The following is a 115,150-nucleotide window of genomic DNA, read 5'->3' on the forward strand; positions in this document are numbered from 1 at the left end:
TATTGGCCGTTATTGATATTCAGTTCTTTTTTGTATAAGAAAAATGTTCATGTTTGTCCAGTTCATAATTAAAAGGAAAATAAAAAAAAATCCCTGACACAAAAGCCTATCTCTTGTAAAAGAAATAAATAAAAAGATAAATTAACACCGGTATTCTCTAGTATTTAGGGTAGCAACGGGAGTTAGGTTCTAATCCTGCTTTAGACACTAGCTAGCTGTGTGACACCGGGCAAGTCACACAATCTTTTCCGGACCTCGGTTTCTTCCTCTATAAAATGGGGATGATATTAACAGGAACACTCAGGGAAGATCTCTCAATCTTCTGCGCCTTGGGGCCTTTATATGTAAAATGGGATCATAACTGCAGGGCCCTCACAGGGCTGGTCCCGCAGACCCGGAGGGGGTGTAACGGGCGCTGGTACCCCTGCGGCCGTGGATCGTGGACCGCCTCCACCTCCAAGTTAATTCTTTTTAAAGAATTAAAAACCCAAGTTCAGTCGCTCACCCGGCGTCTGGTGGAAAGAAAAACCTTTCCCCCGACTTTCCCTTCATCTCATCTGTCAGAGAGAACGCTGAGCGCCCTTGTGGCTCTAAGCCTCGGCTCATGCGTCCCCGCGGAGCTCACGCGACCCCACGCCCTGCTCGGAAGGAGGTGACCGCGGTCCCAGCTCCTGCACTTGACCTCCACCAGATCCAATCTCTCCGCCTATCCTTTGCTTATCACCGCTACAGCTTCACGGCGGCTCTTCCGGTGGGGGCGGGGCGACGTCGCGGTGTTCGCGCGCTGGGCTCGCGCTGCTCAGCGATTGGCGAGTGCGGGATGGGCGGAGTGAGCGCATGCGCCGCCTTTTTAATCCGGCTTGCTCCGTACCGGTGTCTGCTCGGAGTGTTTTGCGGGCGCGTGAGTGTCTCTGCCCATGCTTCGGGTCGTGCTTCGGGGGCTTGGGCACTCAGTCCTGCGGGGGCCCCATCTTCGGGCCTCTGCCTTGGGGAGCCGCGGCTGCTGTAATGGCGGCAGCGATGGCGAAGGGCGCCTCGGGCCCCCGCGTGCCCAAGACGGCCGTGCCTGCTTCACGACTCCTATCTTTTACGTGAACGCGGCGCCGCACATCGGACACCTGTACTCGGCGCTGTTGGCCGATGCGCTGGCCCGCTACCACCGCCTCCGGGCCGCGCCGTCCACGGGCCCGGGCTCTGCCGCCCCGCTCGTCCGTTTCTCCACGGGCACCGACGAGCACGGGCTGAAGATCCAGCAGGCGGCCGCAGCAGCGGGCTTGACCCCGTTGGAGCTCTGCGACCGGGTGTCCGCCCAGTTCCGGGAGCTCTTCCAGGAGGCCGGCGTCTCCGTTAACGACTTCCTCCGCACCACGGAGGCCCGGCATCGGCGGGCGGTGCACCACTTCTGGGGGGTCCTGCGCGCCCGGGGGCTGCTCTACAAGGGGCTCTACGAGGGCTGGTATTGCGCGTCCGATGAGTGCTTCCTGCCGGAGGCCAAAGTCACCTGGCGCCTGGGCCCCGACGGGGAAAGCCGCCCCGTAGCGCTGGAGAGCGGGCATCCAGTCTGTTGGATGAAAGAGGAAAACTACATCTTCAGACTCTCCCAGTTTAGGGAGCCTCTTCGGCAGTGGCTCCGGGACGACCCTCAGGCCATCACTCCTGAACCTTTCCGCCACATTGTCCTCCAGTGGCTAGAGGAGGACCTGCCGGATCTCTCCGTTTCTCGGGGCACTAGCCATTTGCACTGGGGCCTCCCCGTACCTGGTGACCCAATGCAGACCATCTACGTGTGGGTCGATGCCCTGGTCAGCTACCTCACTGTCATAGGTTACCCTGACTCGGAACAGCAGATCTGGTGGCCCACCACCCACCACATCATAGGCAAAGACATCCTTAAGTTTCATGCTATCTATTGGCCTGCTTTGCTCCTGGGAGCAGGGATGACACCCCCTCATCGTATATATGTACACTCCCACTGGACAGTACAGGGCCAGAAGATGTCCAAGAGCCTGGGCAATGTGGTTGATCCCTGGACTTGTCTGGATAGGTTTACTGTAGATGGCTTTCGTTACTTCCTCCTAAGGCAAGGTGTCCCTAACTGGGATTGTGACTACTATGAAAAGAAAGTAGTCAAGTTACTTGATGCTGAGCTGGCAGATGCACTGGGGGGGCTCCTGAATCGATGCACCGCCACTAGCCTGAATCCTACTGGGATCTTCCCAGAATTCTGCACCTCCTGTTTCCCTTCTGTGGAGGGTGTAATGGTAGCTCCAACAAAGGCCCAATCTGAGGACTATGCTTTGGTGAGGTCAGTGTCAGCTTTGCCCTTACAGGTGGAGAACTACTACGAGAATTTTCAAATCTACAAGGCCTTGGAAGCAGTGTCCGCTTGTGTCCGTCAGACTAATAACTTTGTCCAGCGGAACGCACCTTGGAAGCTTAACAGGGAGAACTTGGCTGATGCTCGATGGCTAGACACAGTAATACATGTAACACTAGAGTGCCTTCGAGTCTTTGGGACATTGCTTCAGCCAGTTACCCCAGCACTAGCTGACAAGCTTCTTTCTAGGCTAGGTATCTCTGAAACTGAGAGGGGCCTTCGGGGTATCTGCTTTCTTCCTCGATACTATGGGCAACCTTGTCCATTTGAGGGGAGAAAACTGGGACCTGACACTGGACTCTTGTTTCCAAGACTGGACAAATCTAGGTCACGGTTGGCAAAAGTTCATAGCACCTAGATGCCAGTTTTTAAGAGTTGTGTTTTAAAAGGCAGGCAGACGTCTTTGATTTGTTCCAGAAAGCTGGGTGGATAGTTTCTCAAATGACTCCTCCTGGAAGGTGGGGGATGGGGGGGCATGATGTGACTCTAGTACTTGGGAGAAAGGGTTTATATAGTTCAGGTGCCTAGTTCCTATATTCTTTAATCCCTTGAACCCATTAACCACTTAGTACTGGCAACTTGAGTATAGGGTGGGGAGGAAGGGGAATATAAGACAGCTGCTGGTACTTTTTCCCCCTAATTGTGCTACCTGAGCCACCACCAACTTTTCTGGCTAAATAAATTGAAGTAATCAGGTTTTTATTTGCTCAGGCTACCTCACTTATTTTCCATTCCCTAGTACTTCTGTCCCTGTCAGACAAAATAGCTGAATGGCTTCTAAGCCAGAAATTCAGGATTCAAACAAGCTTAGTTGCTCTTCCAAACATAAGTGAGTTATTATGATCATTTTGACTTTTTGTTTCACTCTACTTTTCCATCCTTTGGCTCCTCTAGTAGTCTCAAAATGACTTAACCTTTCTTCTCAGATTCCTTACTCTGATCTTTTCTCATTCCCTAATATTCCCAGCATCTTTTCTTCCCCAGTTCATTTTCTGAGCAACTTATAAGATATGGTTTACATTCTAAACTGTGGTAACTATTTTTTGGTGATCAGATCCAAAATAAAGGTCTCTTGTTTATATTCGTGTAATATAGTCCCTTGAATAAATTTACTTTCAAATGGTTGGTTTATGTATTTGTCTTGCCCACAAAGTGCATAGATACCTGGGCCCATTGGAGAGGATAGTGAAGGGATGGTTGAATATCTGAATTATGTTGGACTCCCATCCTCACTGAAATATCAGTGGTACTACCCATCTACCCATTTCTGTAGAGCCTTCCCTGATATGACCCTCCTCTGATTAGTGCACCTGAGGTACAGATTAGGTGGTACGGTGAGTAATGTTGAACTTGGAGTCAGGAAGACCTAATTGCAAATTTTCCATATCCTTGGTGCCCAAATATTTTTTTTTCTCACTGAGCTATAGGAAGGGCTTCCACCAGTTTAAAGATTGTTTCTCAATAGGATGTATAAAACTGGTGTCTGGACATCTCTTTGAATGGCACTAATTGATATGAGCAAGTGCAATTGTGTGACCTTGGGCAAGTCACTCCTCTCCCAGTCTCAACTCGATGACCGACCTCCAAGGTCATTTTCAGCTCTAAAGCTATCAGTCCTATAATCCTATGAGTCCTGTGGTAGATAGATGGTTTGCTTGACCTGTCTGGGACCTTGACAGTGAGCACTAGATGTTTCATTTTAGGCAATGGGTATCTAATTAACTTTGTGGACGTAATTGCTTAAATATACTGATATAACACTGTGCAAATATGAGCTGTCATTATCTTTGCAGTCAACTAGTATTATAATCCATCTTGCAAATGAAACAGGCCTGCCCTAGAGAATAGCTGGCATGGGGGAATCCTTTGGCAGAGGGTCCTGAGGTAGTTGATGAAAGATGTTGAGATACTGCTTAAGAAATTTGAGGAGCACTTTGAGTTATCAGGACCCTTGAGGCATGTTATTGGATTAATAGGATTGAACTTGAAATCTGCTGAGTTTGAATCCTTGCTCTGTCAATACATTTGTGACTTTTGGCAGTCTCTCTGAGTGTCAGTTCCTTCATGTAAAATGGGAGGGCTGGTGGTGTGGTTATGTTAGAAGGGGCTTGGATGGGTCAGAGAATGTTGTATTGGTGCTCACTGGATGCAGTTGTGAATTTCAGGACATGTAAACCTATCAGTGATAGGTAGCTACTGTAGTTCCAGTTCAATCTAACAAGCATTTACTAAGTGACTACTATGCGCAAGGCACTGGAGCTACAAAGAGATTGGGGCTGGTCCTGTGATTTTATTGATATTGGGAACTTACAGATGGGGAAACTCCCTGTGCCAATCACTTTTGTGATACCTTGTAGGCTTAGAAAGATGCCTAGGGCACAGAGAGTAAATCAGTTGTCTAGGGTGATATAGACAGTATGGGTCAGGTGCAGGACTTGAACTCAGGTCCTTCTAGCCTTGAGGCCAGTTCTCTGGGTACCACCATCCTGCTTCAGGAGGCTACGAGGAGAAAAACAAAATGGTCACTGCACTGAAGGAGTCTGGCAGCCTAACATTCTGTAGAACAGTGATGTCAAATAGAAACAGATCCCTGCAGGGTTCGTGTTGAGTTAGAAAATCACAAATTAGCGTTATCTATGTTGTACTTTATTTTGTTAAACATTTCCCAATTACATTTTAATCTGGTTCCTGCTGTGGCACTTGGAAATTTTGCTGGCTAGAATCTGACACCTCTGCTGTACAAATCACTTAGTACGGTGGAACAGGACACTGGATGGACCCAGGAGGCCTGGGTGTCAGTGCCAGTGCTGCTTAAAAAAAACCCATCCGACAACCCCAAACCCAAACCATGCCCTCTCCCTCCCTACTCCCCCACAAGATACTGAATAACTCATTTGATCTTGCTGGACCTCAGTTTTCTTATCTATCAAATGAGGGGGCTGGAATAGAAGATCTCTTGTGTCCCTTCACGCTTTAATTTCCTGTCAATTAGATTTTACTTCTACCATTTAACAGAAGAGGATGTTATAAAGAAAAAAAACTCCAACAAATAGTACATCTGAATATTTTTAGACCCATTCAGGCCCTCATAATTCATTCTGAAGCCTTGGTCAGATACCTGGCAGAGCTGAGTATACCTCCATGTGACTGCCTTATGATCATGAAAAACCACTTATAGACTGACTTAAGAAACTATAGCTGCATGCAGTTACTGGAACTCAGAAGGGACAATACGCTGATGGAAATTTAAAGGAATAAAGACAGTTTGTTGGAGTCCTGGCATGGATAAATCACACAAGAGAGAGTTTACATAAATTAGACTAAGCAAACTGATCCCAAATGCCTTCATCACTCCTTTGTGCATTTCCTTGTGGAAAGGTATTTTCTAATCATGATCTTCCTGCCCATTCCCCCACTCCCCACCCCCCCCACACCAGCCAATCACAGGAAGAGCTTCCCAGTGTGAAGATGGTGTGCCATTAGGATGTACAGAATTGTGTCTGGGGAATTGAGAGGTACCAACAAGTTAGTAACTAACTCATATGAGCAAGTGCAGTGAGTGGTTGTTTCCACTCGGAATGTTCCATGAACACTATTGTTTCAATTTACCTCTCTGGGCCTTAGTTTACTCATTTATAAAATGAGAGAGGGTTGGACTAGATGACCTTTCTGGTCCTTCAAGCACTGAAACTACAAAATACAAAGAAGATAAGCCAAACGTTCCTGACCTTGCCTGGTGCTTACTATCTCCTGCTGGGTGTGTAGCTTGTCCTGAGAGATGGTAATGGGTCAGGCTGGTTGTCTTGCATTTTCCCCAAAGCAACAATTTCCATCCATGCCAGCACAAAACAATTCCCACCTTGTGCTACCATCCTAATCTCCCAACTGGGATGTGAAGAACCACCAGTGCAATGAGGAACAAGCATCCTTTGACCTTCAGCCTTCCTTCTGCTGTGCCTGTACCTTGAGGGGAGAGGAAGAGGAAAGTTGGTAGGGAATGGGATTTCTTTCTCCTGAGAACTTTTCCTCCCTAATCTCCACCCTTCAGAGGGATGAGGAGTAGTGAAGCAGGGCTTCCCATCTCATACTCTATTTGCTTCTAGCCAGATATCCAAGCTCTGCTGGGTAGAGGAGCAACATCCTCCACTCAATGATGAATATTCTTGTAACTCTTGTTATACCTTAAACATCTCAGTGATTCTGAACCCCTGTAGATCAGCTTCCAAATCCCACCCCTCCCACCCCTTACCACCTTATTTCTTATTTCCATCCCCTTCGACCCTCCCACCCCAAAGTTTCAACCAAACATCACCCATCACTGTGCCCTCTAGAATGCCATAGGCAACAAACTTCCCTTCATCCCAAATCTTTTCCTCTCACTCCTTACTGTTTACTAGCTATTACTGAAACCTGGCTCCACTCAGATGACACAGACTTCCTGGCCACTTGTTCCAGTCCTGCATTCACCTTTAGTCATTCTTCTCGGCTCGCTGGCTGAAGTGAGACAGTTGTTTCTCGTTGCCCATTCCAAATTTTCCCGCTACCTCCATTACTCAGTAACCTTTCTTCTTTTGAGATTCATGCTATTCATATCTAGTACCCAGTCATGGTAGCTGTTGTCTATAGGCCCCGAGGTCACTCCTCTTCTTTCCTCAACGAGTTTGATGTATGACTCACAATTTTCTCTCCTCTCCAACTCCTGCCCCCATACTAGGAGACTTCACCATTCATAATACTCCTTCAAATACTCTAATGATTCAGTTCCTCTACCTGCTTACTTCCCATGAGCTACTCCTCTACCTCATGCCAGCCACACATAAAGATGGTCATGCCTTGCCATCACCTGCAAATGTAACGGCTACAAGTTCAACAGTTTTGAAATCACCTTATCAGACTATAACCTATTGTCTTTTCTCTCTCTGACTTCCTTACAAAACCCTATTCTTTATCCACACCATGAATTCTAATTTCTTGATATCTTGATTCTCTCCCAGGCCCTCTCCCCTATGCTAGCCACTCACTCTTTTTCTCATCTTGACTCCTTGGTGAACCAAATCAACTTTACATTATCCTCCTCTTTTGAATCTCTAGTTCCCTCAAACCTGTTGGTGAGTTGGGGGAATGTTTACCCCCAGCATATGGACTTCCCTTGACAGAAGCAATTTGTTCTGATGTCCGTGAAGGCTGCTGAAGCAGGTGCTACAGAGTGCTTAAAGCTTGGTTAGACATGGAAGATGCCAGGATCATCTATCACCAGTTGTTTGGACTTTTGTCTTGCTACTGGACTTCAATGACTCAGGAAGAGAGAGGATGATGACTTTGTGCAACTCTGTATCACTTTAAGTTCAATTCATGTGTGATGTCATTGTTCCTCTTGGTAAGGAAGGACAAACAACAAAACCCAACAAGTTCCTCTCTATCACCAAGTATGCCCTGCCAAGCTTCAGCCTTGGATCATTCCTACCATTTTCCAACTTTGCTGCTAAACACCTGCTGCTGAACAAAGGTGGAGAAAATCACACAACTGTTCAATCTGGGCCCACTATAGATTTATGTTACACAACCTCAACTGGGCTCACATTGCTGCTAGGCAGTCCTTCCTTATCAACCACTATCACACTGTCCATAGCATCTCTTCCAAACCTTTTCATTCTTCCCCTGACCTCCCATACCTCCCCCTCCCCACAATCCTCAGCTGAAAACCTTCATATTTTACAGAAAAAAATTGAAGCCATTCACCATGAGCTCCCTCTTCTCCCTTCTTCCTCATCTACCACTCAAATGCCTTCTGCCCCTATCTCCTTCACTTCTGTCTCACCTGACGAAATGGCCTTACTCCTTAACAAGGTAAGCCCCTCTGTTTTTCAAGTGATTCCATTCTATGTTGTCTCTTCCAACAGATTGCCCTCTTTTATCACTGCTCTATTTTCTATCTTGCCCTGTTTGCTGGCTCATTTCTTACTGCCTACATACAAACATGTCCATGTTCCCCCATCTTGAAAAATACTTCACTTGATTTTTCCATCCCTGATATCATCTTTTGTCTTTACTACCCTTTGTAGCTACACTTCTCAAAAAGGTCATCTACAATAGGTGCCTCCACTTTCTCTCCTCTCACTCTCTTTTTAACTGCTTACAATCCAGTTTCCAACCTTATAATCCCACTGAAAATGCCTTCTCAAAAGTTACCAGTGGTCTCTTGGTTGCCAAATTTAATGGCCTTTTCTCAATCATTATTCTCCTTGACCTCTCTGCAGCTTTTGACACTTTGACTACTCTCTCCTTGTTACTCTCTTCTAGGTTTTTGGGACCCCCCCACCTGTCTGACTTGGCAGCTAAGGTGGCACAGTGGATAGAGTGCTAAGTCTGGAGTCTTGAGTTCAAATGTGGCCTCAGATACTTACTAGCTGTATGATCCTGGCAATTCACTTCACCCTGTTTGCCTTAGTTTCCTCATCTATAAAATGATCTGGAGAAAGAATAGCAGACCACTACAGTATCTCTGCCAAGAAAACCCCAAATGGACTGGTCACAAGGACTTGGATGTGACTGAAAAATGACCGAACAACAAGAGCCAATCTGGATTATACCCTCTAATCATGTGTCCCTCAGGGCTCTGTCCTGGGTCCTCTTCTCTTTTCCGTTTAGGTTACTTTACTGGGTGATTTCAGCAGCTCCCACGGATTCAATGACCGCCTCTATGCTGACAGGTAGACTCCCAAATCCACCTGTCCTGCCTCTAGCCTCTTCTGATCCCCAATCTTCTATTGCCTTTTGATATCTAAAACTTGATACCCAGTAGACATCTTAAACTAACCATGTCCAAAGCAGAATTCATTGTCTTTTCCCTTGCCTCCCACTCCCCCCCACCGCATCTCCCCTACCTCCAATCTTCCCTATTACTGTGGAGGGTAATGCCTTCCTCTTACTTCCTCAGGCTTAAAATCTAGGAATCATCCTCAAATCCTCACTCTCCCCCCCCCATCGAATCTGTTGCTAAAGCCTGTAGGTTTCACCTTTCCAAAATCTTTCAAATATACACCTCTTTGTCTTTTCTGACCCTGCCAGCACTCTAATGTAGGCCTGTATCACCTTGTATTTGGACTATTGCAATAGTCTGATAATGGGTAGGCCTGCCTCAAATGTCTTTCCACTCCAATCCATCCTCCATTCAGCCACTAAAATGATTTCCCTAAAACACAGGTCCAACCCTGTCACACCCCACCTCCCTCCTCACTCAATAAACTCCAGTGGCTCCCTATCACCTCCAAGATCAAATACAAAACCCTGTTTGGTATTTAAACCCCTTCATAAACTAGCCTCTCCTACCCTTCCAATCTTCTTACACTTTGCTCCTTGCCTCTTTCATCCAGTCCTGGCTCTTCCATGAATAAGATACTCCATCTTTTGGCTCTGGGCAGCCAGAAAGAGAAAACTCTGGTTGTTTTCCAGGCCTGGAATGTGGTCCCTCCTTAACCCTACTGGCTTTAAGTCCCAAATAAAATCCCATCTTTTACAGTAAGCCTTTCACTTAATTTCTCAAATATATTGGGAACTGAAGCAAATTTATAAAAATAAGAGCCATTCCCCAATTGATAAATGATAAAGGATATGAACAGGAAGTTTTCAGAAGAAATTAAAGCTATCAATAGTCACATAAAATGCTTTAAATCACTATTAATTAGAGAAATGCAAATTAAAACAACCCTGAGGTACTACCTCACAACTCTCAGATTGGTTAACAAGACAGAAAAGGAAAAGGACGAATGCTGGAGAGGATGTGGGAAGATAAGGACACTGATGCACTATTGCTGGGGATATCAACTGGGCCAACCATCTGGAGAACAATTTGGAACTATGTCCGGAGAGCTATACAACTATGTAAACTCTGACTCAGCCATACCACTAGTAAGGCTGTATCCCAAAAAGATAAAAGAAAAAGGAAAAGGACTTATATGTAAAAAAATATTTATAGAAGCTTTTTTTTCAGATGGCAAAGAATTGGAAAGTAAGGGGATACCCGTCAACTGAAAAATGGCTGAAGTGGTGTATGATTGTGATGGAATACTAATGATGAGCATGATGGTTTTTTAAATAATTTATTTATTTTCAATTTTCAACATTCAATTCCGTAAGTTTTAAATTTACCCCCTCCCTCTCCTTTCCCAAGATGGCATGCAGTCTGATATAGGTTCTACATATACAGTCCTAATAAATATATTTTCACATTAGTCATGTTGTATAGAAGAACTAGAATGAATGAGAGGAACCATGAGAAAGAAAAAAACATAAAACACTCTGCTTCAATCTGCATTCAGACTCCATAGTTCTTTCTCTGGATGTGGATAGCCTTTTCCTTCATAAGTCTTTTGGCGCTGTCTTAGAACCTTGCATTGTTGAGAAGAGTCAAGTCTATCAAAGTCATCACAGAAGCAATGTATCTGTGGTTGTGTACAATGTTCTGGTTCTTCTCACTTCACTCAGCATCAGTTCATATAAGTTTTTACAGGTTTTTCTGAAGTTGGCCTGTTCATCATTTCTTATAGCACAATAGTATTCCATTACATTCATGTACCACAATCTGTCCAGCCATTCCCCAATTGATGGGCATCCCCTCAATTTCCAGTTCTTTGCCCCTTTAAACAGAGCTGCTATAAATGTTTTTGTACATGTGAGTCCTTTTCCCATTCTTATGATCTCTTTGGGATACAGCCCTAGAAGTGGTATTGCTGGGTCAAAGGGTATGCACATTTTTATAGTTTAGGCATAGTTCCAAATTGCTCTCTAGAATGGTTGCATCAGTTCACAACTCCACCAAAATGAATTTGTGTTCCAATTTTCCCACATCCTCTCTAACATTTATGATTTTCCTTTTTGTCATGTTAGCCAATCTGATAGGTGTGATGTGGTACCTCAGAGTTGTTTTGATTTGCATTTCTCTAATCAGTAGTGATCCAGAGCATTTTTTCATATGACTATTGATAGCTTTAATTTCTTCCTCTGAAAACTGCCTGTTCATATTGTTTGACCATTTATCAATTGGAGAATGACTTATATTCTTGTAAATTTGACTCAGTTATCTTTATATTTTAGAAATGAGGCCTTTATCAGAGACACTAGTTGTAAAAATTCCCGGTTTTCTGCTTCCCTCCTAATCTTGGTTGCATTGCCTTTGTGCAAAAACTTTTCAATTTGATGTAATCAAAATTATCCATTTTGCATTTCATAATGTTCTCTATCTTGTTTGGTCATAAACTCCTCCATTTTCCATAAATCTGAAAAACAAACTATTCCTTGCTCCCCTAATTTGTTTATAGCAGCAGCCTTTATATCTAAATCGTGTACTCATTTGGACTTTGTTATATGGTGTCAGATGTTGGACTATGCCCAGTTTCTGTCACACTATTTTCCAGTTTTCCCAGCAGTTTTTGTCAAATAGTGAGTTCTTGTCCCAGAAGCTGGGGTCTTTGGGTTTGCCAAACAGTAGATTACTAAAATTATTGACTACTGTGTCTTGTGTACTTAACCTATTCCACTGATCCACCACTCTATTTGTTAGCCTACCAAGTAGTTTTGATGATTGCTGCTTTATAATACAATTTAAGATCTGGTATGACTAGGCCACCTTCTCTAACATTTCTTTTCATTAATTCCCTTGATACTCTGGACCTTTTTTGTTCTTCCAGATGAATTTTGTTATTATTTTTTCTAGCTCTATAAAATAATGTTTTGGCAGTTTGATTGGTATGGCATTGAATAAGTAAATTAATTTAGGTAGAATTGTCATTTTTATTATATTAGCTCAGCTTACCCATGAGCAACTGATGTTTTTCCAGTTATTTAGATCTGACTTTGTGTGAAAAGTGTTTTGTAATTGTGTTCATATAGTTCCTGGGTTTGTTTTTCGCAGGGAGCATGATGGTTTCAGAAAAACCTGGAGGGACTTACATGAACTGATGCAAAGTGAAGTTAGCAGAACCAGGAGAACACTGTACACAGCAACAGCAATATTGTAAAGACAGTTGATTGTAAAACACTTAGCTACTCAATCAATCTAATCAATATGATGAGCCAAGGCAATTCCAAAAGACCCATGGTGAAAAATGCTAAGCACCTCCAGAGAGAGAACTGATGAAATCTGAGTGCAGATTTAAGCATACTTTTTCATTTTATTTTTTCTTTTTTTGTAAAATGGCTAATTTGGAAACATTTTGCATGATTTTACATATAAAAAAATAAGCATTTCCCAACCCCTTTTAATTTTAGTGCTTTCTGTATCCTGTATATATTTGTTTGCATGGTGTCTTCTCTGTTAGATTGAGGTCCTTAAGAGCAAGAACTGGCTTTTTGCCTTAAATTTTTTTTCTAATTTTGAACTGAAATACAAAAAGACAAAGAACTAAACATTTCCATGTACACAGCACAACATAAAAAGAGGACTCAATTATAAAACCATGAATTTCCATTTCACACTGTTTACCTTTTTGAAAAAAACTGTAATAAATACCACATATCATTTTCGAAGCTACTCTGCTTTTCTGTGCTTCCAAGTTTTCTTTTGTTCTCTGCTGTGCATTTTTAAATTTTTTTCCTACCTCTCTCCTTACTCCACCCTAGAGGCTATCATTAGACACAAATATGTAAATATGTATGATCTATCTACCTATCTATCTGTCTATCTATCTATCTGCCTACCTATCTGTATCTATATGTAAAACCATACTGTACATACTTCTATTTATCAGTTCTTTCTCTGGATACAGATAGTATCTTCCTTCATAGGTCCTTTGTAGTTAGTTTGACTATTTATAATACTCATAGTGACTTTGTCATTCAAAGATGTTCTTAGAACAATGCTGCTATTACTGTGTAAAATGTTCTCTTGGCTCTGCTCATTTCACTCTTTGATATTTCATACAAATCTTTCCATGTTTTTTTCTAAAATCAACCAGCTCATCATTTGTTATAGCACATTAGTATTCCATCACAGTCATATACCACAACTTGTTTAACTATTCCCCAGTTGATGGGCATCCCCTCAATTTCCAGTTCTTTGTCACCACAAAGAGAGTTGCTATAAATATTTGAGAACATAAAAGTTCTTTTCCTTTTTACCTAATCACCTTGGGAAACAGACCTAACAGTGGTATTGCTGGGTCAAATATGCAGTTTAATAACTCTTGGGGCATAATTCCAAATTGCTCTCCAAAATACTTGGATCAGTTCACAGTTCCACCAACAGTGACTTAATATCCCAATTTTTCCACATTCCCTTGAACATTTGTTGCTTATCCCTTCTATCACTTTAGCCAATCTGATAGGTGTAAGATTATATCTCAAAGTTGTTTTAATTTGCATTTTCCTAATCAATAGTGATTTAGAGCATTTTTTCATATGACTATATAGTTTTGATTTCTTCATTGAAAAGCTACCTGTTCATATCCTTTGACCACTTATCAACTGGGAAACAACTTGTATTCTTATAAATGTGACAAAATTTTCTATATGTACTTGAGATATGAGATCTTTATCTGAAAAACTGTGTATAAAAATTTTCTAATTTTGTTTTCCTTCTAATCTTGGCTATGATTTTTTTGTAATAAACCTTTTTAATTTAATCAAAATTATCCATTTAACAACTCACAATGTTGTCCATCTCTTGCTTTATTCACAAATTGTTTTCCTGTCCATAAGTCTGATGGGTAATATGTTTTATGTTCTTCTAAATTTTTTATGTTTTCTTCCTTTACATGTAGGTCATGTATCCATTTTGACCTTATATTGGTAAATGGTGTAAGATATTGGTCTATGCTCAATTTCTGCCAGACTGCTTTTCAGCTTTCTCGGAAATTTTTTACCAATGAATTTTTATCCCCAAAGCTTAGATCTTTACATTTGTCAAACACAAGTTTACTTTACTCATTTCCTGTGGTAAATTGTATGTCTCCTCTGTTCCACTGATCTACTTTTCTATTTCTTAGCCAGTACAAGATAGTTTTTATAATTATAGTTTAAGATCTGGTATCTCCTTCCTTTACATTTTTTCCCATTAATTCCTTTGATATTCTAGACCTTTTGTTTTTCCAAATGAATTTTATGATTTTTCCTAGCTCAGCAAAATAACTTTTTTGGTATGACATTAAATAAATTAGTTAGGTAAAATTGTAATTTTTATTATATTGGTTCTGCCTGTGCAGGAACAATGAATATTTCTCCAATTATTTAAATCTGACTTTATTTGTATAAAAATGTTTTATAATTATGTTCATGTGGTTCCTGGGTTTGTTTTGGTAGGTGTCTTCCCAGGTATTTTATACTGTCTACAGTTATTTTAAATGGGGTATCTCTTACCATTTCTTCTTGCAAGGTTTTGTTGGTGATATATAGTAATGCTGATGATTTATATGGGTTTATCTTATTTCCTGCTACTTTGCTAAAATTATTGTTTCAACTAACTTTTTAGTTAACTTTTTAGGATTTTCTAAGTATTTCATCATATTGTCTGCAAAAAGAGATTGTTTTATTACCTCATTGCCCATTCTGATTCCTTCAATTTCTTTTATTGCTATTGCTAGAATTTCTAATACAATACTGAATAAAATTTTTAACAATGGGAATCCTTGTTTCACTCCTGTTCTTACTGGGAAGACTTCTACCTTATCCCCATTACAAATAATGCTTGCCAGTGGTTTTAAGTAGATGCTTCTTATCATTTAAAGAAAAATTCATTTATACCTATGCTTTCAAGTGTTTTAAATAAGAATATGTTGTGTTTTATCAGAAGCTTTTTCTGCATCTATTGATAAGATCATGATTTTTGTTACTTTTATTAGGATAACAATTATGTTAATAGTCTTCCTTATGTTAAACCATCTCTGCATTTATTGATAGAAGCATTTATTGATAGAAGCATACAATTTCCTCTGATTACTGCTTTTGCTGCATCACATAGCTTTGGATATGTTGTTTCATTATTGTAATTCTCATTAATGAAATTGTTTCTATGATTTGTTCTTTAGCTCATTCATTCTTTAAGGTTAGGTTGTTTAGTTTCCAATTTTTAATGTGTGCTTCCATGGTCCCTTATTGAATATAATTTTTATTGCCTTATGATCTGAAAAGGATGCATTTAATACTTCTGCTTTTCTGCATTTAACTATAAAGTTTTAATGCGAATATAAAGTCAATTTTTGTAACAGTACCATGACACTGAGAAAAAAGTTGCATTTTTTTCTATTCCCATTTAATTCTCTCCATATAGCTACAATATCTAGCTTATCTAAGATTCTATTCACTTCTTTAACTTCTTTATTATTTATTTAATTAGATGTATCTAATTCTGATACAGTCCCCCACTATTATAGTATTACTGTGTCCACCTGTAATTCATTTAACTTTTCCTTTATAATTTTGGATGCTATAGCATTTGGTACATTGAGGTTTAGTACTGATACAGCTTCATTGTCTACAGTATCTTTGATTTTAATTTCCCTGTTGATCTTTTTAAATTAAATCTATTTCAGCTTTAACTTTGAGATCATGATTGCTACCCCCACTTTTTTACCTTAGCTGAAGCATAATCAGTTTTACTCCAGCCCTTTAACTGTGTGCATCTCTCATTTTTAAATGTTTCTTGTAAAAAAACATACTGTCGCATTCTGATTTTTAATCCATTCTGATATCTGTTTCTGTTTTATGGGTGAGTTCATCCCATTCAAATTCACAATTATACAGTGCCCCTGCAATCTGGAAATCCACATAAAATTTTTTGGTCCTCTCTTTGTACCAGAGAAGAAGTCTGAATTTTTTTGTTTTTCTTTTATGGGGTGTTTACAGTACCTTATTGTAAAATCTGGGTATGTTTATGGTATTAAAAGATAAAATGTGTTGAAATACGATACTATACATATATTTTATGCATTTCTGAATTTCTAGACTTTTTTCTGTATTGTCTGCAGGTCTTCACATGTTGTCTCTGGTTTCTGCAAAATTCCCATTTAATTTCTTATGCTGATCCATGATATATTGAAAGCACAATGGGGAAAGTTGCATTGTGGAAGTGATAACTGTAATTACTAGTTGTGTATTAACTTTCATCCTAATTTTCCTCATTATCCTTCTCACAAATCTGATTTACTTCTCACCACTACCTCCTTAATCCACACCCTTAAGAGTCCCTCCCTTATCTTCTTTCCGAACCCTCCTACTTCTTGTTCTACACACCCTTCTAAAAGTTCCTCCTTTATCCTGTCCCCTTGCCCTCCTATTTCTTTATAAATTTAGAAAGCTGTTATACCCTTCTGGATGTATGTTATTTCCCCCTTGTACCCAATTCTTATGAGAATAAGGTTCCAGCACTACCAGCCTTCCACCCTCACCTATTTCAACTGTACAGTTCTTCCATTCATGCCTTGTTGGATGAAATGATGGCTCCATTTTACCTCTCCTTACCCAATTTTTTTTTTTTAGAATTATCCCATCATATTCAACTCAACCCCAATGTACATTCTTTCAAATTACTCACATAATGATAACATTCTTATAAGAAGTAAACAGTTTGATTTTATTGAGTCCCTCAAGTCCCTTATATTTAATATCTTTTATGTTTACCTTCATTGAGTTCTGGTCTTTTTGTCACAAATACTTTCAGTTTATTAAATGTCAATTTTTTTTCCATTCAGGATTACACTCTGTTTAGTTGGGTAAGTTATTCTTGGTTGCAAAACCAGCTCCTTTGCTCTTCAAAATATAATGTTCCAAGCCCTTCAGTCTTTTAATGTAGAAGCTGCTAGATCTTGTGTTATCCTTGTGTACCTCCAAAGTATTAACATTTTTTTTTCTAGTTGCTTGTGGTACTTTCTTGTTAACCTGGGAACTTTGAAACTTTGTTATAATGTTCCTGTGCATTTTCATCTTGGGATCTCTTTCAGGCGGTGATCAATGGATTTTAAAAATTTCTATTTTACCCTCTTGTTGTAGAACTTCAGGGCATTTTTCCTTAATAATTTCTTGTAATATAATATATAGAATTTTTTAAAAATCATAACCTTCTGGTAGTCCAACAATTCTTATATTAGTTTTCCTAGATCTGTTCACCAGATCAGTTGTTTTTCTAATCAGATGTTACATATTCTCTTCTACTTTTTCATTCTATTGATTTTATTATTTCTTGGCATCTTATGAAGTTATTAGCTTCCTCTTGCCCAATTCTAGTTTTTAAGGAGTTATTTTCTTCCTTAAGTCTTTGGATCTTTTTCTGACTTTCTTTCATAATTTTCTTGGATTGCTTATTTTTTTCCCCTAATTTTTTCTCAACCTGTCTGATTTTTAAATTTCTTTTTAAGTTCTTCCAGGAAGTCTTTTGGGCTTGTGCCCACTTGACATTTTTCTTTGAAGTAGGAGTGGCTTTTAAAATGTCATTATCTTCTGAGTATGAACCCACATCTTCTATATCCCCATAGTAGTTATCTGTGCTTGTTGTCTTCTTCTTCTCCTTATAATTGTAGTTGGGTTCTAGTTCTAAGGTGAAGGATGATGCCTTGGGATTCAGGTTTTTTTGTAGTGTTTTCTGAGCTGTGTCTGGGGGCCCAAACTTGGGCAATCCTCTCCACTCCTAAGCCATGGAAACCACTACTCTGTCCCACAGTTACTAAAGAGGCAACTTGATGTAGTGGAAAGCCAAATACCTATGTCTGATTCTTGGCTGTATCACTTTTCTTCTCTGAACCTCTGTTTCATCATCTTTAAGATGAGGGCATTGAACTATATGATTTCTGAGGTTCTTTCCACCCCTAATGATATAAGTCAAAGGTCTTACCCTGGAATCCAGACTTCTTAGAGAATTCAAGTTTGTGAACTTGGATGAAAAAAAAATAACATCTTTATTTTTGCTAACCTATAACGAAAATTTAGCATTTCCTTCAGTTATTTAAAAACATTATTCTGAAGAGTCTACAGGTTTTGGCGGGGTTCACTACACAAAAAAGGTTAAAAACCTCTGGCTGACTATGCCTAGCTTCTATATATCTTTATGAAGTTTGGACATGGACATTACTCTGGGAGCTATAAACTTTGGGTTTGGAGATCTCCCAAAAATTTGATAAGAACAAAATGAAACAATCATGTTCCACTTTATTCAACACAATACACTAAAAATCCAGAATTGCATCTCACAGGTCTAAACAAATTTGGTTTTAAGTAACTTAATTTAGGTGATGGCAATTCAATCTAGATTCTAGTTCTGGATCCATCACTGACTTGCTAATGTAAGCTTAGTTAAGTAGCTTGACCTTGTAAAAGGGTCATGCTACCATGCTGTCAGGACTATTGTAAAAACATAAGGAGAAAGTAGATGTGAAAGCCCTTTTAAAGTTAAAATTGCTATACAAACCTATGGGGCTAACCCAGGCAATCTCTGCTCTGAGTTTTTATGACCCTAGTCTCTCCTGCTTGGAATTCCTTATCTGCCTCCATGGTTATCTTGCTGACTTATCATGCATTATCGTGGTGTGAAAGTATTACAGACTCTATTATATGTCTTATGTTCTCTCTCTACACTTTCTCTTGGTGATCTTATCATTGCCACAGGTTTAATTATTATCCTTATGCAAATAACTGGGTTCTATATAGCTCCTTACCTTTACCCCTTTACCTTACCTCTACCCCAATCCTGCATCACTAGCTGCTTAGTGGACATTTCAAACTGGATGTTCAGAGACATATCAAACTCATTGTCTTTCCTCCCAAACCCATGCCACATCCACACTTCCCTTTAACAGTTAAAGGCACTACCAGTGTTCTAGTCATTCAGGTTTGCAGCCTCAGCACTGTCCTTAACTCCTTACTCTCTCATACCTCAGATATCTAAACAGTCACCAAATCTTGCTTTATCTTAATCGACATTCATTTAAGCAACCCACTATGTACTAAGCACTGAGGAAACAAATACAAAGAATAAAACAATTCCTACTCAAGCTTATGTTCTATCTCCATAATATCCCTTTTATTTACATGAGCCACCACCTCTTGCCTCCTGTTTGGTTTCCTTGCCTCAAATTTCTCCCTATACTACTTCATCTTCCACAGAGGTGCCAAAGTGATTTTCTTTAAGTGCAGTTCTGGCCAGGTCACTTCTCTACTCAGAAAAAGAGGCTCCCTATTGCCTCTAAAATAAAATATAAACTTCTCTCTAAAGCCTATTACAACCTGGCCCTAACTTCTTTTCCAGCTTTACTGTACATTAATCCAGTTCCGATACTTTGTGACATAAACTGGCATTCTGTTCCTGAGACAGGATATGTCATCTTCTGTCTAGGTGCCTTTACACCCATTTCTCCCATGCCTAAAATGTACTTCCTTTTCACTTTTACCTCTTAGAATCCTTCTCTTTCTTCAAGGTATAGCTCAAGCACTACTTTCCACATGAAGCCTTTCTTGATCGTAATCACCTCCTTAAATACTGTATTTATTCTCTTCATATGTATCCTTTCTACTTAGAGAGGCAACATTGTATAGTGGACCTAGGTTCAAGTCTCACCTCTGACATTTACTGCCTGTGTGACCCCTGGGGCACACCACTTAACTCTCAGTGATTTTTAGACAACTAAGACTATAAGCTGCAGAGAAGGTGCCAACTTGCATAGGTAGAGGGAGTTTTTGCTCATCCAGTAGTTCCCAATACCAATGAAACCAGAGGTCTAGTCCATATCACTATCCTTTTACTTACATGTGTTCTTGTCCCATCTTTTAGAAGATAAATTCCTTTAAAAGGAGGGATTATTTCAATTTATTTGTCTCCAGGCATTATGTTTGCTGACTGATTGAAGAGGTAGTAGGCCCAACAAGGTTAGGTGATGTGTCCAGTCATACAGCAAGCAACAGAAAAAGATCTTTTTGACTCCAAGCCTTCTGATGAAAACAAAGCAAAAACGAAGAAGCCCAAGTCATTGATGAAAGATCAAGGGACGCCTTTCCAAAACTCACAGTTGAAGTACTTGAGTGATTCCTTTCCTCATTCTCTCATCCCTCATATTTAATCTGTATCAGTTATTGTATATTTTCTTTTGTGACAAAAACAAATGTTGGTTATATTTATTATTTGATCGAAGGATTTTGTTAGGAAACAACCTAATTATAATATAATTCTTATATAAAAAGATATACCTGGTTTTCAAGAATGTATTGTAGAAAAGATGGGCTGTTTATATATGATAGTACTGCCAAGGTGTCTTGATAAAAGCACCAAGGAAATTGCTGAAATCCTATAATATTGAACATGTACAAAACTAGCATGACCTTCAACATCAGTGACTGTTTTCTGTCCAAATATACTAATAGTTGACATTTGTATGGCCCTTTAAGGTTCACAAGGAACTTTATATAAACTATTTCATCTGAACCTTACCTTTTGAGGTGAGTAGATGTTATTATCCAAACTTTACAGATGGCCTTCAAAAGCTAGCTTGTGGAAGATATTGCCACACACTGACTCTTCATTCCACTATTTTCTTTAAGGCTACTGGACTCTAGAAAACTATGATAATCATTAGCACATCAGGAAAGACCTGGGTTCTGATATCACCTGTGATATTCACTAATTGTGTGGCAATGGACAAATTATTATCTTTCTAAGCTTCAGTTTCCTTATCTGCAAAACTGAGATGATGCCTGTAGAACTGAGATGACGTATGTAAAGTTCTTTGCAAACCTTAAAGTACTACATAAATGATGGCTGTTTTATCTGGATAGATGAGGCTTTTTTGTTGTTGTTGTGACTATGTTGAACACTGTACCAGTTTGGTATACATTACATTTAATAAATTTAATATCTCAGCAATATTTCTCTTTCTTTGCATAGTGATTCTCAGCTAGGTTTTTGATGAATAAAAAAACTATGAAAGTTAGTCAAAGGCTGGCCTTGGGCTCGTTGCCTGGGTGTTTGCACCGAGGAAATACAGGTACAATCCAAAAAGATCAGCCAGTTCTAGAGCTTGAAAGAAACTACACTCTAATTTCAATAAGTAAAATTATACTGTGGCAGCTAGGTGGCACAGTGAGTAAAGCACTGGCCCTGGAGTCAGGAGGACCTGAGTTCAAATCTGTCCTCAGACACTTGACACATGTACTAGCTGTGTGACCTTGGGCAAGTCACTTAACCCCAATTGCCCAGCCTTACCCCCTGCAAAAAAAAATAAAATTATACTTACATTCAGGTTATTGCTAACAGCACCTCAAATTTATATACCACTTTAAAGATTATAAAGCATTTTCAAAATAATGCTGTCATGGTGCATAATGTAATATTATTTCTATTATTACAGAGGAAGAACTGGGTAAAGAGTTATATGACTTATCTAGGTTCACACAGCTAGAGTCAGAGGTAAGACTTGTATTTTCTAATTTTAAAATCAGTGTTCTTACTGCTTTGTGATGATGCTTAGTGACAAATGTATTTTTAACTGGCAAATGTACTGAAACCTAGTGAAAACTTTTTAGGCAGGTAAAAATGGTTAGATTCGGATTTGAAGCTGAAAGGGGCTTTAGAGAACTCTCCTCAATTTATAGATGAGAAAGCAGGGGTCTAGAGAAGTATAGTTGTCTGTCCAAGATTACATAGCTAGTAAGTGGTGAACCAAGATATGAGGCCAATTTCTGACTCAGTATATAATCATTGGCTAAGTAGCTATGTGCCAAGCTGAATCATTGCTAGGCAGTCGAATCACAAAGAATGAAACAATCCCTACTGTAATGAATGTTAAAATGGAATTACATTCTATAAAACTAATAACATTCCAACTAATCTAGTGCTCTTTTCATTATGCCATGCTGTATTTCTATTATTCTCTTTCAGACTGTCCCTTGATCGTAAGAGTCCCTGGCTCCCTGAATCTATCTATGTCCAATGGATCCAGCTTCTCTGTAAATTCCTAATTCTGGTGCCAGGTTTGGTCACTGTTTGAACTTCTCTCTTACTACATGATGATAGCTTTGCCCAAATGAGCCTATTAAGAACTCAACTGGAATATACAGACTGGTAACCCAAAGTTTTGTTTCCGCAATCAAGATAATGTGAACACAACAGAAGAAAGCGAACTCTGTTGATGGCTGTAGAATGTGACGCCTGCCCTCTCAAAATCTGGAGAGCTTACTGAGTACAAAAAGGGGAAAACTTTCAGAAAAATGTTGAATATTTGTCTTTTGGCTCAAACTTTTTCTACAGTCAAGCTGCTAGGTACTTTAGATGTTCAATAATATTGTTTAATTTTTGCAGGGCTAAGGGAAACAGGTGGGAAAAGTTGTTTGGGCATTGTTTTTGGATTATTACCATCTGTGAAGCTGTTTCAAACTCTAGAATTTACCATTTCTCTTTTATGTTAAATTTACATTAAATTTTTATGTTAAGTTTCTTTTTTTGTTAAATTTGGGTACCTTGGTATGTTTTTAGTTATCTCAAATATAAATGATAATGAAAGGAAAAGCTTAACTACTAAAATAATGAAAACTTATTAATATTTAAAATTCACATTTATCCCATAAGAACTCACAATCAATATTAAAATTTTTTTATTGGAATTAACTTTTTAGTTACAAAAACAGAATTTTACTAAAAGTTACAAACTACAGAAACTTGGTTTTTCCAGTTTTAATACAAATGAGCTATATAGTCAATTATGTATTTACTAACAACTTAAATTCTATGAATTTATTAAACATTTATTGCTATACACTTACGATATTTTTCCTAACAAGCCTGCAGTAACCACATTAAATGCCCCTGGACTCCATTTATTAACAAAGCGAAACATCCACCCCATTAGCTAAAATGTTGCATACTGGACAATACTTGATAAATTGTATGTCACACGATAGTTTAGTCATGTTTTACCTTCACAAAATTAAATATTTAGAAACTTTATTATGAATCACATGAAGAGCACTCATTGTTATATTTAATTGATCTATTTATTATGAAATGTAGCCATTTTGATGGACATAGGCTACATTATAAAGAAGTATGATGAAAACCTAAATCTATGGCATTCTTTTAAGCTATTATTTTAAATATATTTTAAAAAATGCATTATAATATCAAAAGGTTCGTTAAGTCCATGCTAACTTGGGAGGCCAAAAAGACCTGTACCTTTATATTGTGTCTTAAATAAATTATTTAGACCTCTGTTTAAAATGTGAGCAACACATTCTTACAGCTAGCTAGGCATGATGGGTGCTTATCACATTTCGACATTTTTTTGCAGGTAGATTATAGCTTGCTGATAGGATCATTAGACTAATGCATCATAAAAATGATCTATATATCATACTTTGAATTTATGTTAAAAATGTCTTGTTAAATGTTTTTTCCTTCACTTAAATAGAAACTGTCATAAAGTGAAGAAAGCTTCAATCCAGGTGAGTTGATATTACTGCACTAACTTTAATACTTATATGTCTATAAACTATTTTTTAGAGAAGGTGCATCCTTAAAACTCTCTAAAACTTTTCATCTAAAATACAGAAAATTTTTAAGTTATGTGTTCTGGTTGATTTTCATTAAATTACTGAAATGTGATTAATTAAATCAAATTATTTTAGCAAAAGTTACCACATTTAGTAAGCCTATTTTGGTATTCAGAGTCAATTAAGTACAGAGAAAAATAAAAGATATACCAAATTATAGAAAACGCATGAATATTGTTTAATTGCATGGTGTTTAATGGTTGGGTTTTCATGACACTTTCTAAACATCTGAAAAAAGAAATTCCTGTTCAAATGTAAAAAAATATTATTGTAGTGATCATTATGACATTGCTTGACCTAGTACATAAAACAGTTGGTAATTAATCAAAATTCAAAGTAGTATTTTTTTCTCCCATAAGTATCTGGTTTTATTGTTCACTGTCTTTAAAATCAATTGTCTTATTTTTCAGATGTAAATGATGCCCTTAAAATTAAGTCTGTTAGCTCAAAAGGGTGCATAATATTTTTATCTTTTTCTATGGCTCACAGAGACTATCTTATGGAGCCAACATTGATTTTACTTGAATCAGCTCTGGGGCAAAACAATCTCTGTATAGCTAAATGGATAAATTAGGAAATAAAATTTTTCCTCTAGATCTTAGGCAAAAGTGGAACATAAATATAGAAAACATTGCTTTATGCTAAGGGTAGCAATAATTCCAATCCAGCAGAAGTTTACCGAGGTAGATATAAAGTTCAAGTATTAATAACCAAGACTTTTAATAGTCATTTTCCAAAGACAGGGACACATTAGGTTGAAAGGCAGAAAAATGCATATATTTAAGGAATGATATAGCTATACACATTAGAAAGTTTAAGGGTAGCTTTTAGGTGCAAAGACAGTCTTAGGATTTTAAGTATTAGGATGAATACTTAGTTCTAAGAAAATAAAACCTTATCTTCTAAACTGAAATGAAGTGACCAAGTTTACTTTGTGGTATTAATGTAATTTTACAAAGCAGAAAAGGTTATTGAATTGTAGAGCTCTTAGTAAGCAAATCTAACTACTTTTAAAAATTCTGAATCCTTTAATGTTCAATTCAATACTTCCTATTCACAAGGATTTTATCCAGCCCTCTTTACCTATGATTAATTTCTTTGATTTGTTACAAATGTTGAAATATTTTCCAAATACCTTGAAAGGTTCCTTAAAAGTTCTAATGAATGTATTTTAAATTATTTTTTGTCCTTTAAACTGAGATGGTTTCTCTGAAGCACAAAAAAAAATTTCTAGCAATGCTTTATAATATTAATTCAACCTTCCCTTCATATACAATTCATAGTTTCTCAATCATATGAGGACCAAGAATAAGGAATAGTAGTTAGTCTCTTTAATGTAAGATTCTACATATATGGCCATTTTTATCATGACTTGTAATGAAAAAGGCACTGCCATTTAAAAATAAAGCTAACACATTGATCTGTAAAATAGTTAAAGTTGCTTTCTGATACAATGAGTACATCATTTGTTAAAATGCAAAATTACAGAAATTAAGCATGACAATTTTTCTAACAGATACTCTACTGCCTTCTTTTAAAATTGGTTTTGTTACCTTTTTTCGTGTGCATTAATGAATTTTCAAAGTTTCTCAGTCCTTTTTTTACTTATACAGCTGGAGGAAAAAAGTATATTACCCTCATAAAACTGAATGAAAATAATAATGAATCCATGGAAATATTTGGGTTTTCCCAGATAATACTTTCCCTGATACAAGTTTTAAATAACAGCACAATTGTTCAAGAAATTAGAAAATACTTCAAATGTAAATTGTTTTTGGAATACAATTACTCTCAGACAGACCTCTATAATTTACAACATTTTAAGAACATACATGCCTTGGTATATACTGAATAAGCTTGAATTGTGAAAAAGAACTAAAACTTATCCTGCAAATACCAGACAAATGGAATAAATATACTGTTTCATGATATTTTGAATAAGGCTCTAATATCAGAACGCTAGACTTTCTACACAGGATATTGTTCTCACAAATAATTACAGTAAAGGAAAACATGTACACATAGATGGAGTGGCTTTAGGATGTGCCAAAATATGCTCTAACATTCCTACATTGCAAAATTTTTAGTGTTCAACTGAAGTATACTAATCCCAAACATTAAGTTGACATCCCCAACAAATTATATACATCAATGGACAGTTTATAGTCCTACATGACAAATGGGGTAATAAAAGAAGGAGGATTAAAAAAACTGTCCTAAGTTACAACAATTGGGCAATTACCTTTTGGAATTTTTTTTTTTTACAAAAATTTAACAAATAATTTTTGTAGGGAATCTTTATTCCTGTTCAACAAGAGTACAAAAAAGCTTTAGGTATCAGAGTGGACAAAAAACTCCTAACACAGTGTAATATAATTCCATTAGGTGCCTGAATAGATTTTAAATACAGCAATGTCAATATTAATGATTTGTGTAACCACTTTTGCTATAATGCCCACTCTATAGGGACCCAATTTTGTTTTAAGAGGAAGATAATATTTTCTCAAAGAACAGCTGAGTTGTACCTATAAACTGCTGTAAATTTTTTTAAAAGTTCGACATTAAAAAAATATTAAGTCTTCCATTACTATATTAACAGATGATCCTAACTTCTATTTTAAAAGTTTAAATAGAGAATTCAGTGTTTTTTTTAAATTCAAGGCTAATTTATTTTTTAAACTAAGAAGTCTTATAAACTTATAAGACATGAAAGCAGACAGGTGGCTGATTTACTTTCAATAAAGAAATTTATACACATGTTCTCTCAAGATATGATATATATGCATATATATTATATATATTGAATGTTTAAAGCTGCAGAGATGCCAAAAACACTTACACTTCATATATCAGTGACAAAAGAGTATCAGAAATAAATATATATGTATTATTAATTGTATTTTAAGAATGTCAGCTTTGGCAATGGAATATAGTATGAAACAAATTATCCTTATCTGATAGACTTCTAAAATTCTTAATATAAATTATTTAAAAGATATATTTGATAAGAATTCAAATTATAAATGAATAGTATTAGATATTTTAGCAAAAGTATTTAAAATGCATGACAAAACATACATAAAAACTAAAGACAATGAAACTAAAATAATATGAGAATGAGTTTATAGCTAAATATATTCTATATCAAGATATGGCCTTTTTGAGCCCAGTCTATCTTACAGTTTGTCTTAACTGCTTTAGTACACTGTGGTTGTATGTAAAACATCTGGATGAAAACCGAGAAATTTAATCACTTAGAGGTTTCTAAAGTATCCAGATGTCAGGAATCATGTACACAAAATATCCAGATGACTGAATTTTCAGTTTTTAATCTAGACATGTACTGTCTTATGGTTGTAGCTTCTCTCCTACTTATCAGAGATAAGTCTGTTACCATAAATGTGTATGAATTAATAAAGGAAACCATGATTTTATCCTGCACCTCTCATGTTCTGAGCAATGAACTGCAAGATTCCTTTTATTCCCTTTACAAAAAGCAAAGACACTTTTAACTTAAGCATATTCATTAAACTCAGTACCAAATCGCATATGGAGCTAGTAGCTATTTAGTGTTTGGTATAATAGTTAGCTAAGATTTTACTTAACAGAGTCAGTAGAAGAAGGTGGAGTAAGAATTGAATCTTCTGCTCTGAATTCTTTCCTAGGATGAAAGTGAGGGCTTCGGGTATATCGAGGTTTCAGTCCCACAGATGAAGGCTGAGAAAAGCTTCTTCTCACAGAATGTAACCTTGGTTCCTATCATAATATTAAAAAAAATAAGGATTTTTCTAGTCTGTGCATGTTAGAACAATATAATTTGCATTTAGTGAACTCAAAAATAAAAAAAAAACTAAACATTTTATTTTATATACTGTTTTGGGGAAGGGAGGGAAGAGAGCAGATGGTCCTGGGACTTTATTGGTGTGGTCTGAACTTTCTTGTTGTGGAAAACTACCTTCATCAATACAGATCAACAACTCATTCCCCAATTATAGTCTTAGAATGTTGCTCAGGGCATTAAGAGGTTAAGTGATTTGTCCATGATCATACAGCTAATATGTATCAAGAGTCAGTACTTGAACCCAAGGTTTCCTTCTTCCAGGACCCTTCATCCACTATAACATCTTGCCTATCATTTTATGTCATATATATGGATAGAGCCACATTACATAGAGGAAAAAAAAAACTACTAGCTATTTTTGGCCATCTGAGTAATAACTTATCACAGTGATATGTAACATGTAATCTAAATGAGAGATGCTTAATTTGACCCTACTGAAGGTTGGCATAGATAATTCTTTGCTTAGGAACCCAGAAGAAAGGCATGCTTTGGATAGTGACTCACTATGTACTAAATAGATGATAAACAGGAGAGAAAGGAACCTATATGTTTAGAAATAAAAAAGACACTCTAAAATCCAATAATTTGTTCAAGCTATTACTGCTTTCCTGAGATCAGGTATTTATGGGCTCCAAAAGGTATATTGGTAGCAGTGGGATCCAATATATTCTATATTTAGAGGTCGGGAAAACTATTTAAGTGGTGCTCCAGTAAAAACAACTTCCTAACCATGAATGAATATACAACGGTAATTTATCAAATGATATTTCTAAAGTCTTTTAAAAGTTGAAATAATTCTAAAAGTGCTCTGTCTATGTTTAGGGAACAACTGATATAATGGAAGGCATAGACTATTTTTTAAATCTGTAAAGCAAAGTGATTTATATTTTTCAAAAAAGACACTGGTTGACTGCAAAACTTCATATCATTTTTAGCATTTTTGTGAGCAAACCATTGTACAGATAGTGCTAAAATTATGAGGTGTTAACCATTTTCAATAATTTTTAAAAAGTTTCAGGAAAAGGCCACAAAGGCAACTAATTACTTTATTCTGGAGTGCCTATTATACATTGATAACTTTCTGCCTAAAAAGGTTTGCAATTTGTGTAATTTTCTGGAAAATTTATTCATATAATTTCAGGACCACAAAACAGTTTTTAACCAGAAAATAAACACATTTAAAGATATATTTTACATTAGATTTATATTATCTAATCAACATAAGTTTTGTATATTAAATGAAGTACTTTGTCTCATAAAATTTAAAAAATTTCCACCCAAAATTGCCAAAGTTCCAAAAATAATGAACACTACATAGTAACTTCACATGTACTTCACAGAGTTGTGAGGAATGTATTGATCTGTTTATAATAAAAACTATTTTAGCTATCCATTTATTCTCAATGCTATGACAAAGTCTTCTAAAACAAAAATTTCAAGGTATTAGATTATTGTACACTAGGAATACCAAAAATACCTATCAGTGTAGTGTTGAGGAACTATAATTATAATTATTATTAGTATCATGTTATAAAGCAGCAATTATTACAACTTAAGAGGTGGTGCAGTGGATAGAGCGCAGGGCCTGGAGTCAAGAAGACCTGATTTCAAATCCAGCCTCAGATGCTTACTAGTCATGTAACCCTGGGCAAGTCACTGAACCCCATTTGCCTTAGTTTGCTCAGCTGTAAAATAAGCTGGAGAAGGAAATGGCAAACCACTCCAGCATCTCTACCAAGAAGACCTCAAATGGGGTCTTGAAGAGTTGGATATGACTGAAAACCGAACAAAAGGAAAATGAGGAACTAATAATCCTCTTTTACAATTTCAAATGCTATGGACCTTAAAAGTCTTATAAATAATGCTATCAGTGTCTCACTAGACAAGAAAAGCAGGAAATGAAAAAAAATCGCTTAAGGGGTGGGGTGTGTGTGTGTGTGTGTGTGTGTGTGTGTGTGTGTGTACACCCAGTTCCTTTAGAAACATAAGGGATATGTAACTGTGGCACATCTCCAAAACACGAAAAGAATTAAAAAGTAGATACAGCATAAAAAGCCTTTTCATTTCTTGGAGAAGGATAAAATATGAGTATTTCTGGATGAATAAAAGGACATTTCAAGTCCTTTCTTGTCTTTTCATATCCAGCTGTCCCTTACACACATTTTGTATTAGAAGACTGATAGGAGTACAATTTCAGCTGAATTATTTTGTAAGTTAATTTTAATTCAACATTTACTAACCATTTACTGTATACTGGGAATACCAATAAAGGGGGAGGGCAGAGAAACCCTACAAGTATCCAAGTACATATACTGCAAATATAAACAACTTAATGGCCAAGCCTGGAAACAATTCTATCACCACTACTCTAACCATGGATAGATACTAGTATCCACAACTAAAGGCAATGATTACTTAATAATTACATTAATTCAATTTCTCCATTTTAAACATATTTTTAATATTATTGTTTCAATAATATCCCTTTAGATGGGAAATTTTCAAATGTTCTGATACTGGTAACCATTTTCTAATACATAAGAGATCAAAATATTCTAGTAACTTGGTCAAGTAGCAGTTAGTGATGCCAAAAATGATTTAAGAGATTACATTTCTTAGGTTTTTTAAGCCACTTTGAAAAGGTCTCTCTACGGCTGAGTCAATATGTTAGCAGTATAACCTTGGTCTACATTAGGAAAAGCTTATCTTCCAGAATATGTTGATAGCCCTTTGTACTCTTTCTTGGTTAGGCCAAATATGAGGTATTGTGGTTCACTTTAGGATGCACAATGATAAACTGGAGAGATTCTACAGTGGGGCAAGAAGGATGATGAAGGGCCTTGAGCCCATGTCATATGGGGATTAGTTAAAAGAATTTTGGATGTTTAGTCTAAAGAAGACAGGACTCAGATGGCACATTTTAACTTTAAGTATATGAAGCATTGTCATTTACTATTAGGATTAACACTTGCTTTGTCTGGCCTCAAGAATTTGGAACCAGGAGCAATAGGTAGAAACTATAAAAAAGCAAATTTGTGCCTGATGACAGAAAAACCTTACTAACAGTGAGTGGTAAGCAAAAGTGGATTGGGTTGCCTCAGGTTCTCCCTTATCAGAGGTCTTTTGTGCAGAGTGAACAATTACCTGTTGGATGTGCTCTAGTGAGGATTCTTTTTTGGGGATGAGTTGAATCAAATAGCTGCTGAGGTTTCCTCCCAATTCTAGATGTTTATGATTATATTTATTACAACACAAACAGAAGATCTAGGTTCAAGTCCTGCCTTGGATATGTACTAGGTAGGTGATTTGGGGCAAGCCTCTTAGCCTCTAAGGGCCCTCAGGGCAACTCTTTTTAAGTTGAAAAATGGGTTCAGATCTGCATTGATAGAGGGAGTTTCCTCATTAGGAGTTTCCTATACCAATCAAAACATTGGCCTAGTTTTTAAAAAGCTATAGAATAGTGGAAAGAACACTGGATTATGGCATCATAATAACCCCGATTATGGGGCAGGTGGGTAGTCCAGTGGATACAGTGCTAGGCCTGGAGACAAGAAGACCTGGGTTGAGATGTGGCCTCAGACAATGATTTAGATGTGTAACTCTGAACAAGTCTCTTAACCTCCTCTACCTATCCCTCTTCCCTCAACTGTAAAATGGGGATAATAACGGCAGGTACCTCCCAGAGTTGTTGTGAAGATCAAATGAGATAAGTGTAAAGCACTTAGCACAGTGCCTGACACATAGCAGAAGCTCAATAAATGCTGTTTCTTTCCTTCTTTAGACCTGGGCATTGGTTCTAAATTTGATGCATAAGATATGTAACTTCAAGCAAACTGCCTAACCTCTTTGAAACCTGTGTTTCTCATCTGTATTAAATGTCTTGGGATATCTACTCTACCTATCTCAAAAACCCCAAACAACTAATGTATATGAAGGTATTCTAAACTAAAATGGTATGCAAGAAACATTGTTGTTATCCTGAATAATGTAGTAGGCCACACTACGATAGAGTAGTTACAGTTTTGAAGCATATCCTGGAATAATATAGTAGGCCACACTATGATACAGTAGTCACAGCTTTGAAGCATAAAATTAAATAACATTAAGACTTTTAAAGCCTTATTTAATATTTTTATTATGATAAGAAGAAATAATTTTGGATACTTATACACCAAATTTAATTACATTCATTCAACAAACATTTATAAAATACCTCATGTGCCTGACTGTGCTGAAAGGCTGAAGAAAATCAAGCCTTTAATATGTACAATCCTTATCCACAAGAAGCTTAGGTTATACTAGGGGAAATAATAGAAATGAATACATATGTAGTGATAGTTGTAGTATATCATGGAATGCTGATCCTACATCTTGGCCACTTTCAGGGATAGAGTTCAGTACTCTATGGCGGGTATTTCCAATCTAACCCCTGTTACACATGAACAGAATAAAAAAAATTGGATGTGATTAATGCAGAAAAGAAACAGAAAACAAAGTTCTAGAAGAGTTGAAGACTGATTATTTCTGCCTGGAGGTAGAAGGAACCAAGAGAAGTTTCCCAGAGAAAGTGGTATTTTAATTGGGTCTTGAAGGATGTGTAAGATTTTAACAGGTGGAGATGAAGGGGTAGAAGGAGGGACATTCTAGGTACAGGTAAAGGCATGGACAGAAGCAAGAAAAATGGTTTGGCTGGAGCACAGGGTATGGGAAGGGTAGGATACTGTAGGTAGGTGAGAAACAAACCAACTGTGGACAGTCTAGAAAGCCAAATTAAGGAATTTAGATATCCATTAGGCAATGGGAAATCTCCAAGTCATGTGTATTTTGTATATAACGAGGATTAATCTGGAAATAAGGTGGTGTGCCAAGTTTGGATTCAGGAAGAAATGGGTTAAAATCCTCTACTTCCTTACTTCCTGTGTAACCCTGCACAAGTGACTTTCCCTTACTGAGCTTCAGTTTCCTCATTTGTAAAATGAGGATGATATTAGTACCTACCTTGCCAGGTAGGTTCAAATGAAATACGATGCTTTTTAAACCTTAAAGTACTATATCAATATTTTTAAAAGAGTGCTAAATTTGGAGCCAAAGGACCTAAGATTCGGATATCGGCTCATTTTACTTTTCTGGGGCTCAGTTTACTCGTGTAAAATTAGGGTGTTGGGTTAGATTATTTCTAAGTCCAGTTCTAAATCATATGATTTGATGGGAGCAGAGAGAGAAAGGTTAGAAAACTACTGAATTAGTCCAAGTAAGTAATAATGAGAATCTGGAGTACAGTGGTAGTAGTTGGAATAGGAAATAAAGGGAGATAAGGTAAGAAGTATTGTTAGATAGGACTGACAGGACTTGGTGACTGTATATGCTGGGGTGAAGACAGGGAAAAGATAAAGACAGGCAGAAGGCAGGGAAAAATAGTGGAAGTTTGGGTGAGAAAAATTTACCAAGGGCTTGAAATTAATTTACATTAGTATGATTGATATTTGTATCTTTTTCCTAATACCAACAGGTAGATTTTATGCCTGGTTAAATAGAAATGATTTAATAAACCACCTAGATTCATTTTTGCATTCCCCACTGCTGCCTAGCATAATGCCTGGGAACTAACAAGTACTCAACAGGCATTTATTGAATAAAAGAACAAACAGATAAAAAGTCAGTACAAATGTTCTAGAGGCCCTAGTGACTTAGCTGCAATATTCCTAGCACTCTTCTCTGTTCTCTAACTCTTGATGCTGCACTTCATATGTGATATACCAAAAGCAAAAAGCAGAAGTCAGAATATCACAAGTAAATACATTTCCAATTTTGATGGGATTTTCTGATTTGTGAGAAGGGAAGGAAGGAAATCATGAAGACCTGATGTGGCTTCAGGGAACTCTTACACAGGCATGAATCATACATAAGGAGGTAGCAAGTTATAGTAGGATCTTCTTATAGACATAATAATGAATTAATTCTATACCACTTCCAGTGCCAGGCTGAGAAAGATTCTCTTCACTGATTACATGACATATGGGTCCTGTGGAAGCTTTATCCAATTCCCGATTGCTATTTTTATTAAGGTTTGTAACCACTTTTGTGTTGGTACACTAAAATGAGAAAAAACCCTGCATGGTGCCTTACAGATTCCTCATATAGGTAGATTTACATGGGAAGAACTTCTGTCAATCCTTAAACTTCTATTGAAATAAATGCCCAGAACAGGAACTGAAGCATAACAAAGATTTTTGAAGTTCACCTTACAAATACAGGAAACCTATTAAATTCTTATACATTGATTACTTGTGTGGATATCAGTTCTCTACTGAAACATTCTGCACAGGAACTTGACTGGCTTTTTTGTTTTTTGTAGTCTAACTTCAGGACTTCTCTCTAGATTCACATTTCCTGTCACAGAAAGCTTTATAGGTGCTTCTCTGATAAAACATTAAAGCTGTATTACCTAATTTCACCTTTTGGGCTATTTTTATCACTTAGCACAGTCTGGCATATAGAAGGTGCTTAATAAATGCTTGATTGATTTATTGATATATGACATAACATACAGCTCTCATTTCTTCTTATATGCAATGGACTTCTACTAGGGACCATAAACTTTGGAAATCAAATCTAGGAGTTTGGCTAAACGAGAGGGAAATTGGCAAATCTAGGTAGTCAAGAGATCCTCAGACTATAGGGTAATCAAATGAAACAAGGATTTAGAAGGCAGGTAAAATAGGGCCAAAGATCAGTGAGATCAAGCAGCAGGGAACACTAAAATAAGCTGAGAGATTTATGAAGAAAATATCAGAAGACCCAAAGATTCTGAACAGGTCAGGAGGCCCAGAAGAAAAGGTCTGGACAAGAAGAGGTCAGCATCTACAATGGGATTCTGAATAATAATCACAGAATACCACTATGAAAGGTGGAGCAAAAATAATGTGATTCAAGAATATGTTATATAATTCCTGTTTAAAACTGGTTTCAAGAATTGGTGTCTTAATAAAAAGAATAGCTTGAAAGAAATTGGGAAAGCCTGTATGGAATTATGTAGAGTGAAGTGAACAGAACTGGAATAGTTTATACAGTAATAACACTGTTTAAAAAAAGTCTTGTTTCGAAAGACAAGAAGGCATCAATTACCTGGAATGTAGAACATTAGTATAAATGAGGTACAGAAAAAGGCAGTGGGAAAATGTCAAAGAAATTTTGCCCAGTCACCTCAGTATCCAATATCCATTACCCTTTCTCCTTCTTGTACCACATGGCCTTGTTGATCTCAAAGGTGGTACCAGTACTATAAATTAAGATACACTATGGGTTAAATAGGTTTTTGTGCATTTGGACCTTATCCATCATTTATAAATGGTTCTATGGGAAAATGCATTTTAAGTTCTGAACAACTAATTAATACTTACGTTTTTAGAAAATAATATCTATCTATAAACTTGTGACTACTCATAATATTCAAAGTGAGTAATGATGGATAGACAATCAACTAGGAAGTACTTTTATACCATCAAGCAGGAGAATAAAGGGTTAGTAAACATGTACACTTTGGAGAAAGTCTTTGAGTCAAACACGAGAGATTGTTTTTGTTTTCTAACACCAATACATGAATATGCTTGATAGTATCTATTGCTCTCTTCTCTTTCAGACATTTAAGAATGAGATTGGAAGAAGGGGTGCCACCAGAATATTATGGTGTTGAATAAAACTGCCACTGAATTGTTCTTCTGAGCTTGGTGCATGAAAATGAAGAGGAATATGAGAGAAGTGATACCTAAATATATGAAGAAAAAGATACCACCACTTCAGCCATTAACCTATAGGACCTATCCAAAATAGGAGTCAAGATTAAAACAATGGCTTCTGAAAGGCCAAGAAGAGGGTTAACAGGTAGGACTTCTCCTGAGATACCAAGTATACCTCTATTCTTGGGCAGGGTTGACTCTGGTCTCTGGGATGTGGGTCCTAGAAACAAGTAAGGCTGATAGGTGAAACCTACCTACATTTTAAAAGACAGGGAACCAAAACAGGGGATAGTTATTAAGTTAACCCCACCCCCATAAATGGACAGTAGAGACATCAATGTCCTAACTTAAGATAAGTTTGAATCCCACCAAGAGGATATTCTTAAGGGGGCGGGGTGGGAGATCTTACTTGCTATTTCCTAAATCTACGCCAATGAAATAAGAATGTATAGACAATGTTACAAACACTGATTAGGAGGGAAAATGGAAAAAAAACCCCACACAACCAAAAATGATTAAGGCACTCAACATAGGTTGTCTCAAGGTCCTAAAGGCTAGTTAGCCTTGTCTCAAAAATATGTGTTTAAAAATTTCACCCAGGAAATCTTAGAGGTGAAAGCATCTAGGGGTAGTCATACTATTTGGTCTAAGAGAGAAAGGATAAGTTAACTCACTTGAACAAATATTTGTCATTAGGGACAAAAACATAAAAAATTAGTCCCTACCCTCTAAGAATTTGCATTCTATTGAGTTATGTGCATATGTGTAGGAATGATACAGTTAAATGTAATAAAAGGCATATCATGATAGGAACAAAGAAGGTACCTAGAAAAAATGCTCCAGAAAAATTTGAGAACACTCATCTGTGGGGAAGGAGGGGTCTGAGAAATCTTCAAGGAAGACCTTTAAAGGATGAGGTGGATTCTGAAAGGTAAAGATGAAGAGTGAGTGCATTCTAGGTGTGGGGGATGGCCTAAGCAATTAGAAGTTTGGGGAACAACTGGTTATTTTGGTCAGAAAATAGTGTATGTGTAAAAAGGAGCAATGTGAAATAAGATTGCCAAATAGGCTACTCTCAGGCTGTGAAGGATCTTGGGTGCCAGACTAAGGAGTTTGTACTTAAATAGAAGAAATGGAGAAGCATGAAGTAAAAATGGAATTCAAATAAGAACTAAATACTAATTTTCTTTCTTTCTTTTTCTTTTCCTGCAGGCTGAGGGAAATCTAGTAGGTAGAAGGTCAAAAAGATTATGTGGCAAGGCCTCCAACAACTCCAGTAAATGGCAGAAGACATATGGTGTGTGTATATGTGAGTGTAGGGTAGGGTGGTAGTGGTGGTGGGGAGGTTAAGCCACTAAGTAATACATGGGTAACCCATGGGTCTGGTCTATTTTGGCTCTCTGACCCCTCAGACCTTATAGCCTCCCACGTTCCAAAAGATGAGAAGAAAATTACCAAAGTGGTGACTGGTGACCTTGATCATCTTTAGAAAACTACTGAATTGTAACAGCTGTATCCTCATGGGCACATGGGAAGAAACACAAAATTGAGATCAGTACTATACTGTAGTAAGTAAATCATATATAATAAAATAATACATGATGACTGAATTTTGCTACATCAGAAGTATACTGTCTGTCAAAGGAAGGACTAATAACACTAGGCGTTGGACAACATAAGAAAACCAGTATGTTTTTGGAAGACTGGCAGATAGTCAAGGGTCAATATGGTATAACAAAAATCTATCTAACCCCAACATTCAAAGGACTATTCAATCTATTACACAAATAATGTGTCAAGTACTTCAGAAAATTCAGATTTCATATTAGTTTCAAAGCATCAAAGTTAAAAAAATTAATGTCACTAACACTGGATTCCTAAAATACAGTTATTTGACTGGTATAAAATATTAGACTGTAAACATCCCAAGAACAGGGCTCCTATCTAATCTAAAAATTGTATCTCTACCAGCACAGTGCTTTGCACAAAACAGGTGCCTAATAAATGTTTGTTGAACAGAACACAATCTATGCCTGCTTCTGCTAAGTTTTGTTGTGTAAGACAGCTGCATAAAAATATCCATGTAAATGATATATGAAAAACTAAATAAGAAGAACTATTTTATGGGGAAAAGAAACAAAACGAGAACACCACCAAACACATTTGGAAGTAATCTGGAATTGCTATTTATTACTGGTAGAGAAAACAATGGGTAGAATAAAAGGGTGAAATTTGAAATGCGGCTAGTTTAACTTGAACAAATACTGTATAGCCTGTAGGCAAAAACATGGTGTGTAGTATAAGAAAGTTTCAATAAATGACTGATACCACAGATTCTAATTAGAGAGAAGTATGAAAGAGATGCAAGCTGTCTTTTTAGGCACTTGTGCATATGGACAGCAAAACTATTAAAGGAGTAGCATCCAAATAAAAAAGTTTTATGTGTGTATAAATTTTTTTAAGGGCAGAACAAGCCAAAATTAAAAATGCCATAAAAAATCTTTCTTCAGAAAGACATCAGCATTCCAATGCAAAGAGAACTGGGAACATTTAAAAGGACTCACTAAATCTGGGTTTTGCTTTTTTCAGACAGAGAAGTAAAAAAGAGAAATCACAATTTCAAAAAGATTACATAAATAGTCACCTTTGGCAAACACTGGAGATGCTTTTAAAAATAGGAACAGGCAATGCTGAAGGCAAGTAGGGTCAGCATTTTCAATTAATCTTCCTGTTACCTAAGCACGACTCCTTTCACTTTTATGGATGGATAATCCAAGAGATTTGTGAGGAGAGAAATGAGTTCATTAATGAATGAAGCAAATGTGTAAATACTGCCCTCTCCATAAAAGGGATTTTTTTCTCTTGTTAGGGAGCACTTCATAGATATGACCCCTAAGCATTTAGACGTATATTCATAAGGAAGTGAGAGTCAAGAAACTTATTGCTAGTGTGGGCACTGAAATTACTCTCATTACTATAGAGTTAAGACTACCCCATAAAAATAAAATGTATAGTCCCACCATGGGAGAATCATTTCATTTTGACAAATATCCTCACGTATAATTCAAGGTATAAATTATACTATGTATAGGTTTCATTTCTCATTTTGAGTAACCCATACCTAGTCTAACAAGGCCATGAAAAGGGCAAAGGTCTTGAGGGTATTCCAAAACATAAAATAAGCCTATCAAACAAACTAAACATTACAGCAACTTTAACTATTATGAATTATAATTTAATATTCTTTAAAACTTCAAAATATTTAAGTTAGGTTCTGTCTGAAGGTTCTGCCAAAGAAAAGGGAATATTCTCTTCATAAGTTTATAATTTTGGTCCACGTAGTAAAATTCTTATCACTATGATGCATGTATAATTATTTTTAGAAAACATTCATGAAGTGATCTTGGAAATTTGCCCATAGGCATTCAATATTTACTGAATCAGTGGCTGAGTCATGATTATCTAAATACAGAACAATATAAATTCAGAAACTGGCATATATTTTAAAACATTTGTTTTCTGTTTTTCAGAATGTGTACTTCCTTCTACTTTTTTAAAAAAAATTTATTTATTTAACATATTTAGTTTTCAGCATTGATTTTCACAAGAGTTTGAATTACAAATTTTCTCCCCATTTCTACCCTCCCCCCACTCCAAGATGACATATATTCTGGTTGCCCAGTTCCCCATTCAGCCCTCCCTTCTGTCACCCCACTCCCCTTCCATCCCCTTTTTCCTTCCTTTCTTATAGGGCAAGATAAATTTCTACGCCCCATTGCCTGTGTATCTTATTTTCTAGTTGCATGCAAAAACTTTTTTTTTTGTTTTTGAACATCTGTTTTTAAAACTTTGAGTTCCAAATTCTCTCCCCTCTTCCCTTCCCACCCACCCTCCCTATGAAGTCAAGCAATTCAACATAGGCCACATGTGTATCATTATGTATAACCCTTCCACAATACTCATGCTGTGAAAGACTAACTATATTTTGCTCCTTCCCAACCCATCCCCCTTTATTGAATTTTCTCCCTTGACCCTGTCCCCTTTCCAAAGTGTTTGTTTTTGATTACCTCCACCCCCATCTGCCCTCCCCTCCATCATCCCCCCCTTTTTTTTATCTTCTTCCCTCTTCTTTCCTGTGGGGTAAGATACCCAATTGAGTATGTATGGTATTCCCTCCTCAGGCCAAATTTGATGAGAGCATGATTCACTCATTCCCCCCTCACCTGCCCTCTCCCCTCCTCCCACAGAACTGCTTCCTCTTGCCACCTTTATGCGAGAAAGTCCACCCCATTCTATCTCTCCGTATCTCCCTCTCTCAATATATTCCTCTCTCATCCCTTAATTTGATTTTCTTCTACTTTTTAAGAACTTCTACAGAAGATATACTAAATAAATGAAAAATAAAATGTTTCTTACAGTATCTGTAATGAGGAATTCTCCAAATTTGTCTCCTCCACAGATTCACACTCACCCTCCCTCCAATCCATCTGTCTTCTGAGGTAATATGGTTCTGGACTGGCAAGCTAAGGGATGGAGAAGGTAGGCTGACATGCTCCAATATTTGCAGGTGCTGTATACAAATGTTGAAGTCTTGGTCGGCTTCTCAAATTAAAGACAGCTTCTAAATTCTATGAACGTCTCCATAGAGGACACTCACATCTGTATTAACTGTTACAAGATCCTTGATCCAAATCATCAGTGAATTTTTGTCCAAGAGATATATGGCATCATGCCTACCTAATGTTTCCATATTAAAACTCTCTTAATTTTTGTTCTCAAGACTAGAAGTATTAGAGAGAAATCTCCATGGCATAAATAAATGGCAGTAAAAATAAAGACCTAAAAAACCCCAAAAGTGTCTTGCAGCCAAATATTTAAAATGAAAAAAGATACCTTCTTACCTGATATTGATATATAAAATGTGAACAAAGCAAAAAGAACATGACTTTTGAAATCTCAGAACAACAGAATAACACTATTTCACTTTGCTTTTCTTGGGGGGGGATAAACATTCATAGATCCTACTGTCTGTTGTGAAACAATTTTAGCTAGCAAACATACTAATTAAAGGTAGCATGGTATGGTGAAAAAAGTTGGGCTTGGAGAGCCATGGGTTTAAATCCTGCTTCTAGCAGTTATTAAGTTTGTGACTACACGTAAATCACTACATCTTATTGAAATTTATTCACATTTGTAAAAGATCTCACAAGGCAGTTGTGAAGATAAAATTAAAATATACATAAGAAATTGTGCAAACCTTAAAGCAATATGTACCATCTATAAACCCAAGGATTGCTGTTATTTCTCCTGAGACTGAAATATAATTGAGGTAGAACATGAGGAGGAATGATTTTTAGGGGCTTAATGTCAACCTTTTTCTTCCCCCCCCCCATCAATTTCCCAAGATGAGGAGGGTTAAGGGGAATTTTATATGACTATATAAATCACGATGTCAAGGACTAGATGGTTTGAGCTTATTGACTTCTGATTTTTTCTACAACTTCGAGAAAACGAAAGCTTTCTTAAAGCAAAAGCTTACTTCCTCATATTAATATCTCACGTTGCCTCCAGAATCAGAATCTAAAGTTCTTCTAGGATTTACAAAGTACCCATCTTTTTATAAAACAACTAGTGCAGTAGACAAAACGCTTCACTTGGAGGTACAGGACCTAAATTCAAATCCTGACTCTGCCAATTTACTACTTGTGTGACCCTGGGCAAGTCATGTCACCTCTCTGGGATTGTTTCTTCATCTGTAAAATGAGGGATTTGAACTAGATGATTTCCAAGGGCCCTTATAGCTCCACATCTAATTTTTTTATCCACAAAGATATCTCACTTTTACTCTAGAACTTCATTAAATTACCACCTTTAGGGTCTATGTTGTGGAACACTGACATTCTAAGTTCATTTTCCTCATTTGCCAAAAGGGATATTTACATCATTTTCCTCAAAGGAAGAAAGTTTTTCAAACCTTCAAGAACTCCATCAATAGGTTATGAAGGAAGCTCTTCAAACTTTCAAGAACTCCATCAATATGCTATGAGTTATTGCTTACCCCCGATTTGACTAAATTTGCACAAGGGCATATCTTATTTAAAATTTATGTCTCATCCAGTGCCTAGTATGATATTCTCCATATAGTAAGTGTGCATAATACAGTTCCGCTGAATGAATTCTGTTAACTAAACTATTTTTTGGAGGAGGGTCTAAGATGATTAAATTTAAACATCTGGCAGAGTTATAGTATAGCAAGGCTGTGGTACATACTACAAATATTAGGTGTATCAGAAAAAAATTAATAAAAATCCTAATAAAAAGGTACACTAATTTTTCAAATGCTTGGAAAAATACCACAAAAGGAGGTATAAAAGTAAGAATTTTGCTGAAAATCATGACAGAAGCAGAAAAATATAAATGAAGAAAGTCAAAGCTTAGGAAACAAGCAGTGGCTAATAAAGTAGCAAAAATTAAAATTTGGATAAAGCATAATAAAAAAATTTCAAAGTAAAGTGTCAGGAATATTGGCCCAAGTCTGCCAAAGGTTAAAGTAATACCCTACATTCTAAAAGGCATAAAATATATTTGAAAATCCAATTTAAATTAGAAGTTATTATCATCTATCCAAAGTACTAAAGCAAAGATACGAGGATGAAAATAACATTCAAAATCTAAAAGTCCATGATGAAAAGAATTATCACAAAGTAGTGAAAATGAAAGATGATTCACTATTCCCAGCATGGTTATTATGGAATGAACAAAACATCTATTACAGAAAATGTCATAATAGTTGGATTAACACAAAATAAAACCCAACATGCCAGAGCCAACTACTTAATTTTGTGGAACAGGTGAAAGGGAAAACTTCATAATATCTAATAGTTTAAAGTTGGAAAAAACAAGTATGGTGAGGTATCAACTAACCCTAAGTTTCACAACGGGCAGCTTCTAGCCGGTTCGTTGAAGCTGGATCTCGGCCACACAAGGATCATTGGACAAGAAATCAGTTGAGCTGGACTAGAGCTGCCCAATTGTCTTAATAATGAATGCTCCACACTGTCTGTTAAGTAAAGAGAAAGAAAATATAGATCAGAGAGAATGAACAGAAAATAAAAGAACAAGAAAAAGTTAGGAGAGAAGAGTCAAGAACATCAATCAATATTATTGAACATGTGTGTGGCATTGTATTCATTCAACAAACATTTATTAAGCACCTACTACATGCAAGGCATTGCTTTAGGCACTAGAATACAAAGAAAAATGAAGCAGTCCTTGCTCCTCAAGGAGCTTACATTCAGTTGGAGATATATAATATATACATAGATGAGTAAATGCAAAGTCTAAGTAATACAAGGTAATATCAAGAGAGGAGACAGAGAGAAATAGAGAGTGAGAGAAACAGAGACATGGAATAGTGGAAAGAGACAGAGACAGAAAGAGAGAGAGAGAGAGAGAGAGAGAGAGAGAGAGAGAGAGAGAGAGAGAGAGAGAGAACTAACAACTAGGGAGACATGACAGATAAAAAAAAGTTCTTACATAGGAAATGGTACCTAACCGTGCTTTCAAGGAAGGAAGGTAATCTAAAAAGGTGAAAATGAGGGAGAATGCATTCTAGTTATGGGGGTGCACCTGTGCAAAGGCGAGAGATGGAATGTCATGTATGTGGAAGTGCTAGAAGTCTGTTTTGGCTAAAAAAAGTAAGGTATATGAAAGAGTAATATAAAATAACTGGAAAGGCAAGTTGGGAGCTATATTATGGAGGGCTTTACGGGACAGGCTAAGGATTTTGTATTTTATCTTTCTGACAGTAAGGAGCCACTGAAGATTTCTGAATAGCGGAGAGAGAGTCACATTTATGTCTTAGAAATAACCTTTTGGCAACTATGTAGAAGATAAACTGGTGAGTGAAAAGACTCAAAGCATAAAGACCAATTAGGAGACGACTGCAACCATATAGCCAAGTGGTAATGAAGACCTGGACTCGGGTAGAGTCTGTGTGACTGGAGAGAAAGGAACAGATGTGAGAGATTCTATAGAAGTAGAAGTAATAACATATGGTAATTGATTAGATAGGGGAATGGAAGAGGAAAAAAGTCAAGTATCACTCCAAAGCTGTGACAATGGGTAGCTAGAAGGATTTGAATGCTCTTAAGATAAAAGGGAAATTCAGAGATGAGTTTGGGTTAAACGAATTCTGTTTTACACATGTTGAGTTTGTGATTACTTATGGGGCATCCAGGTGGAGATGATCGGTAGATGTAGAGAGAGACAGAGACTGGACATATAGATTAGGGAGTTTTCTGCATGGTGATGAAAATTAAGCTTGGGAGATGATAAGATCATCAAAGGAGAAAATGAAGAGAGAGAAACTAGAGAAGGATACCCACACTTAGAAGAAAAGGATGATGATCCAACAAGAGACTGAGGAGTGGTCAGATGGGCAGAAGAAAAACCAAGAAAGCAATATCAACAAAACTGTGAGAAGACTATGCAGAAAGATGAGAGTAGTGGATAGTCTCCAAACCTATATATATATATAAGCTAAACAGAATAAAGACTGAGAAAAGATAATTTAGCAGACAAGAAATCCGTATTAACCCTGGAGATATAGTTTTATTTGATTGGCATCTGCAAGGGGAAGAGAAGTCCATGGGAAGAGACAGGGGCAACAAGTGTACGTGACTCTTTCCAGGAGTAGGACTATGAATGGGTAAAAAACATATGATAAACTGAGGGGATGGTTGGGACAAGGTTTTTTTTTTTGGTTTGTTTTCTCTTTAAAGGATGGAGAAAACTGAAAATGTGATCAAGTGAAGCAATGACCAAGAAAATCAAGTTTCTGAAGGACATTTGGCAAAGAAAAAGGACACTTCTTTTCATCAAATAAGCAAAAAAAAAACGTGAGAAGAAATTATATAAGAAAGGTTTTGAGGTATGGAATATGAAAAAAGTAGAAACTAATGATTGATGGATTTGATTTTGAAATCTTTTGTTGAGAAAGATAAGGGGTGCTTAAGGAAAGGAGAGAATTTTGAATAGTCACTGTGGAGAACATAATAAGTCAAACGGAAAAGAAAAGACTTCCATCCAGCAGTAAGGGTCCAGTTGAGATCAGTTAATATAATCTTTAACGGCACAATTCTGAGACTATTGTACTAAGACTCCGAGATAAACAGAGATAGGTAGAGAAAGGCCTTTGGGGTGGCTAGGTGGTGCAGTGGATAAAGCACCAGCCCTGGACTCAGGTGGACCTGAGTCCAAATCCAGACTCAGACACTTACTATGTGACCCTGGGCAAGTCACTTAACCTTGACTGCCTCACAAGAATAAAAGGACTTTGCATCTAGATTTGGCAAGCTAGAGCAGAGTCAAAGTATAAATATATAAAAAAAGGGTTACTGAGTAGTCAGTGTGGAGAGGAATATTAATCTGCTAAGATTATGTGAGAATTAGAATGATTTCCTTTGTATCTGGGCAAAGATTTTACATAGGAAGCGAAATTTAAAAGTTGGGGGTTGCCAGAAAGCATTTATATATCTCGACATTTCTCATCACTCCAAAGTATTAAATACATTTTGCTGTAGGATGTACAAGCATACAGGCAATCAAAACCAGCAAGTCAGGGTAGTTCTGGAATCTTCAGGATACGTGGGGTCTATCCTGGGAATTCTCATTAAAATTAGAGTGAGTCAAAGAAGTATATATCTATATCCTTGTTTAAACTGTGGGACTAGGTCAGCTCTTAGAGTTCAAAGAACTATTTTGTATGATTTCTATGAGACTTCTGAGAGGTTTAGGGCTTCAATCTGGTTATTATTTTGAAAATGACTACAATCTACTTCTTTCTTGAACCCTTGAGATTATTCTGAATCCAGAACAGATCTCTGGAGTATCTATAAATTAGAATGTTTTTTTGGGGGGGGCTCTGTTTAGTCTTGCTCCAAACTCTTAAAGTTGTCTTAAGGCCCTAAAATCCATCCTGTGGGACAGAGGAACAGTCTACAAACTTGGCCTTAACTATTTCAAAAGCATGTGACTTACTAGATATGTACCTTTGGTACCCTATTTCCAAGGAAAAATAATAGATTCAGTTCCCCAAGAACACTGAACAGGTTGAAGTCCTAGCAGGTACACATGGGACAGGCAAATGACTAGTTTTAATATACTACAGAAGGGAAGAACTTGAGTATTTGTAAATGAGACATCTTAGGCTGGTACCAAGGAAGACAGGTAAGTTAATATTAAAGGTCAAAGTAAGGAATTTGGTCAGAAAGTGGAATCTGAGAATTTAACTGATGAGGAAGGCCTATAAATGATGAGAGGAAGTGAACTTTAGCTGCAGATTTTAGGGAGAAAAGAGGGTGAAGAGGTGAAAAAGTCAGTGAAGAGATTACACTAATTTTTAGAAAAAATATTTAAGGCCTAGAAGATTGATTTGGTAGGAGACATAGAAAAGATTGGGTGGACCTAATATTTCTGAGCCAAAACTAACTTAAACTTTGCATTGTTCATTATGTAATTATACAATTATACACAAGAATTTTGCAGAATCCTTTGTTGATTTTTCGCTCTTGGAAAAAGGCAAGACAGGGTTAATGCTAAAAGAGATGGAGAAGCTGAGCAGAAATGAAGATGTTAAGGGTAATGTTAAAAACGTTTTCCTTTTGCCATTCTTATTTTGAAGAGGCAGCAAAATCTCTGGATGGATATAATGAGATTGGAAAGAGAAGAAAGATCCAAACGTGAGGACCAGGAAGGATGATTAGCAAAAAATGAAGAGGAAGATTTATATTTGAAGATCAAGGAGAAATATGGCAAGTAAAAGAAAAAGGAAGAAAATTAAATCCTTAAGTCCAAAACAGATGATCTTGAAAATGAGGTGGCTGATGCTGGTTGCTGAATGAAGGGAAGAGATGCAGGAAAAGAATTAAGGGAAGGCCTTCAGGACTTAGCTTAAGTAAAATCTGATCAGAATTCTTGGTGAGGATATTTTGGTAAAATGGTACGGATGGAAATCAGACTGAAGAGCAGTAGTCCCTACACAGAATAGTAATTCTACAGCACAACACTAAAAATCTCTCCCTTCCCAGAGCAAATAAAATTTAAAAGGAAATACCTGCTATCTTGAATCAGAAGATTGCCTAAAGCCTCTCTGCTTCTGCAAATTTAGCAAGTGGGACAGGGCTATTAACCAAAAGAATTTAGGATTCTCAGCTCTAATTTGTCAGCAAAAGAACTGGTATAGATAGGTAATAATAACATAGGATAAAGTTCTAGAAACTTAGATGTTGGGGGGGGGAGAAAGAAACAGCAGGAAATGTAGGGACTGGATGATTGGAATAATAACTTAAGAACTGGGAGTTTGAAGGAAAGGCTCTCCTAAATTGAATGCAAGTAAATGTTAAAAAATAGAAAGTGAAATGATTGTAATACAAGTGGGCTTCCATATTCTCCTATAAAACTTATCAATAAATGTATTATAAAATTTGTTCAGAATGTTAAATTTGCTATTATTTATCCTTATGCAAGTAAATGTCACTAGTCAGTTAAAACTTCTTCCACTTCCCTAAAAAACCTTAGAAAATGATGGCAGATTATTTAAAGCTTTTGTCAGACCCCAAATTTCTGGATTGTGAAGACAAAAAGACAAAGAAAGAGGAGGAAAGACAAAGACAAAGACAAGAGATAGACACACACAAACCTCAGGGACTGATTTATGTGAGAAATCATGTCAGGCCTAAAATGGATTGTCTTCTAGCATAATTTTCTGAATGTTTTTAAGGAATTGGTGGCTGACTGTTTACTGACAACTAATTAGTTACATAAGTGTAAATAATAAGAGAATATTTTAAAATTTTATAATACTTTAATTGTTAAGTTTATTTCCATGCTATTTAGAAGCAATCTTTGCCCTACAGAAAGTATTAATTTCCCTGTCAATCACCAGTTCCATTCAATATTAATACAAATTACCAAAATGAGAAGAATCCAGACATTCAGAGTCTAATATATAATACCAGGCCTATAACAACAATTTGGTAAAAAATTAAACTGTTGATATGACCAGCTAAATTTTTGCCATAAATTTAGATCAATAATGTGATTGGCTTCATCCAATATTCCAATAGATGTGAGATCTCATCAATGTAGGCATTTCCTCCAATGATGTAGATTGCAACCTAATCCTGCCTACCAACTTGCACAACTCTTGTCCATGGCATTCACTAAATTCTCATTGGGAGAAAGGGAGAGACCCAATGTATCGAGGACTCTTCTTCATATTCTCCTGACATTGTGTGGGTACCAGAACATGTGAACTATCAACTTATTATCTTCATTCTCATGTGAATGGTCCATTTTTTTCAGCCATACATTTCTCTGATGGTATCCTTAACACCAGTTTTCTTGCATCATCATTGTACTATGGCAAAGGTCAGAAACTGTGTCAAAATCTCTCAAGCTTAGAGCTTATAAAACTATCTGAAAGATAACTTTATAAGACAGATCTAAAAATACAACTTGAGTATAAAAACCTCCAAAGTACTTGCTCTGTACAGTATAGCTAAAAATTCCAAAGCTAACTGCAATTTCAACATTCAAACATTAAGTATTTTAGTCTGGACATTCTCAAGAATAATTTGGAACTGTTCCCCAAAAGCTACTACTCTTTGATCAAAGAAAAAGGAAAAGGACTCTTATGTAAAAAAATAAATCACAGCAACTCTTTTTGTGATGGCAAAGAAGTGGACACTGAGGAGATGCCCACCAACTATAGTAGTGCTGAATAAGTTATGGCATATGAATGTGATAGGGTATCATTGTGCTGTAAGAAATAATGAAAAGTTTTGGAGAAACCTGGGAAGACTTATATGAAGTGATATAAAATAAAGAGAACAGAACCAGGACAACAATACATATGGTAACAATATTGTAATCAATATTGTAAAAAACAGTCAACTGTGATAAACTTAGTAACTCTGATCAATACAATGATCCACAATGATTCCAAAAGACTCATGATGAAAAATGCCATCTACCTCCAGAAAAAGAACTGATAGATTGAGTGAAGACTGAAGCACCTCTCTCTCTCTCGAACATAGCTAATGTGGGAATGTTTTGCATGAACTAAGTGTAGTGAGTATTGTATTTCTTGGCTTCTCAATGGGTGGGGGAGGGGATAGGAGGAGGGAGAAAATTTGGAACTGAAAATAATTTTTTAAAAGAAGGATTCTTAGCAATCATATTTATGACAAGAATTGGCAGGATGAAAATTATTATAATTGGAGCTATAATGGTGCTTACTAATACAATTACTGTGGACAGTTAAGTACTGTTGGTTTTTTTTTGGCTGCCAAAATAACTGAGGCACTAATAGGGAGTTTCAAATTTGTATACCATCATAATAAGGAAACCTAAATTTTAACAAATGATAAAATATTCAACTTGGCAATATTAACATAGTTTTAGAGGAAGAACAATTTAATCCAGACCAGATGGCAGCTATGCCTTTATTTCAGTTCCAACAACTGAGTTCCAAATTCTGTAAGGGATTTGTTTAAAAAATTTACAATCCCTTGACCTTTCTGGTCAATCTAGTTCTGTTGGGAAGTTGCCATTAATATTTTTATGAACACTGTGCCTGTAATTTACACATAAGGCTGAAGAGAAAGTTTGACAACTTATTGTGTTTACTTTCTAGGAAGGAATAAAGACAGTTCCAACAAAATAAGAGTATGGCATGATAGCAGGCATGAGGAGTAAATCCAGAATTATGGACTTTCTTTTCATACAGTCACCTTGAACTGGAGCCATATACCAAAATATATATATACTAACAAGCATCATTAAGAAATGAGTTGATAACTTTTGAAAAGGGACAGAGTCAAAGGAGAAAACTGAATGAAGGGGGACAGGATAGGATGGAGGGAAATATAGTTAGTCTCTCACAACATGACGATTATGGAAGTGTTTTCCATAATGACACATGTATAACCTATATTGAATTACTTGCCTTCTCAAGGAGGGTAAGTGGGAAAGGAAGAAAGGACAGAATTTAGAACTCAAAAGTTTTAAAAACAAATGTTAAAAAATGTTTTTACATGCAACTGGGAATAAGATATACAGGCAATGGGGTATATAGGGTATATGCCCTACAAGAAAGTAAGGGGAAAGGGGATAAGGGAGGGGAAGTGGGGTGATAGGAGGGGAAAGAGGCAATCAGAATATATGTCATCTTGGGTTGGGGGGGGAGGGTAGAGATGGGGAGAAAATTTGTAACTTAAAATCTTGTGGAAATGAATGTTGAAAACTAAAAATAAAAAATAAAAAAAATTTTTAAAAGGAGTAAGGGAAAAAATGAGTTGATAGATCTCAACCAAACCAAAATATACTTACTGCTATCTTAATAGTGTTTATTTTATTATCTTACAATAGGGAAACGCTACTTTAAGTTTGTTATCTAGTTATTCAAACAGAAATTTATTTTATGAAACAATAAAAAATATGAATGACATCCTGGAGAAAATTTATTCACTAAGGGTTTGGTGAAGGAAGGCATAAAACCTTTTCATACGTGTTTTACTTCCCTAAAGCAATCAAAAGAAAAAATAATTATATTTTTTATGCCAGTTTCACTCAAAAGTAATCATGTCTCTAACTGACACATTGGGTTAGGAGAAAAGTTATATAGAATCCTCAAGTATAGCACAGTTAAAGTGAGAAGACTGTAGACCCAGCATATTAACTGGAGAAAATGATTTCTTCCCCCAAACCCTATAAGTCATGTTTAGCCCCACATATTACACTGATATAAGGAGTTACTTAATAGTTATTCCATAAAAATAGGTCAAACTGGGAAAATGACAGATTACTTTGGTCCTTAAGAACTGCCAACTCTTGATTATTTGTAATATGGAACAGGAAATAAGATAACTTAAATTGAAAAATAATTCTGAGATTTATTTTAGCCATCATTTTGATCTTAACTTCTCACAAGGATCACAGACTTAGGGCTGAAAAATGGTTTAGAAGCCATTCAGTCTACTCTTTTACTAAACTTACTCTTTACCAGAATAATATAAAAAGGAAATGGTTTGATTTTTTATTTAATATTCCTATTATTTCCTCTGATGGGCTATCTACAGAGGACGGAAGTTCCTTAAATCGACGGAAATGGAAAAAAGGGTCCAGATAAGATAATCAATACATAATTAATATAATCAATATATCATTACAGAACCAGCAATAAAAAATGTATATATCCTTTTAATTAGGGTAGCAACTATCCATTTTTTGGATTTTTTATTGCTATCTTTTAAAATGTTATGTGCATTTTCAATGTCTCCCTCTCATCTTGTTATTCTTAAAATAAGTGAATTTTTAAAAGCTCAGCAAAACAAATATATTAAAAAAGTTACTATACATAGTATTCACCCATTTTGCCTCTATAAAGTGGAGGGACATGGAAGGCGTGGCAGAGAAACAAGCACCTTCTCATAGCTCTTTGTTGGAGCTGAGCTTGGTCATCATAATTTCACAGCATTCAGTTATTATCATTTTGATGCTATTGTTGCCATTTACATTTTTATGGTCACTGTCTATATTGTTTTTCCAGTTCTGCTCATTTCATTTTCATCAGCTCACGAGTCTTCCCATGCTTCTCTATATTCATCATATTTACTTTTCTAATAGTTTAGTAATCTTCCATTATATTAATGTACCACAATTTGTTTAGCTATTTCCTAACTACTGGGAATATAGGACATCTACTCTATTTCCAGTACTTTGCTTCTATAGAAAGCGCTGCTATAAATAGTTGTGTGTGTATGGGGACCTACCATTCTTTCTTTCTTTTTTATATTATCATTAACTTCCTTGGTATATGTTTAGCAGATCTAAGGGTATCGACTTTCTAGTCACTCTCTTCATGTAATTCTCAACTACTTTGCAAAATAGTTGGACCAATTCACAGCTCTATGAACAAAAAGTATCAGTGTGCCTATCTTTCCACAAATCCTCCAACACTGACTATTCCTTTCTTGACATCTTTGCCAAACTGCTGGCTGTAAGATGAAATCTGAGTTCCTTTAATGTGCATTTCTCTTATTAATAAATCAATCAATAAGCATTCTTTAAGCACTTACTATGTGCTAGGAACTGTTTGAGGCACAAATACAAAGAACAATCCCTTCTCTTAAGGAAATCACCAACGTGCAATGTTGGAATGTCAAATGGTGGTTAATGATGAATACAGCCAACATTTATATGGTACTTAGTTTGCAATTTGCCTTTTGAGAACTATTTGTTTAAATCTTTTGACTACTGTTCTACTGGGGAATGGCTTCTGGTACAGTCTAAGAATCTTGGAAATCTGACTCTTCTTATAGATAGTTGACACAAAGATTTTTTTTCCCAATTGACTACTCTCTTGCTTATACTATCTGCATTCATTTTGTTAGTGCAAAAAGCCTTTCAATGTCATGTAACTGAAATTGTCTATTTTAGCTTTCGTAATCAACTCTATCTCTTGTTTGGTTAAGAATTCACTCCCTAGTCATATCTGTGGTCAACTTGTCAATTTTTGAAGGAAATTCAAATGAACTGGTAAAAGGGCTTTCCAGTAGGCTTAACTTTTTATTAACAATTTTCTAGGGAGGGCAGGATTAAGCAACAAGTTATTCCCTTTTGGGAAAAAAGAAACACTATCTATTATGATTCTTTGGTGGTTTCCAAACTACATGAAGAGAACACTAGTGTTTAACAATGGCCAAGAAAATACATTTTAAAACACCTCGATATTCTTTGAAATGTACAGAGCAGAAATAAAGAATATTTCAACAAAGCATTGTCTGTCATTTGAATGCTAGACATTTATAAAAATAAAGCAAAATATGATCACATGCACTTCCAGGTGATATGTCCAGTAGATGGCATTAATGATACATCTGATAATTTCACTATGGTTTTAAAAAGCAGAAATTTAAATAGTGAAATTAAATATGACTCCAAGCAATGAAATGCGTTATCTGAAAGCATTACTGGGGTAGACACACTGAAGATGTGAATTCCAAGCTGAAACATAAACACATGTAACTATTTCAAGTTTTACACGATCAATTTGAAACAAAGGTTTTACGGTCACTCGTCTAGAGAATGGACAGGATGAATAAAAAATTTGGACAACTATGCATGTCAATAGTTTATTGTTCTTAAAAATGAATAGAAGCTGAGCAACATTTTTCTTTAAACTACAAGATGTCATATGCTAACATAATTTTAATTACAAATAACATGTATGAGTTGTTAAAATCTGCATACATTTCATTCAAATATATATATGAGGTGCTTCAGGACAATGAAGACTTGATACAGTAAATTATCACTACTTTAAAACTGTAGGCTATCTAGCATGTAAGGGCTTAACAGACAATTTCTAATTATCTGTATATAATGGAGAAAATATTACTGTAAGCTGGGAGAAAAGCCATAGTTCCAACCAAGTGGAATGACTGCAACATTTGGAGCCTTGGCTTCTGAGTAACAGGTAGAAGTTCTCTGCCACTATACCTATTTACCATTACAGTAAAATGATGTATTTTCTATTGTCTATGAGGTCAGAATCATGATCCTAGTTAGGCTCCTTGCTATCTAGTAACTTCGATAACCATGTGGGTCACAGATGCCCACCTCTGTAGCTGCAGAACCATTTTTCACCATTTTTTACTCATTTTAATAGATTATTCACTGCTCTCTTCTATTAGCATAGATAATATGATTTAGAGGAAAAGGCAGTAGGTTGCCCTATAGGAGTTAAGAGTTTTGACTCTACTAAACTAACTACACGGCCTTGGTCAAACAGCTATGTACCTCTGTCTACAATGGCAAAAGTTAAGTTTAGTATGCCTATCTGAGAAATCTAGATTACAATATCTGGATGACCTATCTACCAAACTCAAAAGGATGATATGAATATAAAACAAGCATATAAAAGTATTGAAAAAAGAAAAGTGGTTTCTAGTAACTACTGCTATATTTAGTACTTATACTATATGACACAAGACAGCAAAAATGAGCAAAGGCTCCCAAATTCAGGAAAAGAAAAAAGCACCCACCAATACCATGGAGATGTAATTCAGAAGAATCTGCTAAGGATATCTTTGTGCTTTTAAAAGATTATATACTTATTCAATAGAATACATGATTGCAGTGTTTTAACACATGATTGATTGATCAACCAATCAATTAACATTTATTAAGTACATACTATGTACCAAGAACTGTGCTACGTGGCAGATCCCTGCAAATGAATAAATAAAAAGTCTTATGTTCTAAAAAGGGACACAACATGTACACACATAAGTATATAAAATGCATAGAAAATAATTATGTTGAGAACACACTAGTAATTGGGGGGTGATAGTGGAAGGGTCAAGAAAGGCTTCCTGTAGAAAATGACACTTTGAGGAAGTAAGTTTTGAAGGAAACTGGATTCTAAAAGGCTAAGGTGAGGAAGGAGTACATTTTAGGCACTGAGGACTGCCTGTGCAAAGGCACATAGAAGGGGAATGCTAGTAAGGAAGATAATTTGGCTGGACCAAAGAATGTGGGGAAATAAACCTACAAGGGTAGGATGGAGCCATGTTGTGAAGGGTTTTAGATGTCATACAGGAGTTTGTATTTGATCTTAAGGGGAAGTGAGAGTAATAGGGAGGAGTGGAATTTATTGAATAGGGGAGTGATGTGACTCATGCTTTAGGAATATCCCTTTGGGAGCTCTGTGGAAGACTGACTGAATATGGGAGAGAGACTTGAGGTGGAAGACCAATTAAGAAGTTACTGTAATAGAGGTGAGACAGGTCATACAGGTGAAATGTGGTAAAGACCTGAAATAGGGTGGAAAATGGAAGACTGGGATTGTGCTAGGGATAGAAATGACAAGAATCAGAAACTGAATTCACAAAAGAAGGGCAGATTTGGAGGTGAAGTTGAGTTCTGTTTTGGACATGTATTTAATTTCAGATGCTTATGGGAAGTCTATTTGGAAAAGCCCAATAAGCAGTTGGTTATGGTACCAAAGCTTAGGAAGAAAACTAGGGTTGGATATATTATTCTGGGAGTCATTCTACATAAAGATGATAACTAAACCTACATGAGTTGATGAGGTCATCAAAAAAGTGAAGAAAGAGAAGAGGGTTCAGGACAGAATTTTTGGGTAAATCCACTCTTGAGGGAGGGATATAGATGATAATGTAGAAAAGGAGAATGAAAAGTGGGGTCAGATAGGTAGGATAACCAAGATAGCAGTGTCACAAAAAGAGAGAAGCCAGAATGTTCTTGAAGAGAGGGTGGTCAACACTGTCAAAATGCTACAGAAAAATAAAAAAATATGAAGATTGAAAAAAGCCACTAGATTTGGGAATTAAGAGTTCATCAGTAACTTTAGAAAGAATAATTTCAGTTGAGTTATGTGGTTGGAAGCCAGATTACAAGGGGTTGAGAAGTAAGAGAAGAGGAAATGGAAGCAATGACAATAGACAGCTTTTCCCAAGTGTTTGGCTGTGAAAGGGATTAATGTTACTCAAAAACCATTATAGACAGGAAGAAAATGCTTCTGTAATATCTAACATTAAGTTTTGAAAAGAAATTTTGTCTTTTTAAAAAAAGGATTTCCTGAAAAGAAGAACAGAGAGAAAACTGATGAGAAAACAAAAGTGCTACATAAACCTCTCTCAACTTACACCCTTTACATAAATAGACTGTATCAGCACACCTTCAGTAAATGTTTTAATCTTTTTTTCAGGCTCCTGGAGATGATCATACTTCATAGCATTCTTCCTCCCAAACCTCCACAATATTACTAGTTGGAAGCTCTGTGTGTGTGTGTGTGTGTGTGTGTGTGTGTGTGTGTATGTATGTGTGTGTGTGTATATGTGTGTGTGTGTGTGTGTGTGTGTATGCATCATAGCCACAGTGTACACTGTCCCACTGCTAACCAATGAGAGAAAACTAATCACTGTTAAGAAATTTCATGAAGGACCAATTCATCTATATAATGAAAACTTAATATGATAATAAATAATATCTGCTTGTCTGTAAATGAATGAAATTCTATAAATAAAAAACAAAAATTGCTTGAGTCTGATGAATGATGTTTTATTGGCCTCTGTCCCTCATGGGTTTTTTTCCTGGCCATGTAAATATTAAAACATTATTTTCCCCTATACTGCATTCTGATTGGCCAAATAGCTAATGTTATTAGGAAGAGTGGGGATAGAAACTGGACCTGTGATGTGACTGGCAGAGAGAATTCCCAGATAAGAGGACTCTTTTCCAAGGCAGGTCAACACTTTCCCTGCAGCTTATACTTTTAGAGTTGTACAGAGTGCTGGGTGTTAAATGGCTTGCCCAGGGTCACACAGAGACTACGTGTCAGAGGATGGATTTGAACCCAGGTTCTTGGCTCTGAAGCTAGCCCTTTTCCCATTATCTTGTACTTCCTCTCTAAGAGCAAATGATTACTGAAATATCTAGTGTATGGGCATGGAGGTGGGATTTCAAAATCTTATTTTTTTAGTACTTTTTAGATTTGTGCCTTTGAACACTATTTAGCAACGCCGAGTCAAGGGCTTAAGACTGATTATTCACAAATATTTTGATATTTGTAAATATCAACTTTATTATAAATCAAAGACAACTATCCACTAACACTTTAGTAGGGTTTTTTTAATGCCTACATTTAGGGAAAAATAACTAATGAGAACATATTCTCCCAAAATAAATTTCTACCTTTCCATGCAGACATCTCTTTAAAGTCATTGAAGTTTTATGAACATCAGAAATTTACACAAAAGGAACTAAAAATATTTTTTAAATGCTGGTCACTGACCTGAATAATAGACTATTTTAAAAGGATTTGGTAAAAAAAAGTTTCTTGTTACAGTACAATCCTATTAAAATACTGAAACAATGGAAATAATAGCGTCTATTTTTACAATTTTCCCATATTTCTGTGAGCTATACCACCCAGGTACAAAAGGGTCACATCTGCTGCAAAATATAACTGCACCAACAGTGTTTTACAACTGTAATAGAAAGAGGACACCATTTTTTGAGAAATTCTAAGAGGATAAGGTACTTTTCTAGCAAAAGGCACACTGACAGAAAAAGTAGTACAACAAAGTATATAAAGAAAATTAAACGAATTTCCTTGTTTCTTGGAAAAACAGAATATTAAAATCAAATGACATTTAAAAATTTTCATTTATGGTCCTGACTCTTTTTACTAACTGGCTGTGTGACTCTAACTAAATCACTTAACTTCTCTGAGCTTCCATTTTTAAATCCTGTAAAACGAAAGAGTTGGACTATATGATCTCTAAGGCCTTTTCTGACATTAAAATTCTATGCTCATACACACACACACACACACACACACACACACACACTTTAGCTATATATTATAAGTAACATTTAAAGGAGAGATATAAGGGAAAAAGTGTTAGGAAAAGGAGGGAGAATACAGAGAAAAGCAGACAAAAGGAAGGAAATAATGGTGGGTTGGGTTGAGGGAGGAGAGATAAGGCAGGGAAAAGGAGAAAGGAGAGACAACCACTAGGGGTCGAAAGCCAGGGAGAGTACTATCCAGAAGAAAAATGAGGTGAAGAGACTCACTAAATTCTGAAGGAGACTTAGTTAAGGTAAACTACTAATTATAGTTTCAGAGGAGCCAGATATCTATCCATAAAGGATAATCAGTTAGTAAACCACTGTTTCCAATTTTCCAACTTCTTGAATCCTTTAATGTAATAACAGCAGTCTAATAGTTTAACTGGGGGTGAGGAGGAGGGGTAAGGACTAGGGTGTTTGTGGGACTATTCTTTTGAGTTATAACTAGGTGAACCTATGACTCTAAACCCATCCACACCATTCCTCATAGAGCTAGACCTGAGTTTCCTATAGTGGTGGTACAGAAGCTTGAATGAGGAACTATATGTTTTTTGAGATCGAACTCTCTAGGAATGCAGCTTTGGCCTAGAGACTGCCCACTCTACTTAGTTCTGTTCAGAATTCACCTGTACAACTGAAGGTGGGTCATACCCAGTTATATCTATGCGTTAAATTGGAATATACATTAATCATTTGCGGAACTAAAGGAAATAATGGGATTTTGAGGCTTTCCTTAATTCTTCAGGGCACCTGGAAATTGTTTGCTGCTCAAAAGTGTATCAGAATGTTTAAGAAATCCTTTAAAAGAAACATTTCTAACTAGGGAAATTATAATTTAAATTAGATATGTCAGTATTTAACACTCTTCTCAAATTTTCTTTATTTTCTGTTCTATGGCCCCCTCTACTGGAATATAATTAAAAAAAACTTAGAAGTGTTCAGTGGTATTTAATATGAAAGAAATCCAAAAGGTAAAAATAATTGTGATGTAAAAAGTCACAGGCAGTCTGCCCTAAAAAATAGCACTGCCATTTTAGCTCCTTTGTCTCAAAAGCGTATGTGGGAACAAAAGTTTAACAACTAGGAGAGGAAATTTATTGCATTTAGTGACAAATGCTATGAAAATGAACTGCTTGGTTTTATTGTAACCTTTGCAATAAATTAAAATAACATAATCTATGTTTTCATGTTCTCCCCCAATGAGGGAACATTTTAAGCAATTTCAGCTTTTACTGACTTTAAAAGGAACTTCATGTACTGAGTGCAGAAATAAACAAAAACTTTGCCATATTAAGTCCTTTTGGTTCCCTAATAACTTCCTCAAACTTCATTACCCATGCCTACTATAATTTACCTTTTTTTGTTGCTATTTTAATATTTTATTTATTTATTTTAAAAAACATTTTTATTTAAAGTTTTGAGTTCAAAATTCTTTTCTTCCCTCCATCTCTGAGATGGTAAGCAATCAGATATAGGTTATACATGTGCAATTACGTATAACATTTCCATATTAGTCATTTTATACAAAAAGAATTGAATAAAGGGAAAAAAAGAAAAAGGGAAAATAGCATGTTTCAGTCTGTGTTCAAAGAATATCAGTTCTTTCTCTGGAGACAGATGGTATGCTTCATCATTAGTCCTTTGGGATTGTCCTGGATCATTGTATTGCTGAGAATGGCTAAGTCACGCACAGTGCTTCATCAAACAATATTGCTGTTACTGTGTGAAATGTTCTCCTGGTTCTGTTCGCTTCACTATGCATCAGTTCACGTAAGTCTTTCCAGGTTTTTCCGAAATCATCCTGCTTGTCATTTCTTGTAGCACAATAATATTCTATTACACTCATATACTACAGCTTGTTTAGCCATTACCCAATTGATGGATGACTCTTCAATTTCCAACTGTTAGCCATCACAAAAAGAGCTGCTATAAATATTTTTGCACAAATAGGTCGTTTTCCCTTTTTTGGGATGTCTTTGGGATATAGACCTAGCAGTGGTATTGCTGGATCAACAGATATGCACAGTTTTAAAGCCTTTTGGGCATAGTTCCAAATTGCTCTCCAGAACAGCTGGATCAGTTCATGACTCCACAAAGACTGCATTAATGTCCTAGTTTTCTAACATCCCCTCCAAGATCCAACATCATCTTTTTTTTGTCATATTAGCCAATCTGATAGGTGTGAAGTGGTATCTGGGTTGTTATAATTTGCCTTACCCTAATGAATAGTGATTTAAAGCATTTTTTTCATATGGCTATAGATAGCTTTAATTTCTCCCTTTGAAAACTGCCTGTTCATATCCTTTGACCATTATCAATTGGGGAATGACTTTGATTTTTATAAATCTGACTCAGTTCTCTATATATACATTTGAGAAACTAGGCCTTTATGATACTTGTTGCAATTTCTCCCCCAGTTTTCTGCTTTCCTTCTAATTTTGGTTGCATCGGTTTTGTTTGTGCAAAAACTTGATTTTATATAATCAAAATTATCTATTTTACATTTTGTAATGCTCTCTGTATATTCTTTGGTCCTAAATTCTTCCCTTATCCATAAATCTGATAGATAAACTATTGCATGCTCTCTTAATTTGCTTATGTTATCACCTTTTATGTTTAAATCATGTACCCATTTTGACCTTATCTTGGAACATATGGCATGAGATGTTGGTTGATACCTAATTTCTGAGGTTTTTCTAGCAGTTTTTGTCAAATAGTTAAGTTTTTGTACCAAAAGCTTGGTTGAATCTTTAGGTTTATCATACACTAGATTCCTATAGTCTTTTACTATAATGTAATTTATACCTAAGCTATCCCACTGATCCACCACTTTATTTCTTAGCCAGTACCAGACTGTTTTGATAATTACTGCTTTATAATACAGTCTGAGATCTGGTATGGCTAGACCACCTTCTTTCACATTTTTTTCATTGATTCCCTTGATATCTTTGAGCTTTTGGTCTTCCATATGAATTGCTATTTTTTTCTAGCTCTATAATTTTTTGATGGTCTGATTGATGTGGCACTGAATAAATATATTAAGTAGAATTATTATTTTATTATATTGGTTTGGCCTACCCATGAGCAATTAATATTTCCCCAATTGTTTAGATCTGATTTTGTGTGAAAAATGATTTACAGTTGTGGTTATATAGTTCCTGGGTTTGTCTTGGCAGGTAGACTCCCAAGTATTTCCTATTGTCTGCAGTTATTTTAAATGGAATTTCTCCATCTCTTGTTCCTAAACTTTGTTGGTAATGTATAGAAATGCTGATGATTCATATGGGCTTATTTTGTATCCTGCAACTTTGCTAAAGTTGTTAATAATTTCAAGCAGTTTTTTAGTTGATTCTCTGGGATATACTAAGTATAACATATTTACAAAGAGCAATAGTTTTGTTTCCATATTGCCTATTCTAATTCCTTTAATTTCTTTTTCTTCTCTCATTGCTATACTTAACATTTCCAGTATGATATTAAATAATAGAGGTGATAATGGGCATCCTTTCTTCACCTGATTGTGCTGGGAAGGCTTCTATTTTATCCCCATTACAGATAATGCTTGCTGATGGTTTTAGATAAATGGTACTTATCATTTTAAAGTAAGCTCCATTTATTTCTATATTCTCTAGTGTTTTTAATAGGAATAGGTGCCGTATTTTGTCAAAGACTTTTTCTCCATCTGCTGAGACAATCATATGATCTCTGTTGGTTTTGTTATTGATATGGTAAATCATGATGATAGATTTCCCAATACTGAACCAGCCCCGCATTCCTGGTATAAATCCCACATGGTCATAGCATATGTTCCTTGTGATATATTGCTGTAATCTTTTAGCTAGTATTTTAAAATTTTTGAATCACTATTCATTAGGAAAATTTGTCTATGGTTTTCCTTCTCCGTTTTTGCTCTTCCTGGTTTAGGTATCAGCACCATATTTGTGTTGTAAAAGGAATTTGGTAGGACTCCGCTTATTTTTCCAAATAGCTTCCATAGTATTGGGATTCTTCTTTAAAATGTTTGGTAGAAATCGCACATGGATCCATCTGGTCCTGGGGATTTTTTCTTAGGAAATTCATTGATGGCTTGTTCAATTTCTTTTTCTAAGATTGGGTTATTCAAGTATGTCATTTCTTCTTCTGTTAATCTATATTTTTGTAGATATTTACCCATTTAATTTAGATTTTCAAATTTATTGGCATATAATTGGGCAAAATAGTTCCTAACAATTGTGTTAATTTCCTCCTTGGTGGTGAATTCATCCCTTTCATTTCTGATAATAGCAATTTGGTTTTCTTTTTTCCTTTTCAAAATCAAATTAAGTAATGGTTTATTTTATTGTTTTTTCATAAAACCAGCTTCTAATTTTATTTATTAGCTCAGCGATTTTCTTACTTTCCATCTTAGTAATCTCTCATTTGGTTTTCAGGATTTCCAATTTGGTGTTTAATTAGGGATTTTTAATTTGTTCTTTTTCTAGTTTTTTTAGTTGTATGCCCAATTCATTGATGTGCTTTTTCTCTATTTTACTTACATAAACAATTATAGATATAAATTTTCTCCTAAGTACTGCTTTGGCTTCATCCCATAAATTCTGGTATGTTATCTCATTGTTATCATTTTCTTTAATAAAATTATCAATTATTTCTATGATTTTTTTATCCACTTTTTTTTAGGATTAGATCATTTAATTTCCAATTAATTTTAATTTCTCTTTCCGTTGTCTATTATTGAATGTAATTTTTGTTGCATTATGATCTGAATATGATGCATTTACAATTTCTGCAATTGGTTGTGAGGTTTTTATGTCCTAATACAGGGCTGTCCAACCTTAGGCTTTTATTGAAACAATAGACAATATATTTTGATTTGCCATTTTAGTGAAAGCTCTGTAGTAGCTAGGCTTCATTTACTAAGGCATTTACGTAAATTTGTTTCTATGCTTGTAGGCGGGCCACATAAGTTGCACTGTGGGCATGCAGGCTGTATTTTGGACAGCCCTGTCCTAATACATGGTCAATTTTTGTGCAGATGCCACATACTGCTGAGAAAAAGACATATTCCTTTCTATTCCTATTCAATTTTCTCCAGAGACCAATTATATCTAACATTTCCAGAATTTTATTCACCTCCTTAACATCTTTCTTATTTATTTTTTGGTTAGATTTATCTAGTTGAGAAGGGAAAGTTGAGAACCCTCACTAGTATAGTTTTATTATCTATTTCCTCCTGTAACTCATTCAACTTCTCCTCCAAAAATTTAGATGCTATAGCATTTGATGCATATGTTTAGTATTGATATGGCTTCGTCTACGGTATCTTTCAGCAAGATATGGTTTCCTTCCTTATCTCTTTTAATTAGAATCTATTTTTGCTTTTGCTTTGTCTGAGATCATGAATGCTTTCTTTGTTTCAGCTGAAGCACAATACATTCTGCTACAGCCCCTTACTTTTATCCTGCATGTATCTTTCCGCTTCAGATGTGTTTCTTGTAAACAGCAAATAGGACTCTGTTTTTTTAATCCATTCTGCTATCTGCTTCCATTTAATGGGTGAGTTTATCCCATTGACATTTATAGTTATAACAGTGAGTATTTCCCTCCATGCTCTTTTCTCCTTGCTTATGCCCCTCTCTCTTGCTCCTCACCCTCTCCCTCTTCACAAGTGTTTTACTTCTGATCACTACCTTCCCCAATCTACCCTCCCTTTTATCAGTTCCTCCTCCCCCTTCTACCATCCCCATCCATTTTTACTTCCTTATATAGTTAAGACAGATTTCTATATCCAACTGAGTGTGGATGTTATTACCTCTTTGAGCTAATTTTGATGAGAGTAAGGTTTAAGCTTTGCCCGCCAGGCCCTCCTCCCCCATCTTCCCCTCCATTCCATGCTTCTTTCATGTGGGATAATTTACCCCATTCAATTTCCCCCTCCTTTTTCTTCCAGTGCAATTTTCTTTCTCACCTCCCTCCTCTTCTTTTGGGGGGGCAGCATCATCCCATCAAAGTCACCTTATATCTACATCTTTTGTCTAAATGTACTCCTAAATACTCTTATAGTAATAAAGTTCTAAAGAGTTACAAATATTATCTAGCCATATTCAAATATAAATAGTTCAACCTTACTGAATTTCTTATGTTTTCTCTTTCTTGTTTTTTTTTCCTCTTTGTTTCTCTTGAGTCTTATATTTAGAGGTCAAATTTCTTTATTCAGCTGTGGTTTTTAATTAGAAATGCTAGAAAGTCCTCTATTTCATTAAATATCCATTTTTTCCTCTGAAAGATTATGTTCAACTTTGCTGGGCAGATGATTCTTGGTTGTAATCCTAACTGCTCTGCCTATCAGTATATCATATTCCAACCTCTCTGGTTCTTTAATGTGGAAGCTGCCAAATGCAATGTAATCCTGACTGTGGTTCCATGATTATCTGAACTGTTTCTTTTTCGCTGCTTGCAGTACTTTTTCCTTGATTTGTGACCTCTGGAATTTGGCTATGATGTTCCTGGGAGTGGTTCTAATATATCAAAGCAGTTTTCTTTGATAATTTCTTGAAAGATGTTGTCCAGGCTTTTTTTTTTGATCATGACTTCCAGGTAGTCAATAATTCTTATATTATCTGTACTGGATCTACTTTCTAAGTCAGTTGTTTTTCCAATGTGAAATTTCACATTTTCTTCTATTTTTTTTTACTTTTTGATTTTGTTTTATTATATTTTGATGTCTTTTACTCTAATTGGCTTCCACCTGCTCAATTCTAATTTTTAAGGAATTATTTTCTTTGGTGAGCTTTTTGTATTTCCTTTTCCATTAGGACAATTCTATTTTTTTGGGAGTTATTTTCCTTGGTAAATTTTTTTATATCTTTTTCCATGTTATTGACTCTTTTTTTCCCCATGATTTTCTTTCATTACTCTCATTTCTTTTCCCAATTTTTCTTTTATTTTTTTAATTTGCTTTTTAAAATCCTTTTAAAGTGCTTCCAGGAATACTTTTTGGGTCTGAGTTACATTTTTCTTTGAGGTTTCACATACAGCCATTTTGACACTATTGTCCTCTTCTAAATTTATGTCTTGATCCTCTCTGTAACTTTCTATACTCAAGTTCTGTTTTTGGTTTTTGCTCATTTTCTCCCCTGCCTTTTTTTGTGACTTAGTGTTTTTATGTGAGAATTGGGCTCTGGTCCTGCCCTGTCCCAAGAGTTCCATCCTGGGGCTCAGGGTCTTACTACTGACTTTTACTGGGATTTAAGAACTAGCTATTTGCTTTCACTGGAGGGTAGGCTGCCCTTCTGGCTTCTAATAGGGGGTGTATGTAGGGGCCTCCCTGTTGGCCTCCTCTGGATGTGGAGTTTAGCTACTGGCCTACCCCAGGGGTGAGGCCTTTCTGCTGGGTTGCTACTGTAACAAAATCCTTTTGATGGCTGGCCTTGGAAGAGGGATCTTGTTGCTGGTCTGCCCCAGGTGTGGGGCCCTGCTGCAGGTTGCCATGGAAACAGGACCTCTCTACAAGCAGACCCCATGGGCTGGTTCTCACTCTGTCAGCAATGGGGTCAAGGCCTTGCTAGTGGGTTGTGTTGGGGGTGGGGTTGTTGAGGTGGGGCCTTGTGCTGTACAGACTGCTCACTTGTCTAGGAGGCTGTTGGTCTGTTGGAGAGCAGAGCCCCACTGGTGGATTGTCCAGGCCCAGAGGACCCCTGCGCTGTGAGGCTGGCTGCTGCTGCTCTTAGACCTTGCTATCTGCCCACCCCAGTAAGACACACCTTTCCTGCCATGCTGGTAAGCTGCTTCCCTGCTCCTAAGTCAATTCTCAGGTGGTTTTTTAGTTATTTGGAGGGGAATTTGGGAGGGCTTCAGATGGTTCCTTTCTCATTCTGCCATCTTGGCACTGGCATATAATTTACCTTTTAAACTAAATATGCAACTTACCTTTAGAACATCCATAGGAGGATTATTTTCAATGTAGATAACCATGATGTTGTCAAGCTGCTTTAGGATCACAGCTGACATCCTGAAGCATATATTTCTTACTTCGGGAGACAGAAGAATTGGAAAGGAGCCTCAAGCTATTTGAAAGTAAGGTACCCTTTCCATATTTCAACTAAATTAGGGCCATGATCTTATTTCCTATGGCTGTATTATGATAGGTTGGAAGTCGGCCAAAAATGAAGAGGTTTCCACAGTGATGTTGCTTTATAACACTATATGGTATATGGAATGGATCAACAGCCTAGAGCAGATTGCACAAACATCCTGCTGCAAAGGAGGTTTCCTTCAGCAGAGCCCTCTGAACTTCAGATTCTATACCACCACCAAAAACACTGTCAATAACTCCTAGTCAAAGTAAATTCTAATTCTCTAAGATGGCATAATAAATGAGTAAAAAAATATCAAGAGAGAAGAGGTACTACCAGAGCTTGGTCTTTAGTTGGAATAGGACCAGCAGTGTAGCAAACACAGCATCATCAAACTGCTGCTTTTGGCTAATACTTTGTGAAAGCATATATTTTTTTGAGGTGCAACACTAAAATCTTCCTTCCCTCTATGTTGTCCTCTTAACCTACCTCAGGTGTTGCTCTCCACTTGGCTTTGGACATCTTGCCCAAATATCAGACCACATTTTAATACCTAGGTCCCTGGATCTGCTATTTTGTACAGTTCTAGCTTTGACCTTTGAATTGTAGTACTGATGGTTGGATCTCTGAAACTCAAGTGGCTCCTTGATTGTGCCTGCTCTACTCTCCGGGGCTTGCTGACCCTCTTTCACTTGTTAATTATTAGCTAAATCTTCTGTGCCCACAACCCCATGGGCTTCTTAAATAGCACTCTTTTGGACCCAACAGGTTCATCAAAACCTAGCCCCTCTTATGCTCACCAAGAAAAGAGTAATTACTAAGTTTCTAGATATCTGTGCTAATTTATCATATTTTACTTCTGGTATATTCCACTTGTATGTTGCATAGAACTTTCTATAACTAGAATTTAGTTACCTATCAGTAATCCTAAAATCCACCAATCTTTAATAAATAAGGCTAATTTTATACTTCTAACATAATGTTTAATCATCATATGAGAAGGATACCTGGAAAAGATCTTTATTTTCAGAATAAAATACTGAAAGATTTAAAGTCTGATACGAGGGGAAAATAATCTAAAATAAACAGCTTACTTTAATTGGTTCAGGCTGCATTACTGGTGCAGGCATGGCAATTGCACTTTGGGCATAAACCTGATGATATGTTGCTTGAACTCCATGATCAGAATAAGGCTAGTACAAGAAAAAGTATAAGTTTTAGTTAAAAGGGTCAATTAAAAGAGGCAGAAAAAGATTCCGCAACATTCGTAAAACTACACTTTAACACTCAAGTTAAAAGTTTTTATTTTCAGCTATATGAGCAAAAATTTTAACAAGTACAAACTGTACTACTTTAATTCATTTGACTATTCTCCCACCAAGTAAATCCCTTCCATGAGATAGTATTACGTATAAAAGTATCCAAACATTTCTTTGCATAGTAATAACACAGATGTTATCAACATAGAGAACTACACTAAAAAAAATAAACATCTTGATATATCCTTAGAACATATGTAACTAGAAGGGAAAGCCTCTGAAATTTAAAAAAATATTAATGTGATTATAAAGCTATTTATTTTTAGTATATAGAAAGTTGAGAAGCAGTGACATGGGTTCAAGTGCCTCTGACACAGACTGGTTGTGTGACTCTGGGTAGGTCACTAGGCAACTGTAAGTATAGAGAAGATGCTGTCATGCATAGGCAGAGGGAGTGTCTTGTTTTTATTCAAGAGCTCCCCATTGCCAATGAATCACAGGTTGAATTCCTACCCTATCCTTTATAGAAATATATACCAATAGTAAAAATAATTATTGTTCACAGGACACATGGTATAATAAATACTTTGCATTTAAAGTCTATAGACATTACAGAATATTAATACTATAAGGTAGGTTTTTATAATTAAAAAAATAAGTTTGACATGTTTGTGTTATATTGTTATTTTTAAAAATTATTTTTACTCATTTCTGAGACAGAAAGCAAAAGGGAGTAAGAGGAAAATCAAAACTGAAAAGGGAGCCAATTAATTTCTCACTTTTTATATGTTACTCTACGGGGAGCTGGGTAGATTCAGAGAAAGGTTCATGGAGAGGGTAAGATTTTAATTGATGATAAAAATGTATGTGGAAGAACAGAATAAAATAACCCAACAGATACAGAATTTAGGATATTTGTAGATGAGAAAACAAGAAATTAGAGTAAGTAAATGAAAAAGCCTGGCAAAAAACTCCCTTAGCTGGAGCAAAAGGAATGGACAGGAAAAGACAATTGTAAAATACAAGATGTGACATATTAGTAATAGCTTTTATTTCATTTTTAAGAATAGACACACACACATATATACACACATGTGTGTATGTGTGTGTATATATATATATATGTATACATATACATATGTATGTATATATGTGTAAACATATACACACTTGCAAATAACTTTTGCAATCACAATACATACCTCTGGAACTGAAGTTTCCATTAGAGAGAGAGGAGGGGGAACACACCCACCATCTTGTGCAATTTCTACTGGTTGATAAATAACCTCAGATGGCTGTAGGTATAAAAATGGGGCTGAAGAAGCTGGAGACTAAAGAAAATAAAACTAATTAAATTATTTCAATGAAATTTAATTTAACAAACACTAGTTAAGCACTTATTATTTGTAAGGCACTAGGGATACCATGTTAAAAAATAAAAGTTGCTGCTTTCAAGGAGCTTATAGTCTCCTGAGGATATAATAAAGATAGGAAATTACACAAACACAAGTAAAATAAAAAAATAATTTCAAGAGAGAGAATGAGAATAACTGGGTGGATTAGGGAAGTCCTTGTGTTGGATGAAGTTATGCCTTGCAGGAAGGTAGGGATTACTGTAGCAAAACAGCTAAGAGCAGTCTTTATTTCATGTATGGGGAGCATCACAGAAAATTAAAACCCATGTTAACTTATTCTTCTTGGGCAATATAAGAGATTACAGAATTAAAAGGCTAGAAGGTAATACAATTCAGGTGGTAATAATTCTAATTGTGGGTATGTCACTAGGGGAATCCTGGGGAAAACACTGAACTTCCTTGTGCCTTGATCTGTCAACCTTTTTATTCGAATTAAGATTAACATACGTTCTAAGAGCACCTCTTGGTCTATATTATACATTAAGTGTTCAGGTGGATGGCAGCTTCCCCAAGCAAGTGGGGGACATTTAATTATATTTTGTATATACAAGCTACCAAAAAGGAGCAACTGATTTCTTAAATATAAATAAAATAGAAACAAAATCTAACTTTAAAGGGTGATGAATTAATGCCCAACCTTTCTTCAGCAGTAACCATTTTAAAAAGAATTCATAACCAAGTATTTAAGGTTATTGCTATTACCTGGGGGACTCCCCATTGCCATTGTCCTGGAAGACATTGTGCAGGTGCCTAAGAAAGAAAAAAACCATATTAAAAACAAGGTTAAAATATATTCAAGGTGTTTGTCCAAAAATTACAATTTCAATCGAGAAATTTAGTCAAAGTTTCTCACTAATGATAATATGTGACTTTTAAAGAAGATTAAAATGTAAAATATTAGAAATGACCTATGTAGTTGTTGTTCTTCATAATCAAAGAAGATTAACATCAGTGCCACTTTTTGTATAAATTAGCACCAATTTCATGACTTTACAGTGGTGAAAACATTTGTCTTAATCAGGAATATACTTATATAATTGCTTAAGAGGCAGCTTGTTGGCTCAGCAGATAGAGCAATGGGCCTGCAGTCAGGAAGACCTGAGTTCCAATGTGGCTTCAGACACTTAATGGCTGTGTGACTCTGCGCAAGTCACTTAATCTCTTTGCCTCAGTTTCCTCAACTGTAAAATGAGAATAACTACCTACCTCGAAGGGTTACTATGAGGATCATAAGAGATAATATTTGTTAAAAGATCTTAGGACAGTGCCTAGCACATAGTTGGTGCTATATAAATGCTAATTTCCTTCCCCTTATGAATCTAATAAATTAAAAATGAAATAGTTGTTCCTAAACATAAAGGCACAGAGAGTAAACTTCTATATGACAGCAGAATAAAATATAAAAAAAAACTACAATTAAGATCTCTGATGTTTAAAAATTAAAAGTACTTGGTAAAGGTAGAAAATAGTATCTAGGAATAAAGTAGGCAAGAAAAGAGCTGGGGGAAGGAAATAAATGGAAGAACAAAAGAACAGAGGAAAGGATTGGTAAAATATAACATCAATTAGTCAGGAGGCCCATGTATCTTCTATTTTTTTGTATGTGAAGACCGTGGTCCTCAGGTCTAATATGACTAAGCATACTTTTACTTTACTCTAATTTTTGTGGCTTAGTGGGACTTGGTTTGGTAAGTGTCAGAATTATGGTTAATGTACACTGTTATTAGTAGCAGAAGTAGCACTACTGTAGAGTAGTAGTATTGACAGTACTCTACCATGCTACAGTACTACCATAGTACTACTCCTATTACTCCTATACCTACTACTTAGTTTCTGTGCCTACACTTCTATTTCATATTTTTGAGGGAATTGTTTAGACAATTTGTTTACTATTAATATATATGGGCTTAGGTCAAGGAAAAATTTAAAGTATGGAAAAATTATAAAAGGAAATAAAGTAAAGCAAAATTTAAAGTCAGACAGGGTAAGATGCTGAAACAGTAAGGCAATAAACACAACATCAACGATAATCGTGACTATGCCTATGTAGTTCTGTATCGCAAAGTATGAGGGACTCTCCATAAAGAAGGTAAAAGAAGTATAACATTTATTCAGACACCAGAAAATCATATCCCATAACCAAACGTTCAGCTCCCACAGCCAGTCAGCCCACTTTATCACAACAGCAAGGAACTTAAAACACCATATAACAGACTGGAGACTCACCATACCAAAACCTCTCTGACCCCCTGCTGGGGTCTTCCCCAAAACAAACTCACAGTACAGCTAAGTCAGCCTGTTCAGTTCTAACAATTACAAGGGTGGCCATTAGCAGCCATAACTGCTCTCTCTCTCTCAGCATTTCCTGTGACAACTTCCTTTTCCTGTCAGTAAGCTCCTCCCACCACATGTAACTTAGGCTTCCCGTGACTAAGCAGGTCACATGGCCTATTAATGTGTGGGAAAGATCTTCAAATCTAATTGCTACTACAGATGCCAATGGAAGAGACAGCTGGAAAGCTGGGGTGGGGAGGGATGTCATTGGGAACATAAATAAAGCCATATAATTTTTAAAGACCATCAATCAAACATAAAAAAACAAAGGTTGGAAAAAGAATGAAAACAAAAAAAACCAATAAAATAATAAAAAGAGGCTAAAACATATTGAAGAAATTTGAACCTTTAAAGGACTTAAGTGTTGTACTATTCCTTTAATAAAATTATTCTTAATAAAACAAAATAAGTAACCTACTATACAAGTAGTGGTATCTGTTAGAACAGGGGTGGGGAACCTGCAGCCTCAAGGCCACATGTGGCCCTCTAGTTCCTCAAGTGAGAAACTAAATCCAAACTTCACAGAACAAACCTACACCCTAATTTGGGGTGCCCCACCCCCGTATTAGAATAAGTATATATAAAGTCACCTGGCATTCCCTCAGGGAATTAGGGAAATTGAAAAACAGGAACTACCAGTAAGGTCAACATTAGGTTGTATGGATGTAATTTCACTGTCATCCTGGTACAGTTAATATGGCTCTGAAATTCAGATTAATTTAAGAAAGGCATTTATGAATGCTTTGGGGCTGGGAGAAATGAGTATTAAATTTGTATTTTAGAAAATCAGCAGTTCCTCAGATCAGTTAGCAAGGTACCCTGAAATAATTTTGGAGATACTAATAGAGAAAAGAAACATTAGTGAAAAGTATTTGGTGCAAGTTGAGGTCAGTCAGGAGTGGTTTATTATATCCCATTATACCTTCTGCAGAACCTTGAATAATCAATTATTATCTCACTCTCTTAACTCTTTAACTTCTATCCCCTCTATGAGCTCTATCCTCTTATTCTCTTCCATTCTTAAACAGTCAGGTATCTGCTATCCTAAAAGAACCTTACATAGTCCCTGAGCAAATCACCTTCTTCTAAGCTCAAATCTTGGGCAATTTTTTCAAGGGAAATTCACCTATATTCGAAGCTTCTACTTTCTTCCTACCCTTCTATAATCTGGCTCCCATCCCCACTGAAACTACCCTATCCCCTGAAACTACTCTCTCAAAAATCAATGACCTATTAACTAGTAAATCTAATGACCTTTTCTCATTCTTTATCTTCCTTGACCTCTATCCTATGGGATTTGCAAGGGAGAATTTAAAATGGTAAGAGAAGAGGGCTGGGGACAGACCCTTGGGAAAATACCCACATTCAGGGAGTGGGAGGAGGAAAAGGAACCAGAAAAAAAGAAAGATGGATAAGCCAGGGAAGTAGAATAATGTACAAGAACTAGAAAAGTACAGCAATTGGGGAAAACAACCCTATAGGCATCTTAATAACTTCTGATACTGATAATAACAAGAACAACAACTAACAATTAAGCATCACCTTCTATGTGCCAGGTATTATGCTAGGTGCTTCATAAGTATTATCTCATTTGAGCCTTACAACAACCCTGTAAGGTAGGTGCTACAATTATTCATATTCATATCTATCTCTTACAGATGAAGAAACTGAGGGAAACAGAAATTAAGCTGAATTGTGCCCAGGGTCACATAGCTAGTAAGTATTGGAGGCAAATTTGAACTTATCTTCCTGACTCCAGGCCCAGCACACTATACCTACTGCCATTGATTTGATGACAATAACACCTTTTATATTACAATGCAATAAATATTATTCAAAATATCAACTTCTGGATTACATCGAAAGCAGTTTGGCCTACTGTGGTTTAGAAGGCAAAGTGGCAGATGATATAATTTAGGAAGATTTTCTATAACAAATGGTTAAAAGACAAAAAACATGACATGTATCAGTTCTGAAAGATAACTGAGGCACTACTCTGATTATCAACTACGAAATGCTGATCAAATCCATTTCCTATCTTCTGCTCTATGCCCTTCAACCATGCCACTGAAGACTAGTTTCAAGCTTGCTCTTTAAAGTAGCAAAGGAAAATTCTGAACAGAGATAATATGAAGGATTGTCAGTAAATATGGTCATAAAACTGTATATTTTTCTTTATATATGTGATTTAAAAAGACTACCAGCACTCTGAAGTGTCAAGTTATTTTTGAAAGCCAAATTTTTTCCTCAAAGGAATACATCTCTATTTTTGAAATTAAAGGCTAAAGAAATTCAACTTATAGGCAACTTTTTAGACTACACTCTGTAATAATATTAACAGCAACTCACATGGTAAATTTCAAAATGCTTATGTTTTCCTCAGAACCACCTTTTGAGGTAAGTATTATCATTCCCTTTTTACAGGCAAGGAAGCTGATGTTCAGGGAGGGTAAGTGACTTAACCCTGCTTATACAGACAACATATTTCAAAACTGGTACTCAAATCCAGGTGATTGGTATGTAGACCATTATTAGCTCCTAGAATCACTAAAATAAGACTTCTTAGTTTAATTTTTACATTTTAAACTAATAACAGGGGAAGAATTAATTTTCTGCTTCCGGATTCCACATTCTCTCAATAAGGAAGACTCTATTACAAGATGTGAATAATAAAAGGAACAAAAATATGGTGCCACTTTGATACATTCTGAGGAAGTTTGAGCTGTTATTTTTTCTCAGAATGATTGACAAGAAGGTGTTAAAACTAAAAACAAGAATCAAAGTACAAAATAATACAATCCTCTATTAAGTTTTACCTGATAATGATATGCAGGTTGTTGATAAACAGGTTGAGCTACCATCACAGGGGAACTAGATATAGATCGTGACTATAAGAAAAAAAGGAAGAAAGAAAATTTAAGAAAAAAACATCTTGGGCAAAATCATCCCAAAATGGAATATGATAAAGACGTCCACCTAATTCTAGTCAAGTTTTGCCTTACCAGAGAGTCACAGAATTCCAGCCTTCAAAGGACTCCAGAAGCCATGGGGTCCAACTCATTATTGAAAAATGAATCCCTACTACAACATACTTGACAACAGTCATCCAGCCTTTGCTTGAAGAACTCTAATGAGGGGGAACGAGCAACCTTCCAGGGAAAACCATTTCTTTTTGGGTAAAGTTTTAAGTTAGTATATTTATTTTCCCTGACATTAATCCTAAATTTGCCACTTTGTATCTTCTACCCATTGATTCCAGTTCTGCCATCTGTGGCCAAACAGAACAAATCTAATCCCTCCTTTCATACTGCAGCTTTTCCAAAACTTGAAAACAGTTATCAGGTTTCCCTTCAGTCTTCTTTATCCAAGCTAAACAACTCAAGTTCCTTCAACTGGTTGTCATATGGAATGGACTTGAGGCTCCTTTCCATCTAGGTTGCTCTACTCTGGATGGTCTTCAGTTTCACTATGTCCTTCCTAAAATGTGGTATCTAAAACTGGACATGACACTCAATATGTAGTTTAATTAGGTCAGAGAACAGTGGGACTAATCATCTCCTAATTCCTGAAAATTATCAAGAATTTGATAGCTATATCAATCTGTTCACTTCTATTAAGCTTGGAGTCCATTAACTTTCACCACCCTCCTCCCCTCAAAATCTCCATTTAAAGATAAAATGCTATCTAAAAAGGCCTCCTTTTCCTTCTACAGCTAGGTTCTGGTTAGTGTGAATTATGGCGAGTAGATTTCTTGAACCCAAATGTAAGACCGTACACATTTGTCCTTATCATATTTCATCTTACTGTTTTTGGCCCAATGTTTTTTAACCCAGGAGTTAGCAAATAGGGTCCAAGGGCTAAATGCCCACATGTAACTGAGCTAAGAATGTTTTTTACATTTTAAAATAAAGTTTAAAATAAAATAAAATTTATTTAAAAATCATAAATACTACTAAACACTATTTTTAGCTTGCAGGCAGGCCCACTTGGCTAACTTTAGCTCTCTACTGTAGATTATCAATTCCTGTTCTAGACTGTCAAGACCTTAGATAACTCTTCTAGCTTTATCTCATCTGCAGATGTAATAAATATGCCATCTATGCCTTTAAGCAAGTCAATGACCATGTTAGCTAGCACAAGGCAAGAAAACAGATCCCTGGGACATGACACTGAAGACCTTGTACCATGCTGCCAAACTATTAATGACTGCTCTACTTTTCTATCACTGCCCCATTTACCTCAAATAATTGTCATATTCCTGCTCTGATTCTCCACTTTTCCTCACAAATGGTGAAAAAAAATCCCCAATCCCCAAACCCTTTTGTCAACCGAGCACATTTAAAACTTCAGCATCTTCTGATGCTATTATCATAGTGCCATGAAATACTTTTGTATTCATACTGTAATCTGTCCTCACTTCCACCTTTTATACCTTTATAGTTCAGTAATCTAAGTCGGTTAGTGAGTCCTCTGTGCATCCACACTGATCTCTCCTGAAAATTTCTACTTTTGTTCTTCATTAGAATTGTTTTGCTTTGTGTTCTTAGAATTTCACTTTTGAGAGTTTATTACCCCTCCTGAGTTCTCTCCCATAGCACCTCAGTCAACTGGATTTTACATCTTTCATATGAACTCTTTGAAATCCGATCTCCCAATAGGCTACATGTCATACTATGCCTGGCTTTTCTTTTCCTTCTCCAGCATAAACGCTAAGTAGTAGTAGTTAATTTCCTCCAAGGTTTCTAGCATTTCTATCTCAGCAACCAGCTACTTCTTGTTGTTAAGAATCAAATTAAGAAGAGAATCTACCTCGTTGGTCCCCTCCACTTTTTGAAGAATGAAATTATCATTATGGCACATCAAGGAGTTGCTATAGCAAGTATCTAGATAACTAAAGTCACTTACTGCTATTTCTGAGCCAGACTTGTAATCTATTTCTTCCTTCTGTCTAGGTAATCTGTTCTATAGTTCACCCCCAATCTTGTTTCTTTTTAATAAGATATGCCACCAAGAGCTATATTCCAGTCTTAGGTCTCATCCTACCAAGTCTCAGTGATACTTTTGAGACTGAACTGACTTCCTTATATAGGGCTGCTCAGTTCATCTGGCTTGTTGCCTAAACTTTTTGCTTACAGACATTTGAAGCCATGTGCTTTTACTCATGGATCCTTTCTTAAATTTTATCTCCGATAAACTTTAGGGTATTTCAATAAGTAGTCTTCCTACATTACAGTTACTCTTTATGATATTTAGTTTGGTGGATATACAAAGACAATTTTCTTCCTCCTCTTTCCTTTTTAAGGTCCTTTTGAGTAGATTTACAAGATACCGGGAAAATACTTTCTCACTAGCTTTTGTCAGTTACATTTCCTTCCCTCCCTAATTCTTCCTGCCCATGTTCCCTTTATAACTCCCAGGGACCTTACCTCACCATAATATATAAATAAAATATATTAGACATTTGTTGAACAGTTTTTGATTCTTAGCTCTTAATTTTAAGCTAGGTAGATTTAACTTTTTACACTGTACCATTTAAAACCAAACCAAACCTTACCAAAATATCTCAAGCCTACAAACTTACTAAATTAAAAAAAAACAAAACCAAAAATGACTGTGGCCCTCAATCCTTTATATGAAGGTGTGGTTCTTTATAGAAGAGCAGTTCCCCATTTCTTTTCTAGAAGCTCTGTTCAAAAGTGCATTTTATACACTTAAAATACATTTTGAATAGTACCTAATATGATACTACTTCAAAAGAAGAGCCTATTACACATTAAAGCAGTTACTACACTACACCCAACGAAGAGTCTAAATTGTCAAATCTGTAAGGTATGATGGTATTCTTGATCCTCTAAGTCCTTTTTCCTTAATACAAGGTAAGTGTCTGTTAAACTGAATGACAAGGGCTAGATAGCACTTTACTAGGGACTTACGGATACAAAGATGATAAAAGACACCATCCTTGCCCTCTTGAGCCTGTGATCTAATTGGGGGGATGACACATACATGGATAATTCTGAAACAAGTTAGACTATGATATGAGAGGCATGAGAGGTCAAATAACATGAAATTAAGAGATCCAGGGAGGGAAGAATCACTTCTACCTGGGGGATGGGATCAGTGACAACTTTACAGATCAGGTAGCACTCGAATTGGTCTTAAAGTTAGAAAATTATTTTCAACAGAGGCAGATATGTGTTCATGTGTCTGAAAGAAATGGAGGTTGGGTTGTTCCAGGCTTGGGGAATAGTGTGAACACAGAAATAGATAAGAGAATAGTGAATAGTGTAGTATTGAGTACATGGAGGAAATAGTATGAAATAACATTGGAATGGTAGACTTGTGCTAAGCTAAGAAGTCCTGGCCCCCCCTCCCCATCCCCTTTCCTTAAATAGGCACTATAGTGGCTGTTACTGCTGGCTTTTGAGCTGGGGGGGGTGTGGATGGTGGGGGTGTGAGGGTGTGGGGGGTTGGGTGGGTGGGAAATTTTCACATAAAGATGAACTAAAGTTGTTCTATTTTCAAGAAACATTTGAAACTGTATTGAAAACAAACTTTCCTGAACTTAAATTACTTACAGGCCAAGGTGGTGGGACAGAAGCTACTTCAGGAGTATGAAAATATGCAACACCATTATGGTAGGTGTAAGGATAGCCAGTTGAAGTAGTCAGATACATTGTTCCAGCTGCGGGCATTATACTGGAACCTAAAGCAAATAGTGTTATATTATTATAATATATTAAATAAAATTTAAATATATATATATCCTAATTAAAACCAAAATTGTTGTTTTATTTACCAAAACTGCAACTTTTGGATGCCATGTTAGATTTAATACACCTTTAAAAAGACTGCTTAGACTTCAAGGAGTTATCATGGCGCAATTTTTGTGAACTGAAATTCACTACTTAGGGCAATTAGGCAAATAATTTGACCTGCCCTAAGGGACAGAAACGAGATTCCAAGAATATCTTTAAAAATATGCTTCACATCATTGTTTGATTACCATATTGAATATTAGGTCTTTTAGCTTTATTGAGATTATGCATCACTAAGCTATCTAACTTCTCTAAAATTTCTAAAGAATTAACAGAAAGGTAAGGCATTTTTAAATTTTTCACCCTACTTGCCTATGACTCCAGAGGTTCTATTATGTTTAAAAGAAATCTCACAATACCTGGGACACATCAATATATCCAAGACAACCATAATAGCTGTGGGTCCTCAAAACTAGTCCACTAGGCTCATCAGGGATTGTCTGTCCTGGAAGCTTCCTCAGAATGGAACTTCTTTCAAGTGGTTTTTTTTTATCCCAATGAGACTCCAAAACAGAATGTAACATTCAACCATCCATGAATGCTAAATCTACAAGGAACCTAACCATTCCTTCACTAGTGTTTTACTCTGGATGCCTGGGTGACAAGAAATTATGTAATTTCATGTCTTGAAATAGTGCAAAGAAAAAGTCTTCTTTTTCTAGGATTAATTCTTAAAAAGTATAAAGAAAAGAGTCTTCTTATTCTATGATGAATAAAGATAATCATACAACATAATCTTAGTATTTCCCATAAACTATTGGTTTATAGTAAGGCTAAATCCTAAGCATCAAAAAAGAAAGGCTAGGGTGGAAAAGTGAATTAGGAGAAAAGGTAACATCTTTTGTTCTGATCTCACCAGGACAATAGGGAAGGCTTAGTATTAGAGATATCAGGTTAAGATATCTAGATGTCATTTGTTAACTAATGGTTGCTACAACCAGAAGTCTTCTTTCCCATGGGAGTGAAGTGCAACAGGAAAAAAGAAGATAATTCAGTTCAGAAGAAGTTAATAGGAAAAAAAGGCTAATCAAAGCCACAGAGTTTACTAACATGATTGTCTTAAAATTTTTAAGCCAGAAAAAAATGATAAAGTTATTATTTATGTTTCAGTTAAGTCTAACATCAGGTTTCATCTTGAAACTACTTCACACAGTCAACACTTGACATACTACTACAATGTTCCAGGAATATTGTAATCTGTCTCTCTCATGTAAGAGGTATTCAATTAATTACTTTCAATCCAATTAAGTTACATAGTAAACAATGCCTCTTCTCCCCACCCCCTAACCCAAACTTACAGAATTTTTTTTTGGTGGGTAGGTGGCAGGGTTTGGGGATAAGAGGTAGGAGAGAAGAAAGAAGTCCCTTAATACCATCTAGTTCCTATTGCTATTATCAGGTGAAAGGTGACCATATTACACATATGATTTTTGTATATTATGGTTTTACATAGTATTGTTTTATAATCAAACTCCAACAACTGGCTATTTTGCGACAAGAGTTAGCATTCTGTCAAACAACACAGGACACTGTAAAAAGGGGGCAGCTAGGTAGCCCAGTGAGTAGAGCACTGGCTGTGAAGTTAGGAGAACCTAAGTTCAAAACCGGCCTCAGACACCTGACACACTAACTAGCTGTGTGACCTTGGGCAAGTCACTTAACCCCAATTGCTCTGCCTTCCCCCCTCCAAAAAAAAAAAGACTAGCTAATAAAGCTGGTTATCAGTTAAATTAACAAACCAATAGGCTAAAAATGGAATGGTACAAACGATCTAATTTTCTGTCAAATGATTAGCAAGTTATGACATATCACAGTAAGCTTCCATTACTAAGTAATAATTAAACATTTCAATCTTATACTTTATGTAATGTTTTTCATCTAACTAAAGATACCATAACCAATCATATGGGTATTAACAGGATAAAGATGTTTGTAAAAAGGTCAAATTAAAAAGATAAGGAAAATTTCTAAGAAGTAAAAATAACATTTTATGTCAAGTTGAAAGTGTTACATAAGTTTGAGGCTGGTCAGTTAGTGTCTATTTTCTTTCCACATACGAAAGCACTATCATGAAAAATACTGTAGTGTACTAGAATGAACAGGCAGTTAGGAGCTATTGATTCTAGTCCCCGCTGTGCCAATAACTGGCTGTGTGACAATGAGTAAACTAGCTTTTGTGCACCCTAGTTTTGATGTTTGTAAAATGAAGAGATTAGATTAAAAATCTGCCTTTAAAATCCCATCCAATCAATTCTATGATTTTCATGAATAACTCAGGAAAATTTGTGAAGCTTTGGCACTGTTTGACATCATATGGTATTCTGACTGTGTACAGACCATTTAAAAATATGTAGATTATTATAAAACTGTCATTTTCTTTGTAAATACATAATTAAAAAGTTTATTACATGCTTAAACATTATTTTTTACTATATCTTACTATGAATTGCTGTCCTCAGAAAAAGCTATAAGGTTATAAATGGGAAAGATGTTCACTTAAAATTTGCAGTTAGATGAATTTTTGTAAAGTGAAAGATATTTGGTATTTTAACAAATTTCAAAAGAATACTCAATTTTTAAAATAGTATGTTAAGATAGTGAAGAAATTTATAATAATACATACGAGGGATCCCTACTTGTTGTTTTCTTATTGCTGGACCAATATTCAGTTTCTTATCCTTATAATTAAGTTTCTCTGCCTAAAATAAAGGGAAAAAAAAGCACTTCAATTTCCCTTCCTTTTGCCAGTCACCTATAAACTAATAAAAACTTTAGTTTGTGTTATCCTTCATAAGCTATGTGAAATCTTCCTGAATACTAAAAACCTTTTTTTTAAAAGTCCCTGATAATCAGTAAATGAAACCCTACACTTAAGTACTAAAGAAACCAAGCACATGCAAACCAATAAAAGAAAAAAGAAAACTTCTTCAGAACACTGTAGAACATTATGTCTACTATTAACACCCCGAAAAACTATAACACAACCTCGGTTAACAATGAAATTATTTCTTAGCATTAAAGTTGTTTTTTTCCTTTCCATGGATGCTGGGAACTAAATTTTTCATGGATCTTTTACGGCTTGCCATATAATAATCTCCAATGGTTATAATTATAGCTTTCCCCCAAATGCTAATTTAAAAAAAGATTGGAGTTAAGCTCCAACTTATATAGTTTAAGTAGTCACGTCACTCTTTTTATTTTATGGTATATAGGATTCTGGAACAATACATGCAAGGTCAGAAGTAACTATAGCAAAATTCCATAAACAAAAGATTTGCTTTAAAGTGTACTTACTGAGCCACTCTGAAAATCATTCTGATGTTCAGGAACATTCATAGTGGCAAAAAGAAATTTTTTTGTGTGCTGATAACAGGGCATTTAGGATTTTAAGGTAAATAATGTATTTATTACAACAAAGTTAAAACACTGGACTGCAGGTACAAAATCCCTCTAAGTCTTTTAAAGAATAATGTCAGCAGTAGGGTTTAAATAAAGTCCTGCTTGGAAGTAGCAGGACACACAAGATGACTGACAGTGAGGTACCTTCTAATTTTAGGACCCTACTATGCTTGTTTTGCTCTGTAGGAATCAAATATATCATTAACGCTAAAAGACATGACAACCCCAAATTCTTCTTCTGTTAACCTAAATTAAGGGAAAAATTATCTGTGAAGAACTGTTAAAAATCCATATGAACTAAATTATGTACAACTCTTGTAAATATAAAAGTTTTATTTAATTGGAATTTTTTTTCCAAATTTTTTGTAAATAGAAAAATTACTATTATAAGAGGAGAACACTTTACATTTACGATTACGTTGTAATAGTAATTATACTGAACTATATAAAACCAGTGCTTTACATAGTCAGTATCGATACACAGAGTTTCAAAAATAAAGTTAAATGAAGAGTTCATGACCAAACAAGGAAAAGAAAGTCATCGAAGGTAAAATAGACAACTTTGATCACACAAAATAATAAAGCTTTTGGATGAATAAAACTAACACCTAAAATTATAAAAGAAGTTTTAAAAAATCATCACAGGTAGTTTCTCTAAGGTTTCATTTCTAAAGAATAAGAGCCACTCTCCAGTTGATAAGTTACCAAAGGATATGAACAGGCAGTTTTCAGAGGAAGAAATCCAAGCTCTCAATTGCCATATAAAAAATGCTCTGTTACTAATAATTGGACAAATGCAAATAAAAACAATTCTGAGGTTTTACCTCCGAATGGCAAAGCTGACAAAAAAGGAAAATGACAAAATGTTGGAGAGGCTGTGGGAAAACAGGTACATGAATGCACTGCTTGTGAAGCTATGAACTGGTCCAACTAATAGTAATAATAATAACTAGCAGTTACATAGTGGTTTAAGGTATGCAAAGTGTTGTCTTATTTGATTCTCATGACAACTTTATCAGGTAGGTACTAATATTAGTCCCATCCCATTTTATAAATGAGGAAACCGAGGCTCAGAGTGGTTAAGTGACTTGTCCAGAGTCACGTAGCTATTAAGTATCTGAGGTGGAACCTGAGCTATAGTCTTCCTGATGCCAACACTCTATCTACCCAGACACCTAGTTGCCTAATTTATTAAACTTCACATACCTTTTGGCCAACAATACCACTACTAGATCTATATCTCAAGGAAATCAAAGATAGAGAACTCATGTACAAAAATAAATTTATAGCTCTTTTTTATGTGTGAGAACTGGAAATTGAGGGGGTGCCCTTTAATTGCAGGATGTCTGAATAAATGATAGTATGTGAATGTAATGGAATATTGTGCAGCAAGAAACGGTGAAGGGAAAGTTCTAGAGATAACAAGGAAGACTTGCATGAACTGATGTGAAGTGAGCAGAACCAGGAGAAAAATCTACACAATAATAATGATACTGGAAAGACAAACAACTTTCAGAAACTCAAGATCATTGATCAATGCAATGGTCAACCAAAATTCCAGAGGACACATGATGAAATATGCTACCTACCTCCTGACAGAGAGGTGATGGACTCCAAATGCATGTTGTGACACCTATTTTTTGGGGGGACATGGCCAATGCAAAAATTTGTTTTGTTTGGCTATCACATTTTGTTTTGATTTCTTTTTCAATGGTGGGGGGGGGGGGGAAGGTGAAAGGGAGAGAAGACAGATTTTCAATTAACTGAAAAATAATTTTAAAAATAAAATTAAATGAATATAAATATACAAAATGTATTACACAGATAGAAATGCCTTACCTCTTGCAAAATTTTTTGCGCATCTTCTTGTGTTTCAAAAGTGATGAAACCATACCTAAATAAAATACATTAATTATTTTCTTTTCTGGAATATTTGAAGTCAAATTTTTTTTTAAACATAGGTTTCCATAAAATAGGCACTGGCATGATTTGAAACCACTGTACGATGCTGAGGAAGAAGCTGCATCAATTATTGGCAGCTTAGTAGTCTGATACCTTCATGTTCTTCCTCTGATAAATTTCTAAAGCTATGGGTTAAAGCAGCGAGTCCTTCGAAGACCTTGAGATATTATCAGTGTGAGTCTGGGATGTCAGTCAGGATAGCTTTACAGAACTACTCTCTGGTACATAAATTGCTATTTGTTGATTTGTTGGATTTTGTGTCCAAGAAAATAAGCTCCCTTTGATATCGATGTAGACAATTCTGCTATTTTCACATCATGCCAGCATAGATAACAATAACACTGCAGTGAACCCCTGTTATCTATTCCACTTAGGGGTTTGTTTAAAGGTAATTTGGGGCAGCTAGGTGATACAGTGGATACAGTGCCAGACATCTTCCTGAGTTCAAATCTGGCCTCAGACACTTATTAGCTGTGTGACCCTGGGCAAGTCACTTGCCTCAGTTTCCTCGTCTGTAAAATGAGCTGGAGAAAAAAAATGGTAAACCACTCCAGTATCTTTGCCAAGAATACCCCAAATGGGGTCATGAAGAGTTGGATACAACTGAAAACAAATGAACCACAACAACAACTTATCTGAATATGGACTCAAAAGTAGCAAACTTAAACTTTTTTTATTAAAAAAAAACTGGAGTATAGCACTTTCACGCTGGTAATAAGTGAACATATTAGTGGGGAAATTAAGCAAAATGCGTTTTCCCAAGAAACTACTGATGAAGCATAAATCAAATAAAAATTTTATGTTTACTTGTAGTACCTAATTCTTATTTTAATTATGATTCTTCAGAGAACATGGATCATATAAAGTTATTTCAAGACACATAAGAGTGGCATAGTGGATAAAGAACTGGCCTCGGAGTTAGGAAGATCTAGTTTCAAGACCTGCCTCTGATATATGTTGGTTATTGCCTCGGGTAATTCACTTAGCAACTACAAGTTTGAAAGAAGGTGCCAATCTGCACTGGCAGAAATTCCTCATCTAGGAGGAATCACAAATTCAATCCCAATCTTTTAGCAACTTACAAGCATGACACTATACAACTTTTCTACGAATATAAAAATCATTTGTTAATGAATTTTCTGCGAAGGGGTACAAAATAAAGGAGATAGAAACTTTAGTAAGAAACTGCCTTTGTTGTATAACTTTTCCCAAATTAGTAAAATACAAGGACACTACAAGTATACAACATTTACAAAGTACCCACTGTGAAGAGAGGTACATATTCTACGAAGTTTAGACAAGACACAGTTCCTGCCCTCGTGGAACTTATAAAATAAAGAAAAGTAACATATCAACACTTAATGTATAATATTATGTATTAGAACTTAGTGTATTAGGGAATTATAAAACAAAGTGCTATGTGGGGTCTGGGTGAAAGTTATCAGCAACTTGGGAGTGGGGTGTGGGAATCAGGGATAGCTTTTTATAAACAAGGTAGTGGCATCTGAATTGAGCTTTAAATGATGGATAGGAATTCAACAAATGAAAAGAGTAGATATTCTAGGCATAGGGAGTGACTGCGGCAAAAGAAGAGACGCATGAGAGCCCAACGTACATTTAGGAGACAAGTAGTTATCTCATTTGTCAGGAGTATAGGGTATGGAGAGGAGTAATAGGAGATGAAGTAGGACTGTATGAAACTGTGGAACGTGAATTTTATTTAGGGAGAAACAGGGAACCATTGAAGAGTTCTTAGAAAGAAGTAATATGAGGGCATCATGAACCAAGCACTGTGTTAGGCACTGAGGCTAGACATACAAAAATGAAATAGTTCTTGCCTTAAAGCAGCTTATATCCTACTGGAGAAGACGGTATATACATAGATGAGACATTACAAAATAGGGAATTTTGAAGGGAAGGAACCAGTAGCTGGGGGGAGCATATATTAAGGTAGTGCTTACTCTTAGTTTTAAAGGAAATAAAGGATTCTAAGTAGAGTTGGGAGTGGTTTCCAGGTGATAAAAAGTCACAAAGATAAGAGATGAGGTATTATGTGTGAGGAATAGTAAGAAGGCCCATTTGAATATAAAATGATGATGTATGAAACCTGTTTGATTTTATGACTTTTCCCAGTGATAGCTAAGAGCTACTTGTTCCTATCTGAATGTAAACTCCTTCAGGTTGGAAACTGTCTCACTTTTGCACTGATATCTTTAGTGCTTAGCACAGTACCTGATACATATTAAGTGTTTAACAAATCCATTCATCCATCTATCCATCCATCCTTTCCTTGAGCAGAGGAAGAGCTATCAGATTCTGCGGAGTACTCGAGGATGAAGAAGTGTAGGCTGGTAATGGAGTGTTAGGAAGACAGGGTTAGTGGTTAGTGAAATCAAGGTTACATATGGAGGCAAGTGAATGGGGAGGAGATGGACTGGAAGAATAGTAATGTCAAGGAACTGAAGGCTAGCATAAAGTGTAAATAAATAAGAGTGGAGAGAGGTAGGCTAGGAGATTGCAATCAGAGAATGTAATTTCACATTACTGAATGTTGGAGATATTGTTGGAGTTGATAAATGGATAAAGTCAATGATATTGACTAGAGTAAAGAATCACGTAATTAAGTTGTTAGATTCAAATAAAATTCGTTGGATTCAAATAAAATTCAAATAAAAAGTTATTAATTATCTATTATGCATAAGCTACAATGCTAAGCACTTAAAACAAAAAGGAAAAAAATGACATACAGTCCTTCTGGTCAAGAAGCCAACATGCTGAAAGAGAGATATGGCAGGTATTTAAGTTAAGCATAATATAAGGCAAAATATGATAAGGGCAGAAAAAAGATCTAGAAAGTTTGACAAGGGAGAGATGATTTTTCAGCCAGTAATAGCAGCAGAGAGAAAGCAACACAAACCAAACTTTAAAGGAATAAAAGGATCTGAAATGCAAATATGAAGAAGGGATGGGCCTGCTTGAATGCATGGAAACAGACAGCATGCTAAATTGTGGAGGGTTTTAAATGCTAAGATAATAAGCCTCTATTTTATTATATAAACAGGGAACCACTTGAGCTTTTTGAGTAGGGAAATGACAGTGAGATGCATGACCTATGAAGATTATTTTGGCAGCTTTGTGAAGGAGAGAGTGAAGCCAAAGACACTAATTAGAAAGCTATTATAATAGTCCAATGAAGTAGAAAGAACACTTGGGTTTGAATGTGTGACCTAGACAGCTAGGTACCTTTCCTCAATTAATTATTTCCTATTTTCCTGTATATAGCTTGCTTTGTATATATTTGTTTGCATGTTGTCTTTGACCATAGGTTGTAAGATCCTTGAAGGCAAGGATTGTCTTCTGCCTCTTTTTGTATCTCCAGTGTTTAGCACACAGTAAGCTTAATGTTTATTGACTGATTGATTGGGTAACAGGTAGATCATTGGTGCTACCAATAGAAATAGAGTATCCCATATGAAGTATTAAAGTCATTGGAGATATTGGGAGAATGAATAAACAATCTGTAAATGACAAGAAGGAAAAAAGAGGATGATATAACTTGATTGCATCTGACCTCAATTCACTCCTGTACTCTAGAACATGAAATGGTGGCTTCCCAATGCAAAATCGAACTCCAACTCCTCAAACTAGAATTTAAGACTTTTCAACATCTGCCTCCATCATATTTAGCAAACCTAAATTCTTTCTGGCCATTAGTGACACAGTGGATGGAGTATTGGGCCTTTAGTCAGGAAGCTCTGAGTTCAAATCTAGCCCCAAACACTTACTAGCTGTGTGACACTGGGCAAGTCATTTAACCCTGTCTGCCTCAGTGTCCTCATCTATAAGATTGGCGAGAGAAGGCAATGGAAAACTATTACAGTATCTTTGCCAAGAAAACCCTAAATGGGGTCACAAAGTATTGGACATGACTGAAAAAACAACTGAACAATAAAGTCACATACATGAATCTTGACATGCCAGTCTCATTAGTGTCATTCACATGGTCCAATATTATTATGTTTTCCATATCTTTAATTATGCTGCTTTCTCTTATTTTTTCTCCCCCTTATTCTTTGTCAATTTAAATTTTACCTAGACTCTTTAAAGATTCACTTTTCTTTACAAAAGCTTTCTGAAATACCCCAGCTTAAAATATTTCCCTTCTCTAAATTCCCTTAACATGTAGTCATTCCTTTGAACTTGACTGCATATGTACGCCATTATAATCTTTTCTAATTATATCATATACAGGGTGTCCCAAAAATCTTGGTGCAGTTTTAAGCTTAATAAACATATTAACCATACGAAGACTTTTGGGACACTCTGTATGTCTTGACTCCACTAAACTGTAGGCTTTTTAAGGACAGAGAGACAATGTCTTAACATTTCACACAGGGGCTAGTACTTAATACTGATGTCTCCTAGCTAATCACATTATGGTAACAGAATTATTATATTCTGGTCATTAACTCCCAAAATGCACTTAATACTAAAATTATTCTGAATACTTATTTACTATTTCTTAAATGACCTTGAGGCACTGTAAAAATATTTAAATTTCTTCTGAGTCAAAGCATCTTTAGAGTGCCTTAGGGTCATTCTTATAAACATCAGATGCTATCGTGCCTTAGGTGCATGGAGGTGCGAATTATGTAAAATTCTGGGTCATACAAGACTGGATAGCAGGTAATTCAGCAGAGAATCAAACAGATTCACTTAATCAGCATGAATGCCTAAAAATTAAGATAATTGTCTCTGGAAGATATAGGCAGGATAACTAGTAAACTTTGACAAGAAAATTAAATATGACAATAAAGAATAATTCTTACCTATGGAAATTTCATTATTTCATTTACATACCTCATACTTCTGCCACTATCTCTAACTCTTAGCTGTTTACTCTAGGATTGAAACAACCCTTAGTCCTCTTGACCTAACTTAGGGACAGCTTGCTTGATAAGGAATATTATCTTCCTATCATATTTCTATATGAAATTAGAAACCAGACAGTAATAGGAGGAAATGTATCTTGGTGCCAATACAGAAGAATAAGAAATTATACTTTTTAATCTTAGCTCTAAATCTTAGAATAGAATATGAATTTAATTTCAATTTTTAAAACATGTACTAATTACAACCATACTAACCCTTTTGACACTCCAGCTCTGTCATTTACAATCTTCACTTCTTTCACAGACCCATACTGGGCAAAAAATTTCCTTAAATCATTTTCATTAGTCTAATGGGGATAAAAGCAAATAAACAAAAAAGGTGAAAATCTTTTCAAGCAAAAAAATTTAACAGAATGGTCTTATGACTATTTTGGATACAACATAAATGACACCATTCCCACCTCTGTTACATAAACAATGGATGAAATTATTTGGAGAAAAACATTTTAGCAAAAGGGAAATATTTATAAAATTAGCTGCCAGTTTTTAGTCTGTACAAAGGATCTTGGATTAGAGAATCACTAGTTAATAAAACCAGTTATTTATTTAAACTGATTTAAATATACCTTAACAGGAAGGTGAGACATTGAACTATTGTGTACTAATAAAGTTTGGGAGAGGTGGAATTTGCATTGGATCCTCTGACAAACAAAATCATGCTGCTTTTTACTACTTTCCTTCAATTAAATAGATATTTATTAAGTTTCTACTATGTACAAAAGCACCATGGTAGCCTCTGGTGATAGAAATGAAATAAGACACCATCCCTTTGCCCAGAAAGGATGAAGGAGCAAGGCATAAGATGTACATATTGTAGCACTTTGGATATTTCCTATGTACTTACATTCTAATATATACTATAATTACATAAGGCATGCCTGCCTTATCTCCCCTACTAAGTTGTACGCTCCTTGAGAGGAGGGACTATATATAATTTTATGTCAGTATTACTGGTGTCTAACAGTTTGAAAAAGAGTAGGCACTTAATAACTGATCATTGAATAGTTTCTATACTTGTCTCTTTGAACGAAAACAAGTAGTGGGTTTGCCCCAGAGTAGGTTCTACAATTATTGGTTTCTCTCTTAGAGCGTTTACCATTTTTTAAAATTGTCTTTGTTGTCTAGCAAATACCTTGTTCATTCACTCTCGAACGTTTTAAGTCACTGCGAAATACTACATTTACATATACAGAATACTTCCAATTCAGTTCTAAAGCTGAAAGTCAAAGCAATGCACTCTCATTGGCCTCATAAATTCCTGGACTTGGATTCAACAGAATTCAATAGAATTATATTTGCCAGGCTTCTTGAGGGCAGGGATTGTTTCATTTTTATCTTTGTATTCCCAGTGCTTACCTAGCATGGTGCCTAGTATATTGAAGTACTTAATAAATGCTGATTAATTATTTAGTATGTTTTATTTTTGCTAATTTAATAAAGCATACTTGTAGAAAACTACCAGAAACATTTATAAATAAATCAACATTCGTTTAGTTAAACAATAACGTTATTCTGAAACTCAGAAGAAAAATTTGGAATTTCTATAAACCTTTGCTGATTAAGTTTCTTAGGATGATGGTTTTTCATGTATCTCCTTTAAATCAGAACAGCCGGTTAAAGAGATCAGGTCACATTACCTCAAAATAATTCCAATAAGTGAATCTGCTGCAATTTAATTTTTAAAATAAAAATAGATTCAGTAAAACACTTTCAGGTATAAGCACTGATTCCTTTCTTTTTCTCCTAGTTCAAAATGCTTCTATAATGTATGGAACAGGCCTCTAGCTACTTAATAAAGATATGAAAATTTGAATACTAAAAATTAGTGGCAGGACAATTTCTGATGTCACTGTTCTACTATCTACAATGCCTGTTTTTTTTAAGTTAGGTTCTACTTATCTGATTCATAAGCACCAATAGCAATTACGTGGCATCTAGTATATATAAAGCAACATGTTAGTTGCTGAGGAAACCAAACCTTGTATACTGTTGCTAAGACCTTAAAAATGATTTTAGTCTCCCCCTTGACTTCAGTCAGAAATCAGTGGGAACAAAGTTAATTTGGAATAAAGAAAATAAGCTAAACAATACTCTCTGGCAAGCTGTGATACAGTATGAAGAAAAGCTAAACTTAAAAGTCAGAAGACTTGGGTTCAAATCCTGCCTCTGTCACCTGTGTGACCTTGAGGAAAGCACTTAACTGCCTGGACCTCAGTTTCCTTACCTATAAAATGAGGGAGGAGAGAGGCTAAACCAAACGACATCCAAATTCTAATTCCAACTCTAAATTTATGATCCTATGATTTATTTCAATAAGCATGTAGTTCTATTTATCAGACCAAAAGTGAGAGGCAGAAATCAAAAGCATGAGGTGAGCATGTATAAGGTATTTAGATAGAAGAGAAACAGAAAAGTTTTAGGTTTCTAAAAAAAGGAAATTTCAAAGAAACTGCATCCTTACTACTGCCCACTCTGCCTAAAACCCCTATTAGCCTCAGAAAATGGCCATATAAGGGTAGGGAATTCACTTGGATCCTTACATAGATGTTACCTCAAAGATGTCTGGATAACCTTATAGCAAATCATGATTGCAAATATTAAAGATATAGCTGGAATAGTAGATGCTGAAAGTTTACATTGTGGTGAAATATTTTTACCTTTATCACTGAAAATAATTCACTATACCCCTCAAAATGTTTGTCTATGTTGGTAAATTCTCATTTCTTTCTCTGTAAAATGGGGGTGATAGCATTTGCCATATTAGCCTCATAAGATTACTAAAATCATTAGGTGAAATGATAGACATAATAGGAATAATAAATTTGATTTATAAATATCACAGCTGGAGTAAACCAGAATCACAAAGTGCCAAACAAAAATTCTAAGACCAAAAATAATACCACTACAGAAAAACTTATTTTTAAAATACCTTAAAGTCGATTCCTCCCACGAAGATACGATTAGGAATCACTGTTCCAAATCTTGGGGCACTTGTTGGATTATTCAAAGGCACAGGTGACACAGGATTGGGGGATGGAGATAAAGAATCTGTTTGCGTCTGATTTGTGGTTTGCTATAAGATAAAAAATACTTTTAGGATTTATTTTTAATACCTTTTATGATATCCTGACACAGAGTAAAAACAGATAACTATTCTACAAAGATGAGATTAAATAGGAATGACAAAGAAAAAACCTCAACTTTAATATTTCATTATGTTTTATGGTTTCTTTTAGCTAGCCTCCTTATTGTAATAATATAGGGAGGGCCTAAATCACACGAGTTCACAATATCAAAAATATTAACATCTTTTTTTGGTAGGGGAAAATAGAAAAAAATCAGGGAAATCTATGTGCACATACTATCAGATCGGAATAGAGTGAAAAAATCAAAGGGAGATTAAAGCAATCCTTTATTGAGCTTTAAATAACAAAGCAGCTTTATGATATCATTAACTCAACATGTATTTAAAAGAAAGCAAAACAAAAAAAGTCTCTGCACTTGCCAAATTGCAGATGGGATTTGAGAAATAAATGAAAGTTGTATAACTGAAGTCTTAATAAATAATATTGTAGTCTTGGATTTGTCATACCAAGGACCTATTTTCAGAAAACATTTACATGTACATATAGCTTTAACCAAGGCAAAAGGATTATTATTTAAATAACTTCCAGAACAGAAGTCCAAATAGAAGCACAATTCAAGAACTTGCTGGTTTTTTCCTACTTTTCTACTTTCTACTTTTCTATATTAGTTGAAGTTCTATATGTAAACAGCCTAATTTTCTCAAAGAAGGACAACAATTTAAGTTTATCAGTCTAATAATTTCTGCCTTTTCAGCTAAAGAAATGATTCCAAAATCATGTTTTGTGGAATCCTGGTAGCCCAAGAAGATGCAAATAAAGGGCTCGTCAGAAAATTTTATTACAACTTATAATTAATCACTGATACACCAGACAACTTTCAACCTCCTCCTGGAGAAGGAGCACTGCTTATGCAAGAGCCAACTAATCTAGTATTGATCAAGAATAGATGGGGAGGAGAGTGGAAAGGAAGGAGATGGTGCTGGTATCTGGGACAGCAAAAGATAAGGCTTGTTAATTTGATCAGTGGCAGGTGAGGGAGAGCTTGTCACCCAGCAGAGAGATGGGACTCTACTAAGTCATCAACATAGAAATCCTACCTCAGCACCACAGATGAGATTCTCTATGAGGTTTCCCTCCACTACTATTACACTATGACTATCCTGTTCTTAACTTGACATTCCTGGTGAGTAGAATTTATTACTCTATAAATATGTTAAGATCAAAAGTCTTCTGAAGCCCTACTATTTTTCCTGGTTAGAAAATTGGCTTTATAGAAATGATTCAGCTTTATTAATTTATTTATTCATTTATATGGAGAAAGAAAAGGAAGAGATTTTCATTTTCTTAGGAGGTGAATGAAAAGTTGGCTGCAGATCTGCTGTAGTCCTGTAGTTTTAGGGGGATGCATAGCAACAGTTCCTCCTTGTTCCTATTATGTTTATGCTACAGAAAAGTATCTAAGTCAGTCATATAAAGGGCCACAAGGTGACGCTCCCAAGGTCAAGTATAGGAAAATGAACAAAAATACATGGGAGGAGGGAAAGATGGGTTTTCCTTCCTTCTGTGATTAAGATACACAAAGGAAAAAAAAATAACTTACACAAGGACAAGTCACAATATGTTAGAGCTCCTTCACTAATTATACAGTATTTAAAACAATATATTCATGAAACAGCAGAAAATTTCGTATATGAATCAAAGCAGGTCACAAATAATATTTGAATGAATCCATTAAGCACCTAATATGTGTCTCCTATATAACAGGGGTGCAAATACTAACTGCTATTCTCAAGGGCTTTATGTTTTAATGGGGGAAACAACATGTACAAACACACATACACACATAGGATTTTAATGTTACAGAGTCTGAAGTTCATCTACAGATTATTTAGAAACGTTAAAGATATTTCAGTCAAACACAAACACCATTACATCACCAATTTATTGAAATGAAGCAGTATTGTTTAGTTTTTTCCTCAAACTGTGGATTTTTATTATCAGAGAACAACTGTTTACAATTTTTGGAGACAGACAACAGGCCTCATCTAATGTCACTCTTCAAGTTCGTTTGGAAATTCAAGCCCTTCTTTCTAAAATATGTTCAGTCAAAAGGGTAAATGGATAGCAGCAGATTGTTGGAGTTGGACAAGTCTAGGAAAACAAGGATTAAACATCCCAGAGATCATTTGGGGGAGGTAGGATTTGGGAAGAGGAACTCGAGAAAAGATGGGTAAGCATTTTTAAAAGAATTCAATAATCCCTAAAAGCCAACCTGGATTGAGGAAAAACAAATCATGCCCAACTAAACTATTTTCCTTTTCTGATAGGTTATATAGTAACTTACTAACTTAAAAACTTTCAAGACCATGGCAACCTATTAAAGAAATAAAGATAAAATTGCTCTCAGTTCTGTACAACTTCCTTCTGCAGCAACAGTGGTACAGTGTTGGGAAGGAATGCAGAGCAAGGTGGGGCTGCTTCCATCATGTGCCTGGACGCAACAAAAACATTTTAAGGGACACTTGAACTTCTCTCGAAGTGCTCATGATGAGCGTAACCAAAGGACTGTCATGAAGGTAACTGCATTTTAAGTACTAACATATGCTGCACAGGATGAGTAGGTGGAGCAAATCTATCAAGAACCTCCAAACTAATTCAACTTATACTTTGATATTCAGTTACTTCATGTGAAGGTGGGTATGGAGGAAAATGGAGGGAGAGTACACATTAGATTTCAGAAATGCACATTTCAAAGACCTGTAGATGCCTCAGAAGTCTCGAGTTTATAAAAATTAATGTAATTCCATAAGTTTAATACTCAGAAGGTGCTGGGCCAGCAGGCACTGAATACCCCCAAACTAAAAATGACTATCTTAAAAGAATTATGTGACTGATTAATGATGGAGACAAGTCAGAATTAGTGTATTCAGGCAGTTGATTCATTGAAGCAAAAGTCAAAATCAATATGTTATTAGAAGAAAGGATACCGGTAAGAAGACAGGACGTACGATGCAATAATTTCAACCCAATCTATCCAAATACTAATGTCCCCAAAATGGGTAGTGGAAACAGTCAATTATATTGATCTTGACGATCACTTTTTGCTGTAAAAACTTAACTATTATAAATAAAACAATCACCATATGGAGGTCAAAAGAGCAAGTAACTTAACCAACAAAAACTGAACTTCTAGGAGAGCAAGGAGCAACATTAATTGGCAATGTAAACATTTGTAATAATAAGGTGACTGCGGAAGATTAGAAATATTGTCTCATAAAACAGAAAAAGGCAATGAAAATATGTCTATATAGAACTTGGACTCAACTAAGTCATTATTAACCCAAGACAGAATTGACAGAACAACAAATCTATGAAAAATGGATGTATCTATAAATTAGTTCCATTATCAGTGACAACAGAACCATATTTGGATGCCAATACCATATTCCAAAATATGTTTGAAATAGTATTTAAGAGAAAATGAAGTCAGGAAGAATACCTAGACTAAATCAAGTACCCATCAAGGAAATGCACACTAGAAACAAAACAATCTTGAAATCACTGAAGGATTTACTTTACAAAGGTATTTCAATGAGGATGAGTCAAGAGAATGGCAAAAATCATGGGTAAAATTAATAGACAACTGAGAAGCTATTAGTAACTACTAAACTATATGTCACTTTCTCAGTTTAAAAAAATTCCTGAGATTTTATATTACTATATCTTATGCTATACACATATCTTAGGATAGCTGATGAAAACTTCAGATGTGTCTGGGTAGGCTTTTGGCAAATCATTTTCTACAGCAGACCACACATTTTACAGTAGCATAATTAATGCAAGATCATAGAGTAAGGATTGTTATAATTCTTTGTATTTTTATCCCTAGCACCTAACACACTGCCCAGCACATAACAGGCACTTCATAAATGCTTGCTTTTGACTGAAAGTTGCCAAGAACCTAAAATCTTATTTTGTTGGTTACCACCTTTTCTCCTTCCCTCACCCCAAATCCTAACCCATTTCACTATGTAGAACAAAACATTGCATTAACAGCTCTCCTCAAATAAGGAGTCTTTCAAGCTTGTATAGCCTCATAAAGATTCCTTGTTGAGAGGATGAAGAGGGGTGGGCTAGAGGGGTGGGCTAGGTGGTACAGTAGATAGAGCACTGGCCCTCGAGTCAGGAGGACCTGAGTTCAAATATGGGCCTCAGATACTTACCAGATATGTGACCCTGGGCAAGTCACTTAACCCTGTTTGCCTATTTTTTTTTTTACAAGGAAGACTATATGCTTGACAGAAGTGCTCCCCATTGTCACTGAGGTGGTTTTGCGCAAGGTGATTGGTTCTACAGAAGGCAAAGTGATCCAGAGGCACTGTTTTGCAGATAATATTGTGCTCATTGCTATACTGATTTCAAAGTATTTAGTAGTCTATCATGTCATACTTATGGTTAAGATACTGATTGATAATAATAGTGTTTTAGTCCTACACATAAAATTACATTTTATGCTTATACATAAAATTTAATTTGATTCTCATATCAACTCTATGTTAGGCATGGCAGATATTATCTCATTTTGCAGATCAGGAAACTGGCTCAGAAGAATAAAATGATTTGCCCAAGAGCACATGGCTATTAAGTGGTAGCACAAGGTCTGAAATCAACAAGATTAAATTTCAGCAGTAGCTAAAGACCTGAATTTAAGATTAAAAACAAAACAAAATCAATTGCAGAAATATAAAATAAGATAATATAAGATATAGCTGGCTTGATAAAAACAAGAACCTTAGGGCTTAGTTGACTTTCAGCTGAATATGAGTAAAAAAAATGATAAATTTGATACTCATGCAAACAAAATTTTAGGCTACAATTAGAAAAGTATAGTGGCCATACCAAAGGAGGTTAATAATTATACAACAGTATTCTATTACAGATTTTGCCTGGTCACTATATTTTGTCTGGTTTTGGGTACCACAGTGCCTAACAAACTATTATGCCTATAAGGTGATGCAAAATCTTGAAACAATGTCATGAAAGGAATCACTGGAGGAACTGGAAAATTTTGTTCTGAAAGAGACCCAACTTAGAAATACAGATGCATAAAAATAGCTATTTTTAAATATTTGGAGAAAACATATTATGGAAAAAGCAGATTTATTTTAATTTGATTTACAGAGCTCAAGGAGGACTAACAAGTAGAAGTAATTAGGGAGTCTACTCTGGGTTCAATACAAAGAAGCTCCTAATAATTAGAAGAGTGGCCAGTAACCAAAGAGTAGCAAACACTACATTGTAATTGGAAATGTTTAAAACAGAAGTTGGATGATGGTTACTAGGAATATTATAGACAGTATTCTTTCTTACTCAGAGAGAAAAGCTGAACTAGATTACTTTTTTCCTAGATTGCTTCTAAAGCGCCTTCTAAAATTTAATAATTATGTGAAAATCTCAAACTACTCCGGCAATAGCTATTTTATAAAAGCTATTTTGAAGAACAAAGAAAGTAAACTTTCAGTAAGACATTCAAAGAAATTCAGTAGTAGATTGTTTTAATTACTTTCAAGAACTAGACAAATCTGAAGAAAATTCATGAACAAAATCATGAAAAAATAAATAGAATAGCTATAGCAAATTTTTTTTTGTTTGGTTGTTTTCACTTGTGTCCAACTCTTCATGACCCCATTTGGTTTTTTCTCGGCAAAGATACTGGAATGGTTTGCTATTTTCTTCTCCAGCTCATTTTACGGATGAAGAAACCGAGGCAAACAGGATTAAGTGATTTGTCCTGGGTCATGCTGCTAGTATCTGAGGCTGAATTTGAACTCAGGTCTTCCTGACTCCAGGCATGGGACTCTACATTGTGCCACTAGTTGGCCCTGTAGCCAAATTTACATCAGAGTAAAAGAAATGTAGAAGACCTGATAACTTTCCTAAATGATATTTTTACCACACTAAATAAAGCACAAGAAAACTTAATTGATTGCAGATGCTACTGAACTTTGGAAGAAAAAGACTAAGACCTTGAAAAGCAAGAATAGAACAAGTACTAAGTAGCATATTTGAGGGGAAGGGGGAATTTGAAAAGTAGTTGATGTCAAGGTTACTTCTTACCTACTGAAGAACAAATGGCTTTAAAGTATTAATTTAGTAATTATCTTCCCTCATACCAACTAAATTTCTGGGCTAAGCTTTAACACCTTCCTATCTATAGTATCTATAGAATCTATATATAGTACATTAAAATCTCACCACTTCAAAAAGAGAGGAAGACCAACCTGAATTAGATAAGTCTGAATTATACAGTATTTAACAAGGAATGCTTTTTCATTACATTCTAATATAGTAGCACCCAGCTCTAAGTTCTACGAGGATTCCTTTAGGAAACAAAAATGAAAAGTTTAAATTTGTATGTATACAAAAAGAATTGCAGAAAGGTTGTTTTGAGAATCCATTTTTGTCAAGGTGCTTAAACGCTAATTTTTGTTTATACAGAAATTTTTCTTTTTGTAGTTTGGCAGAAAGCTACCTTTGGCTAATGTTTATATACTTAAGTCAACTCTGAATGGATTACCTATGGCAAACTTGTCTCTGGATGGACTTCTTTTTTTAAGGGGAAGAGAGGCTTCAACAAAACAAAACCCCTTTTCAACATTATTTAACTATTCCTTTTACAAGAAATGTTTTAAATATAAAATATTTCTCAGATGTATAACAAAATTACCTAAATGGCACACTCTAGTGCACTTCCTATAAAAACAGAAAACTTATTGACTTTCAACTAAAATAATCTATTAATTCAGGGCAAAAGCTGCATGTATGGTTCACGTATGTGCTAGCTGTATAACAAAAACCACACTGCTGGCTAAGATTTTCTTCTAATAAAGACAAATGAAAATTGAAAATGGTTAACCTTGGTATATCACTGTATAGTTCCACAAAGGTTTTCCTCACAATTCTGAAGGAGACAATGCGATTATGTCTATTTTACAGATGAAGAAACCAAGGCTCAGACAAGTTATCTGACTTGCCAAAGGTAACAAATCTAGTAAATATGTCTCAACCATGACTAAAACCCATGACTCTTGATTTCAAATATACTCCCCAGTACACTTGCTGTCTGCCTTAAAAGAGATACTGCTGAAGTTAATCGTTTAGAATATAGCCAACGATTTTCCCGTGAGTTTATGAGAATGAAAAAAAGGTAATGTTTTTTTTTTTGAGAGAAGGGAAAATAGTAAGGGAAATGGTGTTTGATCATTCAATTAGTATTCCCAATTGGAGGGAAAGTGAAAAAAAAGGTGGCTTTATTATTTATGAAAAGGAAAATAGAAACTGTGTCATACAATTGGTAAAATGATGATTATATCTCAAAGGATATGTTTATTGACAGAAGAAAAAAACATGGCTAATTGTAAAACAAAACCTATGAAGCTGTCTCTGCAATCAACGTTAAGGTAGAGATTCTCTTATTTCCAGGGTAGAAGCTATCATTGATGCAACCTGCTGATTTAAAAAAAGGGAGCTAGGCAGCACAATGGAGAAAGCGTAGGCCTGCAGTCAGTTAGACTATCTTCCTCAATTCAAATATAAGCTCAGACACATTAGCTGGGTAAGTCATTTAACTCTGCCTCAGTTTCCTCGTCTGTAAAATGAGCTGGAGAAGGAAATGGCAAACTACTCCAGTAATCTTTGCCAAGAAAACCCCAAAGAGGGTAAAGAAGGGTAGGACACGACTGAACAACCACAAAAGTGTATTTACATCATTTAATTCTGTGGGTAATTTTGTGCTCCCATAACAGCATCTAAGTAGCATTACAATAGCATTCAGAAAAATGGATCCATCACTTACTAAGGTCGAAAACTTCATTCCATACTGCACACCTTAATATTCGGTAGAAGTAGTTCGGCAAAAATATTCCCAGCAGTAAAATTCTTTCCCACAGTAATGGCCATGTAGTGACTTTTTTCTCTGACAATTAAATACCTCGGCTTAGTTTAACTATAAAATGAGACAAGTTTTGCAAACGGAGCTGGAATTGGGCACGCTGACCGTCGCGACCCCTCCGGGGCCAGCAAGCGGGGAAATGGGCGCTGCAAGCACTGCTTCAGGCGGCCTGAGATCATCACAAGAGCGGACCTAGTCTCGAGGGGGCCACCCCCTCCCCAGCTTGAAGCGGGAGGGAAATGACGGTAAACCAGCGGAAAATTATGGCCAATAAAGTCTGCTCCACCCTCCAGCCTCAACGCGCCCCCACCGCGGCACAAAACCCTGTACCCAGCGAAAGGACATCTCAACCGCCTCGTTGCCGCCTCGCGCCCGACCTTCCAAGCGCGCGTGTAGGGCCGGCGGGCCTAGCCTCCCTCCCGCGAAAGGAGCGCGCTCATTGGCCCTCCCGCAAGCGAGGGGGCGGGGCAAACTCGGCCAGGCACGTTGCCTCAGGGCCGCAGCCCCGCCCCTCCCCTCCCCCGGCCGGTCCTCTCGCTACACTCGGAGCAAAGCGTCTGACAGGCCCCAGACCCTGGCCCCGGGACCCCGCCCGTCATTTTCTGCGAGGGCGGGGCTACTCCGCAGCCTCACCAGGGGCTTCCTCGAGGCTTGAGTTGGCCACGGCTGAGCCGGAAAAATTATCCTTTCCTTAGACGCTGGGTGGGCGCTGGGAGGGTGGGAGGTCTTCGAGGCCGCGGTTTCGGCGGGAAAGGAAAGCTCCCGGAACCCCGGCCTGCGAGAAGCGGCGTCGTCATGGTCTAGCCTCAGTCGCCTTTCCAGTCTCCCTCCCGAGACACATGGCCTGGGCCGCCGGCCCTCCCCAGAAACGTTCGGCCCCATCTAGAGGCGCCCCCTCCCCCCGCCCCCCCACTCCAGGCCGACTTACTTTCCTGCCTCCTCCCCGGCCCCCGCCCGAGCCCGGGTCCCCTGCTCTCGGGGCTAACCATCCGCGCCCCGACGACTGGCCCTTGGCAGCGGTGGCGGCGGGGGAGGCGGCGTTAGAGGCCGTAACCCGACCTCCAGAGGGCGGGGCGGGGGCCCCTTCCTCTGGGAGCTGTTGAGCCAGCCCGGCTCCCGAACCCCAAAACGGAATCCCCAGGCCCCCTCACGCCTAATAAGGTTAGAAGGGGAAAGCGGTGGCTGAGGCGGCCCGACCCGCCCCGGGATCCCGTCCCCTCTTACTCACCGCGCCTGAATCCGTCTCCATCTTCCCTGGGCTCCCTTCGGGAAAAAAAAAAAAAGTTTTAAAGTGTAAAAAAAAAACCCAACTTAAAAAGGACGGACCTCGAAACCTTCAAATAAATGAAGCAGAACCACGTTTCCCGAGGAGAGGAACTTTCGTCTTCCCACCCCCCCACCCCCGCCCCGCTCGCGGCTGTGGCTGCAGAGGCGGCGGCGACTCCGACGCGGGGGCGTGAACCTGTCACACACGGGAACAAGTTTAAGTCCCCTCTCGCCTCCAGGGGAGGAGGGGGGTGGGGGTGGGGAAGGTGCTGCGGGCGGGCTCCTTAACCGAGGGAGGGGACGCTGCTGCCAGCGATTCCTGGGACCTCTCCGAGGTGCGCTGCAGCACAGCCGGCGCGGGCGGGCGGCTTTTGCTCTGCTGGGGCAAGGGAGGATTACCAGTAATCTGAGGGGGGGAGGGCAGGTGGAAGGGAGAGGACCGAGGGAATTCTGAGAGAGGAGGGCGGCAGGAAGAGGGAGGGGGCCCCCAATTTAAAGACGAGGTGAAGCAGTATATGTAAAGGACTTGGCAAACTTTAAAAGCGATATGTAAATGCCTGTTTTACTATTTTTTTTTCCTTTTACTATTCTTACCACGAAGTGGCTAAAGCTGCTGAGGTTCGAGGAGGGGGTCGGGTCGGGGTCCAGGGCGTCTAGCCGAGGTCGATAGCCGCTTACTTTATCCTTGTTTTAGAGGGTTGGGAGCAAAGGGAGCGTATTAAGAGACATTGACCCTCCGCCTCTGACTCTCTTCTCTTTTCTTTCTCCCTCTTTTTAGAGGCTTAAAAAGGGTCTTTGTAATCCATCAGTTTAGAAACATTGCTTCCTCACTATTTCAAGGATTTTTTTTTAAAGGGGGACTCTTTAAAGGAGCAATTGGGGAGAGACTGTTGGAAGGTGAAGAGTGCAACCTTCCCAAAGAAGTGGGGATTCCTGAGACGCCATGGACAGCTCCCCCACCCCACCCTCCACCTGTTGTCGCTGTCACTCATCCCTGGGAAGGAGAGCAGAGGGGCAGGCTCTGGGGACAGAGAGCCCTTCACGCCCCGCTGCTCACCCCCAGACTTTGCTTAGGATCCACTCAGAAGAGAGGAGGTTTTGGGTCACTCACCTTTTGTCTCGGGAAGAGTCCCGAGGTGACCACTTTAGCAGAGGGGTTATTGCAAGCTCCGCCTTTCTAGAAAGGACGGTCCCCAGGTTCTTTAGGCTCTTGCGCTCAAGGCTCCAGTCCCCTCACTGAACTTTTGCTGTGCCTAGGTCCTGACACATTCCTTCTCTCTACTACTGTACTCTGGTATCAGTTCACCAGCAAGCTCATAGCTCTGCTGATCCTAGCCTGGCTTAGACGCAAACCTCCAGGAATAGTATCCCCTATTAATCTATTCCCTATAATAAATATTATTTCATGTTTTTGGAGAGAATTCTTTCCATAGGAAACACTACTCCAGGTCACATTGAGAAGGAAAACTTTTGTCTACTTTGTTCAAGAGGTAGGCTGAGGCTCATACTTCAGAAACATTTTTAAAAATTAAAAAAAAATCAGGAATCAAGAAGCAGCAGCTTTTAACCAGGAACAGGAATAGAGAAAAGTATTTTACAGAAATAATTCTCCATAGCCTTGCCAAATGAGCACTACTACAATGGGTTTTACTTCTAAGGCAGAGGATTAAAATAAAACCAACCAAAGTGCCTATATTAATTTTAACCCATTCAGAGATCACCATTAAGGTGATCTTAATGTTATTAGCTATGAATATAATGAGAAGCATGCTTCTTATCCTTCTGATGTATTACATCTTTTCTAGATTTTCCCATGCCAATTATACCCAAGTTTTCTTGTTTTATCCTCACTCTAAGGGAGAATGTTATTCTTTTAGTCTTAAAAGCCGTGTTCTAGAATTGAGTAATTATGTTTCAGACTTCCAGTAACTACTGTACTTTTAATTGTTTGTCCAGGAGTGGTGATGGACATTTATCGAACTACCAAAACTTTCTTGCTTTGTTCACACTTTCCACTAAGCACACATATTCACAAGGCCACTCTCACCAAAGTTAGTCAGAAATTCAGTGCCTGGCAAAGGACAGGGAAGATGTGTGGCAGAGAGATGGAGCATGTGAGCGTGAGTGTTTTAGAGATGTGTTATATGCAAACAAGTTCATCATTTATAGTTTAACATCCTTGTTATCATCCACTCCTATACTCTCTCTGTTACTGGTGAATAATTCCAATTACTTCAACTTTTATATCCATCACTCTCCTTTTCGATAGCTATTTTAGCTTTCCTAAAATAAACACTAAACTGTTTAGGAGGACAAGCACGTCTCACCTGTCATTAATTTCTGAAATGCTGGGGCAAAGTAATATGAAAGGAGATAGTTAATTCCACAGGAACGATATTATAAATGGGTGATCATGATCTAAATATAATGGGATTTTATGACTGTGGTAGGATTTTAGTATAATATGGTAAGGATATTATTGAAAAGAGAGAGAGCATGAGTGGTGGTTAGAGAGCTAGCCTTAGGATCAGGAAGAATTGGGTTCAAATGCCAGCTCTGATACATATGGGGTCTTGTGCAAGTCACTTAACTTCTCAATGTCCCAGGTAACTCGAAATCTATAAATTACTATTCTGCGCTGATGGAGGGAATTTCTTCATAGGAACTTCCTATATCAGTATAATTAGTTACAGGTCCAGCCCCATGGAAAAAAAAATTGGGAAATGATCTTGAATTAGTTCAGTGCTGGTATTCAACACTCTGTTTTCATCCTGTTCCTCCCTTATCTAAAAGCCTTTATTGGCACCATGTTAACTGGAGAATTAAGGCCAGATTCCTTGGCCTGGAATTCAAGGCCTTGGGGTGATTTTCTGATCCCATCCTAGCTTAATAACTTTACTTTCTACCACTTCTACCATTCCCTACCATTCCCTGGTCAAGAGACCTGAATTTGTCCAAGTTCTACCACTAATTTGCTCTAGGTTCCTGGACAAGTCACTTTGCTTGTATGGGTCTCAGGTATACATAAAAAGAGGGGGTTGGACTAATCACTTTCTAAGTTCCCTTTTTAGGTCCAAATCCTGTTACCCTCTAGTTTATGGCATAAATTGAACTTTTATGTTCTCAATTTCTTTTACAAATGAAGATGGACTACATAATTCCCAAATTCTCATTTAACTCTAACATTCTTTGAATGTCTAATCCTTTGTTTCATCTAGACTGTATTCATTGCATTCATTTTCCTCATCAAATCTTTGCTACTCCTATTCCCCCACCTTAATGCCTTCTCTTGCTCTTTTGGCCTATCTAAATCTTACTCACTCTTCTAGGTTCGGCTATTCTGTGAATCTTCTTGTACCACACTGTTCAGTCTACAGTGATCTCCCTCTCCCCTGAACTGTTGGGCTTACTGTTTGTATATTTAATCATAGGCTTATAGGAGTTAGAGATGGAAGGGACCTCTGACATCATCTGATTAATTGTTCAGTCATTTCAGTAATGTCCCACTCTTCATGACCCCATCTGGGGTTTTCTTGGCAAAGGTATTAGAGAGGTTTGCTATTTCCTTCTCCAGTTCAGTTTACAGATGAGAAAACTGAGGCAAACAGGGTTAAGTGACTTGCCCAGGGCCACACAGCTAGTAAGCCACTGAGATTTGAACTCTGGAAGATGAGTTTCCTGACTCCAGGCCTGGCTCTATCCACTTCACCAACTAACTGCCCATCTGATTTAGCCCCCTCCTTTTACAAATTAGGAAACCAGGGCCCGTAGTGGTGATATACTTGCCTACAATGAAACAGAGATGAGATTTGAATCTATGTCCTCTGATAGCATTTTGGGCCAGCTAGGTGGCATAGTGAATAGAGCATTGGGCCTGGAACCAGGAAGACCTGAGTTCAAATGAGACTTCAGACTCTTATTAGATGTGTGACCCTGGGCAAGTCAGTAATATCTCTCTGCCTCAGTTTCTTCAGCTATAAAATGGGGGTCATGTTACACTTACTTCATAGGATTGCTGTGAGGATCAAATGAGAAAATATTTGTAAAGCACTTAGCACAGTGCCTGGCAGTTAGGTACTTAATAAATACTTGTTTCCTTCCATTTTCAACATACCACACTGCCTCTCATAATAATCTTTGTATTGTTAATCAGGTATTATTTAACTTTTTATGCATGTGAGTTCCTTCTGAACAGAGACTATGTGTCTTATTTTTATTTTCCAGTATCTAGGACAACTCTATGTACATAAATTTTTGTCAAATGAATGATTCATTTAAGCCTAATCATTCACTTACACCCTTAAGTTGTACTAATGGAGTTTGTTTTTCCCCCTAGGATAGGGACTGGATTTGTGATTTTATTACTATAAGGAAATCCCAGGTAAGAAAAGTCCATCTACCAATACAGCAGCTACTGCTCTGCAATTTATAGCCTTGGAAAGTTACCTGGGGGCATTGAGAGGTTAAATTACTTAGCCAAGGTCACATGCTCAGTATGTGTTAAAGGTGAGACACATCTTCTTGGTTCTAAGGCCAAGATTCTCTATCTATTCCCCCATGCTCCCTACTTTCCTAATAATATCCTTACTTTTTTATACCAAAATCCTATCAGAAAGTTTTAAAAAACAGTTTAAAAAATTACAACAGTTTAAAAAAACTGTTGTAATATAATTCCACAGAATCCTTTCAAAGGATTTATGGGAGTCAGGAAGATCTGAGTTCAAGTGTAGCTTAGGCACTTAATAACTTTGTGACCCTGGGCAAGTCACTTAACCCCTATTTGCTTCAGTTCCTCATCTGTAAAATGGGGACACACAGGAGAAGGAAATGGCAAACGATTCCGGTCTCTTTGCCCTTAGAGTCAGAAAGAATCAGACACAACTAAACAACTGAACAACAACGTAAAAAAAAGGTTGAGTCTGGTGGGGCATTAGTGATTAAGACAGTCCTACTGCCTCTCTTCAACAGCATCCCTTAGGTGCCTTTGAAGAATGACCTCAAATCCTTCCTCTTCTGTGAAGCTTTCTGGGATCACTGTCATGAATTGCAATCCTTTCCTCCCCAGATATTAATTCAAAATTCAAATTAGTTCAGTTTAACTCCTACAGCATTTGTTTGGCCTATCATTCATTTTGAAGTTAAGTGTTATTAACCAAATGTAATTAATCTAATCAAATCAATCAGCTTTGTGTCAAGATTGTCCAGCTAGTAAGTAGCAGAGTTAGGGCAGGGATTTTGGTCTTTTGCTTCAAATACTATGGTCTTTCCTCTAGATCTTTCCACTACCACAAAAACTCAAAGTGCTTTTCTCCTTTATATTCAAAAATTAATCAAGGGCATGCTTGGATTACAAGGAAAACTCAAGTTGTAAGAATTTTTTCAAATTCTTAAATACATTAAAACAGTAACTCCATAGAATAAGAAACCTAAAAGGGACCTTGAAGTCATCTATTCCATCACTGTGCATTCAGGTAACCTAAAACATCTCAAATAGCTGGACATTTATCTGTAGTTAAAGAACTACAAAGAAACTGTTTTTTAGAATAATCATTTTTTTTTATCCAACTGAAATTTCCTCATTTTATTTCCTTAGAGAAGATAGACAAGTAGACATGATTCTCTTTATCAATGGTCACCAAAAAAGGGACCAAGTTGCCTAACAGCTCCAGGGATGCTTCCATTTATCTGCAAGGACTGGGCAGGCACCTGCAAATTACAGGGCTTTCAATCCCAACCGTGACATGAAATGTCACAGGAAATTATTAAAGGGACCAGCTATCTCCAGGACCTCTCAAATCCTGTTACTCTGAGGGAAATGTGATGGGTTGTTTGAAGAGGCTAAATTGATGACACAGAAAATTATACCAAGGTCACCACTTGTCAACAGTACACCGTAGGGATTGAATGTTGCTCCTTATCTGTGTTTTGCCTTTTTGGACATAGTCAAACCATATCTGTCTCCCAAGTTCTAGTCACGTATTTCCAATTGTTAGATCACCTGGATATTTACTACCCCTAGACACTGTTAAATTTTTAGTGTGAGCAAATGCTATAAATCAGGACTTGATTTTTGTTTTGCTGATTGTCTGTACTTTAGAAAGTGATAGGAAAATGTTTTTTTTTTCAGTATTTCCAGGATTTATTTAACACAAATAAAAATCTGCAAAGCTCCTTACTCATTTTCTTCACTCCTCAGTCTAGCATTTGGATTGGTGATCTTGATGGCGAGCTGAGCTGCTCTCTCAACAATAACTTTCCGATTCTTAGAGGATACATTGTGAGCGATCTCAGCACAGTAAGATTTGTTGCACATCAGGAGCACCTCGAGCTCCTTGACGTCGTGCACCAAAAACTTCCTGAATCCGCTTGGTAGCATGTGTTTTGTCTTCTTATTGCTTCCATAACCAATATTGGGCATCAAGATCTGGCCCTTGAATCGTCTTCGCACCCTGTTGTCAATGCCCCTTGGTTTACGCCAGTTTCTCTTGATCTTGACATATCTGTCGGACTGGTGCCGGATGAACTTCTTGGTCCTCTTCTTGACGATTTTAGGCTTCACGAGGGGTCTGAGGGCAGGCATGGCGCCGGCAAAGAGATAGCTGCCCCTCCACGGGAAGCGCCGACAGAAAGCGGAAAATGTTAATAATGCAGATTAAACTCAAAAGCGTGTCAAAGATCTCTCTGTGTGTTTTTTTTCCCAGAGAGTTAGTTCCCAGCACATTCTTGCTCATAGGCACCTCAAACTCAATATGTTGCCAAACCAAAACTTTTGTTCAGTCTGTCCCCTATTTTTGAAATACTCTCTCTCCTCAAATCCTATAAGAGGTCTTTCTTGATTTCTTCAATTGTTACTGTCCCCACCAAAATAACTTTGTATTTATTTCATATGTATTTTTAATTTAGTTAAATTTATGTATTCATATTATTTTCCTCCAGTCAAATATAAGTTCCTTCCCTTGAGGGGAAGGATTGTTTCATTTTTGTCTTTTTATCCGGGTTCATAGGAAAGTTCATAGCAGAGTGCTGGGCACTTAGTAGGTACTTAATAAATGGTTGTTTAATTTAATTTAATTAATGAACTTTAAAGTGTTAATCATCTAGTCTTCTTTTCCCCTTGGCAAAGAATTCTAGTTCCTTTAGCCTAATTAATCTTATTTTTTCCCATCCTTCAAGAGAATTAGTTTGGTATACTTGGAGGAGCACTAGCATGACTAGAATTGAAAATAATGAAAAAATTTGTTTGGAATCTTAGACTCATAGAATCAGAAGGGATCTTAAAGATCTAAGCATTCCAACAATGCAGGAACCACTTCTATGATGTCTCCAACAGATGGTCCAGTAAGGTGAAATAACTTCATGAGAAATTTAAAGGAAAAAGTTCTTTAATCAATGGGTGAGTGGGTATACTCTTTTTGAGTATTTTATTTTATCCTATATATCACATATATTAAGTTTTAATAAGCACACTCTCACCCCCAAAACCAATGCTTCTGTTTATTTCTATTTAGTATTTAAATCAGGGATGTTACAAAGGGCACATGTGTAATAATTAATAAAATAAGATAGAGTCTGAACCAGTGATTTCTTTGATATATAAAGAACTGTTGATTGAGGAAATGTCCTCTACCAGTGGAAGCCAACATTTTCTCTGTTTTAAGTAGTTGCCCAGAGCACCGAGAGGTTAAGTGATTGCCCAGGGCCTCTCCACTATTATGTATGAGTTCAGTCAGGAATCTAGGTTTCCCTGACTCAGTAGGCATACTCCCTACTATGCCACACTGCCTCTTACAATGGTTATTATTTTAATACATCATGGATTTATTATTTCATAGGTTCGAGTTCCACCCACACAATTTGAAAATGTTTTTCACGATGGTCTCCATGAACTACTCTGGACAAAAAAAATATCCTCTACTGGCCAATCTTTTGGTGATGAGCTTCTCTGCATGTGGCTAGGTTGGTCTTTAGAAAACAGATATCCATGGGGGTGGAGCCAAGATGGCAGCTAGAAAGCAGGGACTTGCTTAAGCTCTCCCCCAGGTCCCTCCAAACACCTGTAAAATGGCTCTGAACAAATTCCAGAGCTGCAGAACCCACAAAATAGCAGAGGGAAGCAAGGCTCCAGCCCAGGAAAGCCTGGACGGTCACTGGGAAGGGTCTATCACACAGAGCTGGGAGGGGAGCAGAGCACAGCCCAGCATGGGCTGTACCAGGACCAACCAGACCAGGAGCCAGGTGGAACAGGTGGTAGGGCCCTGAATCATTGAGCTGTGGCAGTTACCAGACCTTTCAACCCACAAATGCCAAAGACAACAGAGAAGGTTAGTGGAAAAACTGCTACATCAAAGTGAAAACAGTGTGTGGTCAACACAAGTCTTGGGGGCGGGAAAGTGGTGCAGCTCTGGGGCTGCTCCCAGAGCTCCAGTTGCTGTTGCTTCTGGCCTCAGGCCCACCCTGTGGGAGGAATCAAGCGGCAGGAGTGCAGAGCCTGCTTGGATCTGGGTTGCAGTGCTGGTTGGTGGTTCTTGGGAGAGGAGGAGTGCTGGTATGGCAGAGCTTGCTGTGTAGAAGTAGCTCTGAAAACAGCAGCGCAGCCCCTAAAGCTTGCGACTGAGTACTCTCTACTCTACAAGCAGTCATACACCAACAAAAACTCAGACTTTGGAATATTTTTTTGGTGACAAAGCAGATCAAAACATACAGCCAGAAGAAGTCAGCAAAGTCAAAGAGCCTACATCAAAAGCCTCAAAGAAAAATATGAATTGGTCTCAGGCCATGGAAGACCTCAAAAAGGATTTGGAAAAGCAAGTAAGAGAAGTAGAGGAAAAATTGGGAAGAGGAATGAGAGTGATGCAAGAAAATCATGAAAAACAAGTCAATGACTGACTAAAGGAGACCCAAAAAATACTGAAGAAAATAACACCTTAAAAAATAGACTAACTCAAATGGCAAAAGAGCTCCAAAAAGCCAATGAGGAAAAGAATGCCTTGAAAGGCAGAATTAGCCAAATGGAAAAGGAGGTCCAAAAGACCACTGAAGAAAATACTACCTTAAAAATTAGATTGGAGCAAGTGGAAGCTAGTGACTTTATAAACCAAGATATTATAAAACATAACCAAAGGAATGAAAAAATGGAAGACAATGTGAAATATCTCACTGGAAAAACCACTGATCCAGAAAATAGATTCAGGAGAGATAATTTAAAAAGTATTGGACTACCTGAAAGCCATGATCAAAAAAAGAACCTAGATATCATCTTTCAAGAAATTATTAAGGAAAATTGTCCTGATATTCTAGAGCCAGAGGGTAAAATAGAAATTTAAAGAATCCAGTGATCACCTCCTGAAAAAGATCCCCAAAAGAAAACTCCTAGGAATGTTGTTGCCAAATTCCAGAGCTCCCAAGTCAAGGAGAAACTATTGAAAGCAGCCAGAAAGAAACAATTTGAGTATTGTGGAAACAGAATAAGGATAACCCAAGATCTAGCAGCTTCCACATTAAGGAAATGAAGGGTTTGGAATATGATATTACAGAGGTCAAAGGAGTTAGGATTAAAACCAAGAATCACCTACCCAGCAAAACTGAGTATAATGCTCCAAGGCAAAATATGGATTTTCAATAAAATAGAGTACTTTCAAGCTTTCTCAGTGAAAAGACCAGAGCTGAATAGAAAATTTGAGTTTCAAACACAAGAATCAAGAGAAGCATGAAATGGTAATCAAGAAAAAGAAATTGCAAGGGACTTACTAAAGTTGAACTGTTTTGTTTACATTCCTACATGGGAAAATGATGTGTGTAATTCATGAGACCTTTCTCAGTATTAGGGTAGTTGAAGGGAATATACATATATATTGGCAGAGGGCACAAGGTGAGTTGAATATGAAGGGATGTTATCTAAAAACATAAAATAAAATTAAGGGATGAGAGAGGAATATATTGAGAGAGGGAGAAAGGGAGAGATAGAATGGGGTAAATTATCTCACATAAAAATGGCAAGAAAAAAAACAGTTGGAAGGGAAGAGGGAGCAGGTGAGGGGGAATGAGGGAATCTTGCTGTCATTGGATTTGACTTGAGGAAGGAATAACATACACACTCAACTAGGTATCTTACCCCACATGAAAGTAGGGGGAAGGGCAATAAGAAAGGGGCACGATAGTAGGGAGGGCAGATAGGGGGAAGAAGTAATCAAAAGCAAACACTTTTGAAAAGGGACAGGGTCAAGGGAGAAAACTGAATAAAGGGGGACAGGAAAGGATGGAGGGAAATATAGTTAGTCTTTTACAACATGACTGTTTATGGGAGTGTTTTGCATAATGATACATATGTGGCCTATGTTGAATTGCTTGCCTTCTTTGGGAGAGTGAGTGCAGAGGGAAGAGGGGACAGAATTTGTAACTCAGTTTTAAAAGCAGATGCTCAAAAAAAAGTTGTTTTTGCACACAACTGGGAAATAAGATATACAGGCAATAGGGCATAGCAATCTATCTTGCCCTATAAGAAAGTAAAGGGAAACGGGATGCAGGGGGAGGGGGAGTCGGGTGAAGAAGGGAGGGCTGACTGGGGAATGGGGCAATCAGAATATACGCCATCTTGGAGTGGGGGGGGAGGGTAGAAATGGGGAGAAAATTTGTAACTCAAAATCTTGTGGAAATCAATGCTGAGAACTAATAAATATTAGATAATAAAGTATGAAATTAAAAAAAAGAAAACAGACATCCATTAAGTCAGTTGCTACTCAAAAATTGAAGCCTTTTCAGCTGCCCAAATTTGCCCTTCATTAGTATAGCCTTCAATAAGCCAGGGTCATATCTATGCCATGAGCATGCATAAGAGAAGACTTTAATGAAATATCACTTGGTGATGTAAACACGGATAAAATTATATCAGAATGTTTTGCTTCCCTGATATTGTAACATCATCAACACTTTCTTACTGTGTGAGAGTGACCCTACTTCCTCTTTTAGAAGTTAGAGTGGAGATGAATCAGCATTCATATCTAGAAGAGTGTAAGGGAAAAGATGTGGATATAAATAGTAGTTCAATAGAGAGCAGACCCTGACTCAGCTAAAGGAGAGCTGACTTATTGACTCTTTCTAGGTTAGGGCAGTATTCTTCAATGTAGTTTCTAAAACAGTGGAAGAAAGTTGAATGGAAGAAGGTAATGGAAAAAGGGCTCAAACTAAAGAAGGAATTGTGAAGATTTGGAAAGTTTGGAAGTTGTGAAGAAAGCTAGAGATTAATTATGAATATTTTTAGAGTAAAGTATAAAAAATGAAAATTACTAAAAATGAAAGAAAGTCAATCTGTCAAGTAACAAGCATTTATTAAGGGCCTACCATGTGTCAGTGCTGTGTGTTGAGGATACAAAGAAAGGCAAAAAAGGTCCCTGCCCCAAACATTCTAATGGGGGAGACAACATGCAAACAACTATGTATAAACATAATATATACAAGATAAATTGGAGGTAATTTCTGACAAAAGGGACTAGGGATTAAGGGAGACTGGGAAAAGCTTTTTTCAGAAGGTGATGTTTTAGCTAAGACTTGAAGGAAGCCAGTGAAACAAGGAGGTAGAGATGAGGACAGAAAGCATTTTAGGCATGGAGAACCACCAGTGAAAAAGCACTGAGTCAGAAGATGGAAGTGTTTTGTGTGAAGAAGAACAGTGGAGAGGCTACTTTCACTTGGATGGTAGGGTAGGTATGTGGTGGGGACACTGGAAGTATAGAAGGGGGTCAGCTTACAAAAAGCTTTGAAGAAAAAGATTTGAAGAAAAGAAATCAAGCAGAAGGACAGGAGAAAGAGGAGGAGCAGAGTAAATATAATAAGAACTAGGAGGCAGAAGAGGACTACTCTAGGAAGAGGAAAAAGGACTATAATAAAGAAGAAAAGGAATCGAAGAGAAGAAAGTAATACAGAATAAGGGAGATGATGTCAGAGCTTAATAAGACTTAATAAGACACGAGAAAGGAGTTGGGTATTCTGTGAAGGTGCTAATAATGATCTATTGTTAGCGAAGGTGAGAAGATGCTACCAAGGTGAGGAGAGTGACAGAGTTGAAAGTTTACAAGTTCCGTCTTACAGGGGAGCTACTAGGAAGAATAACAAAGGATTGAAAATCTCATCAATAGCAAAGATAGAAAGCAGGATAACTTTTGCAGGGTGATCTGCATAGAGTGTAGGGTGTTTGTATGTCCACCAAGACCAAATGACTGTTATCAATGTTCAAAGTTCAGGGTGGTCTTCCTCTAGGGGAGAAGGTTAATGGGTTGATTAAAGGAGCCATCCCTCCACTCACTTCTTAAAGAGTCCTGTTCACTGAATGGGCATTGCCTCACTCAAAGTGAGAACTTGACAAGACCTTAGCCTGAAAGGGCCAAGGTCTCCCATTGCATCCTGGGCCATCGCCAGTTGTCCTGATTGATATCTGGTCACTGGATCCAGATGGCTCAGGAGGAGAAAGTGAGGCTGGTGACTGCACAGTCCTCCCTCACTCAAACCAAAGTAAATTGCAAGTCATGTCATCATCTCCCTGATGTCATGGTCCTCTTTGAGAAAGAAGGACAAACAATAACCTGTGAGTAGTCTGAGCTGCCTGAATGCAACCCAGCTGACCAGTTTCAGTTGGGCAACTCTGCTTATTCTCCCCTCCCTTCTCCTTCCCTCTCCCCTTACCTGAGGGTGTTCTACCTAAAGGAAGATAAATTTTGATGCCTGAAAGTTACCTAGTTAACCTGGAGTTTACTGGCTAGATTTCTTTCTCAAAGACCAAGCCTTAAACCCAATTCACTCTGAATCTCATGGATTGGACAGCAGTAGGTCCCCACCCAAGCCCCACTTAATGGTTATTTTTTGGGCCCTCCTGGCTCAGAGTGAATGTTAATAGTAAATGTTTCTCTTTTGGCCAGCAATGCTGAGGGTCTTCCCTTCCCAGTTTGATTTTTTTTTTAAATTAAAGGGATAATCTCTTCACTCACTTCTTAAAGAGGCCTATTTACTGAATGGGCATTGCCTCACTCAAAGTAAGAACTTGAAGAGATCTTAGCTTAAAAGAGCCAAGGTCTCCCACTATATCCTGGGCCATCTCCAGTCATCCTGATCGATATCTGGCCACTGGACCCAGATGGCTCTGGAGGAGAAAGTGAGGCTGGTGACCTTGCACAGTCCTCCCTCACTCAAATCAAAGTCAATTGCAAGTCATGTCATCACCTCCCTGATGTCATGGTCCTCTTCAAGAAGGAAAGACCAACTACAACCACAATGGGTTAATGGAGCAACTTTTTACTCTCTCTATTGTTATGGAAAATTATGTTGTTAAACAAGCAAACAAACAAAAAACCTCAAACAAACCAGAAACAAAAAGGAAGGGCTTCAATATGAGAAAAAAAATAATAAAAAGCATCCAAAGAGGGAAAAGGAAACTGACCTATGTGAAGAAGTTAGACGGTAGAAGAGTGTGACAGAGAGGAGAAATGGAAGAAGGACCACTGTACATTTGGAGCTAAGTAATGAATATAAGGATTTTACCATGGAAGATAGAGCTGGGAAGGTTGGGTTGGATAGACAGCAATGAACATTAGACACTGGAAAGTATTCGATTCCCAAAGTGATGAGACTGATGGAGTAAGTCTAAGAAGTACAGCCTCAGTGACCTTGAATAACCTGATCATGAAGAGCTACCATGGAGCACAACCAGATGTCACCTCGCATGATTATATGCTTGAGGGGGGTGGATCACCTGAAGTTTATGCTAATTTTGTCTTTAATACTGTGCAGCCTAAAGAGAAAAGCTTGTCGAGTTCCTCCTTAGGGGGAAAAAATGTTTGCAGAGGCTGATACACATAGTGGATCCTGAGAATATAGATAAAAATGAATGACAACAATTGAGCCAGGGCATAGTCTCATGTATCCAATGTTGTGGCAGTTACACAAACATAGGAACTGCTGTGAACAATGCCTGAGGTGAGATAGATGCTCCAGAACTTAAAAGGTCAGTCTACCTCCAAAGTCTTGGCAGGCTTCAAGCCTCTTTCTTGAGTATGGAAAACAAGTAAAACAAGGGAACACCACCAGTGCAGAGCCACAGGCCCAGAGGCAGTCAGAAATGGAAGAGTGCATAAAACTATTCCCCTTGGAGAGGCAGAGGATCAAGGGAATAGAGGGGATCAAGGCCAAATGTAAGAACAATCTCATTGAATTATCACCGGATGACAGGTGCAACATCTGCCATAATTATGGTTCCTGCTGCAAGCTGGGACTCCCCCAGTATCTGCACACTTTGACCATCCATTCAGACTGTGCTTACAAGAGACTTGAGATAAGATATGCATGTAAACACCACAGAATCACTGACTATTCCACCTTTGGGCTAAATCCTGAGGTAACTGACTTTGGGAATTGCCCCGTATCAAAAGAGTAGAGGGTAAGCTGAAGCTGAAGCTCAGAAAGAGCATAGGCATATTCTCACTGCATGAATGGGTTGTGGGATGTGCTTGGGGTTTAACTCACAGAATCTAAGTCAATGATTACCAACCATTCAAACAAAGATCTAGGAACATTTCTCTGTATATAGAGGAAGATGTCAGAAACCATCTCAAAGAAATGCTGGTTAAAGGCATCATCACAGAATCCAGCAACCTCTTTGGTGGGACCTAAGGAGAATGGAAAGATACGGATGTGTATAGATTACTGAACTTGGAACAAAAGAACTAACATGGACCAACATACTATGCCACAGGTATAAGATGCTCTGCATTGTCTGTTATATAGCTAGTGGTTTTTAGTCTTGGATTTGCATAGTCGATATCTGAGGAAAACAAAGAAAAGAGTGCTCTGATCTCTCCATCTTGAGTATATGCCCCCAAGACATTTCAGGGTTACCAGCCACTTTCTAATAGCTGAACCCTTGTTAGTTATTATCCCCATTTTACAGTTGGAGAAACTGAGACAATTAGTCAATCAGTAAACATTTATTAAGTGCCTACTATTTTCCAGGCACTGTGCTAAGCACTACAAAAAGAAGCAAAAGACAGTTCCTACCCTCAAGAAGCTTACATTCTAATGGGTGAGACAACATGGAAACAAATACATACAAAGCAAGTTATATAAAAGGTAAATAGAAAATAAATAACAGAAGGAATGCACTAGAATTAAGATTAAGAAGGATTGAGGAAAACTTCCTATAAAAGATAATATTTTAGCTGGGACTTAAAGGAAGCCAGGCAAGTCAATAGGAAGAGGGAAGGATAGAGAAGAGGTTAAGTGATTTGCCCAGGCTCACATAGCTGGTAAGTATCTGAGTTTGGCTGTATAATAATGAAATAACACTCCAGGTATGGACTGATGGCAATCTATTGACATCTTTTGACCAATGCCAAGCTGGATGCATCTTCCTAGGAGTGGGTAGCAGCACTGGTCAGTTGTGATTTCAGCATATATTATGGGTAATAGTAGGACTAATGTGGATTTAGATGCTTTGTCCAGAATTTCACTGAACACTAGTAGCTATGGTGTTACCAGGAAAAGGATATGAGATCAATCTGTGACACACAGAGAGCTGGACTACAACCAAGTAGATGTAAAGCTAAGAGCTTGAGACTTCTCCCAGACACCATTGCCAAATACCAATGTAAACCTTGTTTTATTGAACCAATTTTCCTTGCCTCAGTTGTCTGTAGATAAATGGCAGCAAGAGCAGATGGCTGATGGACTGAGAGAAACGA

General features: G+C 36.8%; 3 protein-coding genes across 3 annotated transcripts; 1 reads left to right on the forward strand and 2 right to left on the reverse strand.

Moving 5' to 3' along the window:
• Nucleotides 1-800: 800 nt before the first annotated feature.
• MARS2 (methionyl-tRNA synthetase 2, mitochondrial) lies at nucleotides 801-3,499 on the forward strand. Its single transcript, XM_036742780.1, has one exon. It carries the CDS (start codon nucleotides 918-920, stop codon nucleotides 2,733-2,735), a length of 1,818 nt encoding a protein of 605 aa, XP_036598675.1. The 5' UTR covers nucleotides 801-917; the 3' UTR covers nucleotides 2,736-3,499.
• Nucleotides 3,500-27,490: 23,991 nt separating this feature from the next.
• Nucleotides 27,491-99,411, reverse strand: BOLL (boule homolog, RNA binding protein). The gene is made up of 11 exons (XM_036746805.1): nucleotides 99,391-99,411; nucleotides 90,055-90,198; nucleotides 87,321-87,412; nucleotides 82,051-82,105; nucleotides 79,436-79,511; nucleotides 76,573-76,700; nucleotides 72,811-72,882; nucleotides 68,363-68,410; nucleotides 67,448-67,576; nucleotides 66,081-66,179; nucleotides 27,491-27,649 (listed from the first exon to the last, which is right to left on the reverse strand). Exons 1-11 carry the CDS (start codon nucleotides 99,409-99,411, stop codon nucleotides 27,491-27,493), a joined length of 1,023 nt encoding a protein of 340 aa, XP_036602700.1.
• A 6,189-nt stretch (nucleotides 99,412-105,600) lies between these two features.
• LOC118838735 (60S ribosomal protein L32-like) lies at nucleotides 105,601-106,008 on the reverse strand. Its single transcript, XM_036746101.1, has one exon. The coding sequence runs from the start codon at nucleotides 106,006-106,008 to the stop codon at nucleotides 105,601-105,603; it is 408 nt and encodes a 135-aa protein (XP_036601996.1).
• Nucleotides 106,009-115,150: the final 9,142 nt, after the last annotated feature.

This window comes from Trichosurus vulpecula, chromosome 2 (assembly GCF_011100635.1).
Source record: "Trichosurus vulpecula isolate mTriVul1 chromosome 2, mTriVul1.pri, whole genome shotgun sequence".
Lineage (NCBI taxonomy): Eukaryota > Metazoa > Chordata > Mammalia > Diprotodontia > Phalangeridae > Trichosurus > Trichosurus vulpecula.

What these genes read in the sequence shown, in the direction of transcription:
- MARS2 (XM_036742780.1), top strand. Translation starts at nt 918, where the DNA reads ATGCTTCGGGTCGTGCTTCGGGGGCTTGGGCACTCAGTCCTGCGGGGG.
- BOLL (XM_036746805.1), bottom strand. Translation starts at nt 99,411, where the DNA reads ATGGAGACGGATTCAGGCGCG. An exon ending in TGGGAGGAATCGACTTTAAG is followed by an intron (nt 87,413 to 90,054) that starts GTATTTTAAAAA and finishes TATCCCCATTAG; the next exon opens with ACTAATGAAAATGATTTAAG. An exon ending in GGCAATGGGGAGTCCCCCAG is followed by an intron (nt 67,577 to 68,362) that starts GTAATAGCAATA and finishes TATTTTCTTTAG; the next exon opens with TCTCCAGCTTCTTCAGCCCC.
- LOC118838735 (XM_036746101.1), bottom strand. Translation starts at nt 106,008, where the DNA reads ATGCCTGCCCTCAGACCCCTCGTGAAGCCTAAAATCGTCAAGAAGAGG.